General features: G+C 37.8%; 8 protein-coding genes across 14 annotated transcripts in view; 2 read left to right on the forward strand and 6 right to left on the reverse strand.

Moving 5' to 3' along the window:
• The first annotated feature begins 14,616 nt into the window (after positions 1-14,616).
• Positions 14,617-17,286, forward strand: LOC114293241 (costars family protein). Of its 3 annotated transcripts, none has more exons than XM_028237280.2 (3): positions 14,617-14,810; positions 15,687-15,753; positions 16,720-17,286. In XM_028237280.2, exons 1-3 carry the CDS (start codon positions 14,797-14,799, stop codon positions 16,915-16,917), a joined length of 279 nt encoding a protein of 92 aa, XP_028093081.2. In that variant the 5' UTR covers positions 14,617-14,796; the 3' UTR covers positions 16,918-17,286. The 3 variants fall into 3 exon arrangements, with proteins under 3 accessions (XP_028093081.2, XP_028093080.2, XP_028093079.2); XM_028237278.2 differs by having other exon boundaries at positions 14,624-14,810; positions 15,682-15,753; XM_028237279.2 differs by lacking the exon at positions 15,687-15,753 and having other exon boundaries at positions 14,620-14,810.
• A 711-nt stretch (positions 17,287-17,997) lies between these two features.
• Positions 17,998-30,412, reverse strand: HEN4 (RNA-binding KH domain-containing protein). 2 transcript variants are annotated; one of them, XM_028237277.2, is made up of 7 exons: positions 28,509-30,412; positions 23,890-24,333; positions 23,514-23,786; positions 20,313-20,603; positions 20,147-20,226; positions 18,987-19,098; positions 17,998-18,316 (listed from the first exon to the last, which is right to left on the reverse strand). In XM_028237277.2, the coding sequence occupies exons 1-7, from the start codon at positions 29,139-29,141 to the stop codon at positions 18,179-18,181; spliced, it is 1,971 nt and encodes a 656-aa protein (XP_028093078.2). In that variant the 5' UTR covers positions 29,142-30,412; the 3' UTR covers positions 17,998-18,178. The 2 variants fall into 2 exon arrangements, with proteins under 2 accessions (XP_028093078.2, XP_028093077.2); XM_028237276.2 differs by having other exon boundaries at positions 20,147-20,229; positions 28,509-29,548.
• Positions 30,413-53,329: 22,917 nt separating this feature from the next.
• EX1 (UvrB/UvrC domain protein (DUF3506)) lies at positions 53,330-66,612 on the reverse strand. 2 transcript variants are annotated; one of them, XM_082900042.1, is made up of 12 exons: positions 66,035-66,612; positions 63,503-63,619; positions 63,339-63,404; positions 62,714-62,820; positions 60,131-60,212; positions 57,509-58,231; positions 57,265-57,388; positions 56,909-57,078; positions 54,943-55,017; positions 54,680-54,772; positions 54,389-54,538; positions 53,330-53,672 (listed from the first exon to the last, which is right to left on the reverse strand). In XM_082900042.1, exons 1-11 carry the CDS (start codon positions 66,500-66,502, stop codon positions 54,446-54,448), a joined length of 2,118 nt encoding a protein of 705 aa, XP_082756168.1. In that variant the 5' UTR covers positions 66,503-66,612; the 3' UTR covers positions 53,330-53,672; positions 54,389-54,445. The 2 variants fall into 2 exon arrangements, with proteins under 2 accessions (XP_082756168.1, XP_082756169.1); XM_082900043.1 differs by lacking the exons at positions 54,389-54,538; positions 54,680-54,772; positions 54,943-55,017.
• Positions 66,613-70,135: 3,523 nt separating this feature from the next.
• LOC145804841 (L10-interacting MYB domain-containing protein-like) lies at positions 70,136-75,466 on the reverse strand. The gene is made up of 3 exons (XM_082900044.1): positions 75,076-75,466; positions 71,100-71,512; positions 70,136-70,967 (listed from the first exon to the last, which is right to left on the reverse strand). Exons 2-3 carry the CDS (start codon positions 71,508-71,510, stop codon positions 70,338-70,340), a joined length of 1,041 nt encoding a protein of 346 aa, XP_082756170.1. The 5' UTR covers positions 71,511-71,512; positions 75,076-75,466; the 3' UTR covers positions 70,136-70,337.
• A 7,005-nt stretch (positions 75,467-82,471) lies between these two features.
• LOC145803949 (protein FAR1-RELATED SEQUENCE 5-like) lies at positions 82,472-83,455 on the reverse strand. The gene is made up of 2 exons (XM_082897336.1): positions 83,383-83,455; positions 82,472-83,169 (listed from the first exon to the last, which is right to left on the reverse strand). Exons 1-2 carry the CDS (start codon positions 83,453-83,455, stop codon positions 82,472-82,474), a joined length of 771 nt encoding a protein of 256 aa, XP_082753462.1.
• Positions 83,456-124,835: 41,380 nt separating this feature from the next.
• Positions 124,836-128,744, forward strand: LOC114293246 (vacuole protein). Of its 3 annotated transcripts, none has more exons than XR_014347392.1 (7): positions 124,836-125,379; positions 125,477-125,572; positions 125,967-126,007; positions 126,563-126,680; positions 127,069-127,149; positions 127,991-128,114; positions 128,489-128,744. XR_014347392.1 is itself a non-coding variant. In XM_028237290.2 (6 exons), the coding sequence occupies exons 1-6, from the start codon at positions 125,131-125,133 to the stop codon at positions 128,045-128,047; spliced, it is 642 nt and encodes a 213-aa protein (XP_028093091.2). In that variant the 5' UTR covers positions 124,836-125,130; the 3' UTR covers positions 128,048-128,329. The 3 variants fall into 3 exon arrangements, 1 of the variants encoding a protein (XP_028093091.2); XR_014347393.1 differs by having other exon boundaries at positions 128,475-128,690; XM_028237290.2 differs by lacking the exon at positions 128,489-128,744 and having other exon boundaries at positions 127,991-128,329.
• A 1,277-nt stretch (positions 128,745-130,021) lies between these two features.
• LOC114293248 (uncharacterized) lies at positions 130,022-133,339 on the reverse strand. The gene is made up of 4 exons (XM_028237291.2): positions 132,821-133,339; positions 130,770-130,941; positions 130,540-130,656; positions 130,022-130,463 (listed from the first exon to the last, which is right to left on the reverse strand). The coding sequence occupies exons 1-4, from the start codon at positions 132,928-132,930 to the stop codon at positions 130,350-130,352; spliced, it is 513 nt and encodes a 170-aa protein (XP_028093092.1). The 5' UTR covers positions 132,931-133,339; the 3' UTR covers positions 130,022-130,349.
• Positions 133,340-139,000: 5,661 nt separating this feature from the next.
• The window catches only part of LOC114293245 (MADS-box protein SVP), a 17,584-nt gene continuing 12,405 nt past the window's right edge, over positions 139,001-144,179 (reverse strand). Inside the window, exons 4-10 of the mRNA XM_082900045.1 lie at positions 143,188-143,266; positions 141,256-141,317; positions 141,053-141,152; positions 140,910-140,951; positions 140,183-140,230; positions 139,931-140,061; positions 139,001-139,249 (exon numbers count right to left, since the gene is read on the reverse strand). Coding sequence (XP_082756171.1) covers positions 139,201-139,249; positions 139,931-140,061; positions 140,183-140,230; positions 140,910-140,951; positions 141,053-141,152; positions 141,256-141,317; positions 143,188-143,266 — 511 coding nt within the window. The 3' untranslated portion in view covers positions 139,001-139,200. The remainder of the gene's footprint in view (positions 139,250-139,930; positions 140,062-140,182; positions 140,231-140,909; positions 140,952-141,052; positions 141,153-141,255; positions 141,318-143,187; positions 143,267-144,179) is intronic.

Consider the following 144,179-nt stretch of genomic DNA (forward strand, 5'->3'; position numbering starts at 1 on the left):
CCCACTCCAATGTAGTGGTTAGGTAGAATTCTTATAGTACCCCCTAATGGTTGCCACAAGGTGATATTAAGTGATAGAGAGCCTGGTGGGGTTGACAGTATGAGGTTTGCAAATTGTTAAATTTATTCAAAATGGGACAGTAGGAGCCCCTTGAAAGCATGATTATGTTTGAACACTCATATCATGTCTTCATGCACTTGATATGTCTATATCTATTTAACAATTATATGACAGTGTTAATATACTTTTCTTAGGTAATGATAGATGTCAGAGTTTGAATTTAATATGTAGAAAATTTAAGAACAATATGGAATTTCAAACAAAGAAACTACAATTATAGTTATTATACTTTCTTATATCTCTTTTTTCCTCTTCTTCTCACCTCTTCATCATTCTCATTTTCCGAACAAAATTGAACTCACTCTGAAAGTCTGATCTAAAAAAGAAATTAGATATGTAGAGCCCTTATTTCAAAACAAATGGATTGTTGTTAAACCCTGAAATTAATAAATAAATGAAATATTTGAGATAGGGAAATAGATTATAATTGAATCTACAATTTCCTATTGTGATTTGTAATTCCCAAAATCAATAAATCCAATCAAAAAAGTGTTACCAAGCCTAAGGTTCAAACCACACGAGCTCTCAAGATATATATATATATATATATATATATATATCCACACTTGTTCAATTTTACAAAATGCCCTTATCCACGCTTGGTCATTACATTATAATATTAGGGTTTTGTGTGGTTGTGGTTTTGGTTGGTAAATGGTTTTTTTGTTTGTGTGGTGATGATTAATTGAAGAGAAAAGATATATAAATTATACCTTTGATGGTAGATGAAAAATTTTATAGCAGTAAATCTTACGTTTGATGGTAGATGGAAAATTTTACAGCAGTAAAGTGTTGAATTTCCGAAATGGGGAGTCCAAAGCACACTTTCAAAATGGAATCAAATAGCACTTTCGAATGTCCCAAGCACTTTCGGAATGGAATCAAACAGCACAATGGATTCAATCTGTGTGCATTTGATTAGGTCGGTGTGCATTTCGAATGTCCCAAGCACTTTCGAAGATGAACACACGGGTAGACCAATAGTTAGGAAGGAAAGGTATGAAAATTAGGTGGGTGTGCATTTGATTGTAAAAATATTAGGAATAGGGGTAGATTTGATAATAAGTGGGGTGTCCAAAAAAATATTATTAAAATTTAGGGTTTAAGGTTGGGGCCCAAAGAAATGGGGGGTCCAAAGAATTTTGATAGGTGCTAATAACAGCACTCGTGCAAATAGAAGCTCTCTTGAGAAATGAGAGAAAGATGTGTGTGGAAATGGACACAGAAGAATGGTGAAATTACGGGATGATGCCGCTGGGGGGTTTTGAGAACGCCCTGTGTGGAAGACGACAAAACAAAAAATGAAATAAAAATTTCTTATTTTTTATAATTATTTTTTTATTTTAACTCTTAAATTTATCTTTCAAAATCTTTGATGTCTCGAATTGAGGTGTCTCGAATGATACGAATTTGTATTTACCGGACGATCATCCGAACGATTGGGTGAAACACTTGTCTATCACGGTTATCACCTTGTCAATCGTGATTGTCAGCCTTTTTGCTGGACGATCGGTCAAATGACCGACGAAACGACCCGTAAAATAAAATTTGAACCATTCGAGACATGATTAAATTCGAGTTACGCATTATTCTTTATCTTAGCGTTTGCGTTTTTTTTTTATTATTTAAAATCTATTCTCAAAATAAACTTCTATATAATATATATGAATTTTCATAATTTTAACATAATTATATTGAGTCTTCTTTAAATTTTAATTTACGTAACATTTAACATTTATTTTATTAATTATATGAATGAAAAAATAATCTTATTATCTCTTTTATACTAAAATATATGCTTCATATTATTTATTTTTAGATTAATTTTAATTTATTTAATCTTATTAAAAAAATTAATATAATTATATTAAAATTATAGAAGTTTTGTATTTCTAACAAATCTCAAAAAACATCAATTTATTTTACTTTTTTTTAATTCTTAGATTTTTTAAATGTATGTAAATTAAGTAAATTTTAAAAAAATTAATTAAAATTTGTAAAAATATTTTTGAAAACTCCAAAAACCAAACAACAAACTAGTAAGGGTTGGTTTGGGAAGTGGGTTGGCTTTTTGACTTTTTTGACTATTTTAGCCTGGGCTAAAAAGTTTGGTTTGAGAAGAGCTTTTTGACTTTTCTAACTTTTTTTGTGAGAGAATAGTGTAATGATTATGAGTTAGATGTGATGTTTTGTTTATTGTGGCTAAAATAGCCTATTTTGTCTTTTATGGGTTGACGTGGTTAGGCCCATAAAGGCCATAGCCCACTACGAACAATCCAAGCCCATCACTTAGAGCCCAATACACAACCCAATTGATGAGGTCCAGAACAGCTAGAAACCAACATGACACGAAGGACCAATAATACCCAGGCACGTGGCAGGCAAAGGGCAAGCCACATCAGCAAACAAAGATTTGCAAAGTTATTGCACTGCACATCGCCATTAATGCAGCCCCTCACAGCATTTATTACGACAATATCTCTCCGTCGAAACAGCACGCCCTCACCGTAAACAAGGTAAGCTACAGCATAGACTTTTGGCTGAGGTGACAGGTCGGAAGGGACAACGAAATGATGACCAAAGGATATAAGCAGACGTTGAAGACAAGAAGAAGGTTAAGCTTTCTATCTCTAATTCATATCTTTACATTCCACTTCTCCCTCTCTCTAACTTGCTCGTCGGAGGGTTCGCTGGGGGACACCCCGTTCCCCGTTGAACTCTTGTGCAGGTTCTCAGGTGGGCTTGACCACTCGGATATTGGCTCGAGAAGTGTGAATCAGTCCGACCCGTTCTACCAGGAACCCGTTGTATCATAACTGTAACATCAGTTGGCGCCGTCTGTGGGAAATCGCTTTGCTCCGGGCGCCAGTTGTGCTCATTGTCACCGGGGACCCTGTTCCAATAACCTTTTCCTGCTACCCATCAACGTGTATGGTCACGACTAGATCCATGGCTTCTCATCAAAATGCCGCCGACCATCAAGTCGACCCCCCCAATCCAAACAACCCACCACAGTATTTCATCGAGCTTACCAACAGCATCAACCACATGGCTGAGCAAAACCAAGCCCTAATAAATGCTCTACTCCAAAGGGACATTCTCATGCCTTCTCCACCACCTCCAGATATTCCTCCCAACCAAGAATGAACTCCGAGCCATACTATCCCGCAGCCCTATCCACCCAACTTGGAAGGCCTACAACCTCCTCCTCCACATATAAATCCACCACCTCGACCCCTGCATCCATCGGTCTTGGCACCAACCCCTGAGAGGGAAGCCAGTAGCGTCCAACCCCTGCTCCCTTCCGGTGGTGATAACATCCCTCTCTGGGATGCAGAACTCCAAGCCATGAAGCTCCAACTCCAAGGGGTCATGCAGAACATCCAGCATAAACCCTCTACCACAGCAAACTCACCATTTGTTACCTCTATCCGAGATAAACCTCTACCCCCCAAGTTCAAAATGCCCACCATCGACTCTTTTGACGGCACGACGGACCCAATCGACCATCTGGAGACCTACAGAACCCTCATGATCCTCCATGCATTCCCTGACGAGATCACGTGTCGAGCTTTCCCCGTGACATTGAAGGGGCCAACTCGACTGTGGTTTAGCCAGTTACCAGCAGACTCCGTCTCCACTTTTCAGCACCTCAGTGACTCCTTCCTCAGCCATTTTATTGGAACCCAGCGCCAGCGACGCCCGATAACCCAACTTCTCAGCATTCGACAGACCGAGGGGGAGTCGTTATGCAGTTTCGTTACCTGCTTCAACACCGAAGCCCTGCAAGTAGCAAAAAATGATGACAAGGTAATCCTCACTACTTTCATGGCCGGTCTGCAATCGTCCGACTTCCTGTTCTCTTTCTCTAAAAACCCCCCGACCTCCATGGCAGCCCTACTCTCCAAAGCCCAAAAATACATGAATGCTGAGGATTCCCTAGCCGCCCGGCAAGATCCAATAACCAAAAACCCGACCCCCAGAGAAAAGAGAAAAGACTCAGAACCCAGAAAAACTCAGTATAATAGCCAAACACCGCACTATATCGACCGACCCCCCCCCCGAACTGACCGGTAGGCACCAGCCCGACCGCCCGGTCGGTTCGAGCGATACACACCTCTTAATTCCCCCATGGAACAAGTCCTCAATTAGATCCAGCAGGACTAACCCCCCTCAAATGGCCCCAACCTTCACGAACCTCTTCCAATCGGAAAGATCAATCCAAATATTGTCATTTTCACCAGGACCATGGCCATAACACCGATGAGTGCGTTAACCTCAAAGATCAGGTCGAGACCCTAATACGTCAGGGACGTCTTAGCCGGTTCACGAACACCCGCCCTCGACAGAGGCAAAGAACTGAGCCCCCCAGAGACAACTGCCGGCGCAGCCCCCCCGGCAGCCAACCCAACCTAACCAAGGCCATGATCACCCTCCACAGCAACCTCGGCCACCAGGCAATCCCCCTCCACCTGTTGGAGAAATTAGAGTCATTTTAGGCGGCCTTACTTGTGGCGGACCATCCCGCTCGGCTCAGAGGGAAGAACTCAGAAAGATAAGGCAGGGCTCAGACAAAGCAGTTATCACGGTCGACCGACCCTCCAAACAGCCCAAGCAGTGGACCGAGCCTATCACCTTCACGGACGCCGACTGTACAAGCATCCGTTATCCTCATGATGACCCTCTCGTCATTTCTGCCCTCCTCTCCAATTACAAGGTCAGACGAGTTCTCATCGACAACGGCAGTTCTTCAGACATCATATTTCTCAACTGCTTTCGCCAGCTCAAAATTTGGGAGGAAAGTCTGTCTCCTCTCCAAACCCCTTTGGTCGGTTTCACTGGCGACCAGCTGACCTCCATTGGCTCTATTGATCTCCCCATCACAATCGGCGAGTACCCACGGCAGACTGCAAAGTTGCTCACCTTCCTTGTTGTCGACTGCACATCCGCCTACAACATAATCCTTGGCCGCACTGCCCTAAATGCCTTTCAAGCTATCACATTAACTTATCACCTTGCCATTAAGTTTCCCACCGATCTGGGGGTCGGGACTGTAAGGGGAGAGCAGACCGTAGCCAGGGAATGCTATGTCGCCTCACTCAAAGAAGTCAAGCTGAAGGAAGCCATGATCATTGAAGGACTGGACGCCCGGGATGAGGACCAGCTGGTCAGAGGGGAACATGTAGAGGAGCTCATTGAGGTTCCCATCCATCCCACCAACCAGACGAAAACCGCCAAAATCGGCAACCAACTGTCCCCCCGACCAAAGGTCGACCTTATTGCCCTCCTGATTAAGCACAACGACGTATTCGCCTGGACCCACTCAGACATGCCAGGTATTGACCCCTCATTCATAACCCACCGCCTCAACATCGAACCCTATTTCCGACCTTACCGCCAGAAGCAGCGCATTTTCCACCCGGAGCGCAATACTCTCATCGCCGCAGAGGTCGACAAACTCCTTGAGGCACAATTCATCAAGAACGTGGACTACCCTAGATGGTTGTCAAACGTGGTCCTGGTCCACAAGAACAATGGTAAATGGAAACTCTGTGTCAACTACTCAGACCTTAGCCGAGCTTGCCCCAAAGACAGTTATCCTCTTCCCCACATAGATCTGCTGGTCGACGCCACGGCCGGTCACCAAATGCTTAGCTTTATGGATGCCTTCTCTAGGTACAACCAAATTCTAATGCACCCATCTGATCGGGAACACACCTCCTTCATTATCGACCTAGGCACCTATCATTACCGTATGATGCCATTTGGGCTGAAGAATGCTGGGGCCACCTACTAACGATTAGTCAACACCGTTTTCCATCATCAGATCGGTCGAAATATGGAAGTATATGTCGACGACATGCTAGTCAAGAGCAAACTCTCCGTTGATCATCTGGCCGACCTGCGAGAGACCTTCGCCACGCTACGAAAGTACCAAATGAAGCTCAACCCGGAGAAGTACGCCTTCGGCGTAGGATCTGGGAAGTTTTTGGGTTTCATGGTCAGTCGGCGGGGCATTGAAGCTAACCCTGAAAAGATCAAGGTCTTAATTGAAATGCAGTCACCCAGAACGGTTAAGGAAGTTCAGAGACTCACTGCCCGAGTTGCCGCCCTCAACAACTTCATTTCCCATGCAACGGATAAGTGCCTCCCCTTCTTCAAAGTTCTTCGACAAACTTTTGAATGGACGACCGAGTCCGAAGAGGCTTTTCAGCAGTTGAAGCAGTGCATGGCCAACCCCCTCTCCTTTCTCAGGCAATCACTGGCGAACCCCTCTTCCTCTACTTAGCCGTTTCAAGCATCGCAGTCCGTGCAGCTCTTATCAGAGAAAACGACTCTGTTCAACGGCCGATCTACTACATCAGTCGGGCCCTCAGGGGCACCGAGCAAAATTACCCACTGTTAGAAAAATTGTCCCTAGCCTTGGTCATTGCTTCCAAACGACTCTGTCCTTACTTCCAAGCCCATTCCATAGTGGTCCTCACCGACCAACCTTTGAAGAAGGTAATGCCGCAACCAGAGCTCTCTGGCAGACTCATGCAATGGTCAGTGGAACTCAGCCAGTTTGACATCTTCTACCGACCTCGAACAACAATTAAGGGGCAGACTGTCACCGATTTCATCCTGGAGTTCACTAATCCTACCCTTACCACGGCCACTTCACCCCCACCAACCCCTACCGAGCCAAAGGACCCTCATTCTTGTACTCTCAACGTCGATGGATCATCCCGCAAAGAAGGCAGCAGGGCTGGCCTCATCCTCACTGCCCCTGAGGGTGGTTATTTCAAACGTGCTCTCCGTTTCTTGTTCGATGCCAGTAACAATGAGGCCGGGTGTTCAGTGACTCCGCCTAGCAGGGCTCCGCCTAGCCAGAGACATTGGTGTCGGCCACATCCGGGTGTTCAGTGACTCCCAGCTCGTTGTCGGACAAATTACGGGGGAATTCGATGCAAAGGAAGACACAATGCGGGCTTACAGGTATATTGCCCTTCCTCTTGTTCGCTTCTTCAATACTTTCCACATCCAACATATTCCTCGGGCGGAAAACTCAAAGGCAGACGAGATGGCTCAATTATCTTCTACAGGCCAGTCCGACCTCAGTCATGGTGTCCGTCTCAAGTACCTAGCCCACCCTGCCATTTCTCCCGATCAGCAAGAAGTACAGTTCCTTCAAAATGAGCCCATCCCTTGGGCGTCGGACATCTTTTTATTTTTGACAACGAGGGAACTTCCATATGACCAACAGCAAGCCGCCAAAGTTAAGGCCCGGTCGTCCAATTACATCATCGTCAGTAGTGTCTTGTACAAATGTGGTTTTTCATGCCCGTATCTGCGATGCCTCAGTCCAGCTTAAGCAACCTATGTGATGCGAGAAATCCATAAGGGTATCTGCAGTAATCATTCAGGCGGCCAGTCCCTAGCCCACAAAATACTTCGCATTGGTTATTTTTGGCCTACCCTCAACCAAGATGCGACCGACTTCGTACTCAAATGTGATAAATGTCAACGCTTCGCCAACATCTCCCATGCTCCTCCTACAGAGTTGATCACACTTTGCAGTCCTTATCCGTTCGCTAAATAGGAGATCGACTTAGTTGGTCCACTTCCCACCGGCTGAGGCCAAACCAAGTTCGCGATTGTCGCCATTGATTACTTCACCAAGTGGATAGAGGCAGAACCCCTTGCCACCATTACCCAACAGAACACAACCAAATTCATTTGACAGTCGATCGTATGCAGGTTTGGCATCCCTCAAGCCATCGTCTTCGACAACAACAAACAATTCGACAACGCTAAGTACAGGAAGTTCTGTGTAGACCTCCAGATCCAACCATGTTTCTCCTCCCCAGGTCATCCCCAAGCCAATGGCCAAGTCGAGGTCACCAACCGTTCTCTTCTGAAGATCATCAAAACTAAGCTAGAAGCTGTTAAAGGACTTTGGGCTGAGGAATTACCGAATGTACTCTGGGCTTACCGTACTACCGCTCGGACTCCCACTGGGGAGACCCCCTTTCGCTTAACATACGGCGCTGAGGCGGTCATCTCAGTGGAAGTCGGTCTGCCTACCCCAAAGGTTTTACACCCGAACCCAAAACTGGCCGAAGAGCTCCGTCGGGCTGACCTTGACCTAATCGAAAAGCTCAGAGAAACCACTGCTGTTAGACTGGCCTCTTACCAACAGAAAATGAGAACACACTACAACCGCAAAATCTGACCAAGGGAGTTCACCGTTGGGGACCTTGTCTTACGTGAAGCAACCCTCGTCACCAAGAATCCGATTGAGGGCAAGCTAGCAGCCAAGTGGGAAGGACCTTACGTTGTTAAAGCCAAACCTCGCCCAGGCATTTACCGACTTCAGGACATGGAAGGTCGAGACCTCCCCCATCCTTGGAATGCTGAGCATTTGAAGCGCTATTTTCAATAAAACTTGTATTTTGTATTGTCCAATTGATGTATGTTCTTTCTGACAATCTGCACACCTGAATGTTCTCATTTTCTCCGCATATGGTGTAAATTTATGATCCAATAGGCTACACTTTAATGACAACAAGCTTATATCTCAAATATCTGCATGATCTTTCAAATAACACTTTGATTGCAGCCTCAGCCAGACTGAGCATCAAAGCCTTGGCCAGATCGAGCATGTAAAGCCTCAGCCAAACTGAGCATAAAAGCCTCTGCCAGACCGAGCATGCAAAGCCTCAGCCAGACTGAGCATGACGAGCCTCGGCCAGACCGAGTGTGCAAAGCCTCAGCCAGACTGAGCATAAAAGCTTCGGCCAGACTGAGCATGCAAAGGCTCAGCAAGGCTGAGCATGACGAGCCTCGGCCAGACCGAGCGTGCAAAGCCTCAGCCAGACTGAGTATAAAAGCCTTGGCCAAACCGAGCATGCAAAGCCTCAGCAAGACTGAGCATAACGAGCCTCGGCCAGACCGAGCATGCAACGCCTCAGCTAGACCGAGCATGCAAAGCCTCAGCCGGACTACGCGCGACAAACCTTCACCAGACCGAGCATGACAAGCCCAGCCAGCTTGAGTTACTTCAGGTCTCAGCCAAACTGAGCATGAAAAGCTCAACCAAACTAGACTACTCAAAGCTCCTGAATTACTTGAAGAATCAATTAACCGAAACCGCGCGCGCGCTCGGTCAAGGTCATTCACGCAAACGTCACGCTTGTGGCATTGGTAGCCACACTTGGTCAAAATCCCAGGTCCATGTTGTTACAACACTCTTTACTTAGTCAAATTCCTTAGTCAAATTCCAAACTACCTTTTTATTTACCAACACTCTTACAACATGATTTACAACTCCATTTTGTGGGTAATTTGACACTTTACATCTTTGACGCTTTTACAAGTCTCCTTTACAAGTCAGATTGTTTTCTCACTCATCAACTTTTGCAAGTCACCCTCATCCACTTCAGACTCACCAAAATAAAGACAACAGTGTGGCAAACACAAATTTATAATTTTATTACATTTTCAACCTCACTCTGCGTGGAGTTTTCATTACAATTTCAACTTCACTTTGCATTGAGTTTTTCTTAACTTTACTCTGCATTCAGTTCTTCTTACATTTCAACCTTGGCTTTGCGTTGAGTTTCCCTTACATAAGCCTTTTACAAGTCGTCATTCTCATTCATTTCAGATGCACAAGCAAAAATAATGGACTGAAAACACAACTCAAATTTGATTTATTCACAAAATGTGTACATACGTTCTTTACAGCAATCCACTCTTCCTCACTTGAAACGAGGTCTTCTTCTTCAACGCCCTCATCCAAGGAGGTCTGGGCCACATCATCTTCATCAATCCGTACACCACTCAGGTCCAAGTATGGGAATAGTTCTTCTGCCTTCCGCTTGAACATCTTCCAGCCACTGTCCCAGAACTCAGCCATTTCATGTTTGTAGAAGTCCAACCGCTGGAAGCTCTCAATAACTTCTGCTTCAGTCCTGCCCCCAGCGGTCATTCTTGACGGGCCCGCCCCCCCAGACACCTCCCTTGCCAAGTTGCTGGCGACCGCGGCATCGACCGCCATCTGAAATTCAGCAGACCCCTTGAATTGCTCCACTGTTGCGATATATAGATCGGGGTATGCTGCTATTTCAGAGGCGGCCTTGGTTTTTTTCATCCTCTAGCTCTTTCTACAACCTTGCCTTCTCCTTCACTGCCCTCGCACGCTCGTCCTCCAGCTCCTTCTGCAGCCTAGCAATCTTCACGTCTGCTTCATCCTTCTCTTTGATCTGCTAGGTGCGTAGTTCTTCATTGTTGATCATCGTCTCTTCAAACCGCTCAGTGGCTACCGTGCAGGCATTTTGGGCATTCCCCAGCTTTTTCTGCTCGCCAGCCAGCTGGAACTCAAGCGGCACTACCTTACAGCGTTCGTCCTCTAGCTCCAACCTGACCGCCAGCAACTCAACATAGGCACGGTTGGCAACATTGCCCTGTACGATCGCCAATACTTCCATCTTTTTTGCCTTCTCAGCCTCCTGCTAACCCCTGGCACATGCGCTTCGCGCAGCCTTCTTCCAGCTTGCACTCTCCTTCTTGAAACTTGCAAGCTAGGCCTTAGCCTCCTTCGATTTGACCTTCGCAGCCGCTGCCTTTCTCAGCAGAGCCCCTGCTAGGGTGGTTGCCTCCATTTGAGCAGAGCACAACCCCCTTAGCAACTCAACCTCATTAAACCTGGCTGCAGAGCGCACGGCTCCTTCGTCCACCACCCCCAAAAGAAGATCTACAGCCATCCTGGCTGGGCTTCCTTCTCCCTTCAATTGCCCAGAAACTGCTGGAGCAAGGTAGATGGCATACTTTGGCCTCACCCCCCTCCTTGGGGCGTAGGACCCCCCTGGGGTTGTTCCCCCCCCCTTGTCTCAGTGCCAGTTTCCCCACCTTCTACTTGAATTTCGGGGGCGACCTCTGCGACCTTCGAGGCGATCCCCACTACTAATAGAACGACCGCCATGACCTCTAAGGCGACCTCCACTATTTCTGGGGCAATCACCTTTCCTGGGGTCTGCCCCAACCCCTCCTCCTCTACCTCCTTGGCCATGGGGGTCTCCTTTGCCGTCACCTCCCTCATCTTCTTCAAGGCAGGTTCCTCCTCACCTTTCTTTTCTTCTTCCCCACACCCTCCATCTCCTTGTTGGCCCTCTGCTTCAAAGGATCAATTGGGGGCGGTCGTGGCTCAGATTCACCCAAGTCTTTTTCCCCCAGCGATTTGGGATGCGGTTGGATCCTCTCCTTCGCGATCGGCTTCGGCGGCCGGTCTGCCTACGACTCATTGAATTTGCTGGCCTTGGCGAGAATGGACCTATCCTCTACCTCCTGCGCCTTTCTTTTCGCCTCTAATTCCGCCGGTTCCAAGTCCCTACCGGTCGACTGAGGGCCCAACCCCGCAGCAAACAAGGCCGAAGGTTGAATGAGTTCGTCCCACCTGACTCCCTCCTTCTCCCTCCATGCCTTTACCTTCCTTGCTCTCTCCTCTGCTACTGCCCCCAGTTTTGGCTCCACAGATTTGGTGGGCACTCTCCACACCGTACGCACCCCAACAGCTCCATTCGCGGAAACGTAGAACCACTGCGGCCTCCATCCCTTAATTGATGACGGCAGGCCCGTCATCAGACCCCTCCCTGCCGCCACCTACAACGTCACCCAGGTCTCTTGCTGTCCTGAGGCCTTATAACATGTGAAAAATTCGTCCACCGTCATAGTCGCCCCTTCGTTCGCCTTCGGCCATGCAATCGCATAGGCCAATACAATCTTCCACGCGATGGGCATAAGTTGACCCGGCGCTACCTCCAACCGGTTTAGGACATCTACCACCATTTGCGGGAGTGGCAGCCTCAGTCCTCCCTTCAATGCCTCCTCGTAAAGGGTAAACTCCCCCGGCCGGGCGTCGGACGGCCTCTCCGTTGACGTCGGCAACAGTAGCTCTATTTCGGTAGGAATCTGGTATTTTTCGCACCTACCCTCCAATTATGCCGCAGTCACTGTTGATTTGTCAGCCTTCATATGCCAGTGATCTAGTTCTGCCTGGCTGATTGGCTTCGGAACCACTATCATGGTGGAAGAATGAGATTGTACCGCCGGCTCCCCCACCCTCCCCACTTGCCTCTCCGCCCTGTATTGCTTCGCCAACTCCACCGCGTCGTCATCCCCAAGTGGATCAACCCTAGCAGTTCTAGTTTCTTCTTAGGCCATTTCTGTGGTGTGTCTACGAATAGCTTCGGATGCAGGCGCAAGAAAGTTCAGAAAGTGCTGCAGAGGTGTATCGTTGGCAAGGAAAGAGTTTACACTTGGAATGTTTTGGCTTTTTGCAAAAAGGTAGGTAAAACGAATAACACCAAAGGCCCAAGGCTTGCCCGTATTCCAAGGATCACAATTAATTTTCGCCAGTTTGAAACTTTTCAAATGTCCACCCAAACTGTCTTTTCAACACCCATTATGACATATCGTTTCATTTCTAGCCCAATGCCTAACCTCCCCCACCGCGAGATGCTACCACGTGTTCGACCATGATTCACTGCCCCCTCCCCTTACCCTGTCTTTTCCACTTCGAGTCACCATGTGACACGCCGCCTCTTGAGCCCCGCCCCCTCCACGGTCGGCCATTCTTTATGGTCGGTCATCCTTTACGGTCGGCCCTCCTCATGGTCGGCCCCTCCACTCGGCCACCCTTCACAGTCGGCCCTTCTCATGGTTGGCCCCTCCACTCGGCCACCCTTCACGATCGGCCCTCCTCATGATCGGCCCCTCCACTCGGCTACCTTACACGGTCGCCCCTCCTCACGGTCGATTCATTCCCTTGGTCATCCCTATCAGTCGGCCTCCATCCTGCCGATCTCCAACAACCCACATCTTCTTCATTAGTATTCCCTTCATTGGACGAAAGCTGCACTCGGGAATAGGGGACTACTGACGTGGTTAGGCCCATAAAGACCATAGCCCACTACGAACAACCCAAGCCCATCACTTAGAGCCCAATACACAACCCAATTGATGAGATCTAGAACAGCTGGAAACCAACATGACACGAAGGACCAATAATACCCAGGCACGCGGCAGGCAAAGGGCAAGCCATATCAGCAGACAAAGATCTGCAAAGTTATTGCCACTGCACATCGCCATTAATACAGTCCCTCACAGCATTTATTACGACAATACCTCTCTGTCGAAATAGCACGCCCTCACCCCGAACAAGGTAAGCTACAGCATAGACTTTTGGCCAAGGTGACAGGTCGGAAGGGACAACGAAATGATGACCAAAGGATATAAGCAGACGTTGAAGACAAAAAGAAGGTTAAGCTTTCTATCTCTAATTCATATCTCTACATTCCACTTCTCCCTCTCTCTAACTTGCTCGTCGGAGGGTTCGCTGAGGGACACCCCGTTCCCCGTTGAACTCTTGTGCAGGTTCTCAAGTGGGTTTGACCACTCAGATATTGGCTCGAGAAGCGTGGATCAATCCGACCCGTTCTACCAGGAACCCGTTGTATCCTACTGTAACATCATGGCTAAAATAGCAAAAAAAGCCCACAACCTATCTTCCCAAACGGAGCCTTAAGTGTGTTTGGTCTTAATTTTTTCAAAATTAATTTTTTATTTTTTATTTTTTTTTTCTAGTGAATATTTTAAAAAATTTCAATAATTCTTTTACTTTATTAGATGCATCTTACTTAGATGTATTTAGAAAGTAAAAATATTTTTAAAAAATTAATAAATATACAAAAATGTACTAAATTTTTGTATTTTTGTTACTTAGTAAATTTTTTTCACAAATATTATAATTTTTATGGGCAAATTACAAACACTCCCTCGAGGTTTGGTAAAAATACAGATTCTTCCCTGAGGTTTGAGAAATTACAAATTGCCCCATGAGGGTCAAATTTTCATAACAAATTAGAAAAAATTAAGAGGGAATCTGTATGAAAATAAAAATTTCAGGGGGCAATTTGTTATGAAAATATAAACCTCAGGGGGCGGGATGTAATTTCTCAAACCTCAGGGGATAATCTGTATTTTCACCAAATCTCAAGGGAGTGCTTGTAATTTGTCCTAATTTTTAAGTATATTTATGTTAAATATATCTAAAAATAAAAAAAATAAAAAAAATCTGAAAAATAAAAAAAATTAATTTTTTAGAAAGTGAACCCTAAACAAACAAGTTAACAGTAATTTTCAAAATTTGTTATTGTTATTATTTTTTTATACTTAAAACAAGAATTAGGCCAAGTTTGGGAAGACTAAATAAGTGCACTTTTTGTCTTTTTAGACTAAAAAATTGAGATTGAAAATATGGATGTTTGGGTTAACTTTTTGACTTTTTATGGAAAAATGTGTAACAAAAAATTGTAAAAATTGGTTTGTAGAGGAAAATTTGAATTGGGAGTTGTGCAGCCGTAATTGTTGACTTTTGGTGAATAGTGTTAACTTTTTAACTTTTTGAGTAACTTTTTGACTTTTTGGCTTATTTGGGACTTCCCAAACTTAGCCTTAATTCCCTCCTCACTCCGTTTTTCCGGGAAAATCTGCCAAAAACCGAAGAAACAAAGAAATATCCCGAGTGAGAGAGGGAGGGAGAGAGAGAGAGAGAGAGAGCAGAGACCATGAACGTAGAAGAAGAAGTTGAGCGACTCAAAGAAGAAATCAAACGACTTGGCAAGGCCCAAGACGATGGCTCTTACAAGGTACCTCCTACATTTACCCCATCCCATTTTTTTTTTTTTTATATATAATCAAAATCAATCTATATCTATGTATATACCAATATACGTGATTCGCTTTCTTTCGATCCAATAATTTGTGCGCTTGATTTTCCTTGTTAATTGCTCACAAATCGATTAGATTCCGACTCTAAGAATTAATGTATATGGGCTCCACAATATATATATATATATATATATATAGATAGAGATAATAGATCTAGTTTGTTTAGGGGATTTCAATGGCGGATCTATGATAATTATGTGATTTCATGTGCTATAATTAACTGGGTTCTGTTGATTTATGCATTTCCGGTTATTTCATCTACACACAAAAAGATTTTTTTTATTATTATTTTATATTTTATATGTTGGTTAACTCTGTTATAGATGTGTTTTTGACTCGATTCACATTACAAAATGCTTAATTGACAATATTTTGAAAATGAGAAATTCATTTTATGTTCTTAGATCTAGTGGGTTTTAGGTTCATTGATCATATTATCCATCTTTTTTTAAAAAAATAAAAAAGACTACAAGGTTTACTCTGTTATAATTGTGTTTTCGACTCGATTCACAATACTAAATGCTTAATTGACAATATTTTGAAAATGAGAAATTCATCTTAGGTTCTTAGATCTAGTGGGTATTAGGTTCATTTGATCTTATTATCCATCTTTTTTTTTAAAAAAAAAGACTACAATTTTAGCACTTCATTTGACATGATGATACAATTAATTAAGGATAGCTGAGAAAAGGTAAGATTTTTATTAACATTGATTTGCTAACAATGGCAGTAATTGATATGGACATTGTTAAAACTATTTTATTTTTTTTTTTAATTTGTTGTTCTTAGTACAGGGTACATGTGGTTGGAAGCTGTTCTTTCATCAGTAAGGGTGAAGAGTTCGATCTTTATCTGATCCAAGTATTTTGACCATGCTTTCCATTACTAATATGCCCTCTTTAAGTTTCGGCGATTCAACAAATTGTGTTCTTACATTGATCTCTCTCGTCTTTGTGATTGCTTTGTTTGATTCATTAGATTAAGGAATTTTGCGGACATTCTGGCAACATTATCATCTTTTATATTAGTCAAGACTTCACAGTCTTTTTGGTGGCAAAATCTTCCCAGGAGACCACCCTGGGTATTTGAAATGAAGAGTATACATAATACATGTATAATGTTGCTTGCTACAGTGTAAATAAGTATTTTTTTTTTTGGGAAGCTTCTACTTACACTCATGAGGTAAAATAACTTAAATTAGTTGAAAAAACTAGGTATGGTGAAGTTGTAGGATGGGTGGTCTTAAATTAAATTCTGTTTATAGATTATAAGCTTTCAACTTAGAATAAATTGCAATAAACAGATCCATACAGTGCAGCTGGTTAAAGTGGCCAGGTGGATGGATGATCTAAACGTGGTGCTGCTTTGTTGACAAAGGGTTGAAGAAACTCAATACATGTTACTTAATTGTTCACGATGTAGATTCCTGAATTGAGTGCATTTTGGAGATGCTGTTACTTCTAATTAAGTCTTTCTGGGTAAGGCATAAGCATATGAAAAATCACCAAGAATGTCGGGAAAAAATGTCTATTGTTGTTTGGAGTCTCTGTTGGAATGAAGAAGAAGAGATCCAGCTAAGGGTAGACAAAAAATTCAGATGAACTCCATCTATTGTAACCTTTTGTTCTAGAATTTTCCATTTCTGTGAACTGTGAAGCCATTTTTGTCTGGCTTCTAGGTTTTCATAGTCTGTTTTACTCCCAGAAATGTGTATTTTTCTAGTTTTTGCTATAGAAATTTGTAATTTTCTGCTTTCAACATTAAGACTCGAATATCAAACTCACTCAAATTTTCTGTTAAATGAAAGTTTTGTTTAATACCCTGCAGGTCACATTTGGCGTGCTATTTAATGATGACAGGTGTGCCAACATATTTGAAGCATTAGTGGGGACACTGAGGGCTGCAAAGAAACGGAAAATCGTGGCATATGAGGGTGAGCTACTGCTACAAGGAGTCCATGACAATGTAGAAATTATCCTCAAACCTGTGCCACCACAAGCATCTGATGCTATCGGAAAGACTTAAGGGATTGTGCAATTGCTTTCATCGAATGTTGTTCTAAGATAAATCACATAGGGTTTCATGCATAATTATGTGATTTGAATGACTATATAATCTACATTTCAGTTCAGTCACGGGCGTTTGGCCTCGCTTTAAGCCATAGAGTCCGAGACATGGTGAAGTGAGATGGGAGTCAAAAAAGCACCTGGTTGTCAGGCATGTTGTCAGGCCTATTATGGTTTTACTTTCAATAATTTTCACTGTGGAATTTGGTCAAGTTAAAATGTCTTTTGTAACATATTTTAGGTTGTTTGATTTCAGAAACATTTGAATCCTTTTAAGTTTTCCTTTGTGCAAGGGACTCCTATATTGGTTGATTTGGTTTTTGATAAATTTATTTTGTGTTTGGATTTTGGAATTGTAGAGTAAAAAGAAGAATGGGAAGAGATAATAGAGTGAAAGTGATTTTATCTACAAAATAAACGGTTTAAATCACCAAAATAGATTTCGTAATGAATCCACCAAGCCCAACAACACTCCCCAGGAGTAGGATGTTGATGTCTATCTGAAGAGAATCCATTTCCTTGGGTACTATTTAGTCCTGCAAAGAAGTGTAAATCTGGTCCGAAACATCAATCTAGGGCTCCGTTTGTTTTCAGAGATAAAATGGAGAGGATTCATAATGAGAGAATTGCTAGTGAGGAGATTGATAGTGAGGGGATTAATAATGAAGAAATGTTAAATTATTTTATATAAAATAATAAAACAAATAAAAAAATATAAAAAATTAAACATTATATTTAAAAAAAAATTTGATATATAAAAAATAAAAAAATTTCTAATCTCTTCACTATTTTTCTAATACCATCTCTATCTCTTCCTTACCAATCTCCTTTCCTCCTCCTTACTAATACTAAGGGATTACTAATCCTCTCTCTATCTCACAAAACAAACATCACATTATCAATCCCCTTCTCACTACCAAACCCAATTCCCTCCCTATAATCCCAAACAAACGGGCCCAGGAGTGTTCTGGTGGGATTACTGTTTTCTTTTGATGCATGAAACTTTCCACTAAGCTCTAAATTAAAAACACCGCTAAGATGTATAAAGAAAACATTTGGTCATTGATCAGACTGGTATAAAACACCCAATTTTAGTGTACAGAGTTGAGATTTCCAGAAAAAAAAAAAAAAAAAAAACCTATTAGGAAGGGTAATTATTCTAGCAGTTTTGTTCACATTACAGATGGGATGGGGGGGGGGGGGGGGGGGGGGGGATCTAGTCATGATGCTCCGGAAAGAATGAATGCTTGGAGGAGGCTCTGAGCTGCCTGGGTTTCATCAGGGGTCCCAGATATAACGACTTTCCTGTCAGTGGCTCCAGGATGAGGTTCATGCACTATGACCTTTGCCCCCGATATCTGAATCATACAATCCATAGGATAAAATTTAAGGTGAATTTATGATCAGATAAATTACAAAGTAACTAGAAATCAACATCACCAATAGATTTTTTACATGGGAAAAAGAAGAGCTTGGCAAAATATACACATCAAAAAGGGGGGAAAGCAGTAAATAAAAGAAGAAAACAATGGTCTAGAATGCTTCAGAAAATGGCTGAAAAGCAGCCCATAGACAATTTTCCTAGTTTGTGAGCCTGTATTATAAGCACTTTCGGCATTCCCCTTGAACTTGAAGCTCTTTTTACTTTGGTTCTCAAGTGGTATGCTTTACAATTTGGCTTCTTACTACAATTTGGGTATTTTTATTTTATTTTCCAAACTAAGTGAAAACATAAATAGTAAACATGTTTTCTTGAAAGCATGTTTTGTAACCACGCTTTCTATTTTCTTATTTTATTCAAACTTTGACAAAAACGTAATTGCTAATAACATTTTAAGCAATCACCGCTTGTTCTACACTTCGATTTTTAACAGCCTTCTACTCTAAATCTAACTTCAAAACAAGTTTAGTAAGTAAGCTTTTACGTAATTCGGGAAATAAGTAGAACAGTTACAGCATTTTCAATTGGTTTACATGTAGAATTAATCTTGGTCATTGTAGCCTTACATGAAAAGATGCGGGCAATACCTGTCTAAGACGAGCCAGATTACTACCATTCTCCCCATAAATGGAGCCAATAACATTTTCAGGAACTACAATTTCCACCGTTGTGTTTGTCACCATAACAGATCTTCTTCCACTGCAAAAACCAGGGGGGGAAAAAAAGGGAACAAAAAAGAATGACTAGCTGAGAAATTCAAGTAAGCAGTTGTTTTCAATTCTAAAAATCTTTTTGTCCTTTTTCCAAAACCACTACACAATTGCCATGTAGATAGGCATGGGATTAAGCGGATGATGGGCAATGAGAGCAACAACTTGGGTACTCGATGATTTGCATATAAGGCTACAACAAGATTTATGAATCACTTAAACAAATGTGTGAAATTTTGGGTCCAACTTGTGCAATACTACATAGCTTAAGAAAGTAAGTTCTATTTAAAAACCAACTCAGAAACTCAAAAATAATTCAACTATCAAGCCTATAGCAAACTCGGGGTTGAAACCTATAGCAAATTCATTAGGAGTTTGCTAGTAAAAGGACAAAACCACAATTCTGCCTACTGATTCTCATTACTCACTGTTAATTACATTGAGGTCATGACCATTAATGGGAAAGATACCAGGATTTAAAACCATGATCACAGTTTCTTTGTAATCCCACTAGTATACAATATAATCTCCACCAACGTAAAAAACTAAATCTAAATAGCACTCCATAATAGCAAAAATAAATGCCGAGGAGTTTCCAAATGAAACAGACATGACATGAATGCAAACCAACATGACACGTTACCCTTCGTAGAAGTATCCATGCTTCTTAGCTTGTGAGACATGGCAGATTCCCAGCGGTAAATGATTTGCCACAAGGGATAATGCATACCACATGGAACTCCTTTTCATTTTATTTATTTAATTTTTTTGCAAGTAAAGATCACATGCCAAAAGGGGGCATACATGGTACACTGCTAGTGCCATATAGTCATCTTGGCATATGAAAGCTTACTCAATATTGTCTCCTATCTTTTTACCCGTCGTTTAAAACAAAATGGCTGAGAATTCATCATCCTCATCTTTGTAGAAGACATAAATCATCCTTGGAACATAATTATAGCGAGGTCCCATCCCATTCTCATTGGTCATGCCATGTGTTATCATAGGGTATTTAGAGAGCTGTGTGCACTACAAACCTGCCAAATTCTACGCCACCTTGAACAGAAGTCAGTCCTCTACCAACGTCCATGCTCCTCGGGTTCACCCCACCTACAGCCTGCTATTAATCCAACCATAGTAAATTAGGTAGAGCTTGAGAACCCGACAAGTGAAGATGGAAAAACAAAAGATGAAATTTTTAACCTGTGATGCCCATAAATTTGGTGATGGGGGATGATCATAATTATGGGAAAGTCCAAGATGATCCATACTCTGTGTTAAAGTAGTATGCCTATGAGAAACACCTACAGATGTATGCAAACCAAAAGAGGAAGGATCTCCTGCTCTTTCATAGGGATTCATCTCAGTTATTACAGAAGAACTGCTCCTAGTTCCAGCTCCATTTGATATTCTACCGGTAAAGAGGTTATTATCTCGCAATCTACCAGTCACATTATATAAAGCATCTTGTACACTACCCAACTCGCCAGTAATCTGTTAACCACAAAAGCCATTTCTCTTTAGAAAGAAAATAATCTCACTAAAGTCTATGATATCTACATTCTATAATGCATAAAAATTCTCAAAAGCATTTAATGAAAAATATGTAAGATACATGTCAGACAACTGCCAAATGGCTCAATATTGGCAAAAACCCTATGGAATCTGGATTTGCCAAGCTTGAATGATTTTATCAGAAAATAATGGAAACTCTACATGATGGAAACAATATGATAGAGGAAGTAGATAACGAGAACCTATAAAGCACGGATACTTCAAAAAGGGAGACAAATCTGTATTGGATACTTATCGGATACTGATACTTTTTGAATACTCGCGAATACGTATCGGATACTTCTTAATTAATTTTTATTAATTTTGGAGTATCGGATACTTAATTTTGAAGTATCGGATACTCAATGTCACATATTACTTCTAATTCTTTGTTTAATTCTTTGATAAGAGGAATATAGTTAGAGTTAAAGTAATAGAATTTATCAATTTGATGTATCCTTATTATCTCTCTCACTTCTCTCTCGCTCTCTCACATTTCTTCTCTCTGCTCTCGTTCTTTTTTTGGTATTGGCATGTAAGGATGATGTTTAATTTGCATTTGCATTTGCATTTGTATTTGCTTTTGCTTTTGCTTTTGCTTTTAGTTTTGAATGTTTTATAAATGTTTGAGCACTCTTAACTTAATAGGAATCCCTCTCTTTATTTATTAATTTGCATTAGGTTTTATTTTCATGCATGTTACATTATTAAAATTAAAAATAAAAAAAAAAAATTAACAAATGTATCCTTGCTGTATCCGTATCTTACTTTTTCAGATTTTGGCGTATCATCGTATCCCGTATTCGTGCTTCCTAGATGAGAACCAAGGGGGTTAATTTCAAGGATACACTGCTTCTTTACTTCTTCAAGCACATTTAACATCTCCACAACCCATATTCCTTTCACTACAACCACATTCCCCCTTACAGCTATTAAAGTTCCTTGCTAGAGAGTTTCTCTACCTAATGGATTTTTTTATCTATCCATCCATAACTTCCGAAATTGGTCTAACGTGATCATTCTATACAGGTGGGATGTGCATAATCACTAATTTTGTTACATGGGGCATCTTCTAAGCACCATTTATTACCAACAAATTATATTTCTTAACAAATCTATAACTTCTTCCCAATATATTTATTTAATGATCTCCCTCATGTTATCTGTAATTATCTTCTTGTCATCTAAATCAATTGCAATCTTCAAATGGGTTAAGCTTGAGCTGGTCCTGAGCATCTCCAGTGGTCATCACCAAAATGGCAATGCCAAAGCTATACTTTGGCATCCTACAGTGTCAGATTCCAATTTTAGCAATGTTGCTCCATTGATACTAATGCCATTTTGGCACAATCATTGATCTCAAATAAGAGCCATTGATCCCTTTGGTCTTAAAACTAGCCATTGATCTAACGAATTCTCTAGAAGCTTCACACAAAATATATCCAAAAAGAACATCTGATATTGTATTCCATTTATTTGTTTCTATCTCACTGAAGTCCTTCCCCTCTCTCTATCCCCTTTCTCTTATTCTCTCACTACGATCAATATCCATCTCCCTCACAATCGATGTCCATCTCTTTCTCACAACGATGATTGATTGTGAACACGACAATCAGCGATCTAGATCCCTAAATCCCCAAATCTATAATGTCCATAATCCCTAAATCCCCAATCTCGATCAATATGAAAACAGCAATCAGTGATCTAGGAAATCTGTCGCTCTCGGCGTACCTCGATGTTTCCTTCTCAATGACGATGAGCAACAACCGTCTTTCAAGTTGATTGACGTTGTCGACATGTTCTACAGAGATGCATGGCAGATATGTTTCTCTGATTTTCAATTGTTTTTTGTTTATGTTTATGTTTTATGGTTATTTGTTTATGTAGAGTTGTTTTGTGTGGTGCTAATAATTCATGAATATTGATTTTCCTTCTCTCTTTTTTTCCCCGTAGTTTTAGGTTTATGATTATGTTTTGCAGTTTGTTATTTTTGTGTGGTGCCTTGTTTTATGAAGTTGTTGTAGCCTTCGTTAAGACTCCGTTGATTTCTAGTTCACATATTTGTGATTTTCAATTGTCTTTTGTTTATGTTTATGTTTATGGTTTATGGGTAGCTGTTTATGTACTGTTGTTTTGTGCGGTGCTAATACTTCATGAATGTTGATTTTCCTCTTTTTTTTCAGTAGTTTTTGGTTTATGATGATGTTTTGCAGTTTGTTATTTTTGTGTGGTGTCTTGTTTTTATGAAGTTGCTTGTAGCCTTCTTTAAGACTGTTGACTTCCTGTTCACATATTTGTGTGGTGTCTTGAATTAGTTGCAGAGAGGGAATACAGTAATTTTTTTTACCAGGAAAGCTGAGGTGGCAGATTATAGCATTGCCAAAACTTGGCAGCCTACGCCACTGGAGAGCTAATTTTTGCTCAACTTAGCAGCTGCATTAGCTGACCATTGGAGTTGCTCATGCTCAGCTGTTTTAGATATGTGACTATAGATCAAAAGAAGGGTTAGCCTGCTAGACAATGAGGCCCTACTGCGATTGTGACAAAGGAAGTATTGTGAGCCTACATAAAATCTCACAATTGACAGAAGATTTGACCTTACACAGGTTAGATGAATCAAAGAAGACAATGGTAAGATAACCTCAACGACAATAGCAGTGCTGGTAAAACAGGAAATCCTTTTTCTGATAGATTAGAATATCTTTTTGCAAAACAGATAAGATTCTAGAAAATGTTACCCGTTTTGCATGATTATTTCCAAAAACATACAAAATTTAAGCCAAATGATGAAAAAAATCAATTATTTATATGTCATACAGATTATGCTAGATACGGGCCAAGACAACACACCTGTACCACTTCATCATTTTCTGAAGCACATTTTGGGACTTGGTCGCATCCAATAATCCATATGCCAGCACTAGTTGCCTTCCTCATCTCTGAAATAATTGCGCCTCCTTTTCCCAACAAACAACCAACTTCATTTGACGGAACTACCAGCCGTGCAGAAACAGGTTCCTTACTTGAGCCTGAATCTAGTCCCTTTTCAATGCCAGCCTCTATAGACCTATTGAAAACAAGAAGTACTGCATTTTGTGCTGGGGAGTATCGTGATTCTGGGATCTACAAAAGAACAAGCCAAAGAAAAACAAATTATTAACTCATAAGCTACACACACACACACACAAATTTACGAGAGATGAAAATTAACAGTAGCACAGCAAACCTCCATTGCAGAAATAGTAATTAATCGTTCATCACACTCAGCCACGGAAGCTCCAACATTTATAGAAGCACCTGATTCATTCTGAAGAGCCTTGACGATTGTTCCTCCCTTGCCAATTACGCCACCTACCCTATCATTGGAGCAGAGAAGCCTAAATACCACTTCATGCTGTTGCATCCTTGAGTCTAGGGTGGGAACCCTCTCATGATCTATTGACAAAGAGCGACCTCCTGACGGAAAAGGAACAGAGCTGCCTGACATAGACGGTAGCATTGAACTTCGCATAGGAGGAAGATCCATACGCAGGTCTGGTAAGGTCTCCAGGGGCATTGCCTCAAAAGATTGGCTCCCACTCATTTTTGCTCTGTCAACAGGTGGGCAATCTTGAAGGCGACGGGAGACACCAACAAGAGCTCTCTTAACAGCAAAAATATTGCCCTCAATCTGCAACAACTTTGACCAATTCTTGAGAACAAGGCTTGAAATTCATCTAAAACACAGACGGACATAAAATATTCAACAGACTTCCAAGACACAGCATGAACAATCCCTTTCTTTATTTTCCCTCTCCACAATGGTTACCAAATTGGGCCAATTTAGCAAAAAAAATTAATTAATATTTTAATCAATCTGCAAGCTTAGTAGCACAGATTGCTAATCATCCGGAATAAAACAAAAAATTTCTGCATCATTCTAGAGTAAAGCATCTGATGTCCACATTGAGAAACTGGCTAATGTATATAACATGAAGCAACAGATATGCAAAGCTTTTATGTGCAGGCATCAACTCTCCACAAATGTTCCAAAAACTAGAGTTTCATTTACTGAAGGTATTGATGCACTACTCTTTACTAACGTGTTAGTGAGTAGCATCTTCCAGCTATCTACAGTTACGTGTATCCCACCGTCAATAAAGAAATTTTGGCTCTTGTGAAAGGCCCTATAGATGTAGAGGCACTATATGGGGCTTCATCATCCATTGATACAAGGCAACACTTTATGTATGGAAATGGAGAAATGACTGGTAAAGAGGTCACCAAGTCCCTGACAGTATTGCTAGGTTTATTTTCCTGTGTAACATTCAGATTGCTTGGATCATAAGTTCGTCAACGAGGCAAATAGTTTGGCCAAAAGGGGAGTGATGCAAGGTGGCTATCAACAATTCAATCCTATTTTTTAATTGATTCAGAACCAAAAAATATGGAGAATGGTTCCAAAAGAAAAGAACTAAGATTAAAGAAGAAAAGAATTTTTAATAGAAGAACACGGGCCACAACCCTACACACAAAGCCACATTTTTTCTCAACTCAAATTCATTATTCAACTCTGACCGATTACAATGTCAAAGACTTTATTTATAGGCTAAAAGAAACCCTAATAAAAATAAGAAAACTAAAATTCTTGATGGCTAAGAACCATACTAAAAGGAAACAAATCCTACCAATTCTAATTAAAAATTATCGATCACTAAGAAATGTGCTAAAAGGGAACAAATCTTGACACTCATAAATTTTGAAAATCCTAATTAAAATATAAATTAGAATAAATAAATAAAATATTAAAGACATCAATACAATTATAATGTTTCCATGAATATCCATGAACATTCTGCATCAAGGAGTCATCCTAAAGGTTTTAAAAATGGGCCGCAACCGTTATGTAACATTGTTACATAACTGTTTCAATGGTTACCGCCACCCATTACAGCTGCTATACGATGACTGAAATTCACAGTTGTAACAGCCGCTGCCATTACGTAAAGGCCGTAACGGCCATTATAGCGCTATTACAATACCATGTTTGCCTTTACGACCGATACACTCTTGTTTTTAACAGATTTCGTATATATGCCCACTTTTTCTCATTTTACTTTTTTCAAGCTATTAAATCACAAAATAGACACATAGAACTTATGCGCAAATCTTAGATTTAACATAGTGTCCAATCTTCAAGTTCTAACATAGTGTCCAATCTTTTTTTATCATTCATTATTCTTGTTCTTCGATCAACAAACTTTCATTACTTTTTAACTTGACTCCTTGATTATTAACTTACATCTATTTGGATTTAGATTCAATTTTTTAAATAAAACTTGGATGCCATAATATGTAATTTATTGAGTTACATTAATATGTTGCTATTTTGTATTGTGAACTTGTGTTTATGAGACTATCATTTTTAACAAGGGGGAAGTAATCTATAAGTATAATTAGAAAAATAAAGAAATTAAATACACCCAAATAAAGAAAAATCTCCATACCAACTTAAGACTAGTGTTAAAATTAATACATACTAGAAGCTGTGGTGCATGCAATGCGTGCACATATCATTTTGCTTTAGAAAATAAGATTGTAAACTGTCTGATTGAATTCAATATCTAAAAATTGAAATGAATTTGGAAAAATCAAAAGCCGAGAGATTTGAAAAAAAAAAGAAAAGAATTTAAACTGCCCATGTAATTGATATAGGGGTATTTTGGGAAAACTCAATATGAGACATAAACACCATGAGAAGGCTTCACTTTATCATAGTATAGATAGATAGATATAGAAGATAGATATTGGGTCATGTTTAAAAACTAAACAAAATCCACAAAAACTATTTTGATGCCCACTAAATGTGATACTAAAATAAAAACACATGTATTGATAAGTTTTCCTGAATTTGTGCAAAGAATTAAAATATTCATAGCATCGGTTGTTGCCACCTACGATATGACCATTACACCATGCAACCTAGAGGTGGGCCAATGCCCACCGAACAACCCACCCAACCCAAACCTACTTTTTTAGGGTTTGGGATGAATATTTTAGCCCACAGGGTTGAGTGGGTTAACATTTATAGGCCCTTACATCAAACGGTTTAGTGTATAAACCGTTTGTGATTTGTGAGTTCCCACTGACTACCTTGCAACTTGCAAAATGCCCAATTGCCCATTGCCTTGTTGAAAAAATTAATATGGCCAATTGCCCACTGATTACTAAAGAAATTTTAGAACGTACTATCATGGATGATGTAGTTTTATTTTGTTTGATTTGAAATATTTTGAGCTTACAGGAGCATTGTTATATTTTAATTACTAAAGTATTGTAATATGTCTATGGATGGTTTTTCAAAGGTAACAACTCACATGCTAAACCAAATACGGTACAAAAATGTGGCCATTATAGCATTATTGGCAATCAATATTCTTAGGGTCTATAAAATTTCACAAATGGTCTAATTAAAAAACTATAAAAACCAAAACAAGAAACCAGTCTTTTTCCTTTAACACAATTTAATTGATTTTAGTAATATTTTTTTAAAATATTGTTTAATACTAATCAAGTAGATTATATTCATTGTTTGTTACCAGGTTTTTCTAACATGTGGTTATCAATGACTTTATAACAGGAGGCTGAATTAATTTTTTTGAGGACCATTACATAATTCATTAAATTTTGAAAGACCACTCTAACATAGGGTGGCCTTCTCAAAAATTTTGGAGATGCCAAATTGAGTTTGAGGAGCCCATTACATGGGGCACACAAAATTTTGAAGAATAGCACGCGTAAAAAAGTGAATTTCCTCCAATTTTGGAGGGGCCAGGGCCCCATTGGCTTTTCTTGAGCTCTAACCACTGTCTTTCTCCCACACTCCAGGATTGCAAAGTCAAGGGGAAAAAACTGCAGGCTCGGTTTCTTTTTGCTTGTGTGAGTGTGCTTTCCTTTTCTTCCTAAACGCTAGAAGAGCCATGTCATCCTTCTGACCATTTTATCTTCTACTACAATGTCCAAATAAAACTATGGTCTCTTATTATGAAAATATAAATAAATTAAATGCAATGGGTTCTCAGATTCACCACACGATTGTCTGAAAATCTTCTGAAAATAGAGAAAAACGTAGGTGCTCATATTAAGTATAACTACTAAGCTGGTTTGGATTGAGCGATTTGATGAGAAATAGAACTCTTTCATTATATGCCAACTTTATTTCTCACCAAAAAATGATGAAATTTGGTGAGATACCAAACTGATTGGAGATGTATTTTACATAAAATCAAGATTACGCATTAAAATACTAAGGCAAAAAATATTTAACACATATCCCATTTCACACACTGTTCTCTTACTCGTCTAAACATGATCGATGATAATAAGAAAACAAAATCATTTATTTTCTTTTCTCCCGCAATCATTTCTTTCTTTTCTCATTTTAAGGTCTTAAGAAGCAAAAAGATATCTTCTATAACAAATTAGCCGTCCATATAGAGTAAAGATCAGTTACATAGAATATACAGATAGATTCCAACAAACTCCGCATTTGCATACTTTACAGGGTACTAAGAGTTACTTCATTTGGGTACAAATGCAGAACAGGTTGAAGCTATTAACTGAAGCCATAACACCTTGTTATGTAGAATGAAGGTACCTTTCAAGGCAAAAAAACAATAAGAATTCGAAATACTTATTAAACAATCATTGTAATTCAAACTCAATAGTATCAAAAACAATAAGAATTCAAAATACTTATTAAACAATCATTGTAATTCAAAAACAATAAGAATTCGAAATAGTTATCAAACAATCATTGTAATTCAAACTCAATAATGTCAACAAAAAAAAAACAACCATTATTACCTCTACAATTTCGTCCTTGGGAAACGCGAACGGTGCTAACTTTTCTGAGTTCAAAACCCTAATTTTACAACCAGTGTCCTTCCTAATCTTCTCAATCACCTTCCCTCCTTTTCCAATCACTGACCCAACCTGACTACCCTCCACCACCAATCTACACGACACCACACCACCACCAGCAGGCGCCACCGAAACGCCGCCAGTCTCCGCCGCAACATCCAAAATCCTCTCAAAAACCCTAACCACCGCTTCCTGCGCCGCCGACACCTCACACACCTCATCCTCGACTCCTCCACTCTCTGCCTTCAATGAGATTTTCTTGGTAACAGAGATGGGAGCAACGACGACGATGACTCGCTCGTCGGCACCAGGAGGCGACTCCTCGACTCGAATCTTGGCACCGGTGTCGACCTGGAGTTGCTTGATGATTGAGCCGGACTTGCCGATTACGCCGCCGATTCGGGAGGAGTGGCAGAGGAGGCGGAAGAGGAAGTGGCCGGAGGGAACGGTGAGGGGAGGGAGAGACTTGGAGCGCTTGAAAGACGCGCCGCCGTTGAAGGAAGAGTTTGGGTCGAGCATTTCGGTGAGTCGATGGATTGAACGCTTTGCTGGTGGAGACAGAAACGAACCGTCCATAACCCAAATGTGATTCTCCTCTTCTCTCTCTCTCTATATAAATATATATATTCTAGAGAGAGAGAGAGAGCGTGTTTGTTTGTCTGAATAATGGAGTTACAGGTGTAGGAGAGAGATAGAGAGAGAGAGGGGTTTTGGTGGTAAAATGCACCGAGTGAAGGGGTGGGGGTTTTGTAACGCGCGTCGGAACAGTGGGGTACCAGTGTGACCGGTGGCACTGTGGCAGTGGAAATTTTTCTAAAATTTCGAGGCCGGTTTGTTACTGTAGGGTCCACTTCAGGTTCTTTTGGTCCAATCTTCTTCGAATCTCCTTCCACTCTCCTTCAAATCACCTTCCTTTCTTTTGTAATAGCATCTTTAATGCATCCTCTATATTTATTGCTCTAACTTATTTTCTAAATTCATTTCTGTTTAGAATGACTATGAGTTGATTTTTCAAATATAAAGGAAGGATGAAAAATAAAGAATACTCTCTAAAATATTATTTATTTTATATATTTTTTTATATTATAAATAATTTTTAATATATAAATTTAATTTTTATAAAATTGATATCACTAAAAAATGTGAGATCATACATTTAAAATGAGTATAATATTAAATATATTTTACAAAAAATTTAAAATTAAATATCTATTAATGAATAAAAATTACTTTTTGATGAAGAGAGGATGAAGGGTTTTGAAGATTTATGATTGAAGTTTAAATGAATAGTAACATACTCTATATTTACTTTTTGAATAAAAAAAATTATTTTCATCCTCTTGATGAGAGGATTAGGTTGGAAATGCTCTAACGCTCCTAAATTATTCATGTAATTGGTCAAAAATTAATTTATTCTCACGATGGATCTAGGATTGTTTTACAATTTTATTTATTTTTTTATATAAAATGACGCACAAAAAATAAAAGAAATAATTTTTTTTATAGTAATTTTTTGGTTAAAAAATTAATTTCTCACAATAGACCTTAGTTAAAGATAAGTATTTTTAATTCACTAAATTCTTTTTTCGTTTATTTTTAAAAATTCGCAATTTTGTTTTTTATTTCAAATTTAAAATTAAAAATAATAATAATTTTATATATTTAATTTTAATATACAAAATTTATATGTTTGAAAATTGCTTGTCAAGAGTGGGCTTGTTTGGTTTGATTTTGGGAGATGAGTTTGGGAGATAAAAAGTACCAAAAGTTGTTTGGTTTGGTTTTTTTGGAAAGATGTTTTGAAAAATTATTTTGAGAGAAAGTTTTAGAAAAAGTGATTGATTTGATGTGTATGAGAGAGAGATTTGTTTGGAAAACTTGTTTGATTTACAAGTTTTGGGAAATTTTTTTGGAAAAATTTGTTTGGTTTGAATTTTTCTGAAAACTCATTTGTAGAGAAATTTTTCCAAAAATTTTTGAGAAATTCAAACCAAACGAATCAATTTCAAATTGGAATCGTGAATAATTAACCAAGTCCTTAACGTTTTGGTTACCCCATTGATGACGTACAAAACAACAAACATATCAACATATTTGTATTATTTCTATGTACAAATAAATAAATAAAAAATCAACGTGTTTGTATTAATTGTGAGGAATGATTGGCGCTCTAACTGTGAATAAGGAATCTAAATCTTTAACGAATGAGAGAGATGATCGGTGCTCAATGAGATCTCCGGCAACTAGAGGGATGATTGATGCCCATCCAAATCTCCGACAATGGATAAGTAATTCATATTTCCGAAAAAATTATTGTGCAAGGACGATACCACCTTATATAATGTTAGGATAATGATTTGTTCCCCGAAATTCTTTCCTCCGAATCCCTTTAATGGCTAAAACAACGTCGTTTTGGTCATTTTTTTTATTTTTTTTCTTCTTCTTCTTCCATTTCGACTCTGAAACGCAAGAGGGAGAGAGAGAAAGAGAGAAGAAGAGGGGAAGAGAGAGAGAGAGAAAGAGAGAGAAGAGAGCCCAGCCCGTCGCCGTCGTCGCCCAGCCTGTCGTCGCCATCGGTCGTCTGCCCAACCCCGGTCGTCTATCCAGCCGCCCCGCCGTCGCAGCCTCTGCCCAGCCCCGCCTCCGCCTCCTTCCATTTTGATGGCCCCCTCCAGTTCCACCTCCTCCTCCTCCTCCTTCCCCTGCTTCTGAAAAAAAAAAAATCGGGGGATTAGGGGTCGCTCGATTTCGAGCGACGTAGCATGACCCATAATGTTATTGGTCAATAAAAATTACAAATGAAATTAGGTGAAAAATAACGTCTCCCATTAGTCTAACAATATTGTAATTTTTACCGCAAATTATAATTGTTCATTGAATGTGATACATTCACATGATATCAACGTCTCATTCAGTAGTTAAGATTTCAATTAAATTCACCAAAACTTTTCACTCATTTAATCCGAAAGAGAAGTGATAGCCTCTATCTTGAGGATAGAAAAGTAATGTGGGACCGATGAGGTTAAAAAAATGCTTGAAGGACTTGAGCTTAAATCAGTCCATAGAATAGAATTTGTCATAAAATCCCCCATTTAGTTTCTTAAGTAATTATTATTATTATTATTTTTTTTTTTTTGCTTTTCTTATTAGGAACTGTGTTGATAATAAAGCCAAGTCAGAAGACTTAAAATATGTAAACATAAATAATTTTACAATTCCGTTACGTAGCTCGAATGTGTGAGAGATCAATTCTTCCAAAATTTCAAAACGATGTTGTTTTGAAATTTTTTTTTTTTTTCTTATTTCCTTCTCGTTTGTCTGAAGAAGAAGAAGAGTATAAAGAAGACGAAGAGTAGAGGAGTGAGGAAGAAGAATATCTGAAATCGAACCCACTTTACTTCAACCACAAAATTGAACACAAAATTGATTCAACCACAAAATTGAAACCCATCACAAAACTAAATCAAAATCAAAATCAAAATCAAACCCACCCACCCAAAAATCAAACCCAATCAAACACAAAAATCAAACCCATCCACAAATCTGGATCTACTAGAAAAAAAAAAAAAAAAATTCAACAACAAAATCTTCATCAACACATCATCATCAACAACAACAACATCTTCATCAACATCATAATCATCAACACATCATCTCCATCTTCAGAGTCAGGTAAAAAAAAAAAAAAAAGAGAGAGAGAGAGAGAGAGAGAAAACAGAGCCTGAAATCGAAATCGCACCCTCCATCTGTTGGAACAATCTTCTGTGTAAATAAAATAGCAAGAAATAAAATCAAACAACATAAATAAATAACATACCGAATTTATTTTGTCGAACCAAATAAAAATTACAAGACCAAGTTGAGTGTGTGACACTCTGTCCTTAAGATAGATTCGCCCCGCTATGGTACTTACGATTGAGTGGCGTCTATCTCTCAGGATACAATGATCTTCACAAATTGTAGTAGTACTCCAAACAACTTGTTCGGCGAACCAAACCTGTGTTCTAACTCTCTGAATATTTTTTTCCCTAAAATTATATATGAAGAATATATGTACTTAGAGCAAAGAGGACAGCAATATCAAAACAAAATACAGACTGAATTTTACTGGTCCCTCAACTGCTGGAAATGTATCTATATATATAGGCAACAAATTAGACCCGAAAAGGTGCTTCAAAAAAGTGAAAATGTGCAAAACAATTGTCTGACTAACGGCACAAGGAAAACCAATGTTCAAACAACTTTAAAAAGTTTGACCGTTAGTCAACAATTATAACATGTAGAACTTTATTAATTATTCAAACTATTTCAAATATATATATATATATATATATATTAAACTAATGCAATAGTTAAATAAATAAATAAATGATGAGGTACAAACTTTAGGAAACTTTTCAGGAACCTAAAATTTGAATTTAGAATTAAATTAAATTCTCACAATTACAAATTTTAAGAAACCACTTAGGAACTCATAATTTGAATTTAGAATTAAATTGAATTCCCACCATAATTTTTTATTGAAAAAATTCAAATGAATTTAATCTAAAAAATTAAAGTTAAATCCGAAAACGACGTCAACTTCCCATTCACTCATAAATGGTTTTGACGTTCCGTCTTCACTGTGTGACTTGCCACGTGGCAAGGAACACATCACCTCTTCGGACCCACCCCAAAAGACGTTTGGGGCCCACTCAAAAATGACGTTCCGTCTTCACTATGTGACTTGCCACGCGGCAAGGAACACATCACCTCTTTGGACCCACCCCAAAAGACGTTTGGGGCCCACTCAAAAATTGAGCTAATAAATATGCCTATATAAAACCATTTTCCAACAATCCCCCATATGAATGGAATTTGACGGAGAGAAAATGCAACAACATGACCTAATTATAGAGAGTACAGAAATTGAAAATATTCTGCAAAGGATAGGTAGCTTTTGGCTTTGAACCTTCCCTTGTGAGATACTATCGGATTTACTAACTAACCAGTAAACATGATATCTTGAACTGTTCAGCCGTTTGTGTAAACCAAGACAATAGAACTCACACAGTATATTCCCAGGCACAGTTTAGTTCTCACTATTGTGAACAACCTGGTCTGTCATGAGTGCTCTAAAGACTTGTAGCCCTTCACAAATCTTATAGAACCGGCCCAGTTCACACTCACATAAGTGATTCTTATGAAAAGTATCCTGCCATACTCCACTAGGTTTACCTAGATATAAGAATCATTAAAAGTATTACTTAACCTAAATCGCTGCAGACATCACTTATTTCATCATAGAAATGGGTAGAAGTTGGACTCCACAGTGATCCTTCTGAGTCAATCACAACTCGGTTGTCCCTTTGAACCTAGATCTTGGGATCTCCAGTCAACTAGGTTGGGTTGCCGTTGTGGTAACTCTTATTTAATAGGCTTAAGTCCCATTCCCCTCGATGAATTTTCAACTAACTCTCTTGCTAACCCTTTGGTTAGTGGATCCGCTATGTTGTCTTTAGACTTAACATATTCTATGGAAATAATTCCATTAGAGAGTAGTTGTCTTACGGTATTATGTCGACGACGAATGTGTCGAGACTTATCGTTATACATATGACTTTGTGCTCTACCTATTTATAACAACCCTCATACTGTTTACTGATTAATGACCGAATGATTACCGTTAATCATTGATTACTGCGAAATGGAACTGATAATGACTGATAATTGAACTGACTAAAGTACTGAACTGACTGACTGAAACTGGAAACCGAATTGATTGAGTATATGTTAGTTAAATTGCATTCTATCTGTTTGATTGTATGATTATCTGTTCATACTTATATGTTTAAACTGCTAATTGAAGGCCTTATCGGCGGCCGAATTAGAAACTGATTGATGTTTAATGATCATCATAATTTATGTGATTTTGTGGTGTATTTACCTGAAAACTGATTAGGTATGATTAAATTAGATTAAAATATGCTAATTAAAGAGTTGGACTTAATTACCGTTTTGCCCTTGAGTGGGCCACTACCTCTACACCTTGAGCTCATTATACTTGAGCCAAACACATTTGCTCAGCCATTTCTTCTTGTTCTAGCCGAATTTAGAGAGAGAGGAAGTGAGAGTCTTGAGTTCATTTCAATATTGCTTAGAATTTGAAGAGAATTGAAGGTTGATTGTTGCTTTGTGGTCCTACACTTGGAATTGAGGCTCTAGGTAAGGGAACTCAACCTTTATTGATGTGTTTGAGCTAGTTCTTGCATGAGTCATGCTTCATTGTAGAACTAAGTCATACTTTGGTTCATTGTTGTTGATTTGAAGCTCATTTCACGCATGCATGTTTGTATTGTAGATGTTTGAGTTGTTTTCATGGCAAAGGGTTACATACATGTTCATAATCATGTTTAAGTCCATGATTTCACCATGTTTTGAAAAGAATTGGCTCCTGAGAGCATCAAATTGAAGCTTCAAAATGGTTTGAATTCATGCATGTTTGCATGTTCATCTTGTGCTTGAAAAATGGTTTAAATTGGGTTTGAATTAAACACCCTTGGGCTTTGATTTCTTAAAATTGAGCTTTGAAACATGATATCCTATGTGTTTATAAATGTTTTCCAGAAAATGGGCCCAAGAGGATTGGTTTTGATGCTTTTGAGCTTGGTTTTGGACCTGGAGCTCGAATCTGGGATTCCCAGATTTCCGTCGTCCGCTCGAGCGGGGGAAGTGCCGTTCGAGCGGGAAAATCGAGCTTCCAGCATCTTGCACTGTTTTACAGTCCGCTCGAGCGGAGGATTGGGCGCTCAAGCGGAGTCATGTCTCAAGCTCGAGCGGGCGTCGAGCGGGGATTTCACCCATCCAGTACCTTTACAGTACGCTCGAGCGGGAAAGTTTGCGCTCGAGCGAGTACCTTTGTTTGCCTGTACGCTCGAGCGGGGAAACCTGAGCTCGAGCGGGACTCTGTTTTTCTGAAAATCCTGAAAATGCTTTTAAATGTGCATTTTTGCATCCTCATCCCATCCTAGGTATTCTTAGGCCTAGTTTAAGGCATTTAGATGAGGATATCGTTGTAGAACACACCAAGGCAAATTAGGGATTAAGTTATGATATTTCCCAACTGTGTAGCTTAGTGTGTGTTCAACCTGTGAACTGTGTAGGGTTGGCAACTGGGGAGACACGCTCTAGCATACTGTAGCCCAGAACTCTGTGAGTAACAATTGTGTAAAGATATGTTCAACTGATATCTTTTGAATACTGAACTGAACTGTTTACTGAACTGGTATTATTTACTGAATGAATGTATGTCCTTTATTTCTGAACTGTACTGTGGCATCCTTAGTATCTACGGTTTACTGTTACTGTTACTGCGACAGAATTCTCTGTCGGTTCCCTCGTGGAACCACTACTGTTTACTGACTGATGGCCATCATTACTGTTCGGTCTTTTAAGACCTACTGTTACTGTTATGCTAATGGATGTACCACATATGACTGTTTACTGTACTGAACAACTGAATGACTGATTGAAATGAACTGTTTTCATACTGTAAGGACATTCATTCTAAACCTCTTTACGCTTTATGTTATTCACTGGGCTTTAGCTCACTGCTCATATATATATGTAGGTGTACAGGCACCAGACCGCAGCTAGAGGCGTCAGGGTTACTCCAGTTTTGTCAAGCCAGCCTTTGTGCCTCACTGAGAGGTTCCGAGTTGCCATGCTATGGCTTGGGGGTGTTTTGTCTGCTTTTCCCCCTTCTGTACTGTTTTACTGTTTTGTATAAACCGTACTGTTTTGTACAGACGGAATGTTTTCTGTACTGTTCTGTAGGGTTGAGTCCCTAGTTGAATGGATGTGAATATTGTACATACTGTTCTGTACTGTTTATGTGTGAATGTATGAAAAGCCTTTTTGCATACAGACTGTCACAGCTCAATGGACACTATTTATTTACTGTATTGGCTTCCGCCAGGCCCTGTACTCTGTTTTACTGTATTACCGTTCTGCAGGCCTTCGGTAATCTCGGATTACTGGCCGGTTACGGTGCTAAACCCATAGGGCCGGGTTTGGGTCGTGACACTATTGCTGATTGACTATCACAATGCATGCATATAGCAGGCACCGATTTTGGCCAAATTGGAATATCTTCAAGGAAGTGGCGAAGCCATTCTGCCTCTTCCCCAGCTTTGTCTAAAGCTATGAATTCAGATTCCATAGTAGACCTAGCAATACAAGTCTGTTTGGAAGATTTCCAAGATATAGCCGCTCCACCAAGAGTAAAGACATACCCACTGGTGGACTTCGAGTCTCTTGTATCCGATATCCAATTTGCATCACAATATCCTTCAAGTACTGCTGGATATCTAGTATAATTCAACCCAATGTTACGAGTAAATCGGAGATATCTTAGAACCCTTATAATTGCTTTCCAGTGTTCTACTCCCGGATTACTCGTATATCTACTTAATTTACTTACTGCATAAGCTATATCTGGGCGAGTGCAGTTCATCAAGTACATTAAGCTTCCGATAATTTGGGCATACTCTAATTGAGAAATACTTTCCTGTACATTCTTAGAAAGATACAAATTAACATCTACAGGAGTTCTAGCAAGATGATCATCATCTTTGCTGAATTTGTCAAGTATTTTCTCAATGTAATGAGATTGTGACAAAGCATATCCTTCTGATGTTTTGGTAATTTTTATACCAAGTATTATATCAGCAATGCCCATGTCCTTCATGTCAAAATGTTTATTCAACATTTTCTTGGTAGTTTTAATCATGTCATTATTACTACCAATGATGAGCATATCATCTACATATAGACATACAATGACATAACCTTTATCTGTGTTTTTAATGTAAACACATTTGTCACACTCATTAATTTTAAATCCATTTGACATCATTGCCTTGTCAAATTTCTCATGCCATTGCTTTGGCGCTTGTTTTAAACCATATAATGATGTAACCAATTTACACACTTTCTTTTCTTTCCTTGGAACAGAAAACCCTTCTGGTTGTTCCATGTAAATTTCTTCATTTAACTCACCATTTAAGAAAGCGGTTTTAACATCCATTTGATGAATTTCTAGATTGTATAGAATGGCAATTAGCATTCTAATAGATGTTATTCTAGTAACCGGTGAGTACGTGTCAAAGTAATCAAGACCTTCTTTTGTCTAAATCCTTTGACTACAAGTCTTGCCTTGTATTTGTCAATTGATCCATCTGCTTTCATTTTCCTTTTGAAAATCCACTTATATCCAAGAGGTTTACAACCTGGTGGTAAGTCCACTAATTCCCAAGTGTGATTTTGCAAGATGGATTCAACTTCACTGTTGACAGCTTCTTTCCATAAAGGAGCTTCAGGACTGGACATAGCCTCTTTAAAAGTTAAAGGCTCATTTTCTACCATATATGTTAGAAAATCTGAACCAAAAGATTTTGAGGTTCTAGCACGTTTACTACGCCTATGTTCCTCTTCTTTATTTTGATCTAACTCTTGTTCTTGATCATGTTCTTGATCATTACTAGTAATAGCATCAAAAGATCTTTTCTTATTACTAGTCTCTTGTCCATTCTTATTCGGAAATACATGTTCAAAGAAAGATGCATTCCGAGATTCAATAATAGTATTTACATGCATTTCGAAATGTTCTGATTTATAAATCAAAAACCGATATGCACTACTATTCTTGGCATAACCAATGAAAATGCAATCAATGGTCTTAGGACCTATCTTAGTCTTTTTAGGACTAGGAATAGCCACTTTAGCCAAACACCCCCACACTTTTAAGTATTTGTAGGATGGTACTCTTTCATGCCACAATTCGTAAGGTGTTTGATTCACTTTCTTTCGGGGTACTTTATTAAGTATATAATTAGCAGAAAGTATTGCTTCCCCCCATAAGTTCTGAGGTAATCCAGAACTTATTAACATGACATTCATCATTTCTTTTAAAGTCCTATTTTTCCTTTCAGCAATTCCATTTTGCTGAGGTGAGTAAGGAGCGGTGGTTTGATGAATTATTCCATGTTCTTTACAAAATTCACCAAAAGGTGATTCATATTCACTACCTCTATCACTTCTAAGTTTCTTGATTTTCTTATCAAGTTGATTTTCAACTTCATTCTTATATTGAATGAAAGTTTCCAAAGCTTCATCTTTGGTTCGAATTAAATAAACATAACTATATCTAGTATAGTCATCTATAAAAGTGATAAAATACTTTTTCCCACCTCTAGTTTGAAATGATTTAAAATCACAAATGTCACTATGAATTAATTCAAGTGGTTTCGTACTTCTTTCAATTGAATGAAAAGGAGTTTTAGATAATTTTGCCTCAACGCAAATTTCATATTTATGTTTGAATCAATGTTAAATTTAAGTAAACATTCCATATTAATTAATCTACGCAAAAATCCATAATTAACATGTCCTAGTCTACCATGCCATAAATTTGAAGACTCAAGCAAGTAAGAAGAAGATGTAGTATTATTAATAACTGAGGGTACAACGGTCATTACATTTAACTTAAAAAGGCCATCAGACATGTAACATTTTTCTACATACATCCCGTTTTTGGTAAGTACAAACTTGTCACTCTCAAATACTAGCCTAAACCCATTCTTACTCAACAAAGATCCGGAAACAAGATTCTTGCGAATGTCCGGTACATGCGACACATTGTTGAGAGTGAGTTACTTTCCAGATGTCATCTTGAGTATAATCTTTCATTGTCCTTCAACTTTGGAAGTTGAGGAGTTGCCCATTTAATATATATATATATATATTAAACTATTGAAATAGTTAAATAAATAAATAAATGATGAGGTACAAACTTTAGGAAACTTTTCAGGAACCTAAAATTTGAATTTACAATTAAATTAAATTCTCACAATTACAAATTTTAAGAAACCACTTAGGAATTCAAAATTTGAATTTAGAATTAAATTGAATTCCCACCATAATTTTTTATTGAAAAAATTCAAATGAATTTAATCTAAAAAATTAAAGTTAAAATCTGAAAACGACGTCAACTTCCCATTCACTCATAAATGGTTTTGACGTTCCGTCTTCACTGTGTGACTTGCCACGCGGCAAGGAACACATCACCTCTTCGGACCCACCCCAAAAGACGTTTGGGGCCCACTCAAAATTGAGCTAAAAAATATGCCTATATAAACTTTTATTTCCAATTAATTTGAAAATAAAATAAAATTTTATTTAAACAAATTAAACCAAAACTACAGATATAAAATCTGTTAAAATAAAAGAAACAAAACAAAATGTAACTTTTATTTTCAATTAATTTGAAATAAAATAAAATAAAATTTTATTTAACCAAATTAATCCCACACAGAAAACTAATCCAAAATCACAGAATTAAATTTTGTAAAAATAAAAGAAACAAGAATGTGACTTTTATTTCCAATTAATTTGAAAATAAAATAAAATTTTATTTAAACAAATTAATTCCACACAGGAAAATAAATTTTGTAAAATAAAAGAAATAAAAATATAACTTTTATTTTTCCAATTAATTTGGAAATAAAATAAAACTTAATTTAACCAAATTAATTTCACACAGAAATTTAAATCTCTTGTAACATTCCAATAATTAAAATACTGAAAAGAATTTTAATTAATGAAAACACAAAAAAATAAGTGAAAAGGTGCAAAACAATTGTTTGACCAACGGCACAAGGAAAACCAATGTTCAAACAACTTTGAAAAGTTTGACCGTTAGTCAACAATTATAACCTGTAGAACTTTATTAATTTATTCAAACTATTTCAAATATATATATATATATATATATATATTAAACTAATTAAATATATATATATATATATTAAACTATTGAAATAGTTAAATAAATAAATAAATGATGAGGTATAAACTTTAGGAAACTTTTCTGGAACCTAAAATTTGAATTTAGAATTAAATTAAATTCTCACAATTACAAATTTTAAGAAACCACTTAGGAACTCAAAATTTGAATTTAGAATTAAATTGAAATATTGTCCACTTCAGTCATGTGGGCTTGAGCAGGCTTCTTGCTTGTTCTTCTTTTGCTTTTGCCTTTGCTACGGCAATCTTTGGCCCGATGTCCCTCTTTGTCACAAATGTAACTGAATCTCTGACCTGACAAAGTCTATCAGCACAAGTTCGATGAACCTCGGGGGATATCGGAGCTTTCTGAAGCTATGGTTCCAGGACTATCCTAGCAAAAGAGAAAACAAAACAGCACCTCAGCTCAACTTCACCAAAACAGATACGAGTGTAGCAGGATGACTGTGCCTTCTACTGAATTCTGCCCCCCAAAATTCAGCCTCAAATCTGATACCCTTAGGTAAACTGAATCCCAAAATACTGAACTGGTACCCGCAGGCCTGATGCCCAAACTTGCAAACTGATACATGCATTCCTGTAGAGACACACTCTAAAAGCACATAACAGATAATTGAGAGCCAAAACACCCCTATGAAGGGGTAGGGTTTCCCTGTCCTATTTTGTCAGGAGCTAGGGCTTCACTACGCATGCAGCGGTTTCAAACAACCTAAATCGGGTAAGCAACCTGTCCTAGTTTGGAATGATCATTATGGATCCGAATATGCACTAGGTCGAATGGTCGAAAAAGGTGCCCCGGTAAAACCGGGGTTTGTGTTCCCATACTGGCAGAGCCCACAACCGGTCAGCCTTATGGTCATGCCTTGACAAGACAAGCCTCCGGCAAACCGTTCAGGAATAGCAGATGGCAAACACGGTGTCCTAGGCGCACCAATGCACATGCAATGCAAAGAAATACATAAGTGTAGTCAAAAGCAGATATCATGAGTTCGAGTCAAGTTCTCTAAATCCCCAGCAGAGTCGCCAGAAACTGTAGACGTCCCCGAACGCCCCGGGAGGAACGAGCTCCCGTTCCGTTCATTTGGGGTCACTACAGCTCAGGACTCTCAAATTGTCACGGTTCTCAATCTGAACCAAAGAGTCCAAATCCGGCAAATCGTTTTGAGAAAACAGATTTTTGAAAGAAGTGCCAAACATGGACTGCTTTGCCAGATACAGAGTCGCCACCTAAATATTTTATTTTGAGAAATTTAGGAAACCCTGACTCGTTTGCCTAAGGCCACGTGTCCGTCATCACCAAAGTTGCCTCGGCTCGGGAACTTGGGTACGATTGGGGAAGGTCACTTCGTGAGCACCCCCGCTCGCCCGATCAAAGATCGGCCTCTACTAACCATGATATCTATTTTTGAAAACTTTATGTGTTCTTATTCTGGTTATTAGCCTAGATTACTATGTGATGCGCACAGCATACAAGTATAGACTGGATCGCCTGAATTGGGACAAAACATTTCCTGTTTGTTTTTTGAAGGATGGTTTGCTACTCGCAAGTATGCTTAAAATGCAGATTTTGCCACCCTCAGGTGTGCTTAAGAAAAAAATAGTTTTGCCACTATCTAGTGGGCTTAAAACTCACAGTTGATGATTTGTTCCAATCCAAATAACCCAACCTTCACCCACAGGCATTCAGGCAGTTATATCACATAAGCACATAGCCTCATGGTAAGCATGCTATTCATGGCAGTCACTCACACGCATGCAAGGATGCTAAAGCATAAAACTTACCGAGTACTCCAAGCCAAAAAAGAAGCTAATTAGAAATCCATGCATGATCCTAATTATACAGAAATGCCTAATGCAACACATGCAAAAATGCAACTATAGCAGGCTCGGCTATTCTAAACATGGCATATGAAATGCTGCAACTAGCATGTATTCAACTTGGAAATGAAAATACAATGCAGTTAGTATGATGCGCCGAGCCCGGTGCATGCAAAACAGATGAATGAATGCAAACATGCTATCATACTGTATGCTAATTGAAATATGCCCTAATCTAACCATCATAAGCGGATAAATAAAAAGGAGAAAGACGTGGGGTTGGAAGACATACAACACACACACGCACACTTATTACAGTTGTGCCCTCGCGCAGAGGGTTCGAATAAATAGTACAGTCCAAATAATATAGTCCGAATATAAACAAATCCCTAATTAATTTACAAATTAACTAAGAAAGCTATAAACTGGCATGCAAGCCAGGGACTGCCTTGACTCTGATGAATGATGCATGTTTGGGCTGCCTTGCGCGGAAATCCACTAGGATGCCCCGATTAGCCTCTGTTTTACAATTATTCTGGGAAAGCGAGCCAAGCTCCGGAAGGTTGCTAATTCTTGATTTGCTGTAACAGAGAGCAGGAAAGGGGCATAGCAATGTATTTTCACAAATGTATGCATGCCTCGATCCTCGTGCCACCAATCACGCATCTCGATGCATGATGGCCGATGAGTCGAATTGTGCAACTCAATATAGAATGAATGCACATGAAAACTCAACTAAAACCTAACTCCATCATGGATAATCCGGAGTGTCGGTGACTGGGGAATTGAGACACGTTCCGTCACTCGGAGTACGAAACGTACCTCGTTTCCCGTGCTCGGGCTAACTCCTATCCGAAGCACAATGCAATATGCATGACATGCATGAAATGCAACTACTATACAACCTAGCATACACAATGCTATGAAATGGCATACACGATGCACGAGGTAACATGGCATACACGATGCACGAGGTAACATGGCATACACAATGCGCTAACATACGGCCTAGCATACACAATGCTATGAAATGAGATGGCATACACAATGCAATATGGGCTTACACCAACATGAGTGGACCTCAGCCACACTCACATAGGAGGCCATAAGATAAAAAATTAGACACTCGAAATGCGTGCACACATGCACACAAACCGAGGACCGACCCAAAGGCACAAAATGCCACTCTAACAAGACATGGCAAGGCATGGGATATGGCATACAGGCATGCAAGTTTCAGTGCTAAAATATGCCCCAAAACAGTCCCGAATCATAAAAGCATGGCTCCCGATGCATGAAATGAAACCGAAATGCTAAACTAGGCCTATGCATTGGCCTATAGCTATACAAAACATGCATTATTTGAACATGGAATGTAAAAGGCAGATTCAAGGAAGTCCCAAAATAAGCATGTTTACAGTTTTAAGCAAGGCCAAACAGTAAATACAAATAGGGCAAAACTAGCATGCAAAAATGGCCCTAAATGTGAGATAAAGAAGCAACTCACAGCTGCTGACCCCAAACAGATTAAGGCCCTTCAACAATGTTGAAGAGGGGCCCAAAATATGACCTTTTACAGTTTATGGCAGACCACAAAAACCAACACAGGTATGGCTAAGCGCTCATGCAAGAAATGGGCCAAAAGATGGACAAAGAAGCAAGTAGTGGTTGCTGGCCTTAAACACAAAGGGGCCCTTCAACAATGTTGAAGATGGGCCAAAAATAATGCATTTTACAGTTGATGACTGGACCCAAAACAGTATGCATGCAAGCCTAAAATACTACACAAAATAAGGCCAAAAAGAGAGATATAGCACAAAGTGTATAAATGGTGCCTCAAACCATGAAAGACCCTTAATGAAACAGGAATATGGGGTCAAAATAAGGCCATTTGTAGTTCGGAACAGAGCCCAAAAACAGAAGCAAAGGAGGCTAACAAATCAAGCAAAAATGGAGCCAAAATAGAGATATAAAGGCAAGTGGAAGATAGAAGCCTCAAACAGCAATGAGCCCTTCAACAATGTTGAAGAAGGGCTCAAAATAAGCCACTTTTCAGTTCATGACAGAGCTCAAAACAGTTTATACATAGGCCAAAAATACTACGCAAGACAATGGCATACAAGAGGGATAATGAAATAAGTGTACCAAGGAGGCCTCAAACAGTGAGAGACCCTTAATGAAACATGAAAAATGGCTCAAAATAAACTTAACTTCAGTTAGGGTCGGAGCCCAAAACAGTAAGCAAGAATGGCTTAGAAAGGATGCAAGATATGGACCAAAAAGAGGGAAATAGAGCTTACCCTTGTAGACTAAACTTTGGCACCCTTTTGGCTTGAGTTGCAGCACTCTTAGGCTCTGAAGAATCACCTCCAGCTGCTGGAATGAAGGATGGAAGGGTGGTGCTATGGGTTGGTGAAGAAAATGGTGTAGGACTTGAGAGGTTGGAGGGTTAAAGTGTATAGAGGGAGAGAGATACAACAAGAGGCTTAGGGGGAAAATTTTGTAACCCTGAACCAGCAGCTGGAGCTGCTGATATATAGGCCAAAGAGGGGGAAAAAGGGGGGGGAAATGGAGGGAAAATGAATCAAGTTTCCCTCCAAAAGTGCCAAACCCTCGGACATGGGTGAAGTGTAAAAAAAAATACATAGCTGGAATGCACTCACAGGGGCAAAAATGGCCGGCCAGTTTAAAAGGGGAAAAAAAGTCATCCACCAGGTAAGTGGCCGGCCGGCCAGAAAAAGGTGGCCGGCCGGCCAGGTCAAAGGGGAAAAGTGGCCGGTCACCCCCTAGGATGAAGCCCCAGAAGTTAGCTTTCCAATGGCGCAAACCTTGCATTAAAATTCCTCCTGTAGAAAAAGTTATGCCCTTTTCCGTGAAGCCGTGCAGATTCGGTCCAACTGGACTTCAACCAACCACATCTCCCCCCCCCGAACTTGGACTTAGGAGATTCTTGAGTGAAAATGAAGCCCCGGAAGTAAGATTTCCAATGGTGGTGGCCTCATATCTTAATTCCTCTTGTGCAAAGAGTTACGCCCGTTTCGGTGAAGCCGCGCAGATTTTTCTACTTCCCAGATTCATGCTGAACCACTTTTGACCAAAAAGAAGTTGGCTTTTCAGCAAAATTGTTGGCCTCCCACCCTCCTACAAGCTTTCTAACAGTGAAAATAAGGTCTCCACCAAAAATGAGCCCAAACCGATGCAAAATGAAGGTTCGGGGGCCGAAACGCGCAGCCCGAGGCCCCGAAAACTGACTGTTAGGCACCGGAAGTGGTGTTCGACCACGAAGTCGGTCTCTTGGACCACAGTGTCCCTCAAAAGGGATCAAATAAGAAGTATTCCAAAAACCGGAGCAAACGGAGATGGTTAAGCGGTCCCGAACCGAGGCACACGACCAACGGCTCCGAAAAACCAAAAACCGGACTCCAAACGGGCAAAATGGCCTACGACCACAAAACGTAGCCTACGGCCACTGAGAGATGATCTACGAGACCTCTCCCTCCCTTCGCGAAGAGAAAACAGAGAAAACGGAGCCTGGTTCGCAAACCGAGGCAAAGCACAAAAGAGTCCGGAAGTTCGGAGGCAAGGCTCGCAGCCAAGACTCTAAAACTTCTGAATGAGCACAATATGCAATATCACCGAGCGCTCAACTGGTGACGTCTGAGTCTTAAGGTCGGTCAAAAATGGGGTGTCTACAGGTTGTCCTCCTCAATCCTCAAACGCAAAATTAACTCGTCCATAAAAATTTCTTTGCGCTTGTGTTTGAGGTAGTTCTTGAATTCCTTCCAGCGTTTTGGTAATTTTTCAATTAAGGCTGCAACTTGAAAGGATTCACTGAGAGACGTACCTTCTGCGTGAATGTCATGCAGAATGAGTTGGAAATCTTGAGCTTGGCTGATCACAGTTTTTTAATCAACCATTACAAAATCCAAGAATCTGCCAACCACAAATTTCTTTGAGCCGGCATGTTCTGTTTTGTACTTTTTCTCCAACGATTCCCAAAGTTCCTTTGCTGTCTTGATTGGACTGTAGACGTTGTATAATGTGTTGTCAAGTCCGTTCAAGACATAATTCCGGCAAAGGAAATCGGCATGTTTCCAAGCATCAACCGCAACAACCACTTGTTGGTCGGTTTCATCATCTTTCAGGGTAGGAGCATCTTCACGGAGAAAACGAGTCAGGTTCAGAGTTGTAAGATAAAACAACATTTTCTGTTGCCATCTTTTAAAGTCAGTTCCTAAGAACTTCTCTGGCTTTTCACCACGATTTACCGGTACTGTTACAACAAGAGAGGGGGTTGGCGTCATTGCAGCCACCACAGTAGTACTTGTTTGGGCATTTATTTCAATAGCCATCAATTCTAATATATAAAACAAAATTATAATTAGAATTTACACTACACAGAAAATTAAACCAAATTCACAGAATTAAATTCTGTAAAAATAAAAGAAACAAGAATGTAACTTTTATTTTCCAATTAATTTGAAAATAAAATAAAATTTTATTTAAACAAATTAATTCCACACAGAAAATTAAATTCTGTAAAATAAAAGAAATAAAAACTATAACTTTTATTTTTCAATTAATTTGGAAATAAACTAAAATTTTATTTAACCAAAATAATTCTACACAAGAAATTAAATTCTGTAAAAATAAAAGAAATAACAACTATAACTTTTATTTTTCAATTAATTTGGAAAAAAAATAAAATTTTATTTAACCAAATTAATTCCACACAAGAAATTAAATTCTGCAAAAATAAAAGAAATAACAACTATAACTTTTATTTTTCAATTAATTTGGAAATAAAATAAAATTTTATTTAACCAATTTAATTTCACACAGAAAATTAAATTTCTGTAACACTTCAATAATTAAAATACTGAAACAAAATTTTAATTAAAGAAAACTCAGAAAATAATTTCTAAAAACCAAAATTAGTTTTCTGACAAAATTCCACAAAAATATATTCTGAATTGTTAATGACACCAGTATCGTACTACTAGTTGTTGTCAAAGAAAAGAGACAATATATTACTACTATCTGTCAAATAACATATAATCACTATTTATTTTTCCAACCAGAATATTATTTTGTAAATCCACAGAAAATAATTTTCTTCCGAAATTATTTACGAAGAATAAAAAAGGGAAACAAACAAAAAATTTTGTAAACAGAATAATTCGATTCTGTCTTAAGATTGTTTTTTACCCGAACCAATGGACTGCTGAAAAACAAATAGTATTTATAGGCAAACCAAAGGACCCGAACAGGTACAACCCTTTTGAATCAACAAATGCACTAGTTGTATTCAAATAAATCGGACGGTTGTACCAAAATTCAAACAATCCAAAAGTGTCCGTTAGACCAAGTCAAAGAATTGTAGGTAATTTATTGTTTTTAAACTATTTTAAATATATATATATATATAATTAATTGAATATATATATATATATATTAAACTATAGAAATAGTTTAAATAAATAAATGAAGAGGTATAAATTTTAGGAAACTTCTTAGGAATCTAAAATTTGAATTTAGAATTAAATTAAATTCTCACAATTACAAATTTTAGGAAACCACTTAGGAACCCAAAATTTGAATTTAGAATTAAATTAAATTCCCACAATAATTTTTTATTGAAAAAATTCAAATGAATTTTGTCTAAAAAATTAATGCTAAACCTTAAAACGACGTCAACTTCTCATTCACTCATAAATGGTTTTGACGTTCCGTCTTCACTGTGTGACTTGCCACGCGGCAAGGAACACATCACCTCTTCGGACCCACCCCAAAAGACGTTTGGGGCCCACTCAAAATTGACGTTCCGTCTTCACTGTGTGACTTGCCACGCGGCAAGGAACATATCACCTCTTCGGACACACCCCAAAAGACGTTTGGGGCCCACTCAAAATTGAGCTAATAAATATGCCTATATAAAACCATTTTCCAACACCATTTTCCAACTCTCACGCATTTTCCATAATTTTAATATATTGTCATCATCATTAGTATAAATTTGATTAGTAGTAATAAATAATTTAGAGATGAGTTAGTCCCATTACAAGCAATAATTATTTCCATTTATTACTAAAATTAATAGTGCATTGTTTGATAACCCAGTTATTAATAAGGTTTTTATTGTAGTCTTTCTCATCCTTAGGAATGGCAACGGGCTAGGGCAACGACAGGGATTACACTCCCCGTCTTCGATCCTTGAAGCTAAAAAAATTCCAATCCCCAATCCCGAAAAATTCCCGACCCTTTCATAGATTGATCAGAATTAACACGGTCATCAGACTTACAAACATCACAGGGAACATAAAAAAGATCAAAATCACAAAATTTATAGTAATAAACTAAAAATCAAAAATAAAATAAAATAATAAGAAGAAAAAAAAAGGTATGAAGCTTAGATAGATGTTAGATAGAGCTGGGATTAACATTTATCATCATCGCACCACCACACTTTCTAGATCTCGAAGATTCTTTGGCCCCTCATCTCAATTTTCCAATATGAGAAGGAGCTACGATCCAGATGAAACGGAGCACATGTTCAAGCACTGAAATACATTTCTACGAAGACAAACATTCAAATATTGCTAACCTCTAATTCAATGCTCTTTTCTTTTCAACCCAAATAGAATCCAATATTGCAAAACTAAAAACAGAAACAAAAACCAAAATCAAAATCAAAACCCAAACTTAGCAACAAAATAAAGCTATATTACTTGAGATAAAAAATAAAATAAAAAATACATAAGATTGATCGAGTGAGGAAGAAGAAATAACATTTACAATCGCTTTGGTTGCAACAGACAGTCTAACTACCAAATCTATAGAGAGTCCTTCCTTGCCTCTTGAGAGCATAGACTACCACATAAGATTGATCGAGAGGTGAGACCAGAGAGAGAGAGAGAGAGAGAGAGAAGCACGTTGATGGAGACACTTTGTTCATTAGCGGAGACGCCTTGTTCTGGTCTCGATCATTGCAGATCTAAGTTCATTTTCGCCGAAATTGGAAACCCTAACCATAGCTCTCTCTTTCGCCGAAGATAGTGGAAAATAAGGGAGATCGGCGGTGATAGAAGAAAGGAGAGGAGCAGTGTCGCGACCCGCTGCTCGTACCTAAGGGTTAAGTATTGTGATAGCCAATAACTGAAGTTACCTCCGACCAATTCTTAAGCAAATCACTAAACACAAGTGGAAAAAAAATATTTAAGTGAGGGTACCAAAATAGTCATTGGAGCTTCTATTTTATTAAATTGTCAGAGCTGAATTATGTCTACAAGGTACTTTGTGCTTACCCCACGCGCTGGCCCTGACATGTCACCTAAAAGTGATAAACAGCCATAGGCACATGGCAGAGTGAGAAATATTATACTAATAGCATAAGGGTATAAAAATCACCATAAATAATTATTGGCTAAATAAGGTTTGATATTAAAATATAGAGTATATAATACAAAAATCATTTGACATATAATACAAAATAATCATAACCACAGTACAAAATAGAACATAATACAGGTTATTGGAGTGACAATCAGAACAGGGGTCAATAGATCTATAACAAACAGAGGACCACAAAGTGGCCAAACAGGGACCAATAGTTATTAGTTATTTAAGTCCCCAAAGGCACAGGACTCCCATGGTGGTACTTACAGAAAATAATTATTTATAAAATCATTATCAAATAATTATTAAAAATTAAACAAACATATCCATAGATTTCAATTTAAACAAAAAAAAATTCAAAAAATAATTAATATAATTAAAATATTAATATAATTTATAAAACACAGATTACATAAACTAAACTATGATAACTCAACGTATAATCACTATAAATTGGACCTATTGGCCTCTTAATCATTCCCCCAGACCTTCACTCGACCATCCACTCAACCCTGGCTCTCCAACTCACTCGCTCTCTCTTTCTTCTCTTTTCCACTCGTTCTCTGTTTCATTCCTTTCCTTATTTTTGTTTATTCTTTATGAAACAACACCACACCTATATATATAGGTGGGTGACTAACGCATGGGAGACATCTAGCTTGCCAGATGTCTTCTCTAAATTAGAGGTGGCAAATTCACTTCCCATAATTACACTTTGACCCCTAAATTTCTTGATAATTATATTACTTTACACAATGATAATTATATTACTTTACACAATTACACATAATAATATAAAATAAATCGTATATTTTATCAACTGTGATTAAATAATATTAGTATACATTTTAAAGAATAATTAAAAAGCTAGATTGTTACAAGCGAAGCCAAAGAAGGCTCAGGAGGTCACGTACCCTCCTCAATTTTGAACTTTTTTTTGTTTTTGTTTTGTAGTCATATACAAAATGTATTCTCTCTTTTTTTTTCTTTTTTTTTTTTTCTTTTCTTAACATGTTCTTTGGCTAAGGATTTATTGTATTGTTCACAATTAGTAGTTATTTGATATTTTGAGAGTACTATGTGGTATTGTTTACATGGTAGTCTAAACCAATAGTGTAGTGTGAAATCTTATGAATTTGTGATTATTTTTAGGTAGTTGACAAACTAATTAGCATGATTTGTGATTTCTCATATCTTGAGCATCACATAGGTAACACCATATGGTACTCTAAGACTATTTTATAATTTCTATTAAAAACGTATCATTTATAAACAATATCATTTCTTTAATATTTTCTATTAAATAAAAATTAAATAGATTTTATAATAATTTGTGTGTGTTTTTATAGGAATTTTGATCCACAATTTTTTGTGCTAAAATTACAAGCTTACATCACCATCCCGCACCGAGCTATTACATACTATTATAGAATTTTGATTTGTTCCTATTAGTAATGATTTTTAATTTCTTATACTTAAATTTAACTCATAAAATTATTATTATCTTAATGTTGATCATGAGAAATTTTTGTATGCCAATAGGATACCACGTGGCACTACTTTCTACTAATCACAAATGTATGTGCCTACTTTTATTCCCCAAACACTCAACATAAATGTAGTGGACCCTACTGTCAAAGTTAATCACAATAGTAGTAGATACCACATGGCATGTATTATATCCACATAGAAAAATCTCTCATTGATCATGATCTTTTTTTAAATAAAAAATTGTAATTAATTAGTATCCCCTTTTACTTAATTTCCTGACTCTGCCACTGGAGAGGAGGACAACAGAGGAAGAGGGATAAGAGGACAGCGAAGGAAATGAGGGAGATCGACGGTGATGGAAGGGTTTTAGAGTGAGAGAGAGAGAGAGAAACCGAGAGAGATGAGAGGCAGTCTGCTTGTATATAAGTGTGAGGTTGTATAAGTGTAGTTGGGTTTTAGGGTTTGGTTTATATATATATAGAGAGAGATATAATAGTAATTTCATATCGGGGAGATAGAGACAGGGACGGAGCTAGGAAACATATCACCGTTCCTGGCCTGAAATTTATCGAGGATTTATTTTCGTATACAATCCCTGACTTGTCGAGGGTATTTTTTAGAAGAAAAAAAATCATTCTAATCAGGGTTAGGGAGCTGAGTCCCTGTCGGGTCAGGTTCAAATTGCCAACCCTACTTATCCTATATATATCTCAACTCAAATAAAGAGATTTCTACTTCTATATTACTGTAAAAAAAACAAGCGGAATTGTGAATAAATTAACTTTTATAGTAAAAAAGTCCAATACCACCACCATCAATAGACATTAGTTTCAATGTTATAACTAAACATTAAAAAATTTATGAAGTGTTTTGAAAAGATTATTAAAAATTAATTTTTTAACATTTTAAAAAATGTGTAAAAAATATGAAAAATGGCGAGACTAAGGCTAAATTTGGCATGTCTTGAAAAAGATAAAAAGTTACTCTAAAAGTTAAAAGTTATTACTATTCATAAAAAATGGTCGGCCTATTTGGGTCCCGTTTTAATAATTTGAACTGTTTAATGTGTAAAACTCGTCGAGTATTATATGCCTGTAATAAATCACGTTGAATGGATATCGGTAAATATATGATCAAATCAGTTAAAATTTATAAAATAGATGGTGTTATAGTTAACGATTGAAAAAAAACTAATTCGATCAGATAGCTATCAATATCCGATCAACGTAATTTTTTACAAGTATATTGTACTCAACAAGTTCTATATATTAAACGGTTTTAATTAGCAAAACAGGACCCGTGGTGAACCCCAATAAGCCGAACAGAACCTCCAATTCAAGCCGGAAATCATATCCCAAGTACACTTTGCACACACAGTCCTCTATTATCTCACCGTACCACCTATTTGCTCACAACCTTCTCCTATACACTAATTTATATAATTTTTTAATACACATTTTTTTATAAAAATGTTAAAAAAATTATCCCAAACAACTCTATTTTTTTCCTCAATTTTTTAGTCTAAAAAGTCAAAAAATACACTTATTTAAGACACTCCAAACAATCTCTAAAAATAAGTTAAAAGTTAAGAAGTGACTTTTAATCCACTTTTCAAAAGAGGCCATTATGTTTGGTTACAATTCATGTGTGTGTGTGTGTTACATATATGTAATAACAAAATGGCATTAACAGAGACAACATCAAAGAGAGAAATCAAAAACAGAGAAGAAAAAATAAAAATGGCATTAAGAAGTATATATGAAAAAAAACTACAAAAAGCGACAAGACAGACTGTAATTTCTTTAACGCTGTGTTTGGTAGGAGGATTTGAAGAGGGATTTGGAAAAGGAAAGGAAAAAGTTAGGTGAAATGGGAATAAAATATGCCTACATTTCACCTAGTTTCACACACCTTTTCTCTTTCCTTTTCCAAATCCCTCTCCAAATCCCCCAACCAAACACAGCATAAAGGAAAAAGTTGGCTGTAATTTATCCCCCCAAAAAAACAACATCAGCCACAAGAATCCTGTGTACATTCCTGAGTTCATCATACTTTTATGTGCACATAACAAAACACTTACTACATCACATTCGATTTAAACTAAGCTCTTAAATGACCAATGTGTTCTCAAAATCCTAGGTTTCAGTATCTTAACAGTCTGCAGCACAATCAAGAATTTCAAAATTCAAACAAAGCTAGCGAAGAGATGTGAAAAATAAAATAAAATGATGAAAACTTAATTGTCAAATATAATTTAGCCAAGCATTTATTCGTTAGCATCAAATTTATGTACACATACTGATGGAAGACTACCCCAAGAAAAATGGAGCAAAGAGAAAGGCCAAAGCTTAAGCTTCGGTGGCTACCAGAAAGAAAAAAATTACAACTCTAAACTTTAGTAGTTTCACTATGACTTAAAAAACTTTGATGATGATGATATGCTTAGTTGCTTACAAGTACGCGGTTGGTTGCACGGGAATTCTACACATGGTTCAAAAGCTCCAGCTCTCTCCACTGGTTCTACTTTACGGACTTATTCAGCAACAAATATCATCTAACCTGTAAACAAACAGCAGCGAAAGGAAGATTAAATATTCATTAGAGTAGACTGCAAAACAGGAAGATTAAATATTCATGTATGATGACACAAACTAGATGCGCCTGAATTTTATTGGGAGCTTCCTTCTATTTCCACACCCCAAAAACACTAAGTCAACACACTTGCTGCATTTTATTTTGTTTTTTTAATCATGATTTTATCCCTCAAGCAAATTACCTTTTCAGAAAAAACTCTAAAATAAAATTTCTCAGAACATACCCTTCACACACCAAAAATACTAAGTCGACACACACTCATGATTTTATCCCTCAATCATATTACCTTTTCAGACAAAACTCTAAAATAAAATTTCTCATATTGCACTAACTTTACACACTACGAATGTTACTGAAAACAGATTAAGCAGTGCTTAACCTGACATTTAGCCCCATTGACCTGTGTGTGTGTGGCACACTTAACGTGTCGGAATTTAAGTATATTAACCCAAAGCTACATACCACAAATGAGAGATTTAATTTCTCCTCTCCACAGTTTTCTTATTTTAAATTACGCATTCATATGAAGATAATGCAATTGGGATCAAGAATTCACCAAAATCTGAGCACGTGCACATATTCAATACCAAATTGTTTAAACATAAAACACCTTTTCTGTCAGGAGATCCAATTGTAAAATTTTAATGTTTCTTAAGCTCACTATATGGATGGGAATTTACCTACAAAATCTGAACGAAAGAATATATGAGCTCAGACTTTATGTACAAAAGGAGAATCTACTCTTGCAGCCTCAGCCGATTGAAGAACACCAAGAAATGATATTCGGGAGCCCAATACACAAACCCAACAACAGGCCCCCCTTTAATATACTGCACAAATACAATAAACGTATGTATTGAACAATCAGTATCTATTTGTGGAAAAGAAAAAAAAACCACACGAAAACAAAAACCCAAAAGATAAAGAAATGAAAAAAAGACTAGACAAGACAATTAATAGAACTGGAAAACCTTTCCATCTAGAATAACAAGCTCGCCATCTACCCATCGAGGGTTCCGAAAACCTGGCTCAGCAAGCCTGCCTTGTCCTTTATATCGAGCAATCTGAATTAAAATAAGATCAGAATAAGAGCCTCAGCTAAAGAAAAGGGGAATGTGATGCAGCCAAAGGTCCAGTTTCTAAAAGGTTCTAATCTACATAATAAGGAGTGGGAAAGAAACAGGAAAAATTAGAACAAGAGAGAGAATTTAATTTTCACAAGAAAGTGATATACCACTCCAAATTCTTCTGGAATGATCCCTTTATGAGGAAGCTGATATTTTTTCCCAACCTTCGCGCGGAATGCTACCTGTAGAAACAGCTAACAACATCATATCATGAAGGTCTAAAAAACAGATTAGATAAAAATATAATTTGTTCTGGAGGATTGTGACAATGGTCCACAACAACCATGATGATTTATAACCTTCCTACTATTTTTGGTCTGAGCAAGTAGTTTAGTGCTTCCCATTATAAAATTCAGATTTTAGTTGCACGAAGCAGGAGCAGGAGCGGGAAATCGTAATTATTCCAATTGTTGGTAGGGAGCGTTTGTATATATATTAACTAATATAATATATATATATAAATATTGTAAGATTATATATTTTTTTTCTCTAATAATAATGAAAATATATGTTATAAATTTAAATATATATATATATACATATGAAAAATCATATGCCAAAATATTATAATTATATACTTTTATTAGATTTTTTTCATTTATTATAAAATATTTATATTATTTTTTTATTTTATATAATATCTAATTAATTAAACACAACATAAAAAATTTAAAAATAAATAACAAATAAACATTATTTTAAACATAAATAAATATTCATTTTAAACATTCATTTTTTGAGCTAGCCAACACAAGATAATAAATTAGTTAGGTGGAATTTATATATATTTGTGCAATCACAACCAGCAAGGCAGATTTCATTAATTGTAAAAAGAGAAGGGTTAAATCAAAAGTCATTTTGCATAAATATGGCATTAAGACACAACTAGAATTAATGAAAAAGATGTTAATTTATAATATAAAATCTATACTTACATAAATGAAAAATAAGAAATTTAAGTATTAAAAGACTTTTCAGTCTCGAACGGAGAGAGAGAGAGAGAGAGAGAGAGAGAGAGAGAGAGACGAAGAAGAAGAAGACGCCTAATGAGAAGAAGAAGAAGACGCCTGCGAAGCACAAAGCTTGAGAGATGAAGAATAAGAAGATGAAGACCAAAGCTTGAGAGGCAAATATGTGGAAGAAGACAACGCAATCTCCGCTTTCATAGCCCTAATCGCAAGTCCATATCAGGTTTTTCTTTTCCTTGTGATTCTCTCTCTCTCTCTCTCTCTCTCTCTTTGTTGTTGCCGTGAAATAAAAATCCTTAGCTTGAGCGTTCCCATCCAGTTAGATCCACGATTCTTGCTACGAATCGTTGAATCGCGATTCTAGACGAGAATCGTCTCCCCTTCCCACGATTCCTGCTACTAAGATTCAGATTGTGAAATCAAAACTCAAACTCCAAATTCCATATTCAATATATCCATACATTATCGGGCTCCTACTTCAATTATTTAGGGTCTGTTTGGTAGAGTTTTTGAAATTTAATTCTACCCATTAGTGTGAGTGTGTTGTTTGGTTATACCTTTAGAAAATTAATTCTACACCTACTTTTCAAAATACTTTTTAAAACACACACTTTTCAATATTATATGTCACATCACTCAATTTAAACTCTTTTTAAAACTCATAACCAAACAAATTTTTCACACTCAAATCATAATTCCAAAACTCGCATACTCAAAATACAACTCTATTCTCAAATCATAATTCTAAAGCTCTACTAAACGCAACCTTACTTTCTTTTTATGTGTCGAACAAACTATTATAGAATATTTGTCAATTTCATTGAGGAAAGTAACTAGTAGAAAATTAATAGAATGATTGGATAAGAACCAAGGTCATCTCAAAGTTTCTCAGTTTCTTGTGACATTAGATCAAACTGATATAAGGGTCCACGTATATCACAATTCTCATTTTCTTGATATTCTTTTTGCAATTCATAATTAAATTAATTGGTTGAACAAATGCAGAGTCATAATTTAGAAAGAATATAAGCAAATAAACAGCAGGAGATTCATACACATAGTTAGCACACCCACATTACATACTAAAATGAAAATTTTAAATTACCTGACCAGCTGGCACATAAGGATCCCCAGTTAATTTTATAGCTTCTACATACTCATAAAATTCAAGATTTGGAGGCTCCTTAGCGCCACCATCCTCTTGCCATTGACCAAATTTGCGTTTCACATGAATGACTTCTGAAGTATAAAGCCCATGTGCGCCAATGTACAGTCCTGATAAAATAAAATAAAAACAGAACATTCTCAATATGTTGAAAGTAAGATTGGTGAAAGCACCTAAGATAACAACAAAGGCAATAAAGTGGAGGACCAGAAAAGTAAAGAGCTACCATCACTATAAACAGCAACAAAATAGCATCAAACAGTAAAATAAGCGAAACAATTTTCAAATTAAATCACCATTTAAAGGATCAGGAGATGATGGAATCTCAATGCGATTAAATGTTGTTGATCCAGAGAGTAACTGACGATTTTGAGCCTGACTGAGAGTGAAATTTATCAATTCACCAATATCTTTAAGCACCTGCATAAGAAGCATAAATTAACCAAGTGAGCTGTTGGGCAAATTGTAAGTTTAGCAAGTGTGAACTCATTCTGCAAAATAAACATAAGAAGATGTGCCATATAAACATTAGAAACTAACCTTCATAGGTATCTTCCCTCTGCCAATAAACTTTGCCAGGTCAAACATAACATGGTCAATGCTATGTTTAGCTCGAAGCTTAGCTTTTTTGTTCTGTGGAGTTTGACCCTTGCCTTTAGAAACCAGTTGATTGTCATCTTTCTCTATAGAAAAAGAAAACGACAAGCGACCCCTTTTCTCTAGCCTGGCTGGTACTCGAATTAAATTTTTATTTGGTGCAATATTGGAAATTTTCTGCACAAGACCACCAACAACGACCTTAACTGCAATTTCACTTCGCTCTTCCCCATCAAGGATTCCACCACCAGCATCCATTTCAATCTCATTCTGCTCTAGATCACTTTCACCTTTATCTTCATCTTCTGTGTCTACACTTTCTACATCAGTATCCTTCTCTTCATCCTCATCTTCATCCTCCATCATTTGTTCAATCACCTTAGATATGAGATCCCGGTCTACCTTCCCAGGAGCTGTCACTTTCAAAACCTTGACCTTCACACCAGGTATCATATCACGTAAAACATTATCAAAACCAGAGAATCCCTCAGCTATATCAGAATCATCGTCCCTATCTTCACCATCTCCTGTGTCTTCTGTACTCTCAAACAAATCAGTTTTGTCTTCAGTTGAGTCTAAGGGGCTCAAGCTCCCGGTAAGACCCAATGAATTGGGTGCAACAACTGGAAAATCTCGAGGACCTCCCATCCGCCTCAAGTACACTGCCTAAAAGTCATGAATTCCGTAAGATAGCTTATATAGACAAAAGAAACACTAATACAAAGTAATCATGAAAGTACAGACACAATGTGCCAAGGGTACATCCATTGAAAAATATATGCGTATATATAAATATCGGCATGCACGCGCGCCCCCACACACACCCTTATATATATATATATATATATGAATGTGCATATTTGTACAGAGTCAAAAAGAAAACATATAGATAAAAGTATGTATATATGAACATGCTCATGTGCTAATGTTCATGTGATACAGGACAGCAGCATGTTAAAATTTGATAAGAATCAAGGTAAAAGCATCAGACACAAGCAGATATAACTACCCTCACTACCAAAATAAAAAGACAACCTAAAACAAAAAGGATGAATAAAGCTGAACATGAGGAGAAAATTTTACTACAGATGTGATGAAGTCAAAAGTCACCCTCTCTTACCCTTGCGGCCTGGCCTAATCCTGTACAGCCAGCAAAAAATTCTTTACTACGTATTTTTCCAGCAATAGACAGTGTTAAACTTTCTTTAGATGCAAAGGACCAGTACATCAACACTAACTTTCTTACAATAAAATCACAAAATGACAATGCATTTTAATTTTTCCATAGCACGTCTCCAACATCTTATCTTTGACAATCTTAGGAGGAGAAGAGAGATACAAGTGTGTACGTGTAAAAAGGATGAGAGAGTTAGTGAGTGATCTACTCATTTCATTATGCGGCGGCTAGAGAGTTGTGGTCCATGTTCTTGGCATTTTTGGAGTTGTATGAGTATTCCCAAAGGTGTGGCAGATCTCTTTCAGTCATGGATAGCAGCTAGGGGTAGGGAAATGGAGGAAAGCATCGAGTTTGGTGTTGGGATCTCTATTGTGGCTTATTCAGCAAGAGCAAAATAAAAGAACTTTTGAAGGGGTTGAAGAGTAGCTTTTCAAGCAAGTTTTTGTCTATTTTGTATAGTTGGAAAGCATTTGTACACAAATGGCATCCCATTTGTGCCTTTTTGGTTATTGATATGCATATCAAATATATATTATCCTTTAATATGTTTTTATATTCTCATGTTCTCAATTCAGCTGATATATGAAATTATCTTATTATTAAATTTTTCAAACTTCCAAAATTAAATTATTGGTGTATCCAATACAACTTTTTGGAAATGAAATGGATGTACACATCTAATGATATATTTTGCTGTGCAACAATCAGTTTGCTGCTAGATTGGAGAATCAGAGTTCGGATGAACAAGAAGTGAAAATGTTGGAAAGAAACTACGAAGAAATCCTCTTTTGTAATAATGGACTTATCATAGATACAAATGCACCCTTATGCTTGTTCTGCAGGATAGCACACCAACCTACAATCATTACTGCCGCAAAAGAGTGATGCAAATAAGCAATAAACTTCTCAAGATTATATATACTTCACATTCAATGATACTGACTGTGAAATTCCTATTCAACAAGGAGATGCAAAGACCCTTTTATAATTAATCATTGAATTGCTCATTCCTACATTGCAACTGAATATTGATTTTGCATGCGATTAACTATTTTAGGTTTTTTTGTGCTTTATTTTTCCAGATGTACTCGTATCATATATACACCCCTCATACATTGTTTTTGCTGCTCTGAATAAAAAATCTTTTATTTTATTATATATTTTCCATTATATTGCATCTCCGCCAAGAATAAAAGATATCACCAAAATAATTGCCACATGCACATAGTTTCTAGAATAGTAATGATGCAACAATTCACAAGAATATAATATGTAAGCAAGCATATGAAAAAATTTCTATAAGATACTCCCCATTCACCACATACCAAAAGCCATGCGCATATTTAGAAGTTTGGCAGTTACAACTGTAGGTGGGTAAAGAGAGGTACCTGCTGTTTGTATTCACCCATCTTATTAACTGTTAGAAAGATTTCAAACAGGGGAATACCAGCTGTAGCTGTTGCAAGCTGCCTGAAAAAGAAAGGTCATCAGCCAAGATAGGACCTTCAAGAGCATGCAATGTATCTGGATCACTAAACACAAAGAACATATGAACTGGTAAGACCTAATTGCCCAAAGTACAGAGCAGGAACTTGGGAAGGACGGCATTCAAAACGGAAGTACCTAGTGTCCAAAACCACAAGACTATACGCATAAAAATAGATACTGGCATTGAACATGCATATAATAATATTTGCAATTTATAATGTTTGAAAATATCTTAATATAAATGTAATAATGCATTAATGGGTGCATGTACACACTAATGGGTTGTTTGGGATATCCTAAATAAGTGCACCTTTTGCCTTTTTGGACTAAAAAGTTTAGGAAAAAAAAATGGTTGTTTGAGTTAATTTTTTAACTTTTTAAGAAAAAATGTATTAAAAAATTATATAAATTAGTGTGTAGGAGAAGATAAGGATTGTGGGTTGTACAGCCGTACCATCTACGCAGGCTGAATTGATGCTAAGAAATGCTTGCCTACTTTTTGGGCATTGCATTGGACCACTGTTCAGCCCGTAGGGACCATCACGGGTCCCGTTTTGATAATCTGAACCGTTCAATGTGTAGAAGTCGTCGAGTACTATACGTCTATTAAAAATCACATTGATCGGATATCGATAGTTATCTGATCAGATTAGTTTTTTTTCCAACCGTTAACTATAACACCATCCATTTTTTTATACAAAACTGATTTGATCATATAGTTAGCGATATCCGATCAACATAATTTTTTACTGACATATAGTACTCGACGAGTTCTACACATTAAACGGTTCACATTATCAAAATGAGACCCGTTATAGGCCCCCACGAACCGAACAACACTGTTCTGTGTAAATTTGTTGTGCACCCGTGTGTAATTTATACCGGGACAGACCCATCACTGTGTCATACCTTATGACTTGTACTTTACATCAATAAATTTATTTATTTTTATATTTTTAATTTGTGAATAGTGATAACTTTTTAACTTTTTTAATAATTTTTTGGCTTTTTAGCTTTTTTAAGACATGCCAAACCAGCCCTTATTTTTATTTTTATTTTTGGTCTGGAAATACGTAATATGTGACATTTAACCAAGTGAAATTAACTGGAGAAAGAGATAATAGGTAAACAACAATAGTGATGTGGCTTATGGTCATTAGGAATGGCAACGGGGCGGGGCGGGGCGGGGCGGGGCGGGGCCGGGGATCACCCTCCCCGTCCCCTATCCGGATGGTGAAAATTGCCCCATCCCAGGCCCCGATCCCCGATGGGGAACCTATTGCTGCCCCGGCCCCTGTCCCCTAACGGGGATCGGGTTTCCTCGACCCCGAAAATTCCCCGGTAGAAAAAAAAAATCAGCAACAGATCTGCTGTTTAACAACACCACCAATAGATTCAATAACAAAAAAAAAAAAAAATAGAACAGATCAGACAGATTCAATAACAACCACACCAACAAATTCAATAACAACAACAACCCAACAAATTAAAAAAATAAAGAGAGAGTAGAATAGAAATGGCGACAAAGAGGAGGGAAGAGGAGCTTCGATGGTGGAATAGCAGAGGCAGTGTTGTCTTTGCGATCGTCTCTGCGTCGATGATCGGGATAATCCCCCTCTCACCGACTCTCCGCGTCGATGATCGCAATGATCGGGATGATCGACTCTCTGGCAGATCGTCTCTGCGATCGTCTCTCGTCTGCGTTCGACTCTCATCGACAATTGGGTTTGAGAGGTTAGGGTTTTGAATGTGAAAGAGAGGGAGAGAGTAACTTAGGTCAGAGACTCAGAGAGAGAGAGAGAGTGCAGTCTACACTCTACAATGTGACCATCTTAAACATATATATATATATATATAATATATAATATTTAAAGAGAGACCAAACCAAACTAAACATATATATATATAATATAAGTTGGGGCTAACCGGGGCCAGGGCCGGGGCCGGGGATGAAATATGTATCATCGTCCCCGGCCTGAATGTCACCGGAGATTTAATTTTGAATACCATCCCTGTCCCCACGGGGGTATTTTTCGGAGAAAAACCATTCTTATCGGGGACGGAGGGTCGGGTCCCCGTCAGGCCGGGTTCAAATTGCCATCCCTAATGGTCATTACCACACTTGGCAATGAAATTGCTCAAGGAGTTCTGTCACTTACAAACCAAACCAAACAAAGCCAAGCCTTGTGTCCCAATCAAGTGGGGTCAGCAACATGAATCCTTTTTCACCATTCAACTCTAGCAAAGGCTATATGTTTAGTTAAATTAAAATATATTCATGTCTTTTTTTCACTAATGCATCCCATGTCAGCTTAGGTTAGAAAATCTCACTTGAATCCATTGTCAAACTATATATTACCAACTCTCCAGCGCTAAACAAGTAGTCCCCTTCTTTCTAGGAGCTTGTTTTGTAATGAGATTTGTTCCCTAATAAGACACAAAATCAAGATAAAATTCTACATCAAGAAAATGAATGAACTTACCGGGGACTATAACTTCTGGCCACGTATCTCCCATGCTCTGCACTTATACGAATAATACGACCATATGGATCATTAGTATCTTCTGAAATTCCAGCCCACCAACCCACCTGACATGCCAAGTAAAGCAAAATGACATCAAACCAAATAAACATGTACTATGCAGTTGCATTAGCATAGAAAAATTATTGACGCTTGTAACTAAATTCAAAGAGGCAACATGGAAATTGGAGCTTGGAACACTTTTTAGGTGTCAAATACCCAGATATGTTCCCAGAACATAATTGACCACACGAAAAAGCCTGGATTACCAACAATAACAATTGGGGAAAAAAAGGGCATTAAAAAGCCCAAATTATGTTAATGGAAATCATTTTCTACGAACAAACATGATCCACTGCATGCAGCCTATAATATTTGTTTATTTAAGCCTTAATAATACCCAAAAAATTTAAGAATAAGAAACAACTCAAAAAAGGGGAAAAATCAAAAATGTTTTGGAACAAAGAACTACCCAGAAAAATTGGCAAAGCATCCAATCTAGCACCGACAGTCACCCACCAGCATAGACAAGTGAAATAATACAAACAGTGATATGCATATTATTCTCCAGAAATATTAAACCCACCAATCCGGCCCCGGCATAATCCCGTATAAAAGCTGCATCTCGGTATCGCTCTTCCTGTATGGCTCTCTGTAATTGATAACCAAAATATGTAAGAAGAGGACCAAAGATTAGCTAACCAATGATGTTTGTTGCTGGGAACAAAAGTGTTAAAACAATTTTCCTACATTCAGATGAGACATCACTCTGCCAACAGTGTCATTTGTGGCTGCAGCTGCAATCGCCACCTTAAGCCTAGAAGCATCTTCATAATCCTCTCTATTGACAGCATGAGCTAACTGCGGCTGTTGAGATAAATAGTGTCAACATACAAGTAGTGCTGTAACGATTAAAAAAATAATATAGCCAATGGAATTGATGACACCAAAATAGCCTTTAGGAAGCATGAATGAAAAATCGAAAAACAATTAAAGAAAGCCTTAGCTTCCTCACAAAAATAAATGCAAGCATAGACATTTCCTTCAAGTTAATTTGGTAGTCATACCATTACACCCGAACTGAAAGTTAACCCAGTCAGAGGAGGAGCATGGAGATTAACTGAAGGCCCGACCAGCTCAAATGACAAAAACAATAACAGTATAAACATGTTCTTTAAGCATAAATACAACATGAAGAACACACTTAACAAGTCTTTGTCCCAATTACTTGGGGTCGACTACGTGAATCCATTTTCTCCAATTGATTCTACTAAGTCCATGTCCTCAATTAAGTTTAAGGTATGCATGTTCATTCTCATTGCCTCAACTTAAATTCTACTTGACCTGCCTCTATTGCTTTTACCACCTTCTAAATGCATCAAATTACACCGCCTTGACTTGCACATTAATTAGTCTAAGATCTAAGAGGTGCTGTGAAAAGCTCATAATGTCTCCATCACTTCAATTGCTTTGTCTCATTTGGCTTTGATTTCATGGAACACTAACTTCTTCTTTTTTTTAAATCTTAATGACAATGAAGCGCTAGTTTCTTTGTTGACCATTCTTGACAAACTTTCCCTGAGACTAATTATTACTGATAAGAGAATGCAGTCACTTCATTCCTTAGGGTTCTTCTCATGCAAGTATTTCTTTGATAAGATAATTGATATTCCAAGTAGTCCCCATATCATTTTCAAAAAGATCTGGAAAATGATTGTGCCTCTTAAAGTTTAAGATTTTTATCTAGATATTGGCTCATAATAGTCTCATGACTAATTACATTTTAAAAAAAATGAGAATTAATAGCAATCTTCATCCTCAATGATGCATGGTATGTAGGGGGAACAGGGGAACGAAAAATCTGTAGATCATTTATTTTTGCATTGCTCATTGGCTTCATCTTTATGGCATCCACTTTTCAATTGATGAAGATTTGTTGGGAAACTCCGGCTTCTTGTTCCCACAGCTTCTGATCAAATTCTAGGATTATACGTGTAATGATAAAGCAAGGTTCTTGTGAGATTGTGGTTTTTATGCAATTCTTTGGGTTATTTGGTTGAAGCTTAATTAGGATCTTTGAGGATAAGCTATAAGAGGTTCGCTCTTTATGGGATAATGTTTGTTTCTTGTCATTTTTTGGGCTCAATTTCCTCTCCTTTTAGATAAGATTCCATTTTTTCTTGAGAGGACAATATACAGTATGTAGTGTGAGACTTTGGTTGTTTTTGTTTTTATTTTTCTTTTGGCGGACTCCTCCTTCCCCTTTTCTCGTGTACTTTTCTTCTTTTCTAATAATATCTCTTTGGTTGCCGACAAAGAAGAAACGTTTGATAATTTAATCAAAAAAAAGAAAAAGAAAAAACGTTAGATAATTCATCCTAGCTAATTGGGTTGGCTACGTGTATTATCACTCTTTTTCTGCCATTCAACTTTATCTGGTATATTTTTCCATTAAACACTTGGCAGTAATGTCTTTCCTTAACCTCAATCCATGTTATTCCATGCATTCCTCATTTTGACCTTTGGATCCTTTCAACTAAACCCAATGTCCACTGCTTCACATTCATGCATTAAAAGAAGCATGAACAGCTTCTCTCGGTTTGAAATGCACATCCCAATTTTGTAATTTTGTGGGACGGAAGTCCTACATAAACTGACATGGATGCGGTAGTGTATATATATATGAATTTATTTAATTTAATTGAACATATATCATGAACAGAGTAACATAGCAACAAAATGAGCAGAATGATGACGACAACAACAACAAAAAAACGAGTGCAAGCTCTCTAAGGTCTAAAGCCCTGTTCGTTTATCAGACCGGGTTCGATGGGAATATTAGTACGGTAGGATTGAGTGAGGGGATTACTAGAGCAGTGGTATTAGGCTAAAGATACAACATAAATTGTGGGTGCTTGTTTATGCACTAGTGTAGTGATATTAGTTGGTTGGGATTAAATTTATGAAACTATGTAAAAACCCATTTTATACAAGGTGAATTCAATCCCATCGGATTAGATTTCACTACCACCTACCACCTCCCCTCCCATGGGATTGATAGTCCCCTCCTTGGACAGGTTTTATAATCCCGTGATGATTATCCAAAACAAACACCTCACTACTCATCCAATCCCGTCCTTCATGTCCGAAATAAACAAGATGCATAGTAATTCAGTACATTTCGCGAATTTAATTATCTTAGTTTGTAACAACCATGGTGCATATTGGTTTAACATTTCCACACAATGAAACAAGTGCAACACAGTGAACGCGATAAAGTACCTTCAAAATCGATACAATACGCTCTTGTTCATCGACCTCGCTGAAATGCTTCCGCCACCGGTCCCAATCCCAGTCTTCATCATCAACAACTTCACTTCCTTTCTCGAAAACATCAACACTCTTCACAACACCTTTCGACCGGTTACGGTACGAGTTCATATAATCATCGAACTTCTTAATCGCGTTCCTCAACACCTCCTGAATCACCGAGTCCCACCGACGGTTAACGGAGGATGAGTTATCCGACGGAGAAGCTGAGGCCGAGTCATCGTTGTTGCTGTGGCACCGACAGAATGCAGAATCGGAAACCCTAGAGAGAGAGTGAGGGCTTGATGAGAGAGAGTAGGAGTGCAAAGATGATCGTCTCAATCGGGAGGAGATTTTAGGGTTTTGGAAGGCGAATTTGTGGGGGTTTGGATCGGAGCGAGGGGATGGAGAAGGGAATGTTGGCGGAGAGATCGACGCCATGAGAGAGAGATTAGAGAGAGAAAACGGTGAAGGACTGTTATGAATGTAGGGATAAGGATGATTTTCAGAGAGAGGCCAAGCTCAGCAGTGAGTCCCAGCCGAGTACTTATTCGGTGTTGTTGAAGCAATACTCCACACCATTCAATACATTACGCCTCCGTTTGAGAGGGGTTGGCTTTTTGGCTTTTTAATTTTTTTGGCTATTTTAGTCTGGGGCTAAAAAGCCTGGTTTGGGAAGGACTTTTTGACTTTTTGGGCATGTTTGATTGGGTGGATTAGAGCATGGGATTAGGATTATTAATCCGTGGGCCCAATTATCTCATGTTTGTTTTAACATTTTGGTTTAGGATTATTAATCCAATGGATAATTAATCCAACAAATTTATAGGATTATTAGTAATGGGGTAGGGGTGGGATTATTAATCCAATGGATATTAATCCAATTGGATAGTGAATCCTACACTAATTTAATAGGATTATTAATACTTCACTATTAGTCTTTTGAATCAAACATGACCTTTGAGTTTTTTAGCTTTTTGGTGAGGTGTCATATTGTTAAATGACGAAATTGCCCTTTTCCATTTTTTTGATTTTTTTATTTGGGTTTGGATTTAGCATATTTTCGGTTTTTTTTTTTTTGGTTTTTTTTTTTTTTTTTATACAAATTTGGCTTTTTGTTGGGAAAAAAAATTTGGTTTTTTTGTTTTGGTATTTTTTTTTCCAATTTTTGATTTTTGTTTAAATTTATTTATTTATTTATTTTTGGATTTGGCATTTTTTTGTTATATTTTTTTATGTTATCTTTCGATTTCACGTATTTTGCTATTTTTTTTTTTTAGGGTTTGGATTTGGCTTTTTTTTTTGTGTTTATTTTCTTTTTCTTTTTTTTCATTTTGGGTGTCGATCGGCCGACTTTTGATTAATTTGTTTTTTTTTTTTTTTTTGAATTGAATTTGCCATATTTTGGTTCTTCTTTTTTATTTTAATTTTGTTATGTTGAGGTTTCGATTTTGCCTTTTTTGTTGTTTTGTTTTTTTAGAGGGGGTTTTGCTTTGGCATTTTTTGCTTTACGTTTTTTTTTTGACAATTTTTGTATGTTGTGTTTCGATCTCCCGAATTTTGCAACTCCAAATTTTGTCTTTTTTATTTTATGTTTTTTTTGTTGTAGTTTGGCGGATTTTGCGTTAACCTTTTTTTTTGTTTGAAATTTTTTTATTTTGCGCTTGGATTTTTCATATTATGCTTAATTTTTTTTTCCTGTTACTTTTTTTCATTTTCGGTTTGGATTTGGGGTATTGTGCTTAAATTTTTCGATTTTTATTTGGGAATTTATGTTTTTGTCTTTTTAAATTTTTTTTTTTTTACTATAACTATGTTTTTTTTTTTAACTATGTTTTTTTTTTGTCTTCGATTTTTATTTTTAACTAAGTCTTGTTTTTTTTAATTGGTATACAATAACTTTTTTTAATATATTTATGTGTTTCATTTATTTGTAATTCACGTCGCACATTACAATTTGTGTATTAGTTTTCTTTTTAATTTGTTTTTATTTGTTTCACCTTCTTTTTATTTTTCCAAAAGCAAAATTCGTATGGATTGTTGTTTTTTTAAGTTAGGCACGTCAGCAACTGGAAGGGGTTACATTCCCCTGGCAACTCATACATATTATATATAATAATATATTTGAATACAGTCTGTTCCACGTGTGTCATTACGTGACGACCATACGAACATTATTTCGAGTACTATATATTTCCTAACATTCCGTTATTACGCATGTAACATAATTTGTCACGTATGTGAAGGCGGACCAATGCCATATGGGGGTCCTCATCTCCAACCATTAAACCATCCTCGTCATGTTCAACTTCTGGTATGGCATTTACTATTGTCATAGCCTCTTCCTCGTCACAGATTGGCTGAACAGTTGTCGGGTTACCTGTGTTTCGCCGTATATAATTATGTAATGCCATTGACGCACCTACTAACTGAACTTGCACATTTGCAAAGTCATACCGAGGCATGTCTCGAATAAACCCCCATCGATTTTTCCAGGTACCGAAAGTGCGTTCCACGACACTGCGTAAGGACGAGTGGACTTTGTTAAATAATTCCCTTGGCGTGTTTGCCATCGCGTTTCTTGCAATACGCCGGAATTCTTGTTGGTGGTAACGGTGGCCTTTGAATGGTGCTAAGTAACCAATCCGGTTTGCATAGCCAGAATCGACAAGATAATATTTGCCTGCAGACATGACGACAATGTATGACACCAAAACCAACATTCTGCGTCATTTTCATATAACGCTTTGTCAGCAAATAAGTATTTGTTAACAAATCTAATAACATGGCCATGTGTTACCTTCGTCAGGATGTGGGAAGGGGACGTTGTCATTTGTTAGTATCTCGTTGAATATGCGACTATCATGCATACTTCCTTCCCATCCGCAAGAAATGAATATGAAACACATGTCAAAATCGACAGCGGCCATTATATTTTGTGTGTGACAGTATTTCCTACCGAAATATGTTGCCGCATCTGGCCCCGTAACCCATGCACTGACATGTGTTCCGTCTATTGCGCCAATGCAGTCCTGTCAACATGGATCATATGTTTTGTTTCGTAACTTTGCAACGAGTGTTTCACATTTGTCACGTGCAGTTAATAACAAAAAACATATATATTTTCTTCATTTATATGTCAATCATGTTTTGCTGAAGTACCTTGAACGGTAGGTATTTCCGTCTAGACCTCACGTATGGATGTATACGATGCTGACTGTATGTGGGCCGGCAATGGACAACAGTGAACTCTTTCATGGAATTTAATACGTTATGCACGTGCCTCGACACAGTCTCCCCAGAATGTTGGAACCGTTCCTGGATTTCCCGATTTTGCTTTCCCTTTCAAGACATGGATAAACATCGCAACGCTTTCTTCAACAGCTAAGCCATGTGGACGTTGCGGGACTTGTAACCCAAAATCATTTACTAATGTCTCACACAATGCGGCAAAAACTTCCTTCGGCATGCAAACATTTTCCTCAAAGCGACCCATATGCCCCGCATATAGTTCGCATATCCATGTATTCCCAGTTAGTATAGAAGTGCGACATGGCGTTTTATGCATGTGTTTTTGGTACCATTCTGTCGCCAAGTGGCATGCTTGTAGAAATGTGCAGTTCTGTTCTTGTTGCAGCTGGACCGCCATTTGATTCAGCATTTCCATTATTTCATCATGGTTGCTTCCATCCCAGAGATTCATCGCGTTTTCGTTGATGCAAAACCTACAAAAGTGGCAGGCTTTCAATTAGTTTGCACGTGATTCATTGAGTTAAATTATATTGAATTTTGCAATTATACAATGTCGACATTGTTTGTAATGAACGCAATGCTGTCACCAATGTCCTTTGGAACGCATGATCATATGAATTGCAAAAAAAAAAAGAAGCTGTTCAACGTATGCTTTACAGGGGGGCCATGGTTGTAACAACCACAAAACTAACAAAAGAACTTGCGACATATAGGCATTCAGAAGCGTGCATCGAAAACGTAATTCCCTGTCTTAAACGTAGCGCCACAAAATATTAAACCGTAAACATCCCATTCATTTCCCAAAAATGAAGCACAACCATGCTTCCGGTCCGTCAACCCATGTACTTACCTAAAACTTGTCACTGCCCATAGCTAGCAAGAAGAAAAAAAAAAGAAAAAAGACATAATGCAAAACATGCACACACCACCATCCTGTTTTAGTACATGACAAACAGTACCATAAGTCTAAGTTTTAAAAAGGAAGAAAAAGACATGCATCTTCAACACTCGTAAGACCGTAGCATCACATCCGCCTACCCCCAAACAGGTTTGCAAATGGCCCCGACGCAGTACACTGGAGCTGCTTCTGTGTAAGCCAGCCAATGATGTGGTCGTCATCAGGCTGGCACATCATGACCTCCCGGTAATCAGCGTTATCCATAAGTGTGGAGGCGAAGTGGAATAACGGTGTACCAATCAGGGACGGAATACTGCTCAGTTTATGCATGCACTCGGAAATAGTGTACAGTGCTTCGTTGCCTGTCAGGTGCCTGACCGTGACCTGCTGATTCTTCGAACGGACCACATCTGTCATTCTGTTCATGCTCTCCGCAATAACAGACGCACCACTTGTTGCCTTCTTCGACTTTGAAACACTTGTTGATGGCGTCTTTCTCCGTTTTGCCTTTTCAATCGACACATGCTCCAGTGAAGAATCAGAATCCACGTCCTGTACTCCTGTGGGTATCGGATCAGCGAATGGCTGGGCTCCCAAACTACGCACTGAATCAGATGAGTCCGTAGCAGCTTCAGGAATGTTCTCTCCCGGGGTCCAATGGTGCTTCCCAGTAGCTGCTGCCCCCATGAAAACCGTCTCCAGCAAGTCACGGTGTTCCAACGTTTTCTTCCTGAACTTCGCACACACCTTGTTGATCTGCAGACATGTACATGTGTAAAAGAGGTTGACGTTATATTTCATATTCATAAATTTTATTGAAGTTGAATTAAGAAGTAAAAAATGTACTGGTAAATGAGAAATATAAAACTTGTTTCTACATGTACTTACTGATTCCATCTTGTCCCACCACTCGTCAGGTGCCTGAAACAAACCGGTGTCATAGTCAAAGCCTATCCCGGACACTCCCTTGCTTGAATCCATCAACTTCGTCCACGCTTGCCACTCTTTCTTCAAGCTCATGTACTTATTCTTCAACTGTTTAAGTCCATGTTTTTTTCCTGTTTTTCTCTGAAATTTCCTTGACAACGACTTGTACCCTGCCTGGCTGAGGACTAAGAATGGCCGATTTCCTTTACTAATCTCATTTGCAATCAACTGGAGGAAAACTCGGACTGACTTACTGTCCCATGAGGCCTTGTGGCTTAGCTGAGTTTGTGTCTCTTCAAGACTGGTTGACTTGTCACTGACAACGCCTTTGCTTTTCGAGTGGTTACGAGGCGAAGTACGTGTGGAAGCCATTACTAATGTACGGTTACAAAAGATATAAATCACAAATTTGGTTGTTATATACACACGCACAACAGATGACACATTAAAAACAACAAACGCAGATATATGATGCTGAAGATGAAATTTGCATATACCCATTGAAAACATTTTTTACATACGTACACAGGTTCCATGGGAGTTAGTAGTGGACAAAAACATGATAGTTAGTATTACGGCTCCCATATGCGACAACATAATACCATCGTACTACAAACATACTAACTACATACTAACAACATATTGAAGACATACTAATGTCTTTGTACATACTAAGAACATGGTAACGGTGCTTACATACGGCACAACAAAATAACAACGACAATGCAGAGCACATACACAATGGTCTTAAGCACACGCAAGGATTGTTGAATGTCTATGACATCAGCCCGCAATTGCATGGCAATTTCATCTCCGGCTGACGCATAGCCTTGGTTCTCATGGCTTCGTTCTTCACACCAACCAATCCAACTGACACAAGGCTGATGAGTGAAAAGTATGCAACTATTAGTTTCATGGGTTGTTAATGTTCATTAAGTTATGACCAGTAAAGATTGGGTCACTCACCACAGGGCGGGGACATACAAAGTAGGAACGCCCTGGATTCTTGGTGGACCTGGAAATCCTAACAATACACGGGCCATATCCACAGGCACACATTCGTCCTAGCCATGTACTGGAAGTTGCAGTAGAGGTGAACGACGCCATGCTACGATTTAATATAAAGTAAATTGACATGAATGAACATGAACACGATTGCGTACTCAAATTAATAAATCTATATTGTAATATATTTTGATAATGTTTTTTATGATAGGCAGCAAAATGGATTGGTGAGAATATATTTGTACAACATTTGTTATGATAGGCAGCAAAATGGATTGGTGAGAATATATTTGTACTATATTTACGTTTGTGAATGTATTTATGATAAGATTTTTCATACTTACATGTAGTCATATCTGTTTATTAAAACTTGTACACTCTTTATTGTTTACCTCTAAATTTGTAATATATAATATTAATACATTAGTACTATCTTTCTAACATTTGTTTAAGATATATTGGAAATAAACTATTTAGTTAATATATTTGTAATATATATTTGATATATTTTGTAATTTGTTGGTAATATGTGTACATAATATATGTGGCTTCCTTCCCAAATGTAGTTCGAAAATAGTTATGGTGGTAATTACTTTATTTTTAGGAAATGAGAATTGACCCTTTCGTGTTGAGTTAAAAATAAACGCAAATTAATACATCTAATCTGTAATATATTTTCAATATATATATTTTTTTATTTAACAACATTTTGGAATATATGTACGATATAGTTTTCCATAATTAAATGTAGTCAAATCTGTTTAATAAAACTTTTACACTCTTTATTGTTTACCTCTAAATTTGTAATATATAATATTAATACATTATTAATATCTGTCAAACATTTTTGTAATATATTTTTAGTCAACTGTTATTTTTCTATATTTCTAACATAAATTTCATAAATTTTGGAATTTGTTGTTAATATATGTACATATATCTACCTTCCTTCCCAAATGTAGTTCAAAAAATATTTACGGTGCTAATTAATTTATTTTTTAGAAATGAGAAATGAGCAGTTCGTTTTGAGCAAAACATATATGCAAATTAAGACATCTAATTCGTAATATATTTTCAATAAATTTTTTTTTCTTCATATTTTGAAAATATTTGTTGAATATATTTATGATATAGTTTTTCATAAGTAAATTTTGTCATATCTGTGTAATGAAAGTTTTACACGCATACATTTTTAACTCTAATGTATTTTTAATAAACTGTTTGTTTAATATATTTCTAATATAAATATAATATATTTTGTAATTTGGTGTTAATATCTGTAGATAATATATGAACCTTCCTTTTTATATAATTTAGTTGGAAAATATTTTTTATGTAATTAATTTCATTTCTTGAATTGAGAATTGACCATTTCGTCTTCAGAAAAAAATATACGCAAATTAATACATCTAATTTGTAATATATTTTCCATATATTTTTTGGCTCTTTTGAAAACATTTATTCATATATTGATGATAATGTTTTTCATAATTAAATTTTTACATATACGTGTAATAAAATGTTTACAGTGTTTACCTTGTAAATCAAAATTTCTAATAAACATTTCACATATATTTTTTTAATATCTTCGTAATATATTTTTAATATATTGCTTAATTGATTACAATTTTTAATTTTTTTCTTTTTGGACCACAAGTTATATATATTTTGACAATTTGTTGTTAATATCTGTAACTTGTAACCCAGAGTTGGAATAAATTTTTTTTATGTAATTCAAAAAAAATTCACAAATGGGAATTGAACATTTCTATTACGCAACAATCAGGGGAATTGAGCATTTCACAAATGGGAATTGTTAATTTCTGTTAAGCACAAATGGGAATTGAGCAACTCAGAAATGGGAACAGCATTTCTTATTTATATATAAAAAAATAAAAATAAAAAAATGAAAGATCTGCATTTGAAACTATAACCGAACAGATATTCCAATTCTACATCAGATTTGCATTTCCGAACTTGTTTAAACAACGGTGCCTTCATACATATGGCCCAAATTTGTGATTCTGAAGCTCTATAAATCAGACCAACTATTTGAATCAGATCAGATATTATATACATACATGAATTCGAATGTGTGATCTGAAATTTTAGATGTTTGATGATAATTATAAGCAAAAAATCAGAAAGACGAAAGAGTGTTTTTCGGATCTGAACACAGCTTTACCAGAATCTGATATTCATTCCCAATAACGTAAGTGCATTCACAGATTTGATTCAGAATTTATTTGAAAAATGGGTAGAGAGTAACAGTGGCACAATGTGTACATCAATTTCATAAATCAGATTTCATTCAGCTAATGAATACATCAATTCAAACTTGTGATCTGAAATTTGTAATTTTTATAATTATAAGAACAAAATGTGTGAACCCAAGCAGAAAATCAACAAATCTGAAAAAACATCAGATTTGACTATGAACCCAAATCAGATTATGATCTGAACAAAATGTGTGAACCCAAGCACACAATTTTTCATTTCTAATTGTGATCTGAGAAAAGGCAAATTTTTAATGATAATTATAAGAACAAAATCAAAAGAAGAAGAGAGTGTTTTACGAATCTCAACCTAGTCCGGCCCTAATTACGCACAGAGTTGCAGATTTGTATTTAAGAACAGATATATGTATATATATATATATATATCTGTCTCCAAAATGTGTGAACCCAAGCAAGACGAATCACTTCAACAGGTCAGTAATGAACCGGATTTGTAATGAACCCAAAATGGAAAAAAAAAAAAAAAACTTTGGAAAAACAAAATATGGCAAAATTTAAAGATACAGATTCCACACTTCCACAAATTTGCGAAAAATCCCAACGTTGTATAAACAGAAAGGGGCTCCAGACATGAATCGTAAGCAGAGGCCCCACACACACAGATCTACGAAATCAGAAGGATTTGAAAGAGTTACCTGAAGATCGGTGGTGTTTGAGAGGGTTCCGTCTATTGTTCGCCGCCGCCAACGTTAGGGCCCAACCGTCCGATTTGCCGACCTGTTCGGGAGTCGTCTTCGCCGCCGCAGATGCCTACTCCGGCCCGATCTCCTCCAAAAAGCTTGGCTCAGATGTCGTCGCCGCTGGTAGCCACTAATCGCCTCATTCGCTTCGTCTGTTAGGTTTTTGGTTGTGTTGTGCCTTTGGATTCATTCATCAGTTGGGCGAAATGATGATCTGATTTGTTTGAGGGTGTTTTCGTAATTTTACCCGAACAACGTTTCCTCTCCCACCCGTTGGAGAGCCTTTGTCGTGTAGTGGCTATTTCAGCCTAGTTTGTCGTCATCTGGCTAATTTAGCCTCAACCACGCTTCCCAAACACAAGCTACATTATCTCTTTTGAACTTAACATTACATTTGTATTTTTAAACAGAAATGCTTCCAATCACTAAAAGTTCACCATTAAATCGGCACTGATGACGTGGCTGCCAACGTGGTAATGTGATGCAAACTCACCTGTTTCTCTCTCTTCTCATTCATTTTAAATTTCAAATTCATTTTGACACTCTCTATATCCTTATTCTGAACTTCTCTTCTCTAAACTTCTCCTATGTTGTTCCTCTCTCTTGACAATCGCATCTCTCCAATACCGGCAACCCCGACAAGCTCTCCAAACCGGCAACGATCGAGGTTAAATGTAGCTTTTACAACCCCGACGACCCGACGAGCACAGCTTCTCTCCGTCATCATCTTTCACTCACGACGAGTGCAGCTTCTCTCCGTCTTCTCAACAGATCTGTCTGCACATGTCAGTTCTCTCTCTCCCTATCTCTCTCTCTATATATATATATCTATATATATGCCCTAATTTGTTGAGATTTTTGTGCCTTTGACTTTGATTTCATCTGTTTATGAGGATTTGGATTTGGATTTGGATTTGGATTTTGATTTTGATTTGATTTGCCCTAATTTTACATACATTGGATTTCCCTAAAAAATCTATATATATATATGGTGGAGAATATATAAAAATGTTGAATCAAGCGCTTGATTTAGTTAGCAATTCTCTTTTGGGAAAATGGAAATATTTTTAATATTGCCCCAGAAATGTGTTTAGTTAGGAATTTTAAATTTTAAATATTGATTTAGTGGTTATTTGGGGTGTCCTAAATAAGTGCACTTTTTGTCTTTTTGGACTAAAAAGTTGCGAGAAAAAATATGGATGTTTGGGTTAACTTTTTGACTTTTCATGAAAAAATGTGTAATAAAAAATTGTAAAAATTGGTTTGTAGAGGAAAATTAGGATTGGGAGTTGTGCAGCCGTAATTGTTGACTTTTGGTGAATAGTGTTAACTTTTTAACTTTTTGAGTAACTTTTTGACTTTTTGACTTTTTGACTTTTTTTTACATACCCCAAACTTGGCCTTAGTTAGGAATTTTTCACTCTTAAATGGTTTTATATTCCTCCAGAAATGTGAGATTACCATAGAAGTATGGGGATCAGATTTTTGATTAGTTGGGAAAGTGATTTCAGCTTGAGTAGGTAATCAGAAATTGTCTTCCCATTCCAATCCATTCCAATCCATTCCAAAAAGTGGAAATTCCACTTTTTGGCTTAAGACTAGTACATAATTTGTGAATCAAAGAGAAGACACAAACCCACCAGAAGAAGTTCAGAGAAGAGAAATTATAAGTTATGCACTTATTTTGGTTATGCACTGAGTTAGTTCGTGAATTCACTGAGTTCACTTATTTTGGTTTGTTAGTTAGTTCCTGAATTCACTAAGTTCACTTATTCACGGAGTTCACAAAATTTCTAGACTTAATTTTGTGAAGTTATTAATTTTGCTAGTTCAGAGAAGAGAAGAGAAATTATATTATACATTAAGACAATGAGAACCATTTTTTCTTCATGAATTTCCACAGGAACTATTATAGTGCTTGCATTGAAGAATGGAAGTTATATTATCATTTATTTATTTTTTGTCTCTCTCTCTCTCTTCTTTTTTTCTTTTTTTTTGTTTTTGTATCCATTGAATAGGTTTCTTACTTTGTTCAAAATAAAAAAAAAAAACTGGCTTATTGCAAAATGTATAAACATTGCAACATTTATTGGGATTACTAAGATTTAATATACTTTTAAGGAGTTAACAGCTGGGTTGCTATTGAATTTAGTCTGGTAATCTAAGAATGGTTGTGTGGCTTAGGTTCATCCTAAATTTGTCACAATAAGAACTTGTCGAGACAGTAATTATGATGGCAAGGGTTGTCTAAAAGTGTTGGCTACTTATCTGAATTAATTATGAAAATCCACAAAGTATAGGTGCTCAGGATGTGTCAGATATATATAGGATTATCAAAGAGGTTTATGTGTTATTTGGGCTAGAAAGTAACAAAAAATGCTTCAATTGTGGTTCAATGCACCATAAAAGTGAAGAAATGTTGAAAAAATAAATTTTTGGATCCTGCCATTTTTTTGAGAGCTTACAATTTAGTTGTTATGATGGCTTAGTTATGACATTGAAAGACTTAAACATATTATATACATATATATATATGAGGAATGAGGAAAGATCTGAGAATACCCTATACTTGTGGAAAGAAAATATTTAAAACTGTACTTTATGATTTGCACGTTTCTATCCTCGCTTTCATTTTTCTTCAAGGTTCAAACAAGTTACATTAAAAAATATTTTGATTCCTCTACTTGTTACTTGACTCAGACTTGCAACAGTCAATTATTAGACATTTTTGTTTCCTCATGAAATCATGTTTCTATAATGCGGGTGAGTTTAAATCCAACTTTGTGAGGATGGTAGCTCCGTGGAAGGAAGATTTCATTTCAAGAGTATTGTTGATTCTTTGGCCTGTTTTGCATTGTTGTAGGTATGGAGGATGTGAGAAATAGCTGTAGAATTCTAAATTGTCTATTTACATAAACTTATACAATGTTGGTGGCAAAATTTTTTGATCTTGATTTGTTTCACATCATATCTTCTTCCAGTTATCAAAGCCTTGTTTACTTTTTTTTTTTAATTTTTTTATGTGCCTTAAATAATTTAGCCTAGAAATCTAATCTAAGATTCAAGAACAGTGTAAATGTTTATGTGATGATGATGTTCAACTGAAAAAATAAGTAGTTGAACTAAAAAAACAGTGTAAATGTTTATGTGATGATGATGTTCAACTGTAAATGTTTATGTAAATATTTATGTGCTTTTTTTCAATTTTCTTAATGAGTAGTTTCTCAAAAAAAGAAATCAATATATTTGAAAGATCAATTTCGCAGGATGGACTTAGGCTCCACCTGGATAGATATGCATTTGAAATCAATAGATTTGTGGTTGGATTTTATGAAAATATTAGAGTTTGTTATTCTAGTAGCATCTTTGTTGGTAAAAGAAGATTTGTTTGCATGATTTCAGTTTTATATCTTATTCTAGTAGACATCATACTGATTTCAGCCTTCCCAGCAGACATCATACACATGATTCCAACACGTAGTCCCCAACTGAAAGTTGAATTGTCTATAAGGAATAATATGAATTAGATATGTACAAGTAGAATTCAAAGCTGTCAAAACTGTTGTACTCTTTTGTGGCAGAAACTACCAGAGAAAGACCAATTTATCACAAACTAACAAACCAAAATAGGTGCAAATATACAGAAATTATAAGTTATTCGTTGTGAGAATGTAAACCATCTGATGACACATTTTTGTATCAATAACTTCACAAAACATTTAACCTAGTGATTTCAACAAACATGAATGGTGTTGCCACCCTATTCACTCACTAGATTCTTTCGCTTCATATTTTTGCAGATGTCAACTTCAAGTGTTAACGGCAGTACCTCAGATTAATTGACGTATTGCAACAGAAATTGTCCTCAATGTCGGAAAAAAGCAATCATTCTAATTTCGGAGACAAAACGAAACAAGAATAAGCTATTTTATTGTTGTCCTGATTGCAGTGGGTTTATTGCATAGTGCTTGCCTGCAAGTTCACAACGTAGGGAGGAAGGACAAGTGCGAATGGACAACACACCAACTGTCACCAAACAACTTCAAAGTATGGGTGAATATCTTCGATTTCAAAGTGAACAACATCAGTTTCAGAACGCGCAGATGCAAAAATTGCAAAGAGACATAAATAGAAATTCGTGTTGTATTAATGGGATCTTCATCTTGCTTGTAATTGGTGTTATATTAATTATGAAGATTTAATAATTTTTATACAAGTTAGAACATGTAATTGGTGTTGTATTAATTATGAAGATGATATGTATGAAAATTTATGATAAATTACAATTATGGATTGAGAAGTATGAATATGTAATCATGTGGATTGTTTGTTATTTATGATATGGGTTGATTTTGGACACATTTTGGGTTGATTTTGGACAAATTTGGGACACATTTTGTGCTGATTTTGGACTGATTTTGGACACATTTTGTGCTGATTTTGGACTGATTTTGGGTTGGTTTTGGACTGATTTTGGACACATTTTGTGTTGATTTTGGACAAATTTTGGTTTGATTTTGGACTGATTTTGGACACATTTTGTGCTGATTTTGGACAGATTTTGGTTTGATTTTGGACACATTTTGTGCTGATTTGGACACATTTTGGGTTGATTTTTGATTGATTTTGGACACATTTTGTGTTAATTTTGAACAGAATGTGGACTGTTTGTCGGTGTGTTTGTGTGTTTGAACACATATTGTGGACAGATTTTGGACTGTTTGTCTGTTTTTGAACACATATTATGTATGAAGATTTATTTGTCTATTTGAACACAGGTGCTTCACAGATTTGGACACCGGTTTTTGACACAGTTTGAACACTGGTTTTCAACACATATTTGAACACTAGTTTGAACACTGGACAGATTTTGGACTGATTTTGGACTGTTTGTTTGTTTTTGAACACTTTTTATGTATGAAGATTTATGTTTCTATTTGAACACAGGTGCTTCACAGATTTGGACACTGGTTTGAACACTGGTTTTTGACACAGTTTGACCACTAGTTTTCAACACAAATTTGAACACTGGTTTGAACCACAAATTTGAACACTGGTTTTTGACACAATTTTAAAGACATATTTTTTCACACAGGTTTTTCAAGACAGATTCAAGGACAGGCATTTTCACACAGTTTTGAAGACAGATTTTTCCGCACAGGTTTTTGAAGATAGCTTTTTTTCACACTGGTTTTTCACACAGTTTTGAAGACATATTTTTTTTACACTGGTTTTTCAAGATAGATTTGACGACAGGTTTTTTCTACACAGTTTTGAAGACAAATTTTACCATACAGGTTTTTGAAGACAGATTTGCAGACATAATTTTAAAATAGATTTGTAATAGATTTTTCATACAGATTTGGAACACATTTTTGACACAGATTTTTTCGAACACAGATTTTGGAACACATTAAATCTGTAACAGACAGAGCACAGATATAACATCAATTGGGAACATTAACTATAACAACAAAGTAGGGAACAACATTAATTTGTTCTTAACCAAAAGCACATTAAATAAATTATTCAAAACAAAATAAACTCCAAGTTTAGTTACATAAAAGGCATTACGATTACAAGATTCCAACTAACGAAAACTACCATCATGGCCATTGCGGTCTATTTGTACATTCAAGTCAACAAATGAAGATGGTACGGCTCCATAAATTTGATGCGTAGCAATCATGGATTGTTGAGTTGTCATAAATCCCGGTGTGCCTCCAATACAGTCTGATGGGGTCAAAGATGTATCGACTCCATAAATTTGAGTTGGGGCATTCATGAAACTTTGTTTTCTCATAATGTCCACACTTGCCGGGGTGAGAGATGTGCCTCCAATAGCATTGACCATGAGTCCCAATTCAATTAAAATGAAATGTTAAAACTAATTTGCTAAACATTATTGAAAAACAGTTTGCTCGATGTACACGTACCGGCACACACATACTATTTTCCATGCCAACCATATAAGGATAAAGCTCTCTACGTATACTACGTTCAGGTTGAGATTGACATTGACCTTCACCTTCACCTCCAATCACCTTAGTACCATATATTGACAAAGGTTAATGAATGGCTCAAATGTATGACATGATTACAATAAAATATGAGTTGAATAGAGAGTAATGATACAAAACAGATAGATATGTATGAAAACCAATCAATTTACCTTTGATTTGTTATGTTTTCTTTTGCTTGCCTTCAACCGATTGACTATTTGATCTACTTTGGCGACCTTTCTTTTAGTAACTGGACAACCTTTTCGGCGAGCAACCAAAGGACTAAGCAACTTGGTATGACTGATTGCCTTTCTATTAATGCTGCCAATCGAGAAAGATGGGACATTACTAATAATAGGTGGTACATTACTAGTCGAAGGTGCTACATTACTCCCACTACCTTCATCATCTTTCATCACTTTCGCCTTGATTTCATCCAACCCACAGTCAATGAGTTTTATTTTCCCTTCAAAGTTTTCAGCAAATTGTACAATGCCAATCAATTTTCTATTCATCTTATCATACACCTTTGCATTGAAATCATCCCCAAAGCCAGTGTATGTGGTTTTTATGCATGTGTACCCTCTATCCAAATTTTTTCTCTATCGTGGTAGAATGTATTTATTTGGAACCTCATTTATGCATCTTGCAATGAGCACAACGAGTGAGTGAGCACACATGATGCCCCTAAATTCAAACAACCGGCACATACATTACACATCAAATTCAGTCGAATTATAATAGACAACGAAGTCCACATGTTTCATCTTCCTAAAAACTACCACGGCTTCCTTCACAAAATATGTACAAATTGAACCCTCTTCTTTGACAAGAAACGGTTGACAATAAACTAGCCTCTTCATCTCAGCTTGAACTTCTTTGAATTTTGCATTGGTGTACGCATCCTGAAATTGTTTCTCAAAACCATACACAGTTAGGCAATCAAAGACTTTGTGCCGAGACTTAAAGTCAGCTTTCTTCTCTTTCTCTACCTTACTTCTCTAGGCATTGTCATATTGTTCAACAAATTGTTTTAGTGTAGTCTTTGGGTTGACATATCCATCAAAAAAAGCATTCATGTTCTCACTTCGTTGTGTCGTTGACATGCCAGCCCAAAAAATATCTTTGACATAGACAGGAACCCATCGATGTCGCTCATCATATAACACCCCCATCCACTGATTCTCATAAAGATTGAATTTTGCAATCATCTCTTTCTATTTCATCTCAAATTCATCTTTTGTGAAAGTGCCATAGACTGCATTTTGCAAATCCATCTTCATGGATTCATATTGGGAATACCCTTTCAACTTCTCCGGAATCTTCTTCATGATATGCCATAAACACCATCAATGTCGAGCATTGGGGAAGACTATTTCTATAGCCTTTTGCATAGCTTTGCACTGATAAGTTATTATAGCTTTTGGAGGATGATCCGACATGCAATTTAACCATGATTTGAATAGCCAAACAAATGTATCAGTGTCTTCACTAGATAATAGGCCACAACCAAGAAAAATTGACTTTCCATGGTGGTTAACTCCTACAAACGGAGCAAATGGCATATCATATTTATTAGTGAGGTAAGTTGTGTCAAATGAAACAACATCTCCAAATTCTTCATAAGCTGCTCGACTCATTGCATTCGCCCAAAACAAGTTTCTTATGCGAAAGTCAGTATCAACATTAATCATATAATAGAAACTCGAATTTTGTGCGTGCATTCTCAAAAAATACTTTTGAAGTGCATCGGAATCTCCTTCTCCAAGCCTTAATTTTCTAGCTCTCTCAATGTAATTCCTTGCATCTCGTTCATCAAATGTTAAAGACTCATAACCCCTAGCTTCAACAACCATTGAGTTATAATTCCTAGACACCCCAATCCCTGCTTGATCATTAATTTCTAATCTTCTCTTCACAGGACTAAGGATTTTCTTATTCATTGCAAAATGGCATGAGTCGGTGGGGATCAAGTCATGATTATGCTCAAGGTTAATTGTGGTTAACATAAATCTCCCATCCTTTTGTAGGCTTGCTCGTACCCTTGCTTTGCAATCAATTTTTGTGGACAGAGATGGCTTTAAAGAGTTTACTTTTGATTTTTTAATTCTCTTCCCCGATCAAGAACATTCAATTCCAAAGTATCTTAATTCCCCATCATCGCCAATGACTTGTGTTTTACAAGTTATAGAAAACCCAACATGTTTAGCATATTTGGCATAAAATGTGTACGCTTCTTGCTTTGAGGTAAAACACATACCCCTCTTAGGTTCCTCAACTTCTTCACTCTCATTTAATAAAGGATTCTCAACACTATTTGAATCAATCTCCATTTCTACTCATTCAAAAATTAAAATGAAATCAAATGATTTAATAACAGATTATTATAATAATAGATTATTCAAGAATTAATAACAGATTAAACCAAAACTAAATTGTTGTGTTGTGTTGTTGTTTTTTTTTTCATATCTATCTGACCAAATGGAAATGCCATGTAGGTTCAGTAGTGTGAATGGTACCTAATAGTTAATCTGAATTGGTCCAAACAGAATTGTTTTTTTTTTTCATATCTATCTGAATTGTTGTGTTGTGTATGTATTCAGCGGTGTGAATGGTACCTAATAGTTAATCAAGTGGTGGGTCTAATAGTTAATCAAGCAAATCAATGTCAAATGGAAGCAAACAGGATTGAAATCAATCCCATGGTTGTCTTCAAGGAACAACCATTGGTTTCATTAACTCAAATGTTTCATAAACTTATAAATCTTCAACTGTTTTTTGAATTGTTATAAACATCTGAGTTCAAACCTATTTTTTAAACATGGTTATAAACATCTATCTTGAACTGTTTTTTAAACATCTTTCTTGAACTTATAAACATCTAACTTATAAACAGGGGATTTCTGAACTATTTTTTTTTTTTTTTTCCATATCTATCTTGCTATGTCCAGCTTTGTTTGGACCAAACCTATCTTGCTATGTTTGGACCAAACCTAGATGTCTGAACTTATAAACATCTATTTTGCTATGTTTAGACCAAACCTGTTTTTTTTTTTTCCATATTTATAAACAGGAGATAGAAACTGACCAGATGGAAGTCCAACTCCGACGAAGACACCGGACAGTGGAGGAGGGAGAAGACATCGGACGGTGGAGGAGACGAACGGCGGAGGACAAATTTACAAACGCCGAACGAGACAGCAAATGCCAAATGGTGGAGGAGAGGGACGACGGAGGAGAGGGCTGACGCCGGACGGTGGAGGAGAGGGCAAACGCCGGACGGAGGAGGTGACGGAACGGTGGAAGAGAAGCTCAGATCAACTGTGCTGGAATTTTTTTTTTTTTCTATATACATGAGCTCGATGGATCAACATTTGCGCGGGATTTAATTTTTTTTTTTTACAGTGCGTGAAACACACGCACTTAATATGCAAATGGCCTTCAGTTTCACGCCTCACATGCCATCTGTTTAGAGCTCGGTTTAGAGTTCCTCTTCTAGTGGTCTGTAGCGAAACTGATTTTAAAATCTCTTACGAACTTAAAAAAGGTATTCAATACATTACATTTGTCATATTATCTCTTATGAAAAGGTATTATAAGTTGGAGCACAATATGGACTTGTTCCAATAACACCAAATAATTTTCCCTTCAAACCGCCGCTGACATGTATTAAAATCTTATTTGGGGACTAGCCGATTTAGCTAAAAAGTCAAAAAGTTATTAAAAAAATCAAAAAGTCAACAATCCATACCAAAAAGTCAAAGATTCTCTTTTCTCTCTACTTTTTACACATCTTTTCGTAAAAAGTCAAAAAGTCATCCAAAACATACTAATTTTTTTTAGCTCATATTTTAACCAAATAGTCAAAAAATTACTAAATTAACCTGTTCCCAAACGAGGCATAAGAGGTCTTAATTTTTTTTCTCATTTTGCTTCTTTTTTTTATTCTCCTCTTTTTTTTTTCTTTTTTCTTTTTTCTTTTTTTCTTTTTGGTTTTTTCGTGGCTAGTGTTTTTGGATTTTTTTAGTTTATTTTATTTTTTTCCTTTATTTTGAAGCAAAGAGAGGGAATATCCTTTCTGGTTGTTTACTATTTTCCAAACTTTCAATTTAAAAAAAAAATGATATTTAAATATATTTAATGAGAATAAATTATCTCGTAAAACTGTGAGTTTATGGACAGCCAATCATGAGATGCCATGTATGCTTCACAAGAAATTTATTCAGTATGTTTGGTTTTAATTTTCTGAATTTAATTTTTTTTAAAAATTGAGTTTTTTATTTTTCATATTTCTTTTAGTGAATATTTTTAAAAAAAAATTACTTTTTTAAATGCAACTTATTTAGATGTATCTAAAAAGTAAAATATTTATGAAAAATATTTTTAAAAAATTAATAAATACAAAAAATATAAAAAAAAATATACTGCATTTTCAATTTTTTATATTTAGTGAATTTTTTAAAGATTTTTTCACAAAAATTATACTTTTAAAGTGTATTTATATTAGATATATCTAAAAATTAAAAAAATTACTTAAAATATTTTTAAAATTCAGTAAAAATAAAAAAATACGAAAAATAATATTTTTTTTTTTTAAAAGCTAAATTCTAAAAACCAAAACCAAAACCAAATTTCTCTGATCATTCTCATACCCTCCAAATGCTTCACAAGAAATTTATTATTTCTCACTTCATTCTCATACCCTCCAAACTTCAATTATCTTTACTCTTTCTATGCATAAATATTTCAACTCACAATTCAATACTCATAAAATTTCACATTTGCTCGGTCTCTCTTTGTGTATACATGGACATAAACACATGTAAATAATTTTAGTTTTGTAGGGCTATGATGTGAAGACAGGAATACACGAAGTGAGATGGAGGGAAGTTGGGTGGTGAGCGAATGTCAGGTAAAAAATGGAGGTGATCAATGGTGGGTGTAGTGCAAATGGGTGAGTAAGCGAGTTGCAGCGGTGATGAGTGATGAATATAGTCTTTGCTCTTGTTTCTATAACCGGAGAGGGTGAAGGAAAAAGATAGGTAATGAAAAGAGTTGTAGTTACAGGAAGTAAAAGAGTCTTTGTTTCCGTTTCTGTATGAGTACAAAATAATCTTCTCGTATAATCATGTTGATCAAGTTTGCACTCCTCCAAACGTCGTCGCTTTGTCACTTGAAAACACAAACGTGAGCTAACCGGCAGGTGTGTGTCAGAAACCTCTTCGATGCCTAAGTCAACAAATAGACAATAGAAACAAAAACTTTGTGTATTCTAGGGTGAGAATTGTGATACCTGAACATAGGTCCTGCCATGAGCTTTTATAGATTTCAACTTGCACCATCCTATAGGACTCCAACTCTCCCTATAAGAGTTCTCCTAGGAATCACACTTCCGGTGAAAAATGTCTATCCTGATAACACTTCACTCACAGCCAAATAAAGTAAGATGGCCACACCCTTCGTTCAGCTGCTGACCCCAAATCGAGATTCCCTACCCCGAACCAGGCCAACACACATCGTGTTGTACCGAGGTGTGCATAGCTTGGCCTGCTACAAATAAAACACCACGATTCTGCTGTGGACCCACCAGGTAACGTAGTTCAAGGTCCAGCAATCACCTCCAACTGGTCTGTAATAGGCTCAACGCACAGTGGGCCACTTACTGAGGTTACCACGACCCAATAAATAGCCCAACGTGCACAATCCATCTCATCTAGCTTTGCCCAATTGTGGTTTACACAAATTACCCTCTCAATTGACCCTTAATTCCATCTACGAAGTATGATTGAGATTACTTACCTTCAAACGAGCTAAGAAATGCCCAATCTGCTCGAGCTAAGATATGAGCTCGGTCCTCCATATTGCACGATTTTCAGTAGTCTCATCAACTGTACAACATGTCTAATGCTGCCTATGCCTGAGACACGTGGCACACCCCTGTAGGCTCTGTATCTCTGTCATAGTTTATGTCTTATGTCTAGTGAAGAGTCTTCTTTACTGCTCGTCTTATTCGCTGCGGAATCTCACAACCAGAGCTTGAAGCCTCAACTTTTTACGCCCAGGCCTTGGTCTACACATCACCAGTTCTTATTCTTCCTTGCTACTGTTGCCCGTTCTTCAGATTAGATTCGGATTCTACACCCAAAATCGTAAATTTCTCGTGCCCTTGGTATTGTGGTACTAACATATTCTCGATCATGTCTGTAATAACATTTCAACACTTAAAATGTATGCTATACATATTTAAAGTTGAACTTAGTAACCTACTTTCTTCAAAACTTTCATGCTCACACTTGGAAACACATTGACTGGACTTTAAACCAGCCAAGAATAGTGTTTTCGATCAAAAATCGTAATACGGCCAAACTAAGAACCTGTTTGCGACCTTTAGGCTTGAACCTGACCGAACTAAAAATGCCTTGACCAACAACCGAGATATAATCCTTGAGCCGGTCCTCTTCTTGGGCCGGACTAGGAATAGCTTGTGACCCACTTGTAGCCGAGCTAGGCTTATTTTGCGTTGACTATTTACTTAGCCCGGTCCATTAGCTGGGCATAACACTCTTTATTTCCACTTTGCAAACTTTGACTAGGTTGGCCAGGCACACCCTTGCACTTCGCCCCCGGGTGGTTTTTGCTCAACCGAGCCAACCAAGATCACATCAGTGCCAAGCTAGGTCGCTGTGTATAATTTTAACTTAGCAATTTTTTAAGTTTTAATGGGTACATACCGATTTCTGGTGGACTCCCCTAGAGTTATGGCTGAATTTCGAAGAGACTACCATATTCTAGACAACATCTACCTTTCCTTACCCAAGCTGGACACCACACCATGGGGCAAATAGGCTTTGTTCCTTTCACTGTGGTGTCCATTGTATAGGGGGACTTCGGTTTCCCGTCCAACCCTTAACCTGTGAATTCCTTAGGTAGACTAGGCTATGTTGCACTCAATTATCAACCAACACCTATAGGATTATCAACGGGATTGCCGAGCTAAATCACCGCCTAGGTCTCAACCTCGATTTGGCCAAGTTATTCCATCAATACTCACTCGACCAGAATGACGACGGCTGGGTTTATTACCTTAGAGTCAGGAGAGGTTGAGAGAAAATTGTCAAGAAAACACCGAACAAAGACTTGAACGACGACGACTTTCTCTAGGTGTCACTCAAGGTCTCAACCGAGATCCTAATTTGTTGCACACGGAAGGAAAAGAGAGGTGTATACACCAGGGCGCACCCGAATGCTTTTAACCGAAGAAGGGTATAAACATCAGGACGCGCACAAATGTTTTTAACTGAAGAGCGGTAACCGAAGGAGGGTATAAACACCAAGACAGACATAAATGTTTTTAACCGAAGGACGGTGACCGAAAAGGGGGGTATAAACATCAGGATACACACAAATATTTTTAACCGAAGGACGGTGACCAAAAAGGGGGGTATAAACATCAGGATACACACAAATGTTTTTAACCGAAAAACGGTGACCAAAAAAAGGGTATAAACATCAAGACACATACAAGTGTTTTTAATCGAAGGACAGTAATTGAAGGAGGGTATAAACATCAGGACACACACAAATGTTTTTAACCGAAGGACTGTGACCGAAGGGGGGTATAAACATCAAGACACACACAAATGTTTTTAACCGAATGATGATAACTGAAGGAGGGTATAAACATTAGGACACACACAAATGTTTTTAACCGAAGGATGGTGACCGAAGGGGGATATAAACATCAGGACACACACAAATGTTTTTAACCGAAGAACGGTGACCGAGGGGTACAAGTGACTCTACCTGGAACTCCTCTAAATGAACCGTACATACAATATCGTGCCTGCATAAGAAAGAAACTTTAACAGGTGCAATACAGTAAGAAGGCATGTTCTACGCAAGACAAATAATCAAAGATACAATGTTAATGGCATGTGTTATGCAAAACATGCAAGAAATAAAACAGAAGCATATTCTGTGTGATGACAGTCAGAGCATGTTCTATGCCACATTGAAATGCATGTTCTATGCAACAGTACAAAATGCATGTTCTATGCAACAGTACAAAATGCATGTTCTATGCAACGATTAATAGTACAAAACGCATGTTCTATGCAAGATCAATTGGAAGCATGTTCTATGTAACATATGCATATTCTATGCAACAGTATATGTGAAATGCACGTTCTATACAATGACAAAGAGATGCACGTTCGATGTACTGACAAAAGTGTATTTGATGAAACCAACTTAGTCGCAACTTCCGATTTACCTCTCGGAAGAGTTGCAATATATTTTAAAAGGATACACCTCGTTCGTGTTGACTAGCACTGAACATCATGTACTGAAGACACGATTTGGAGCTTCCACAGAGGCAATTAGAACTTAAAAGTGAACTTTCCTTGCACTTCTTGAGAAATGAAGACACAAAACAGCATCAAAACTCAAAGGAGGAGCACTGGGCACTGGCGGCCACCAAGGAAGGGCATCGGTCACCTGTTGGCCACCCCTATGCACTGTCGGCCACCGATGGCAGTTCGGGCCCATTTTAGTCATTTCATCGTGGGTCTTTAAATAAACACACCCAAACTTCATTTCCATACTTCTCCATAGCCGAAAATCATTTTTCTTTTTATCTAGACACTTTCCCTCTCTAGATCTGAGCTTTATATGCATTTTCCAACGCCCCACGCACGTTTGATTCACTAAATCCTCTTCGTATACTCTGTTTTGAACTGATTGAAATTCGATTCCGGTGTTTTTTCTTGGAGTTCCACCATTTGAGGCTTGTTTCCCTTGAGTTCTTCTTGGGTTCTGTGCCTTTTTCTGGGCTTTGACTTTTTCTTTCATTTTCTCTCTCCTAGGGTTGACTTTTGTTGACTTTTGGCATTTTCCACCTATTTTCCACTTTTCTCATCTCCTTTCCAGATGACGGACAACGTACCCCATGACGGAGCTTCCCCACAGATTCCACCCCAGTTTTTCCTAAAGATGGAGACAAAGCCCGAGCCTGCGCTATTACCACCCAGGGTTCGACTCTTCGACCTGACGATATATGATCCTCCGGCGTATGTGCTACCACCTGAGAGTGTTCGGCATTTTAGGAGGGTTGAGCGAGGTGTACCAGATGATCTCTTGCTACGAGAGTCGGCCTCTCATTTATCCTACAGCGCCACTGAGGTATACACTTGTAGACACCCCATTTTTGACTGACCTTAAGACTCAGACGTCATCGATTGAGCACTCGGTGATCGCGCATGTTGTGCTCGTTCTGAGGTCACGAAGTCTCGGCTGAGAGCCTTGCCTCCGGACTTCGGGACTTATTGTGCTTCGCCTCGGTTTGCGAACCAGGTCTTGTTTTCTCTATTTTCTCTTTCCGAAGAGAGGGAGAGGTCTCGTAGACCATCTCTCAGAGGCCATAGGCTACGTTTCGTGGTCGTAGACCACTTTTCCTATTTGGAGACCAGTTTTCAGTTTTCGGAGCCGTCGGTCGTGCGCCTCAGTTCGGGACCGCTTAACTACCTCCGTTTGCTCCAGTTTTTGGCACACACCTTGTTTCCTCTCTTTAGAGGGACACTGTGGCCTGGGAGACCACCTTTGTGGTCATACGCCACTTCTAGTGCTTAACAGTTAGTTTTCGGGGCCCCCGTCCGCGCGTTTTCGCCCCCGAACCTTCGTTTTGCATCGGTGTGGGTTCATTTTTGGCATGGACCCTAGTTTCATTATTTGGAAGGTGATACAAGCGTGGGAGACCATATTTTCTCCTTGGAGACCACTTTTCTCCCGTCGGCCGGTTTTCTCGTCAGGTAGTTGGTCTCCCTCACTTCTGGGCCACAATTTCTGGTCTCCCATACCACCACTGAGTTGCATTTACCTAGGAGACCAATATGGGCTGGCCGACCACCTTTCAAGCTTGACCCTTTTGAACCTGGTCGGTCGACCAGGGCAAGGGGTCGGCCGACCACCTGAACTGGTCGGCCAGCTATATGCAGCTTTGTTGCACTGAGTGTGTTCCAGCTGTGCCAGCTGGGAGGCATTTGCTGCATCCTCTATACACGTGTATGAAGGATGTTTAATCTTGGTTTTAAGCTTCCAAGAGAAGCTTTGGACCCCTGGCTCTATAAAGGAAGGCCTCTCCTTCCTTGGCAAGGGTTTAGAACTTGGTGAGAGCATACACCATATATCTCTCTCTGTCTCTCCCTTTAAGCTTCAAAGAGTGAAGTTCTTGCCCTCCTTTGCACACCACCTCACAACCTAACCTCTCCATTATCCATCTAAGCACATTGGAGCTTATTTTCAGAGGCTAAGGAGTTGCTGTTTTGGTCCAGAAGTTGTTGGAGTTATTGGCTACAGGGGTAACACTCTTATTCCCTTTTTGGTCCTTATTTTGCTTCATATCTTAGCTATATTTGCAAGCATATTTGGGCTTTGTCATAAACTGAAAAAAGTCTTATTTTGAGCTCCTCTTGAAGTTTGTTTAAGGTCATTTTTCTGTTGGGGGTCATCTACCCCCTTGCATGCTTGTTTTCATCTTGTTTTGAGCCATGCATTAAGGCCTTTGTATTGTGGTTTGTTTGGCCGTTTAGCCACTGAAATCCAGTGGATTTTTAGTGGCTAGAATGCTGTTTTGAGCCCCAAAATCATAGAGGGGTGACCCTCTCATCCCTTGTCTTGTTTACTAGCATTGTTGGCTTAACAAAGGGGCCTATATTTACACGCTTCTTGAGCATGTTTCAGTCAATTTTTGATGAGTTTTAGGACCTGCATGAACTCTGTCCAGAGTTTTTTTTGCCATATTAGGTGTCCCTCTTGCACGTGTAGAGTAACCCTCTTCATAGCCTTTCAAATGAGCCTTTACTTGCATGCTTCCTAACCTCATTTTAGGCCATTTTCAATGAGTTTTAGGGCCTTCATAACCTCTGTCTAGAGGTGGTTTTGCCATTTTTGGTGTCTATCTTGCATGTGTAGAGTAACTCCTTGCATAGCCTTTTAAAGGAGCACATCATTCTAGCATGTATTGACTGAGTTCCAGTGGGTTTTAGGTCATATTTTGGCATGCTTTGTTCCTGTTTTTGGTTGGTTTGGTAGTCTTTCACATGCTTTATATAGTTGTAGTGCAAGTCATGGTTACTAGCTTGTTTTGCATGATGTTTTGGCCACCTTTCCTAGCATATTTTGGCCTTGCCTTAAACTGATTTTGTGCATGTTTTGGACTGTCTTAGCTCTGTTTTTGGGTCTCATGGTCGAATAATGCTTGTTTTGCATGCCTGTAGTTCAATAGCCATGCTTAACTTTGAGTTTTGAGGTCCATCGCATGCATATACTGAGGTGTTTTCATGTTTTGGGGCCATTGCACGTCATATTTTGGAGCCTATATGCATGCCATATTCCCATGATTTTCACTCTTTAAGTGCATCAGAGAGTCGGGCTTGTATGCCTCATTTACCGACCATTGCATGGGCTTCATTTGAATGCATTCCAAGCCATCATTTTAGACCAATTTCCCACTATCTTGGACCTGTCTAGGGTCTGTTTGGGGTTGGTTTTGCCATTTATGCATTGCTTTGTGTACCTCTAGTGTAACACACTTCACTATGTAGACACCCCATTTTTGACCGCCTTTAAGACTTGGGCGTTACTGATGGTTTACTTGGTGGTAAAAGGTATGCAAGGCAAAGGTTCAGTTTCTTCGGCGAAGAGAGAGACAAATCTCAACTTCACACCCCATTTTGGGCCAAAGTTATTTTGGATAGTTTTTAGACCTTAAAACCCTCTCTTTCAAAACATTTTTGAAATAAAGTTTCTACAATGTTTCGAGGCTCACATTCTGTCAAATGATGTGCTTTTCGATAAACCGAGCAAGGACAAAGTGGAAATGAATGAAAGAGAGATAAAATCTTTGAAAAATCTTTCAAAACACTTTGTTTAAGGGTTTGGAGTTGAAGAAAAGAGGAAAGGAGAGAAGAAAACTAGTTCGGGAGAAGTTCGGCATGAATCCGGGTAGAAGAGGGTCGAGCAGCCCTCGCTGAATCGGGCCTATTCATCTACATACTTGGATTTTAGCTATGAGGCCACCACCGTTGGAAACTTTACTTCTGGGGCTTCATTTTGCACTAAAGAATCTCCTAGAGCCAAGTCCAGGTGGGGGAGATATGATTGGTTGAAGTTGGGTATCATCCCGGTTGGATCGAATCTGCGCGGCTTCACCAAAATGGGCATAACTTTTTCTACAGGAGGAATTTAAATGCAAGGTTTGCGCCATTGGAAAGCTAACTTCCGGGGCTTCAATCTGGACATCCACCGGCCACTTTTTGACCTTGGCAACCACCTATCGGCCATCCATTTAGCCGACCGGCCAGAACAAATAACAGGCCGGCCATTTTTTGTACCGACCAGCCATTTATTTGGCCGATGACCTCCTTTCATGGCCGATATGACCCTTTTGCATCCCTCAAGCATGGTGCATGCTAGCTGTGCCAGCTGGAGTGCACAGACCCGTCCCCCCATACACGAGTGTGGCTATTTTGCACCTTTGACCACCTTTGACCCCTCTTTTTGCACCCTTTGCTCAAGGCTTCTTGCGGAAGCTTTGACCCCTTGTCTTGGCTTCCTCAAGAAGCTTGCACCCTTGCTTTAGCTTCCTTGATAAGCCTTGACCCCCCTTGCCCTCCTTTGACCCTTTCTCTTAAGTTTGTCTTATAAGCTTCAAGCCACTTGGCTTGTCTATATAAGAACCTTTCATCCTCCATTGTCAAGGGTTGAACAAAAAACCAGAGATATACATATATATCTGATAGATACACCCTTCTTCCTCCATAGCTCTCTTCTCCAAAGCTCAAAAGTCCATTACTCTTGGCCCTTTACATACCATCTCACAACCACACACTTCCACCATTGCTTGGAGGTTCTTGGAGATCATTTTCAGAGGCTAAGGGACTGATTTTTGGGACCAAAAGCTCCTGCATTGCTATGCTACAAGGGTAAGTCCTCTTCTCCCTCTTTGAAGCTCTATCTTGCATGATATCTTAGTCTTACTTGCAAGTATTTCTGGGCTCCGACCCAAACTGTAAAGTGCTATGTTTTGAGCCCCTCTTCAACTTTGTTGAAGGGCTCTTTTCTGTTTGAGGCCATCTACTACCTCTTGTCTTCTATTTCTCTTTTTAGGGCCATTTTTGCATGCTATTTTAGCCCTACTTGTGAATATTTTTGAGGTTTTCTATAAACTGGAAAAAGTTTTGTTTTGAAGCCCTCTTGATGTTTGATTAAGGTCACTTTCTTGTTTGAGGTCATATGCTTCCTTGTATGCTTGATTGCCTCTTATTTTGAGCCTTACACCTAAGCTCTTGTTGCATGCTTTGTTTGGCCTTCTAGCCACTGAAATCCAGTGGATTTTCAGTGGCTAGCACACTATTTTGAGCCTCAAAATTAGAGGGGGGTGACCCCCTCTCTCCTTGCCTTATTTGATGGTCTTATTGGCCTTCCAAAGAGACCCTATCTTGCATGATTTGAAGTCCCTTTTCAGGGATAATTTGGTGAGTTTTGGGACCATCATATTTGTTTTTCAAAGTTAATTTGGCTATACTAAGTGTCCATCTTGTATGTGCTTAAGAATCCCTTGCATGGCCCTCTAAAGTAACTCATCATTTTTGCATGCCATGGTTGCATATCAGTGGTTATTTGGGCCTATTTTCACATGTTTTATTCACTGATTTTTACTGGTTTGGTGAGATTCCATGTGCATCCTATACTTGCCATGTAAACCATGTTTGCTAGTCAAAATTGCATGCTATTTTAGTCCATCTTGCTAGCATCTTTTGGCCATGTTTTGAACTGAAAATGTCCATGTTTTGGGACTGCCTTGGCTCTGTCTTCATGCTTCATGATCAAATAATGCATGCTTTATATAGCTATAAGTCATTCTGTGTGCCTAGTTTCGAGTTTCGGGGTTCATCTCATGCATCGGGTACCATTTTTCCATGTTTCGGAGCTGTTTAGCATCATACTTCAGTGCTGAAACATATGCTGTTGTATGCCATAATTCATCCTTTCAATGCCTTTGTGGAGTTGTGTTTTGTGCCTTAGACTCGGGGCCATTGCATTGTGCACGTTTGCATGCATCTTGGTTGCCTCATTTTCATCACATGGCCACTGATTTTGGCATGCTTGCGAGCTATCCATATTAGTTTAAGTCCATCATCGCATGTTGTTGCATGCCATGTTTGCTTACATGTTTAGGTTGCGTGCCTAGTATACATTGCTCATTTGTATGTTCATGTTGCATACTTAGCCTCCATGCCTAGGTTGCATTTCATTGAGCATGCATCCCTTGCCTCTTGATCAACCATGATAGAGGTTGGGGGCCTTTTGATGTGTTTTGTGCTTGCATTTCATTTGATATCGAAGTTGCACACTTGGCTTTTGGGCCATCATGCATTGAAATACGTGATTGATGGCCCGAAGGTCGAAAGCCATGCTCCCTTGAGTCCACTGCATGATATGGAGTGTATCCATGCTCACATTTGTTTGAAAATTCCATGCCATACACTGCTTGCCCTCTGCTGCTGCCAGCTGTAGGTTTCAGTGGGAAGAATTGGCCGGCCGACAGAGTTGGGTGCCGACCGGCAAAACATGTTTGGCCGATAGCTTATTCAGTGGCTGGTGACCATCCCCTCCGGCTGGTGGCGTTTCTACTTGGTCGGTGATACCCCCCCAGCATCCAAAGAGCATATCCCTGGACTTTGGCAGTCCTCGAAGGAGCAAGGCAGTGTAAACAGAGGCAACAGTGGCATGGTACAGATTTTTGGACAAGACGAGTCAAGCATGCATCATCCACGCATTTCGAGGCAGGGGCTGTGGCCACTTTAATTCTTTGTTTAATTTGTTAATTAATTGGAAATTCTGTAATAATTAATTTAGCATTATTCATTCGGACTGCAATATTTATTCGGACCCTCCGAGTAAGGGCAATTGTGTAATAAGTGTGCGTGAGTGTGTGTATGTCTTCCAACCCCACGTCTTTCTTCCCTTTTATTTACCCGCTTATGATGGTAGACTAGGGCATATTTAAATTAGCATACCTTATGCTATGCATGCGTGTATTCATATATTTGTCTTGCATACATCAGGCTCGGCACATCATGCGAACTGCATTGTGTTTCAATTCCAAATTGAATACGTGTTAGTTGTAACATTTCACATGCCATGTTTAGAATAGCCGAGCCCATTTCTAGTTGCATTTTGCATGTGTTGCATTAGCCATCTTAACATGAACTAGGATCATGCACATGATTACTAACTGGTTTCTGTTTTGGCTTGGAGTACTCGGTAAGCATTTATGCTTTAGCATACCGCATGTGTGTGAGTGTTGCCATAACAGCATGATTACCATGAGGTTAGCTGCTTATGTGATATAACTGTTTGAATGCCTGTGGATGGAGGTTGAATTACCTAAATTGGGATAATGCATTAAAACTGTGAGTTTTAAGCCCACTAGATAGTGGCAAAACCATCTTTTCTAAAGCCCACTTGAGGGTGGCAAAACCTGCATTTCAGCCTACTTGCGAGTAGCAAACCGTTTTCAAAACAAGCATGAAATGTTTTGTTCCAATTTAGGTGATTTGGTCTATACTTGTTTACTGTGCGCATAACATAGTAATTCTAGGCTAATAACCGGAATAAAAACACATAACGTTTTAAAAAACGGATATCATGGTTAGTAGAGGCCGATCTTCGGATCGGGCGAGAGGGGGTGCTCATAGCTGACCTTCCCCAATCGTACCCAAGCTCCCGAGCCGAGGCAACTTTGGTGATGACAGACACGTAGCCTTTGGCACCGAGTCAGGGTTTCCTAAATTTCCCAAAATAAAAATATTTAGGTGGCGACTCTGTATCTGGCAAAGCGGTCTATGTTTGGCACTTCTTTCTAAAAATATGTTTTTCTCAAAATGATTTGCCGGATTTGGACTTTTTGGTTCAGATTTAGAACCGTGACAATTTGAGAGTCCGAACTATAGTAGACCCGCAAAACGAACAAAATGGGGGGACTCATCCTCCCGGGGCGTTCTGGGACGTCTACACACTAGTTTCGGTATTCGGGCCATCTAGCATGCTTCGGGTGAAGTGTTTGCATGATTCGGGACCATTGTGCATCATATTTTAGAGCTGGATCATGTGCCATTCTATGCCATATTTCATCCTTTGCCATGCTTTATTAGAGTTGCATGTTGTGCCTTAGGATCGGTTCTTTGCATTCATGCATGTTTGCATGTATTTCGGTTGTCTCATTTTCATCATATGGCCACTGATTTGAGTGTGACTGAGGTCCACTCATATTGGTTTAAGTCCATCTTACATTGTGTATGCCATTTGGTTCATGTTGTTGCATGTTTGACCATCGCATTGTGTATGTTTTGATTATGCCTTTGTGTATGTCCATCTTCGTATGTGTGCATTGTGTATGCCATTTTAGTCCATAGCATTGCGTATGCTGGGTTGCATGTGTGCATATCATCCCTCGCATGCTAGCATGATTAGGTTGCATTGCATTTAGGGTTGCATGTTAGTCGCATTGTGTATGCCATCTCATTGCATTGTGTTTGGAGTAGGGTTAGTCCAAACGCGGGAAACGAGGGGCGTTTCGTACTCCAAGTGACGAAACGTGTCTCAATTTTCAGTCACCGACACTTTTGACTATCCATGATAGAGTTGTCGGCTTTAGATGCTTATTTGTGCATTCATGTCACATCAAGTCGTGCAATCCGACTCCTCGGCCATTATGTATCGGGATGCGTGATTGGTGGTCCGAGGATCGAGGGTTACACTCCCTAGAGCCTATGTTATGACGGGGAGAGTGGTCGAGCACACATTTGTTGAAAATACCTTGCCATGCTTCCCTATTGCTTTGTATTGCAGAAAACTAGAATCCAGGGGCAGAATGTGGTCGGCCGACCAGGTTTTCTGGCAGACCGATCACTTTTTTTGGTCTCCACCACAAAGGGGTGGTCGGCAGTGGTCTCCCATGTCATTGGCTGGTCAGCAGTCCTCCTACAACTTCCCAGAGTGGAGTTTCAGCCTCTTGGAGCTTTGCGCAAGTTTCTGAAATAAATTGCACACAAAGGCGAGATGAAGCATCGTGATGGATTTCCTGACGAGGCGACTCGAGCATGCACGCATCCATTGTCATCCAAAACAGAACCGAGGCAGTCACATTCATTTAGTTTACATGCTTATTTAACTAGTTTGTTAATTAGTTAATGTCGTGTAATAATTAGCTGTAGTTCATTATTTATTTGGTCTGTATTATTTATTCGGACCCTCCGAGAGAGGGCAATGTTGTAAATAAGTGTGCGTTTGTGTGATGTATGTCTTCCAACCCCACGTCTTTCTCTCTTTTATTTACTAGCTTATGATGGTTAGTTTAGGGCACGTTTAAATTAGCATCCTTATGCTCGTATGTTTGCATCCATTTATCTGTTTTGCATGCACCAGGCTAGGCGCATCATACTAACTGCATTGTATTTCAATTCCAAGTTGAATACATGTCGTCCGTTGCATTTCATATACCATGCTTAGAATAGCCGAGTCTATCTTAGTTGCATTCTTGCATGTGTTGCATTAGGCATTTCAGCATACTTTGGATTCATGCATGTTTTCTAATTAGCTTCTTTCTTTGGCTAGGAGTACTCGGTAAATGTTTATGCTTTAGCATCCTTGCATGCGTGTGAGTGATTACCATGATAGCATGCTTACCATGAGGCTATGTGTTTATGTGATATAACTGCCTGAATGCCTGTGGGTGAAAGTTGGATTATCTGAATCGGAATAATGCATTGACGGTGAGTTTTAAGCCCACTTGAGAGTGGCAAATCATCTTGTTTTCTAAGCCCACCTGAGGGTGGCAAATTCGCATTTTAGCCTACTTGTGAGTAGCAAACATGAGGCGTTTTGTTCCAATTCAGGCGATCCAATCTATACTTGTATGTTGTGTGCATCATGTAGTAAATCTAGGCTAATAACCGGAATAAGAGCACATAATGTTTTCAAAACTCGATATCATGATTAGTAGAGGCCGATCTTTGATCGGGCGAGCGGGGGTGCTCACGAAGTGACCTTCCCCAATCGTACCCAACTTCCCGAGCCGAGGCAACTTTAGTGATGATGGACACGTAGCCTTAGGCAAACGAGTCAGGGTTTCCTAAATTCCCCAAAATAAAATATTTAGGTGGCGACTCTGTATCTGGCAAAGCAGTCCATGTTTGACACTTCTTTCAAAAAAATCTGTTTTCAAAAACGATTTACTGGATTTGGACTCTTTGATGATTCATCGGTGTTGCATTGCACTCTGCGAGATTAGATACAGGACCGTAACATTTGAGTCCTGAACTGTAGTGAGCCGATATGAACAAAACGGGATTTCCCTCCCGGGGTGTTCGGGGACGTCTACAACACTGCATTCTTAAGTTTTCTTCATTATACCTTGCATTTCTTGCTTAAACCACACTCTTGCACTATATTTCTTACACTACATTTCACCTGCTCATTTCAAACATATTCTTGCACTATATTTCTTACATTGCTTTTTCTGATCACAGGAGGATTCCCACTCTATCAGAGGCTATGAAGCCACATCCGCGAGGGAGTGGTATATGAAGCTCCCCAACGGTGTCCGCCATATTATTGATGAGGCCGACTTCGGCTTGTTCTGCATAGGGCTACCACGCCTCAAAGCGAGTCGACCTCTATTTGGAGCATTAGTAGAGAAGTGGTGGGATACCACCAACTCTTTCCACTTCTCTACCACAAGAGAGATGACGATGGCTCCATATGATTTCTCTATGGTCACTAGCATAGAGGTAGAGGGTCGTCCGATCCCTTATGATACTGACATAGGTGAGTGGGAGGCTGAATGGATTTACCTACTAGGAGCACACCTACCTCTCTTCCGATCGGGGATGGTTTGGTACAACTGGTTTATAGAGCAGTTTTGAGAGAGAGAGCTAGTGACCCCGGAAGAGACCGAACATTACGCTTATGGCTTCTTAATGTTCCTTTTTGGCACTACTTTGTTCGCAGACAGAGCGAGCACTATTGGGTTATATCTCCTGAGTGCACTGGTGGACTTATCTCAGGTCCGTGTTTATGATTAGGGCGGTGCTGGCCTTGCCACATTATATGGATACATGAGCTTGACATCCCGCAGGAACGGGAACAGGGTCGGCGGCTACTGGAGAGCCTGGGAGGTATGCTTTACCTTTTTTCTTTGCATTTCCTACTGTGCTTTCTACTTTGCACTTGTATTTTCTGTATACTGCACATTCTACTTTTTGCACTCACACTTGTACTTTTTGTACACTGCACACACATTCTGCTTTCTGCATTATGCATTCTCTGGACATTGTAAACACATTCTGCTTTCTATATTTCCTGTGTTTTGCATTCTCTAGACATTGTACACAAATTTTGCTTTATGCATCCCTGTGTTTTGTTGTATACTTAATATGGCTCTTGTCTTTTTGCAGCTTTGGGTATATGCCTACTTTCTGGCCCTTGCCCCAGAGCCAGAGGTAGAGATGCCTCTTATCGTGCCGTACTCTCATCGATATGAGGGGAGATGCCTGTGGAGGACGATGCCTATGGAGGATGCGAGAGACTTTTTCATTCTTTCACCGGTACTTCGACACTGTGGCTGTAGTAGAGGTGACTTAGAATTCACTGTTATTTTCATTCTACTTCAGCTCTGATTCATATTATAATATTCCAATGGCAACTAACAAGTTATGTATTCTCTGGTTACAGATCACATAACAGCCTTGGGCGATGATGCCTGAGGGAGTCGGGGACCAGTTTGCTGGAGCTTGGGGGGTCACCCGTTTCCAGCTTCTATTCGAGGGTCTGGTTTGCCGGGCCTGGTTTCTAGGCGAGCACTTCGTACGCCAGACCTTGGGCTTGCCGCAGCCGATAGTTCCCATGGCGACTCCGCCATCCATGAGAGCTACAAAGGAGCTCACCTCTTAGGAGATGATCCAGTTTACCAGAGGCTTGGACGTCGATTACTTCTTGGGAGAGGGTGACTACGCAACATTCAGTGAGACACACCTTATGCCTCATTTGACCGGTGTTCATGGACGTGAGGGAATGAGAGCTCCAACTGTGAGAGAGAGAACCAGAGTACCAAGGGCGACCGGGGCACGTGGTAGAGGGACCGCCCAGACGAGGCAAAGGACCGGCTAGCCAGAGCTGCCCACTGCACTCATATGTTGGCGGTATACGGATGAGGCATATCAGATCTTGATTGAGCCTGCCGTAACAGGACACAGATACATTAGAGCTCCTAATGCACCACCGGTAGATACCCCATTCTTTAGTTTTCTCATTCCTTTCTGATATCTGTTTCTTCTGGACATTGATAATTTCCAATACATTTGTAGGCACCTCCTGGATATACTAAGGATCTACTAGAGCTGATAGCCTCATTCGAGGGCATGATATTGAGGAAGGAGGTACAGTCATCCAATTTCCACTGACACACTGAAATTGACATTTCAACTGAAAATTTCCCCACGCTACACTGATACACTGCATCTGAATTCATACACTGTACCTGACTTCTACATATACTCATTTTGCACACCATACTTGCATCTGATATACACACTATGGCTGACATATGACAACTGTCTTTTCTGTCTTTTCAGGTCCCACCTATACCGACAACACCAGCGGTAGCAGCACCAGGACCATCAGTACCCCTTTCAGCAGCAAGGAGAGAGAGATAGGCTCTAGCGTGCAGCCAAGGCCGAGCTATGAGCACCCAAGCTAAGAGTGGCCCTTCCGAGCCTATTCTGAGCGAGGATGATACTGAGACCAGCGAGGCCGAGAAGGCAGTGAGTCAGCATGTTGAGTCATCTGAGAGTGGAGACGATGACGCTGGCTCGGGCTCTGCTAGTGGCAATGCTACTGAGCCAGGTTTTGAGGCAGAGAGCAATGATGACTCGGGTTCCGGTTCGACATCTGGTTCAAATAGTGGTGCAGATAGAGACAGTGCTGGAGAGTCCACTCCGCTGTGGAAGAGGACGAAGAGGGCCTCACGAGCTTGAGAGAGCTGGTGCTAATCTATGTGTATTTTTGTTTAGTTTCTTTTATCAGTAATGTTAGCACTTTGTACAGCTTCAGACGAGTTTTATTTTTTTAAAAAAAAAAACTTGTACTGCACTTTTTTTAAAAACAACCATGATCGGAATGAAAACCAAGCTTTTTGAAAAAGTGTTGTATTTTGCATCATGAGCACTGCATCGCATGAAAATAAGATTCAATTTGACATTGAAAATCGAATACTTGTATTGTCATAACAGTCTGAATCAGGTAACGAACCGACCAACAACTGAAGTAATCAAAGTAATACAAGTCGATAATCAAAATAACAATTACTCGATAAACAACAAAACAATTCGATATACAACAAGACGACTTGATAAACAACTCGATAAACAACCTAAATACAACATAGCAAACTTGCTAAAACTAAAAGGACTCAAAACAGGACCTTAACATATACGAAGAGCAAAACAAGACAAAGGTTCTCAACACTCTCAACACAAAGGTGGATAGCAGGTCTGCAAAAAGGGCTGTCGGCCATGAATAACTTCTGTCGGCCAGCAGTGGTGGCCAGTCGGCTACCAAGGTGGTCTGTTGGCCATCACCAGTGGTCGGTCGGCCACAAATGTCAGGAACTTCCAGAATGTTAACACATGGCTTCCACTCACTGCCTTATCTTCTACAAAAGGTTCAGACTTCGTGTTTTATTCATTTCAGCTGCAAACTCTTCATAAATGGAGCCATTCTTCACCGAAAAACTCTCGAATTGGATTGCAACTTTAGATGGCTCGAAAAAGCTAATTTTTTGGGATTTCGGCATAAATGCACTATTCTTGCTGAGTCGTTCTCTGCTTTGTTTTCCGTTCCTACATGCCGCAGCTAGATGTTAGAATCCGATTACACATGTTTTTAGCTTCAGGGGACAAGAGCTATGCCCGATAATCAAAGAATTTCAAGTGCTAATAGAGTCCCGACACGATGAGAAAATCTTACATCAGCCCCGTTTTTGTCACGACCCGAACCCGCCCCCGTGGGTTAAGGACGTAACCGGCCAGTAATCATGAGATTACCTACGGCCTCAAACTGTTCTAAACGTATTTTAACAGAGTTAATGGGGGCCAAACGGAAGCAAAATTAAAAACTTTGTCCATAGAGCCGTGCTTATATGCACATCAAACAAACCATACTCAGATACGTTAATAACTCACATCAAAAGTACAGCTTCACAAAATTCAATACAGACAGGATCGTCCAAAACGAGTCAACCTATAACAGACTATGTACAGACATGCACTGGGTCCTTGCCAACAAGACAAAACATAGGTACATAGTAAAAGGGCAAGGATGGTCTCATGCGCGAGGCACAAGGCTGACTCTCCCAAAACTCCTGTTGTTCCTAGCAGACTTCACTGGGGCTGGGTTTGGACTTCCCTTGGCTCACCTACAAATACATGAATGAGCGTGAGCGATAGCCCAGTGAATAATATCAAATATAACAGTTACATAACAATATGTAGATCAACACGCTCCAAACGGCCTTGGGCCCAATTCTTACTTCTGTTTAACAGCAAAATATATATAACTATACGAAATGCAAGTCAAGTAACTGTAGTTCCAAACATTCTGGCCTTTGGCCCATCCGGGTTTCCATTCATGGCAAAACGGCCTTCGGCCCATTCATTCATGTCAAACGGCCTTTGGCCCATTCATTCATGTCAAACGGCCTTTGGCCCATTCATTCATGTCAAACGGCCTTTGGCCCATTCATTCATGTCAAACGGCCTTTGGCCCATTCGTTCATGTCAAACGGCCTTTGGCCCATTCATTCATGTCAAACGGCCTTTGGCCCATTCGTTCATGTCAAACGGCCTTTGGCCCATTCATTCATGTCAAACGGCCTTTGGCCCATTCGTTCATGTCAAACGGCCTTTGGCCCATTCATTCATGTCAAACGGCCTTTGGCCCATTCGTTCATGTCAAACGGCCTTTGGCCCATTCATTCATTTATTCTTGTCAGACTTTTGTCCACAATCCCAATTAACAACTCATAATATTTATAGGGGAATAGCAATTGGACATTGACAAGTTTTCAAATATTGATATTACTCACTGTGATCGGCTTGTGGATGCGCCCTGGAGCTTGACCCTACACATTTCATGAATACAAAAGGGTCACTAACAGTTCAATCCGTTCTTTAATTCACATATTCCTCTTTAGGCTTTGTTCTTATCTCATTAACTCATTTACAATGCTTAACACATGCCTAAGAGTGCTTACAAGTGAAGGAGAACGGAAAACGAATCACAGAATGCATGAACAAAATTCCAGGAAACAGGGTCCCCGCTCGAGCGTAAGATTCTCCGCTCGAGCGGACCCTTAAGGCCTGCAAGGTACTGGTTGCACAAAAGATGCGCTCGAGCTGAAGGTCCGTCTACAAAAATCCACGCTCGAGCGTGAAATGTCCCGCTCGAGCGGGCATCCAACTCTGCAAAAATGCTGGGAGCACGATTTTCCCGCTCGAGCGGCCATTACCCCGCTCGAGCGGACCTCAAAAATCTGGGTTTCCCAGATCGTGTTCTTGAGCTCCAAATCAGTTTTCCATCTACATTTCTTGCATGCAATGGTTCAAATTACGCATTTACACATGCTAACATGCTACTAATGCAGATTACAACATTAGGAAGCTCAATTACATGAATTATCTACATGCATGTCCCAAATTGTCTCAAACCCATCATCAACATGCTCAAATTCAACATTCAAGACTTATACTCCCATGATTTGTACATGCATGTGGGAGATGCTCATCATTCTCAACTTAGATGGTACAAATGGTGACTACAATATGAGCTTTACCCAAAACTCCACATGAATCATGTGTTTCAAGCTCAAACATGCAAATTCAAAGTAATTTCTTACATGCATGAGTTCTAAGACTTCAATCTCAACAAAAATCAACTCATTACATGTTCTTGATCACAAACAACCCTTGAACTTACAAATTACAAGTAAGAGTTCATGAAATCACTTACCTAAGAGCTTCAACACTCAAGCTCTAGCCAAATCTTGAGCTAGATCTTCAAATTCCCAAGTCTTGAGCCCAAATTACACAAATCTCTCCCTTTTTCTCTCCATGGCCGGCCTCTCTCTCACTCTCAATTGTCTAACTCAGATTTTGAGTTTTTAAGAGAGCTAAAGGAGAGTGCAATACAAATATACAACAAGCCCCACTAACAAATATTTTAATATAAAATAATGGGGTACTTAATTTCTCAATTTAATCAGTTTAAATTGACCAGAATCAAATTTCAATTAAATTTCACCGTAGGCCCTAAAAATTATGCCAACCACAATGGCGTAATCAATTTCGGGTTCCGTGGCCGATAAGGCCCTCAATTAAATTTCCAAAACAGACTACTCAAACAGATATTCCTACGATGAACAGATAAAATTTCAAACCACATATTTTCACATAGTGGAACACAAAATCATATCAAAATACATAATCACATCATGTTAAGGACCAATTAACATACTACGGAACAGGGGTGTCACAGTTTTGGTCACATCTAAGCTTTGAGAAGGATGTGTGGGCTTACTTTACACGATGTCCGATCCTTAGTTCACAACGGAGAGCTGGATATCCGCAGTTTGATTCATCGATTTTCTGACGTCGGTGATCGAGGCAATCTTTTTTGGCAGGATTTTTGGCAACACGGCTTTGTTTGTACATGCTAGCACATTTCCTTCTTGCCCCTAGTTTTGGCGGGTCTAGCATTCAGCTAGTTGAAGTGGCACAAAGCTTGAAAGAAGGCAAGAGTTGCATCGGCTTGGTACTGGCCGAGACTTTGATGGGCTTAGACGTCTTTTATTGGCAAGAGGCAAACAAATTTATAGGAAGTCCACTACTTCTTCAAGTAATGTTTCCCATCCTTTCTCATATGTGTTTCTCACATCACTCGGCATTCATACTCTGTTTTTCTCTCAAAACCCTTTTCTCACTTTTCCTCTCAACACACACCTCTCTATTCTTTAATCTCTCTTTACTTTCATCCCTCCTCAGATATGGCTCATGGACAGGTTGAAGGTAGTGGACTCTTACCCTGTATAGTCAGCACGAGGCTATTTCTTTCGCCAACGGCTAGTTGATTTCCCGAACGAAGGATGGTGGTGCCATTGAATGTGTAACAGGTCTGCTGTTGATATTGCTTGGCGTTGTCCCTAGTTTGATCTGTCCGAGATGAGCTACAGCATGGCTCGGCAACTCGGTATTCAACTGATTGGCTTGATACACTGCGTATTCTACTTCCCGTTCCGGTTCAAACGCCAGTTTGGACATGACCAGACTTGCCCAGAAGAGGGAATAGAGTACCCGACTTCGTTTCCAATCCGAGGTTCACAATTGGCTCGATATCCCAATACGTGGAGGACAAGGGAACTTTTGGCTCCTGTTCCTAGTTTCAACTATGCACTTCTTGGCGAGTGCCTGGCTTGGCTTAAAGAAGAAGCACAGACCAGGCCTACTTTAGCATCGGAAGCTTCCATAAGCGCATGAAGGGGACGCAGGAACACCTGACTCATTTATGCCCCGAGTTTATTATTTTGATCTAACTTTTCAAGTTTTCCTTTTGAATATAATAAAAGCAACTTTGATTTGTATCGAGCTTTGGAGAACTTTGTATTGAAATCAATGAAATTGAAGTTGTGGGCACTGAAATTTTTCCTTTTGGTCAAAAAATGGTCTAAATTGTAAAAAGATTAATTTGAACAAAATCAACCTTTATCAAAACTTTTCAAAACCATTTTCGATAAGGATCAAAACTTGACACACATGGAATCTGTCCTTAAGATGTACAAACCCGAATCCAGAAATGAAAAATTGCTCCTAGACTGATAGCACTACTCAGCATTGTAATTAACTCTTCTCTCAGGGTAAGGATCACAACCGATCTTTCAAATAACGAATAGACAAGGATGCCTTGATCAAACATATGAACACAGTTAATTTGGAGGTGTTTACGGCCGGACTTCAGAATGAAGTTGTCTACGTATCCCGAAGATGGGAATCAGGCCTTACGTAGTTCGATTTGGGTTCACTCGGGTATTAATGCTCTCCTTTTACGCTCTAACTTTTTCCAAGGCCGCCATTTTTGGGTTTTCAACCTTGCGAGCTCAATTTTTTTAAATTTTTTTTTCTAATTTTTTGTACTCTAACTTTTGCCTAGGTCACCCTTCCGGTTTTTCGACCTAGCAAGCCTCTTAAGGATAATATTTTTTCAACTTGTCCATATTGATCAGTTGGGAAAATTCTAGGCCGTCCAGGCCCATAAAAATAACAGCGCCACCAGACCAAATAGTTTTGATAATGTAAAGACCAGCCTAATTAGGTCTAAACTTGCCCCTAGGGTCATAGATGGAAGCTCAGTTGTCTTTCAGCACCAAATTCCCTTTCTTAAGATTCTAAGACTTAACTTTCTTGTTAAAAGCCCTAGCAATCCTGCATTGATAGCCTTGAACATGGTACAATGCTTTCAGCCTCCTTTCATCAAACAACATCAGTTCTTCGAACCTGCTCTGCTGCCAGTCCGTTTCTGCTATCTGGCACTCAGCCATAACCCGCAACGACGGAACCTCTATTTCAATCGGTAGAACAGCTTTAATCCCATAAACAAGAGAGTACGAAGTTGCCACAATAGATGTCCGAATCGAAGTTCTGTAGCCCCAGAGAGCAAATGATAATTTGTCTGGCCAGTCCCTGTAAGTCTCAACCATTTTTTGCAAAATGTGCTGGATGTTCTTGTTGGCGGCCTCAATAGCTCCGTTGGTTTGTGGCCGATATGTAGATGACTTATGAAAGGCCACGTTATATTTCTCCAACAAGTCAATCACTTCTCTTTTGAAATAGGAGCCATTGTCTGAGGCAAATGATGTTGTGACGGATGAACTTAGCCACATGCGATGCTTTCAACATTGTATAAGACTGAGCTTCCACCCACTTCGTGAAATAATCAGTTGCCATCAAAATGTACTCATGTCCATTTGACTCTTTCAGTGTAACTGCCCTAATGACGTCAATTCCCCAGACTGAGAAATGCCATGGTGAAGTCATGTTGTACAGCTTCGACGGTGGGATATTCATGCGATTGGCATGGATTTGGTATTTATGGCATTGCCGAACAAAACCAATACAATCCTCTTCCATGGTAGACTAGTAGTAACCTTGCTTGAGAATCTTCCGGGCTAGCATTACTCTACTCATGTACGCTCTACACTCTCTTCCATGGATAGCTTCCATTAGGTGCTTTGACTCTTCTGCATCAACACACAGCTTGTGCATTCCTAGATGACCCCTCTTATACAACTTACCTCCATAGATGATAAATTAAACGGTCATCCGCCGTATTGCCTTCTTATCTTTGGCATTTGCCCCTAGTGAATAAACCTCATTTTCAAAGAAGTTTCAGATATTATAATACCAGGGGTTTTGATCTTGCACTTTATCTATTGCAGCGATCAACTTATAGGCCGGTGTATATCTTTGTTCAATGATGATCGGATGCATCCGGACTCCAAATGGATGTCTATCATGGAAGATAGAGTTGATAAAGCATCAGCGAACCTATTGTTCTCTCTTAGTAGATGAGTGAAGGTTAGCTTCTCAAACCTAGGAATCAGAATGTCCAAGGTTTGGTGATAGATCTTCATCTTTTCTTCTTTGACCTTCCAGTCTCCTTTTGCTTGAACCAGTGATACACGCCTCGTATTCTGCTTCATTGTTAGATACTTTGAACCGGAGTTTGAAAGCTAAAGGTATGTGAAAATTTTCGGGTGCTATCAGTAACACCCCTATCCTATAATCGTACTGGTTAGACGCTCCGTCAAAGTACATTGTCCAAATCTCTTCCTCGACTTGCAGAATAGCTTCATCTGGGAACAGGTATTCTACCGCTTCATCCCCTTCCACTGGGTGATCTGTCAGGATCTCAGCTACCGCTCTCCCCTTGACAGACTTGTGAGCGACATATTTCAGATCAAATTCGGAGAGAAGAAGCAACCAATGGGCTAGCCTACCCGTAAGCGCTGGTTTTTCGAAGAGATATTTGATAGGATCTAATCTCGAAACTAGAATTACAGAGTGAGCTAACAGGTAGTGCCTCAATTTCCTGGTAGCCTATACCAAGGCTAAGCAAGCCTTCTCCAGCGGAGTGTAACGGGTCTCATAATCCAGCATCTTCTTACTTAGGTAATAGATAGCTTTCTCCACTCTATCCTCAGATTCCTAAGCAAGCATGCATCCCATCGTTGTGTCCGTTACTGACAGATATAGAATCAACGACTTCCCCGACTCTGGCGGCGCCAACACGGGTGGGTTCTGAAGGTACTGCTTGATCTGCTCAAAAGCAAACTGACATTGGTCATCCCATTAGAGTTTCTTTCCTTTCTTCAGGAGATCAAATAGTGGTTCACAAGTCAAGGTTAATTTTGAAATAAACCGTCTTATGAATTGCACTTTACCCAGAAAGCCTCGCACATCTTTTTCAGTTTTTGGTGGTGGCATTTCTAGGTTGACTATGATTTTGGAAGGATCTACCTCGATGCCCTTCTGTGTGATCAAGAAACCCAGCATTTTCCCTACTGTTATGCCAAAAGTGCACTTTTGTGGATTCAGCCTCAATCGATATTCTCTAATCCGTTGAAAGAATTTCTTCAAGGCGATGTAGTGGCCCTCTCTTTCCTTGGATTTGACAATCATGTCGTCCACATACACCTCGACCTCTTTGTGGATCATATCATGTAGAATTGTGGTTACAGCCCGTTAATAGGCAGCCTCAGCATTCTTCAACCCAAACGGCATCACCCTGTAGTAGTAGATTTCCCACGGCGTGGTGAAAGCGATTTTCTCTCTGTCTTCGAGTGCCATCAGAATCTGGTTATACTCGGAAAACCCATCGATGAAGGAGGGCAATGCATGGCTTGCAGTGAAATCCACCAATTCATTGATGTGGGGTAAAGGAAAGTCGTCCTTCGAACTAGCTTTGTACAGATCTCTGAAATCCACACACACCCGAATTTTGCCATCTTTCTTTAGCACCAGAACAATGTTGGCCAACCAAATCGGATACTCAAATACTAGCAAAAAACCTACGTCTGTCTACTTGGTGACCCCTTCCTTAATCTTTAAAGCCCAGTCTGGGCGTATTCTCCGCAGCTTCTACTTGATAGGTTGGGCCTCGGGGTCAAGAGGGATCCGATGCTGTACAATCTCATGATTGATTCCAAGCATATCTTCGTAGGACCACGCTAAAACATCTTTGAAATCTTTTAATAAAGCGACTAAACGTTCGTGTTCCTCCGAAGACAACGTGGACCTAATCTGGACCAGACGCGGATCCTTCTCAGTACCCACATTAATTAGAATGATTTCATCAACAAGGGGTTTTACAAACCTCTCCTCCTCTCGATCAATCAAATGTTTCAAAACCAGAGGAATTCCTTCCTCGTTGTTTTTATCAAAATTTTGAAAGTCATGATCAATGCAATATACAAGTAGCACGGAGAAGTACTCAAGACTTGCAGTGGCATTCTCATTCAAAAGATCCAGCTCATCCAATTCCTTGGTTAGAACTGACTCAAAAGAAAAGGAAAAAGACGACCTGGACAAAACCTCGGCATCCAGGTTATCAACCCTAGGAATACTGGACCTAGACTCAGAAGAATCAGAATTTGATTCCGACTCCACAAACTCTGTGGAATCATATTCTGGTTCACTACTTGACTCAGAGCCACTGGACAGAAAGCCCTCCTCCAGCTGCCAAGTGAGGGACGGTGCGTTAGATGCATCCAAGATACCACTAGAAGGGTCCGCACTTGATTGGTCTCTGATCATGGAAACGGTTAGGTCATCCCTCAAGCTCTCCGAGTTGATCTGAGGATCCGAAAGGAGACATGCCAGTGCTGCTCCTACCTCAAGTTCACTGCCGTTGGACTCACTTTCTGTGCTTTTCACAGCTTCAACCGTGGATTCAGTCTGTTCCTCTGTATCACTCTCTTGCAGTTGCAAGTCGAAGAAAATCTCAAAACCAGGAACTTGCTGCTTCTCAGAGTTCAACCATGGCTCAGGAAAGCCACAAAATGGGAGATCTTCCCCCTCCTGGACAAAGTGGCCGTTCAAAGTTCCCTAAATGGGCCTATGCACAAGCTCATAGTGCTTCCTACTTTGCTTTGCTCCGGCTCTTTCGGTCATTTCTTTTCCTTTCCTCACCCAGTCCTCTTTGGTGGGCATATAGCCCAAGCCAAATGCATGAGGGTTATGTGGTATGTTGGCCTATACAGCAACGCCTTTCTAGCCACTTCTGCCTAATCCCATTCCGGGCATGTGCTGTAGTTTGTTCATGAGGTATATAGATTGGGCACTAACATATAGGCTCTTATCAACAGCCAAGATATTTTGTACCATCCGGGCCTCAGCCAAGGTAAACCCTGAAATGAAAACATCCTCTTCACCATGCACAATTTCCAATACAGGTTTAGTAACCTCCGGCGGAGGATGTATAGATGAATTCCTGAAGACTATTGTCACTCCTTTTCCATGGGGGTACTTCAGTATTTAGTGGAGAGTGGAAGAGACAACTTTTACTTGATGCAACTAGGGTCACCCAAGTAGTAGGTTGAAAGTGGTTGGAACGTCCAGGACATGAAATTCAATAACCTGTTGCGTAGGTCCAACCTACACTCTGATCTGTACCATTCTTATCACCTCTCTGCTTGTATTGTCATACGCCCGGATCACCTGGGCTGTAGACACAAAATCGGCTGGTTTCAGGCCAATAGCATAAGTCGTACGGCATGGACAAACATTGATTGTTGACCCGGTGTCGGCTAGTACGACTGGCACCCATTTTTCCTGGCACTCTACGGATATGTATAGAGGCTTGTTATGTGTAAAGCCTTCTGGCAGTAACTCCTTGTCAGAAAAGGTCAAAGTTGATGCAGCGCCTCCTAGGAAGACTAATCCCATTAGTTATTCCGGAGTAGTGTCGATGGACAACTTTGCTTTATCTATCGTCGACAGTACAGCTTGCCTGTGCATGCGTGATGCCATAAGCAACCCCCAGATAGAAATGTCAGCTTGAATCTTCTTCAATTGTTTCAGCACAGCTTCCTCTTCTAACTATTTTTCCCTCTATTTCTCTACCTCTTTGTCCTTCCCGAATGCCTCGAGTTGGTCCAGATGCGGGGGTTTGAAATATTGGCCACTTCTTGTCATGTGGTCGACTTCCTCCATATACCAGGTATCGTCAGGAAGGCTTTCACCCTAATCTTCATCAGTGTGGGCAAGATGCGAATCATCATCTTCCCACCACATTTCTTTGGTAACCGACAAACAATTGTCCGATTCCAGTCTAAGCGTTCCCTAAGCAAAAACATTCCCCACGGGGAGTTGAACTATTCCAGTTTTCTGATCACTTTCACTCATTTCCTGCCCAAAACCGCTCCATCGCGGCTTCTTGTTATGTAGGTACAGTGCTAACAAGGCCCAGTTCCTGAGTCAGTTGTTCTTTACCAGTGCTTTCCGGCAGTTTCCTTTTCCTATTGGCCGTTCTGGTCATTGCAGCGGTTCCCGCTTTTTGTTCCTCCATCTTTGATTTAGTTCTCTCCTCTATATCGGGTTCATTACTTCACCATCCAGAATTCTCTGTTGACCCGTTCAGATTAAACCAATTAATGTGCACGTTTCCTTGATCTTGCTCATCAAAGAATTTTGAATTATCCATATCCTCTTCCAGGTTGGCCAGATCATCTAATCTCTGACTAGGTCCATCTTCTTGGACTACACTGACCTCCGTTCTAGTCGGCAGCACCACTTCCGGCTTAGCTTGATTGATTGGCACAGCATAGCAACTCGGGTCGTATGTCCCTCCAGATAAATCCTCAAAGCCCTCGGACAACAGACTGACATTCTCTACTAGGGCTAACCTCCTTTCATCTTCCACTGTCACCACCACCGGTTCATGTTGGAGTAAGGATGCGTTCATCATGCACAAGTCTATGCTCTCAGGGATGAACAATGCCGGCTTAGGTAAATAGGAGAGGGTGATATATATACTGGGGTCGTAAGGGACGACCAGTGTATGGATGAGGTTTATTTGTTGGGGTGGAGGGGCTTGGTTATGTGGTGGGAGAGGATTTGTAGTGACGTTGGGTTTTTTAGGAGGTGCTATCACCTTATTGTCAATGAGATCTTAAATCTCATGATGCAATCTGAAGCACTGATCAGTATCATGACCATGTTATTGGTGGAAAGCACAGTATTTGGCCGAGTTGTGTTTTAGAGGGAAAGGATTAGGCAGTGGGCGTTGTTCTAACGACTTAAGATGTCCCTTTTTTATCAGGACCCCTAGGGCTGTGGATAAAGACATGTAAAGCAGTGTGAAGACTGTTTGGCCTCGGGCCTGATGACTTAAGGTTTGCAAAGTTGTGTTGGATGTACCGGCAAAGGGGTTGGCAGTCTTGGGTGTGGTGGTGACCATGCTCACATCTGAAGGCCATGTAGAGGTGCCACCAGTCGTGGCTACATTGGAGCTATGTGTAAAAAGCCTTTCGGGCTGTTCCTTCTAATGGTCTATCAACCCTTGCTTCATTGTATCCTCAATTTGGACCCCTATTTCGTGGAGCTCAGCAAAAGTAGACAAATTCAAGACTATCATCTTCTGTAATAATCTTCCTTGCAAGTTACGGACCACCATTCTGATCTGGTCCTTTTCAAACGGCCGGATAGTAATCATAGAAGGCTTGGCCCTCCACCGGGTCACAAAATCTGAGAAACCCTCCTTTGGCTCCTAGCGAGTTGCTTCGAGATCACGAGTAGTGACTTCGATCTGAGTATTGTAAGAGTACTGCGCTATGAAGGCCTCAGCCATTTCCTTCCAATTTTTCTTCATAGAGTCTTCAAGCTTAGCATACTAGATGGCCGCTATACCTGACAGGGTCTGGCCAGAGAGCGACAACTTCTGTAGTCTGGTAAGACCCATTAGTCGTAAGATGTCAAAAAATAACCGTAGATGGACCAGAGGATCCCTGAAATCGTCAAACCGGCCTATATGCGATATCTTGAATCTATCTGGCAAAGTCACTGCCGAATCAGTGTATCCATCCTCAATATCAGGGATTGAATTCATGCACTGAGCCCGTTTGAAGAGCTTTTCTAGCTTGCTGACCTTTAATGCGGTAGGGTCAACCTCGAATTCAAACAACACTTCTGTCGAGTAAACTGGTGCCTTGGAGGTCTGAGGTGAGATCAAATCTGCCTGAATGCCCGCATTTTTTTGGACATTAATTGTGACCCTGGGTGCCAAAATTCCCGCTAAAGGTGGATGAGATGCTGAGGCTACTGCCGATTGTGGCTGTTGTTGTTGAAGCCTTTCTCTTACCTCTGCTTGGCGGGCTACAACCTTGACTTGGCGGGCTGTGGTCTCAGCTTGGCGGGCAGTGTCTAGCTGCATAGTCTTAATGGTCTGCTAGAGTTGACGAAGTATATCTTCCATGCTGACTGTAGAATGCTGAGCTATCAGAACTGGTGTATACGCTATTTCCAGAGTAGAAGCAGATGACTGGGCCTGGCTGCGCACATGCGAAGTAAGTGGTGACTGCTGAACCGGTGAGTTATGCATGATTCTCCTCTGTCTAGTAACCGGGCGGAGTGAAGCAAACACTAGCTGTCCTCTTACAAGATCCCCGAATCGGTAAAGTCGCCTTACTCGGGTCCAAAGTGCTTGGGGGGTAACAGAATCGTCTGGAGCAATAGGAAAGACTACCTTGTAAAAAGAAAATAAAACAAAAAGAAACAAAATTAGAAACCGCACAGCACCTCAGCTCAGACACAAACAACACGCAGTTGCGAACATAAGCTACCTAATATACCTCTCACACCTAACACCAAGAAGTGAAAGGAGGATTAAACGGTATAGTGGTAGTTCAGATCCAAGGGTTATGTTCTCATCGTGGTAGAGCCCACAACCGGTCAGCCTTTTGGCAAGCTTTTCCAAGCAAGCCTCCTGCAAACCGCTCAGGAATAGCAAATGGTAAACATTGTGACTTAGGCGCACCAATGCAAATGTAAATGCAAAGAAACACATAAGTGTAGATAAAATAACCTGTCACGAGTTCGAGTCAAGTTCTTTAAGTCCCCAACAGAGTTGTCAGAAAACTGTGGACTCACATTTTTTCCGTGCCCCGCCTTTTGGGAAGGTTTGAAAAGAAGGCCTCAACCTCAAGCTTAAACAACCCTAAGGTTGAAACAACCCTCAAAACAAATGAAAAAGTGAAAAAATGAGGGAGGTTGCAGAGATTGTATGTGCTGAAAATGAGTGATAAAAGTACTAAAAATATGCAACTAACTCATACCAATGATGGTTAAAGTCTTAAAACACTAAACTAGTGAAGGAATTAACACTATAACTATGCAAAACAAGACTCAAACAAGCTAACCAGCCCAAAAAAGAGCTAAAACAGGTTATTTCAGAAGCAAAAACATGTTGGAATTAAGCTAAGTTAAGCTAGAAAAACATGCTAACATGTGAAGCTAACTAGGCATGCAAACAAGACATGAGGAGGGGAGGCTAACCTCTCCAATTTTGAACTTCAAAACAAGTTTTTGGCCACTGAAAAAAGCTTTGAAATTAGTGGTTAAAAGGCCCAAAAAAGTTAGTTTGAAAGTGATGAATGGAGAGCACAAAAGCTATACAAGCAAAGAAGCAAGAAGGGTGAACCACCCCTAACTAAAAAAAAAAGGCTCAAACCACCACTTGTAAGTCACAAAAATAGAGCTTATTATAGTTCAAAACTAGTCTCAAATCAGCTTAAAAAATAAGAAAAAAAGTATACTAAACAAGTGAACAAAGCAAGTAAACTACCTCTTGAAGCAAAGAGTAACCCTAGGTACAAATCCAAGCTAAAACCACTTTCTAGAGCTCAAAACAAGTCTCAAGGAACTTCAGCTCAAAAAGAAGGAGATTTGGTTTAAGAGGTATAGGCTAAAGTGTAGAGAAACCAAGCATACACACATAAATTTGCAAGAGAGAGAGAGAGAAATCTAGAGAGAGAGAGGGAGAATTTTGCTCCAAAATTGCTAACCTCTCAAAATGGGGGAGGAACCACCATATATTATAGAAAAACACCCTCTAAGCTTGGAAACATCCCACCATACACGTGTAAGGAGATGCAGCTTATTGTGCTAACAGCTGGCACAGTTGTCAACAAATATCTGGAAAAAGGCATTCGTGGCAGTCGACCACCACTGGTAGCCGACCAGCCACACCTCTGGCCGACAACCATCATCCACGGCCGACAGCCCATGGTGGTGGCCGACAAGTCACCAAACGATTCCAGACTAAAAAATAACAAGGATTAGTCCAAAATAAAGCACAAAACATAAAAGGTTTCAAGGTTAAAAGGCAGGGCACTCCGCCGAGAATTTTAAGCACTCAAAACTAACACATGCAATCATAATCATCGAGTGCACAAGCGATGACGTCTGAGTCTTGAGGACGATCAAAAATGGGGTGTCTACACTCATTGCTTTCTGGCTCTTCTACCATTTGTACAAACCCTTTTGCAGCTCGGCTGCTGTTTACTTTAATGAAGCACTGTTTGGACATGATTTGGTCTCCTAAGACTTCTTCAATCATTCTGGTTTCTTTGGGGAACCATAACAACTGATGGTAGGTCGATGTCGCCACTCGTATGGCGTGCAACTATGCTCTTCCCAAGATTATGTTGTAAGTGGAAGGGACTTTCAATACCAAAAATTCTACTTGTTTTGTCATCGTTCCTGCCTTGACTGACAGAATTATCTTGTCAACTGGCCATTCTGGCATTGAGTTGAAGCCGACTAGGGGAGATATTGAGGGTGCCAAGTCTTTGTCCTTTAATTTTGGTTGTTTGAAGGTCTCGTAGTATATTATCTCGCATGAGCTCCCTTGGTCAATTAGGATCCGCTTGATGTTGAAGTTCTTGACGCGCAAAGTAACCACCAGTGCGTCATTGTGAGGGCTTTGTAACCTTGTTAAGTCTTTGTCAGAAAAGGTGATGACGTTCGTTACTTCCGTTTTTTCCTTTTTCACGATAGGTTGTGCACTCAGTATCTCTCTCATATGCTCAACATTTTTTATCATTTTTCTGAGTTCACATACTCGTTCAGGTTCGATGATCCCATGTATTACATTGATTATGCCTTGGGGCGGACTGTCGACCGACATCCCATCCGGCCTGTTATAGTTCTAGGGGGATGACTGTGTTCCCCTCTCAATATATTGGTCCAGGTGGCTTGCAGCCACTAACTTCTCCAGATGTTGCCTTAATGGCGTATAGTTTTCAGTTTGGTGCCCCTTTTCATCATGGAAGATGTAACGGTACCTATCATCATAGCCCCTCTGCGTTTCTCCCAACTTGGTTGGTTGCCGAACGAAGGGTTCATTGCGTATCTCTCTAAGAATCTGGTAGATGGGTTTATTGAATACCGTGGTGATGGCAGTGAAGACTCTCAACTTCTTTGCTTGGGGGTCCTCTCTGTTGGCTCGCCTATCTCGTCCATTTTTGCTCAGTTGTTCTTCCCGCCCGATCGTGTTAACTTTTGCCGTAGGTTTTTTGTCTGATATCACTGTTATGCCAGCTTTTGCTTTGGTGCACGCAACATCTTTTTCTACCTGAATGTGCTGATGCACTCTTTCCATTAGGGCCTCCATTGTGAGGGGTGGTGTCATTGTCGTTGAATCTCTCAATTTATTGCTGGTCGGCAAACTTCGTTTGTACTGTGCGATAGCTAGGTTTGTGGGACAATCTCCAATCTGATTGAAAGCCTCCCAATACCAATTATTGTAAGACCTCAATGTTTCCTTCTTGCTCATGTCTATAGAGAGAAGCTGGTCAATCTCCGCTGGTGTCTTGGTGTTCGTCCTAAATCTGGTCACAAATGCCTCCGCTAGTTGCGCCTATGAACCTATACTACCTTATGGCAACCTCTTAAACCATGTAAACCCAGGTCGCCAAGGGCTGGAAGGAAACAGGATACGCATTAGAGCCTCGTTTCGCCGATACACGGCCATAACCTGGCGGAAGTGGCTCAAGTGCATGTAGGGGTCTGAGTTCTCCTCATAAGTAGTGAATTTAGGCTGGTGGAAGCCTGAGGGTAATGGTGCATTCTCTATCGCCAGAATGAATGACGAGCTCTGCAAACTCGCTAACGCTTTGCCTGTTAGTTCGTAGGCAAGGCGTGGTTCTGGCATCCCAACTTCAACATTTCCATGTGTTCTAGGAGCCAACCATTGCAGCGTTGAGACGCTATGGAGGTCGCGAGCCCGAGTGTCTTTTCTCCTTCGAGCCATTTCCTGTAGCACTGTATGTAAGTCTGTCGACCTAGACAACTTTATGTGCCTAGATGTTGTTTAGTGTAAATGCGATGGATGATAGCTGTTTCCCTCTGTATAAGAACTTTCAGTCCTCGTCCTCTCAGACCTGGAGTAACGAGTCCTAGAGGTCCTTGACTGTGTGTCACCTGCCCTGAGGTTTCTAGTTTTAGCTTGTAACGGTGTGACTTGCTTGTCACGTTCTTATGAGTGGCAAGAGTGCGCGTTGCCTTTGCGCCCTTCTTTTGTTGCCACCCCTTTACCTTTTATCTGACGCTTCATCGACTCTATGTCTGCCTCCATTCTCTGTATTAATTCATCTTGCTCTCTTACGCGATTCTCCAGAACTTGAGGATCTATCCTCCGCCTCTACCTGTCAGGGCTCTGAGAGCGACGAGGGCTTGAGCCCCGTCTCTCTCGTGTGTCTCTCTATGGGTTCCGCCGCTAGGGATCTAATTCTACCATAAGTGGGATAAAAAGTAAACCTTCGCGCCTCTTACCTCCCTCCGGGGTCTATCCATCAATAGCAGAATGTGGTAAGTTTTCATTGTGCACCATAGATTTCAACTAAAGAGGAAACTCAATCAAAAGGTCTGTTCTTTTTGTGACTTCCCACAGACGGTGCCAATTGTACGAGCACGAAATAATCTTCTCGTATAATCCTATTGATCAATTTCACACTCCTCTAAACATCGTCGCTTTGTCACCTGAAAACACAAACGTGAGCTAGTCGGCGGGTGCGTATCGGAAACCTCTCCGATGTCTAAGTCAGTGAATAGAGAATAAACACAAAAGCTCTGTATATTCTAGGGTAAGAATTATGATACCTGTACATAGGTCCTGCTATGAGCTTTTATAGATTTCACTTGGCACCATTCTAGTAGGACTCTAACTCTCCCTATAAGAGTCCTCCTAGGAATCACACTCCCAGTGAAGAGTGTCTATCCTGATAACACTTCATTCACAGCCGAACAGAGTGAGATGGCTACACCCTTCGTTCGGTTGCTGACGCCAAACCGAGATACCCTACCCTGAACCACCCCAACACACACTGTGTTGTATTGAGGTACGCATAGCTTGGCCTGCTAGAAATAAAACACCACGGTTTTGCTGTGGACTCGTCAGGTAACGTAGTTTAAGGTCCAACAATCACCTCCGACTGGTCTGCAATAGGCTCAACGCATACTGGGCCACTTACTGAGGTTACCACAGCCTAATGAACAGCCTAACGTGTGCAATCCATTTCATCTAGCTCGGTTCAATTGTGGTTCACACAAATTACCCTCTTAGTTTCCATCATCAGACAGAAGGGGAAGGGGAAGGGGAAGGGGGGAAGTGAGGGAATCGCTATTGTCTCCGTTGGGTAGGAATGAGTCGTCGAACTAAGGAAAATAAATTGAGTGACAGGAAAAGTTTGGCCCACAAATTTATTCTTGTGGCAGACTCTCATTGATTGCTTGTAAACTCATATATTACGTGGCACACTCTCATATTGTATTTTTCACGTTTCTTTTGTTTCCATCTTAATTTTATCTCTCACAAATAAAGTATGAAAATTTATTTTTAAAAAGTACAAATATTATATACCTTTTTAAAAAATATTATACAATTTAATAAATTTTACATAATCGTTTATAGCAAAGACGTGACATATTGATAAAATTGTAGAATTTTAGAATCTAACTCATTAATGACACAACAATAATAACTTCTATAAATAAAAAAACAATAAAATTATATAAACGGCAATATTTGGTGCGCGCTCTCTCTCTCTCTTTCTTGTTTTTTAATTGAAAATCTATGTTAAAAGAAAAATGTTTGGGAGCTTTAAATTGGAAGTACTAAAGGAGCTCTAGAGAGTGGGTCTCACTGACTGATGTGATGTTTTGGCCTTAAGTTTTTTTTTTCTCTTTTTTTTTTTGAATTTCCACCTCATTAGTGATCCATTAGTGCTCCCAAATTAGTGGGATGTATCATTGTTGATGTTAAAATGTCTGATTTCAAGCTTATCAAGTACAAATAGTTAAAATGGTTAAAAAATAATAGTATCAAAAAGTAAGGGGAGAATTTCATATATATATATATATATATATATATTATTATTATTATTATTATTATCAACTTTTATTTTGTTAGAAGTTACACCAATATTACTCTTATTTAATTTAAAAAATTTACATTAATTAATAATTTTTAAATTTATCACAAACTCACACCCACGTAAAATCTAATTTTCTTATTCAATAATACTTGGTAGCCCGAAACTAACTGGCTCAAATTGGCTCAAAACCTGTCGTTTTGGATTTTTTTTTTTCTTCTCCTTTTTCTTGCTTTTGAATGCAGAGGGAAGAGAAGAGGCGAGAGAGAGAGAGAGAGAGAGAAAGAGAGAGAGAGAAGAGAGAAAAAAAGAGAAGAGGAAGAGAGAAGAAGGGGAAAAGATGGAGACGGTGATGGCGGTGATCGCCAGTAGGTATCGCCGATCACCACTCTACTTTTTTTTTTTTTTTTTTTTAATTTTTTCCCTAGTGGAATCGGATCTGAAAATGAAGGGAAAAAAAATAATAAATTTGTTGACTGATGAAGATGTTGTTGATTTTTATTTTTTTATTATTTTTTTTTTCTAGTGGATCTAGATCTGAAAATGAGGGAAGAAAAAAAAAATTTGTTGGCTGTTGATAATGATGATGTTAATGAAGATGTTGTTGATGATGATGGTGTGTTCAGCTACAGTTGCTTCCTCTCCTCTTTTCTTCTTCTTCTTCTTCATCTTCAAAATAGTGAGAAAGAAAGAAGAAGAAAAAAAAAAAAATTCCAAAACGACGTCGTTTTGAATTCGGGACAAATTTGAGCTTAGACATTTCGAACTACGTATCAGAACTGTTTCTTATTATATCATTGTAAGTAAATGGCAGGACTTACATTATGAACCTCTAATATTTCTCTTAAATTTTATTAGCTAATACGATTTAAAACATTTATTAATATGACCATAAAAATTATTAAGGCCACCCTTCAGTAAATAGGTTAAGATGTGATCCATCACTGGAAAAAAAATCACTGTGTTTTGTTTTAATTTTTTGAAAATTAATTTTTTAATTTTTTATTTTTAGTAAATATTTTTAAAAATTTAAGTATTTTAATTTTTTTTAAATGCATCTTATTTATATGTATCTAAAAACTAAAATATTTGTAAAAAAATATTTTTTAAAATTAATAAATATACAAGAATACTAAAAATATATTGAATTATAATTTTTTTTGTAATTTTGGTATTTAGTGATTTTTTTTTTAAAAATTCATAAATATTATATTTTTAAAGTATATTTATGTTAAGTGTATATAATTTTTTTTAAATTATTTAAAATATTAAAAAAATTCAACGAAAACAAAAAAATATATAAAAACCTAAAAATTTTAATTTTTTAATCAATGAATTTAAAAAATTCAAACTAAACAAGCTGAACAGTTTTCATTGATTCCACACCCTTATTTTTTTATTTTTTCCAAGTTGATTTGACAATCACATAATATAATTAAAAAATTATTTAAAAAATATCAATTATTCTATTTATTGTTCTGTACATCTTTTAATAATAATAATAAGAAAAAGGGTTTTTTTTTAAGGTCCCTAGTATTATGATTTTATAGCATAAAGGACACCAAATATTTTCATAATGTCTAAGGTCCCTCAACAATATTTTCATAATGTCTAAGGTCCCTCAACCTTGATCTAGAGAAATTTCAGTCCAGAGAAATTTCAGTACAAAGAAAATTGGTTAGAGAAATTCTGGCCTAGAGAAATTTCTCTGGACCAAATTTCTCTGGATGAGTTTCTCTACTTTTCTTCTCATTCACATCCAAATCATTGTGATTCATTAGGTAAGCAACATTGTTCAATTGAATTCAACTGGAAAAATTTCACATTGTAATATGTAAGCAACATTAGAATGGGATAACAATGGCAACTTACCAAAACCAAAGAAATTTTGGAAAAATCTGAGTATTTCTCTGGTTTGTTATTGAAATATCAATTGAGAATTTCTTTGGTTTATTAAAAATAACAATTGAGAATTTCTCTGGTTTGTAATATCAGAAAAAATTTCTGCAACTTACCCAAATCTGTTCTTCGCTTTTTTCCAGTTGAATTTTTCAATCGAAAGTGTTTCTTTGTTGAACAATGTTCAACTGAATTCAACTGGAAAAATTCCACATTGTAATATGTAAGCAACATTAGAAGGGATAACAATGACAACTTACCAGAACCAGAGAAATTCTGGAAAAATTTGAAAATTTCTCTGGTTTATTATTGAAATATCAATTGAGAATTTCTTTGGTTTATTAAAAATAACAATTGAGAATTTCTCTGATTTATTAAAAATAACAATTGAGAATTTCTCTGGTTTGTAATATCTGGAAAAATTTCTGCAACTTACCCAAATCCATTCTTCGCTTTTTTCCAGTTGAATTTTTCAATCGAAGGTGTTTCTCTGTTGAACAATGTTCAACTGAATTCAACTGGAAAAATTCCACAATGTAATATGTAAGCAACATTAGAAGGGATAACAATGGCAACTTACCAGAACCAGAGAAATTCTCAGACATTCTGGAAAAATTTGAGAATTTCTCTGGTTTGTTATTGAAATATCAATTGAGAATTTATCTGGTTTATTAAAAATAACAATTGAGAATTTCTCTGGTTTGAGAATTCACCAGGTTGGTTCCTTTCATTTACAAAAACATTCTGTAAAGACCAATCAAACATTAGCCAAAAAACATTAGCCAAAAAATTCTATTTTCTGTCACCATTCGAATCCGACCACTTAGCTTACTTGATCTTCTCAAGCTGAACATGAGTATCATTGGACAGCTGCATTCTCTCAACCTTCAAATGTCAACCACGACAGCTTCATTTTTTGAGCTTCACACCGTACACATACAGCTTCAACCCATGCACATACATAACCCATGCACACAGTCACACACATACATGGCACGCACACACACCACAACACACAGATAACTAGCTATATCAACATTACCTCTCCAGAGAAATTTTGAAACTTCTCTGGATCAATCCAGAGAAATTTTAGCGGTTTGGTTCTTCTCTAATCTGTCACTTATATACTCTATTACCTCTAGCTACTGATCCATCCAAACAACATTCTAGGTGAATCTAATTTTGGATCTTTCAATTCTCATGAATCTGATTTTGCTTTGGAATTAGGTTTTGTTGGGAAAGATTTCAACAGGAGCTCAAAACGACTTGGAGAAGGTGACCAAGATGACCTATGCTCAAGTGGCGATCTATGGTTTCAGCGATAAAGTAGGTCTTCTCTCATTTCTTCAAAGAGAGGACACATTTGAGATGACGAAGTCGTACAGTAGCAAGATCGCTACAATCATCGACAACGAAGTAAGAGAATGGGTGGCAAAGGCATACGATCGCACGTTACAGTTGATAGAGCAGCACAAAGAACACGTAGCTCAAATCGCAGAGTCGATCGATGTGTCCCTGGCGGAGGAGCTGAGTGTAGAAAGGAGAGCAACTGGTCAAGGGTTGGGGATTTAGAGCTAGCGGTGATCAAGCTCAGGACAATGTGGATGGAGAGGGGATGGGGTGAGGGACCTTAGACTACAAAAGAATATATTGTGGACCTAATCCATTACTAAAAATTAGATAGGGACTTTAGATCGATTTTCTCAAAAAAAAAACAAGTTCTCAAAACAACATTCTTATAAAATTTACATAAAGTCTTATGAACAAGTAGGGAGAGAATTAATTCATACGTGAATAGGATTTCTTAATGAAAATTTTATCAATAAAGTAGGATTTTTGGAAATTTTCAAAAAAAAAAAAAAAAAAAAAGCGCATATAGAATGTCTTTCTACATTAACTTATCAAACTAAACTTAAAAAAAAGTTGATATAAAAAAGCATTGAAAAATGCTTGGGAGCACTAATTAGTGCTCCCACTAATTAGGTGGCAGTGGCTCTCGTCATGAATGATGTGATGTTTTGGTCTTGGAGTTGTAATTTTTTTTTATTTTTTTTATTTTTTTAATACATTAGTGCTCTCACTAATTAGGTGACAGTGAGTCCCGTCATGAATGATGTGATGTTTTGATCTTGGAGTTGTAATTTTTTTTTATTTTTTTTATTTTTTTAATACATTAGTACTATTATTAGTGATATTTTTAGTGGGATGAATCATTGTTGAAAAGCATTTCCCTAACAGCATATCTAATAATGTAATGATTCTTGCCCAAACCAAACTACACAATAAATTCCTCCCCTTCATTATAAGTCAACAAACCGACAGATTTCTTGACCAGCAGGTGAAGAATTAAACAAGCCAAGCCTAAAAATTAAAAGCTCAGTCTCTCAAGAACAACGTTCGCAGATCAGAGAACAGAGAGACAGACGCAGAGAATTCAAGCTTAGGGCTTCTCTTACCGTGTGTGTTTGGGAGAGCCACACAGAAATTTTCTCGGGGCCGAGAAAGTCCCAGAAAATGGCGAGAAACAACGCACAGGGAGAGAACTTGCAGAGAGGTAACTCCGGCGCTTCAACCGCCTCCGCCTCCACCTCCACCTCCGCCTCCGCCTCCGCCTCCGCCGCCGCCGCCATCAGAGTTAGATCCAGACCCGATCCTTTCTTGGTCGTTTGCCGATGCTTCAGCATCGTAACCTCTGCGGCTGCGATTCTCTGCATCTCTGTCAACATTCTCTCTGCCATTCGTTCCTTCAAAGATGGATCTGATGTATGTAATCCCCCTCTCTCTCTCTCTCTCTCTCTCTATATATATATATATGCCTCTGGATTTGTATGTAAATTTATTGTTTTGTGGATAATTGTAGATATTTGATGGCATATTTCGGTGCTATGCGGTTGTGATTGCAATGTTCGTGGTCGTTGCCGAGACAGAATGGGGATTCGTCATCAAGTTCTGGAAGGTTTACTTTCCAATTTTGGATTTTAATTTGTTCTACGAAAGTTGAATGTCCATATGATACAAAATGTTAGAGATTCGAGTGTTGAAGCATTTATGTATCTGGATTCTGGATCAATTTCAGATTTCACTTTCTTCATACTATCCTTCACAAGGTGATCTTGGTTGGTTACATGAGATTATAGTGGAAATTTTACAAATTTCATAAAACCTATGCATTTGTTATCTATGTTGACTCATATAATTGATAATTTTACATGAAACATATCGTCATAGCTTCGCTGTAGTTATTGGCTTTACATGCCAAATTTTGGGTAAAACCTAACTTAGTTTGGAAACCCTTTCGTTTATCACAAAGCTCACATTATCTTGTATTGATTTCAATCAATTACTTGCAGGTGTTGGAGTATTGGGCTGCTAGGGGTATGCTGCAGATCTTGTATGTTTCAATTTTCGCTAAAGACTTAGCCTGCTTTTCCTATTACCTCCTTGCTTTAATCATGCAATACGAGTTGAATCGTGATACATGCAAAATCATATGATATGAAAATGCATCTCACAATTTAGGTCCCCGACAATTATGGATACGTATCTTTTTTCATACAATACGATACGTATCATACGATTCTGACAACACTTGGTTTAGTTGGATTCTTGGCATGATCAAATCCAAATCCAACATGGTCTTATTTTATATAGATACAAGTTTTCAGAATATATTAAATATTTTAGTTTTCAATAAGGTAGGTAATGTGAAGTGGGTAGTGGTTGACCTGTTTACCAAAAAATAGATACTTGGTTGCTTAGTTTTGACTGCTCTTTACTGTGTAAGAAGCTAAATGTGAGCTGAATTATCACTACCAAGAAAAGAAAAAAGAACTAAATTATCACAAAACTATTTAATCATTGATGGAAACTTTCAATGAAACAATCCCACATTTTAGTGAAATTTTAGTTCTGTTTGTGAATCATAGGTCACTATTGTTACTTTCAGTGTTGCGGTGATGACAAGAGCTTACCCTGAGGACTCTGGGGAACGGAAGGAGCTCATTCTTTTCCAAAACATAGCAAGCTACATGCTTCTTGCTTGTGGTGCTGTTTATCTTATCTCGGTGGGTCAATTATTTCAATATGAATCTATGATATAGAAACTTGCCCTGCCATGGTTCAGTTGTCACTCATTTGCTGAACTGAAGTTGGCTTTTTCATGGAATAAAATAGAGTTTAAATAAAGTGTTGGTTTGAAAAATTGAATAATAACTTTGTTATTCTTTCAGAAGTCATATTCCAACACTGTACTTAAGAAAAAAAGTTCCCAACATTTTTCCTGTTCACTCAATTCTTGTGATCTTTGTGATTTCCTGTTTTGCTCATATCATGAATGATATTGAAGAACTGATGAAGAATTTGTCCTCTGTGTTGGCTAAGCACACTATCTTTTGTATCCCTGTAGAGTTAATCATTGATTATGTCTAATATGTATTTCAATATCAAATTCAGGGAATTTTATGCATTGGCCTTATCAAACGTCAGCGCCAGAAGAAAGAAGTTTCAAGAGATCAAGCTGTTAAGGATCTGCAGGTAAGCTAGCATATATCCACAGACCATGCCCAAGCTTCTTGTTATTTCCGTTCCTCTATTCCAGAGTATGCTGTATCTTCAGTTGTGACATCTGCTTAATGAGATTCTTTGCTTTCCCCACTCTTCTTCTTCTTAAGTAAGACAATCAGATTGTCATTTTTTTTTGTTTTATTATTTTTGTTTATATTTGATGCCCTGGAGGCCCTCTCCAAATTTAAATGCTCTATAATCATCTAAGCATGGTGATATTTTGTGCATGTGATTTCTTGGTCAAGACAGTAAGCAGTCATGTGTACTATTGTGGTGAGCAAGTGGTCGTGATTGATGTTTGAAGCTGAAAAATAAGCTTTACTCGAGACTTAGTTCTGCAACATTCAATTCAGTACCTATACTATATGTCTCTTAACATCTTGGTGTAGTGTAGGAATGAACTATTACATGGCTGGAGCTTCATTGTAAACATTGAACTTTTTTTTTTTGTTGATAAGTCATTGCAAACATTGAACTTGAGTTGCTTGGATTGTACATAATGCATAACAAAATGTTCATGTTACATATTCCTATGGCTAGCTCATATTCTCTTTTGGATTCCTTATGATTGGTGAATCACAGTGAAACATACTGTGTAACCAACAAAATGTTCGTGTTACTCTTCTGGTGGCTAGTTCATATTCTCTTTTGGATTCCTTATAATTAGTGAGAAATATGGGGCATTAGTTTTTCTGTTTTTTAGATATCCGGTAATGCTGTTGTTTTGATTTGTTACTAGTTTCAGTTTAGTAGTACACACGTCGATTTTCTTATGAATCACATCATAACTTTCTTGTGTTATCAATTGCAGGAATTGGAGCAGCGTAGAGAGGAACTTGAAGCATTGTTGATTGAAGAAAGGGGTTAAGAATTGGGACTAGGATCCAACACCATCCCAGTGTTCAAGCTTGAACTAGAAGATGGAAGCTAGAAAAGTGAGTTTTTCATCTTGATCATGAATTTCATGTTTGTATACTTGTTCTAATAGTGTGTTGTTTTCATCAGATAGAAACCTTACTAGGGTCAATTCTTTGTAAGAATTATGTAGATTTGTGAAAAAAACTAGCACTCATTTGATTCTTTTTCCTTGTACACACATTTACAAAGAGCAATACATGTTCAAAGACAAGCATCACATGCTCCTCACAAATTTTGTTAAAATGGTGAATTGGTGTCCATTGTTAACTGAACTGTAGTTGCTCCACAATTCATGATTATAGTTTGCAGCAAATGCTGTTTGGTATGGAATTTTGGTGAACTGTGACGTTCTTATAGATGTTTAAATGAGGCAAAAGGTTTGGTATTGCAGGGTGTTTTCATTAGTTCAACAACTGTTTTGTCTGTTTCGGATGTGTGGGAGAGAAACCAGTAAAGCAAAGGTTTTGGGGAGATGTTGCTTATTGCTGCAGCTTAAATGGGATGCTTGTGTTTTTTTTGAGGATTTTGTATTAGACCATGCGATGTAGTTTCTGTTTACAACTTATGCAGTAAAATAGCTAAAATAAGAAAAACTGATTATCAGGAATTTAAATTCTGGTTATAGATGATCAACTTTTAGTATAGAATAAGCTGCGACAAAGTAGGAATGTTCAAGATCAGTCGGAATGAAAGAGTGAACAATTTAAATGTCTTGAAGAAGCTCGCAAGAGGCTTCAAGATCAGTTCCAACTACGTAAGGTCGCATACAAGAGGGAGAAATCAGAACTGCTTGAAGGGATATATATGTTCATTGCAATCAAACTTGGATTCTCTTTACCCCAAAAACAAAAAGGAAAAAAAAAATTGGATTCTCAGACTAGATTTTTGGAAATCCTTCATAGTGAGTTAAAAATGTTCCATCAGACCCCATCTCACGAGAAGATTCTGGAAGCAGAGGTGTTTTTGAACCAAGAATGACATTTGAGAATGTAATTTTGGAGCTTCAAGAACCAAATTAAAAGATTGAAAACTCGACCCTTCCAAGGGATGAAGATACTGCAGAGCTAAGAAAAAGCATTGGGAACAAAAGCGACCCTCTCCACACAGAATTGCCCACATTGAGCAGGAGAATCAGGAAGAGGAGAGATATCTCACCAAAAAAAAAAGAGAGAAAAAAGCGAAAAAGATGCAAAACAAACTTCAAGGTTTGGAGTAATGTTATATAGCCAGTGTTCTATGAATCTCAAAGAAAAAGAACCTGAATGGAATTCTTGGTTGGAAAAAGTGAACAGACAAAGAAATACAGGAACTGTAGATGGGAGTTAGAAGGTTGCTGCAGTTTACTCAAAGCCGTTTATTGAAAAAGCAGAAATGCAACTACGCAACTACCATAGATAGGGTACATAAAATTTCGTTCTAAGAGAGCAGTTGGACACACAAAAACATTGCTCTATTGAGCAGGAGTAAGAGGAAGGAGGATTTGCAACTAATGAAGAGGGTCGAGTCTTGGGATTGTAAGTTTAATGGAGGAGGAGTTCGAGATGTGTAAATGGGTGCTATACATACTCAAAAAATGTTCCACAATCTATATTAAGAATGAGTGTATGCATATAAATATACTCTCTTTTTTGGATGCGCAACTTACTAGTTGCTTTCATATAACATGAGTTGGGGTCGAGTCATTTTCCTTGTCATTTTTTTTTTTTTTTGCATTTTCTTGGGTTACATGCTGCAAGCAACCCTATTATCCTTTGATTTTGCTATGAAAAAACTGCCTCATTTGCGGTGAAGATTGCAATCTCTTATAAGATTCCTGTAATTGCAAATTTGGAAGTCTCTCTGTGATGAGATTGTGATGGAACGTGTGAAATTTCTCTCTATAGAGTTAGTGACCAGCCCCACAGCTCAGGAGATAAAAGAGTAATTTTTCTCGGCAAATCTTTGAAATTTCATAATTTTCATACTACCAACAAAATAATTCCTTGGCAACAATCTGAATAAATATGACAATAGAAACTAATCAATACCTAGGTATTCATATGACAATGTGTGATTAAACAATTCAATGTGCATTGGCAAAAGTATCCCTGCCAACACAGAACAATTTCAATGGCTCAAATTGTAGTGCAAATAAACAAAAAAAAAACTACTTCTTTTTGTTTACTCTATTGACGAACCACCTTCTTTTAAATTTGTTTTTGATAGGCAAAGTAAGGGTACTCGAACTTGAGACTCTTTAGGGAATGTGTCTGCTAGGAGGCATTTGATGAACCTGGAATTTGAGAAAATTTCATGAGCCCTTCCCTCAAAGCCTCAAGATTTACCCCGTCTTCAACTAAGATGCTGGTCACTCCCATTTTCGAAACCTGCACAACACCCCGATAAAATATCAGGTTTGATATGACAAAGTTTTTAAAAATCAACAGTGTGGGCAGTTTTTACTGCTTCTATGTTGCGATCCTCGTCGTCAAAAAAGAGCATTGAATTATAAGGCACCCCGGTCCTCCTATTAATTCTTTGGAAGTGCTCTGTTTTGTGTGTCCAACTCGAAAAGATCTCCTGAAAAACAGTTTCAGGCATTTTTATGTAAGTTAAAAAAAAATTTAAAAAAAAATTGAAGTATTAAAAAGCTGAATTGAACAACAAAATTGAAAGCATTCCGAATAGCTCACCTGGGCTACAAGCATTGATCTGACATCCAATTTCTCAAGAAATGTCATTGCTATATCTGCAGTTGGCGATCTAGATGCAATGGCGACATCGATTCCCTTGTCCTTAAGTGCATATAGGATGCCTTGTGCATGGGGGAACAATGATGGCATTTCATGCTTGGATCGAGATTCACTGACGAATGAGCAGACACTTGCATTAACATTAGATAATATTCTAGACATTGGTTGGAGAAACATAATAAGCAGATCAAAGTGGAAAATGAAATGTGGAAGCATAAGTAACAAAATAAAACATCATAAATTCGGAAATTCAAACTAAATTAATTAGTTATTCCTTATTATCCTTAACAAAGCCATGGTGGTAGAGAGACAAACATATCAGGTGAAGATCAAAGGATCCACATGATAAGGAGACTCATGTAGTAAATTTGTTACTAATTCCATAGAACTGCCTTCAATCATGTTTCCGTCCAATATCTCTATCAATATCATTAGTTGCGACAAAGCAACGATGACTACTTATTTTGTATAAAGTTTGCCCACTTTAAGATCAAGCTTTTGAGTACATAAAGGTGAGCAATTCTGTTAAATAAAATCGCCCAACGAATAAAAAGAACAATTTTCTAGGTTTTTTTTTTTTTTTTTGGTACACAAATAAACTTCTGCATATATGGCACAATGTAATATACTATCAGAACAAAAATGCTTTGGAAAACTCCATTCCTTTATCATAGTGAAAAGATAAACAAATAGTAAATCCAATTATTTTTCAGGTATTCACAAGATCAGAACATGTTATATCATGTTAATACTAAGAATGTAAAAAGTTGGAGCAGTGGTGGAGATAAAGCATGTATTTATTTGCTTAGCTGCTCAGTCTCAATTTGAAAAACGTCAATATGTATTCCCATCTGAAAGAAGAAAGGTATCAACTTTTAATGTTCAAGAAATGTATCTCAGTTTTGCTCTTTTCAAATGAGAGTCACTTAATCTTGTTGTTTAGGTTGCAATTTGCATCCCAAAGAGGCAGAGAGCAATACATTTTTAAAGTAATTCCATGACACAAGTTGTTTTTGAGGATATTTACCAAAGCCATGTCATTTGTCGAATTCATGTGTTTAAACACAATTTCAAAACTTTAAAGGTGTATTATTAAAACACGACAATAATGAAGTCATAAAACACACAACTTCATATAGCCTATTGTAAAACCATTTTAAGTTTTTTTTTTTTTCCATAAAACAACTCCATCCTTGGTCATATTTTGAAAACATGACTGTCTTCACAAACATAAATTTAAGAAATAATATTTAAAATTGCATGGCTTTAGTAAGAAAACTCGTAAGTTCTTCCTAGACCTCGAGATTATCTTTTAAATTAGATTTTCATACCTAATTCTTTTTAACAAATATAGAAGAAGTTATTAGTTGGTCCAGGACACTGTCACCAGGCGCTTTATATACATCGTGATTGGTGGAGGAAGTGTTGGGTGATTAGGAGTTTGTGATGGTTTTAGAGTATGGCTAGGTAGTGTCACAGGACCACCCAATAATTTTTCAATATAGAAGATCTGTCGACTGACTAATGCTAGGAGCACAAAAAATGAATCATAGAATGGTCCAAAAAAATGCAATGGATGGCTGGGATTAAATCCAGTTATAGTAAGGTTGACATTCAAAATAAATCTCAGCTTGTGATACAAATACACGTTTTGTGATCCATTCTTTTTAATCCCAACCATCCATTGCAATTTCTGTAGATCATTCTGTGATCTGTTGCTTCTATTGACCACTACTCTTTAACAAATCAATATTTTCAATCGCTTGTGATCCTTTGCTTAAATTCCTTAACCATATATATATATATATATATGTTCACGTATATTCATTTAAATATTTACTAATTAACTGCAAAGAAAACAACATTCAACAGAAAACTCGAACAATCAGAAAACAAAATGTAGCAAAAACTGAAATCAAAGAACTCGAAAACTTGAAAGTGTGAGATTGAAACGAAGATATATAGTCAAGAATCAATAATGAAAAGTTTACCAGTAGAAAGGCCAGAGAGTGTAGTCGAGATCGAAGACGACCAAACGAGGCAGCTCTTGAAAAATTCCCATTATCTCCATCGCCTCCTTCTTCACCTTCTCGTCCTCCATCTCTCTCTCTCTCTCTAGAAATTTCTTACTTTCTCTCTCTACAATAGGGGCCGCACCTATTTTCTTCTCTTCGTCAAAAAACACGAAATTGCTTCGAACCAGCCAGAGGCCTCTTCTACTACTCTGATTGGTATGGTAGACTTAAAGCGCGCTAAAATTGATTAGATTCGGTGACAGGTCACCATCCTCTACATCCATTCAGCGAACAACAAGGATCCTTTTTTCTAAAATTTTTTAAAGTGGTGTATTGTGTGGTTGAGATTTAATGTTAAAAAATTGATGTGACTTGTCATTAAATCTCAACCACACAATGCACCACTCTAGGAAACTTTAAGAAAAAAAACTCTAGAGAATCCTTGCTTTTCAGCGAATGCCACATAGGTTGACACATTAGACTGTGGATAGACAACTGAAAAATACTATAACAATGCTAGGTGACTCAAATTTTCTTGGTTAAAATTACCCGAAACATTAAAAATGACGTTGTTTTGAGTGTAAAATAACGTCGTTTTAACATATTCAAATCATTTGAGCCACACAAATTCGAGCCACCAAACATTTTTCATAATATTATATATCTATATCAATTGATATGACATAATTTTAAATTTTATATTATAACATAATACATTAATTAGTACATATAATACCACCGTATACAACTGAGCGTGGTTATGGCTCAATTAGCCCGGCCCATCCCCCCAATCCAGCTCAATAGTTTTAGGATTTAAAAAAATATTCATTTAATTTTCAGACTGAGTTTGTGATAAATAGTTTTAGTTTTAGCTAATCAAATCCGAATGCTTCATTTATAAAATATTATTTAAAAAAATATGCAATTAATATTTGGACTGAGTGAGATAAAGAACTTTAGTTAGTCAAACCCGGTCTGTTTATTTATAAAATATTTATTTTATATTTTATATTATTTAATTATAAAATAATTTCAAAAAATAATAAAAGATAAAGAAAAGTGAAAGTCATCCGACCAAAACAAATGCAAAATAAGAAAAAATCTGTATGTTCTCGTTAAGGGTGCAATTTGGACAGGTTTAATCTGAGCAACTCGAGCCCAGTCTAAATTTTTTTAGGACTTAGACAAAATATTTTTAAATTCGGTACGGACTTGGGCAAAAATTCAAAAACCCGAATCAAATTTGGGTGGGCTTAGGCAAAGACGTCAAACAACCCGAAATCCGAATAATATATATATATAGATATATAAAAATATTAAATATACATATAAATTATTAGCCATTACATGATATTAAAGTAATTTATATTATTAAATCATATTGAATATATATTATAGATACAATTAACATAAAATCTTACTCTTTTTTTTTTTTTTTTCCACTCATAAATTGTAAGGACTACTATAGTAACATCTCTCTTACATTATATGAATTATTTATTTTGATGGTATTAATGATTTTCTATAAATAAAAAAAATTATAAATAGAGTCAAATTTTAATAATTTAATAATGTAACTGCAAAAAAAAAAAAAATCATTTACAACTCGGGCAATTCGGGTTTAACTTGGGTCGGGCTTGGGCAGACAACTTCGGGTTACAATTCGGGCTTGGACTGGGCTTGAATAACCTCTCAACCCAACCGAACCCGTCCGAGTTGCACCCCCAATTCTCGTATTCTAATTTTGTCCCTCTCAACAAACACGTGTAAGAGTATCTATCTATCTATATATATATATATTGTTAAATTTAAATTTTTTTTACATACTAATAATTTTTGACATTTGTAAAAATATGTGAGTAATGTTAGAAATTTTAAGCCTGCGTTTGGTTGTGTTTTGTAATTATGATTTGAGAGTATGAATTGTATTTTGAGTTTGTGAAATTTGAAATTATGATTTGAGGATAGAAAATTTGTTTGGTAAAGAGTTTTGATTTGAGCGGGGAATTGTTGATGTGACATTTGATATTTGATACAAAAATTTACAATTCATAACTAAACATACAACTCAAAATTATTTTAAAGCACATAAATTTTTTTAAAAATTTCAGAAAATATTTTTTTCGATTATATAAATCAATTGAAAAAAAAAAATCACTATTCCGGACGGCCAGACGTCCCGTTAGGCAAAAATTTGAAAAAAAAAAATCTGAAAAGCGCGGCTGGTGCAGGTTCTGCAGAGTTTTGGAAACGTGTTTTAAAAATACGTTCCAAACACCATACTGAAATCATTATGTAGAATCATATTTTGAAAATACAAACAAATAGAGCCTAAAAATTTTATTAAAATTTCTATCAAAGATCTCACATGAATGTGGGGATGTAGATCCCATGTAAGTTCCACACCATATAAGATATTTGATAAAAAATTTAATGAAACCTTTAAAATCTTTAATATTTTTAAAAATATATATTTATAAAATTTATTATTTTCTACGACATTAGATCTTTTTTCCTTCCCTTTTAGTTTGAACTTATCCACTCCCCCTCAATTAAAATATTCCTGAATTTCGAGCACCTACAGTAGAGTCCATGGTGACTCCGTGGTGCTGGGAGGGAATAGCTGCTTCTTTCTTATTTGGAGGCCTTTCGAAATAATAAGTATATTTTTTATTTTTTATAAAAAAATAAAAAGATGAATCTAAAAAAGATATAATAAAATATTAAAAATAAAAAATATTCATCCTCATCATTTTTCTTTTTAACCTAAAATAATAAAAAATGCCAAATAATGCCTTGATAGGAGTTTTCATTCAGCAACGCGGACTAAAGTTGCTCTCTGAACGGTGCTGGATAGTCACCTTGACATGACAAAATAATAGAGGGATGGTTCTTTTATTGATTAAGTGATTGTTTGGAAGTAACGTCATATCCTATTAAAAGTGGTGTTCTAAAATATCACTAATGAGTTGACATTTATTAAAAAAAAAAAACAACAATGTTATAGGGTCACAATTTTTGTGGCCACAATGGCTCAAAACTGACAAAACGATGTCATTTTGGGTGCAAAACATGTCAAAACGACGTCGCTTTGACAGTTTTGAGCCATTACGACTACAAAAATTGTGGTCCTCAAACATTTTCTTACAAAAGCAAGGCACAAAAACTAATGAGTTGACATTTATTAAAAAAAAAAAAAAAGCAAGGCACAAAAACACTGTGACAATGGGTGAGACTCATTGCCACATTATTAGTAGTAGCACTAATTAGTGTTTCCACTCATTTTTCTTGTTTGGAATAGTGTATAAAAGATAAAAAGTTAATAAAAAAAAGTAAAAAAGTCATTATTATTTACTAAAAAAAGTATAAAAAAAAAAAAGTACAAGCCAAAATTGTTCCCTCTGGTACAAGCTCATGTGTGGGCCCAAGCTCATGTGTGGGTTCGTGAGATACTTTCCATATATCTTATGAAAAAATTAGATATAATTGAATTGGAAGGTACTGTTGGGCCTGTGGGAGCTGATTATGGGCTCCGTTTCGATAATCCGAACCGTTCAATGTGTAAAACTCGTCGAGTACTATATACCTATACAAAATCACATTGATCGTACATTGATAACTATGTGATCAAATTAGATTTTTGTCAATCATTTATTTTTCACCGTTGATTTTTTTTCATACAAAATTTATTTGAAAAAGATTAAAAAAATCAAAAAGTTGTGATTTTTTTACTGTCCATTTAATGTGATTTTTTTTCCATACAAAATCACTTTAATTTTAACTAGAAAAAGATCTCTTACTATTTCTTAATATGAGTCAATGAAAGACTGATGATCAAAAAGTTGTTTGAAGAAGATAGTTAAAAGTTAGTTTTTTGATTTTTTTTTTTTTGGAAAACAATGTGTAAAAAATATGTAAATTAATAAAATTCAAAATGCATAAACTAATTCACTTGCAATAGAATCAAGCATATCTTTTGGAAGTATCTGCCACATTTCTTTTCCACGAAGTTAGGTAAGCTTTGACAAATATTTTATAAAAAATTGTTTTATACTTGTGAGTAAAATAAGCAGTTGTGGCCTTAGATTCACACAAATGAGAAACTTTGGAAAATGGACGGGTAAGAAGCAACTTTATTTCGTAGCTCAAATTTTTCATGGTTCGAGTGGTTCGAAATCTCAAAACGACGTCGTTTTAGGATGTTTTTTGATTCTCTTACTGGTAAGATAATATTTTCCGTACCATTCGGGCCATTCGAGCCTCACTTTCTCGAGCTACGGAGCATTTTTGGGTAAGAAGTTCATTTTTGGAAGTGAAAATGTGTTGTAGCTTGAAATAGTTAAGGCTCAAATGGCCCGACTTCCTCTTCTTTCTTTTTTTTCTCTCTCTCTCTTCTCTATCTCTCTCCTTCATCTCCAGAAGGAAGAAGAAGAAGACCAAGAAGAAAAAGGCCTCTATCTCTCTCCTCCATCTTCAGAAGGAAGAAGAAGAAGACCAAGACAAAGGACGATCTATTTCGATTCTGAGGTTTCGATTTTTATTTTGATTTTGACTTTAATTTTAATTCTGATTTTTGGTTTGGTTTTGGATTTGATTTGATTTTACATTCTATTTGGTAAACAGAAATTGATTTTGATTTTGAAAAGGAAGAAGAGAAAGAAAGAACAATGGAAGAACAGAGGGGGAAGGAAAAAGGAAAAAAAAATTGAGAGAGTAATTCTTTTCCCTCTGTTTGATTCGTTCAAATCAAGCTTTCTCCCTTTGAATTAATCAAATCCAACAACTCTGCCTCACATCTTCTTCTCTTCTCCTTCCCTTTTGTTTTTTTTCTTCTCGCTTTCTCCCTCTTCTCTCTTTCTCTCGCCTTTATTACTAGTTTCATAGACAAGTTAGCGGGAAGGAAAGGAAAAAATAAAAAAAAAATTGTAGAGTTGAGATTATTCCTGGGTTACAAAGATTGGCCAAGAAAGATGATGGTGAAGAACAAGTGAAACATGAGAGGTTTAGGAAAGAGAGAGGAGAGAGAATCTATTGGCGACTGGTTTTATGAAACCAATAGAGAGACAGAGAGAGAGAGAGACAGAGTAGAGAGAAGAAGAGATGGGAAGGAAGGAGAAAAAAAAAGGGGCCAAAACGACGCATGAGAGGTTTGGAAAAGAGAGAGGAAAGAGAATCCATTGACGGCTGGTTTTATGAGACCAGCAAAGAGACGAAGAGATAGAGAAAGAGAGAGAGAGAGAGAGAGAGAGAGAGAGTAAAGAGAATAAGAGATGGAAAGGAAAAAGGAAAAAAAAAAAAAGAGGTGCCAAAACGACACCTCGAGCGACTCGAGCCTTGACTATTTCGAGTTACCTAACGGGATTGTTTTTGGAAGTATTTTCAACAAAAAAAAAAAGAGAAAAAGTTAAAAAAGAGGAAACTCCTGTGTAGGGTTAATTTTAGGTTGCTTGAGAAATTGTGTCTTTAACACCATGACTCATTCAAAATCATGTGTTTTTTTGCCCTCAAAATTGCAATAATATTTTTTACCATCACAATTCAACAGATATAAACTTGACAAACTAAAATTTTGTGTTTTGTCTTTTGGTTGGATTCTCACCAACTTAGCATGGTGCTAGCAAATGATTGGATAAGCAATTTGATGCCTACATAGTTGGGATAATTTTGCTCACTGTGATACTCTTTGCACTGTCCCTTTTTTTTTTGATGTGATTGTATTTGTACATTGGTCTTTGCTTCATTCATCAATAAAATCTCTTTTGCTAATCATATATATATATATATATATATAACTTAACAACCAACTCAACAGAGAAAAGCCTATCAATCAACTTAAGAAAGAGTTCATAGAAAGTAATAAACAAAGAAAAATTGAATAAGTCTCGTTAATAGGATAGGACCAGCCCATAAATGCCGTAAGTATTTGGATTATAGATTTGTAAAAATTTGAAAAGAAGAATAATTTCACATTTTACCCATATTTTCACTTTTTCTTTTCAGATAACTACTCAAATCTATAGAAGATCAAAAAAACCTTGAATACTACCAATCTAGGGCAACATTAACAGGTGCTGCAGATGTTGCTTGGCACCTCCATTTATCATATGTGCTTGAATGCTCATTAACTTGCTGTAAATCTCTATTTAGCTCATCTCAGATTCTCAATGCTTTTACTTTATTTACATACAAAAGCCAACCATCCAAAACTTAAATTCTCAAATATACAGATTGTGAAATTTTACTTGTTGAATGCTAGAGAAATTGGATCTGAATTCAAAACATACACTGATACACATCATATATATATTGAAAACAATGATTCAGACTCTATACTATCTTATTACTTACCAAAGTTATCATGCATTGATCATCCTAGCCCTCAAATTCAATTCTGGAAAAGGTAGTCTGCAAAAAAGTGGGAATATTTTATTTTTATTTTTTGAATGAGCAAACAGTTAAGTTGGTAGATTTCAAGCAAAGAATGCCAGTTTAAGGATTTAGATTACAAACTGAGATATCACAAGTTCACAATCATTCAACAATATGTTTGACATACATAACTTCTTTTTTTAATTTATAAATATGTTAGACATACATAACTTCAACAATATGTTTGGATCTTGAAGTTATTAAAGGAGGCATGTTTGGTTGTGTTCTTATTTTTCCAAAAACATTGTCTGGCAAAACTGTTTATTCTTTTAGGAGCTAAACATAAGAGCCTTAAACCACTGGACTATTTTAATGGCTCAAAAAAAAAAAAAAAAGAAAAAGAAAAAAACGTTTCTGAAAACCCAAAAATGAAAAATGCAAACAAAGAAAAAGAAAACACAATCAAACAGGAGCAAACTTTCACTTCATTTTCTTCTAGTTTTTCCCTTTTATTTTATTTTTTCTCCACAAATCCCTTTATAATCCAAACATAACCCAAGGGGTAAAAATGGACAAATCTTAGGATAATGTTAGTATAGATCCATTTGTCAAGTGCACTTATTGATTAAATGAAATGTGCAATTAATTAGATCTGATAGATATAATTTATGTTTGAATGCATGCATACATATGCAAATGTAGATATAGCAAATTTACCCTAACTTGAGGGAAGTGTCAGAGCTGCCATTGTCTTGAGGAGGAGCTGCTGAGCTGCCATTGTTGGTGATAAATTCTGCAGACTGGCCCTGTTGATCATCATGTGTTTGTCCTATCTTCACTATCTCCATCTGAAAATTTTAATTTTAATAACCTTCCTGTTTAGGGCAACCTAAAAGTTTTTTTTTTTTAAATAAAAAAAAAAAAAAGAAGCAAAAAACAGAAGATTGAAAAGTAGATTCAAATTCTCACTGGCACTTTCTGTTTCAACCACACATTCTCTTCCACCAATCTGGCTTCCTGCATGTTGCATGTTAACCATTCATGAAAAACACATAAATCAAATTAAGTATGATTGAGTTTTGAAGTTCTTGATACATTTCATTAAGGCTGTATTTGGATCTAAAATTTGTGAAGGCAAAGGAAAAGGGAAGGGAAGGAAAAAATTATTTCGCATGAATATAAAAAAAATGGATGTTTTTAAACTTTTCATTGCTTTAGTTTCCGAAACATGAAAAACAAAAAACAAAAACAACGAAAATGAAAACACAACCAAATAAGCCATAAACTTCTCAACATGATCACATATTTCCTTATCATTCCCCAATTATTATGAAGTTAATATAATATTGCTGGTTTTCCACTTTTTTGATTTTACCAAACTCCTTAAATATTCATGATTCTGGCCAAATGATAATTCTCCAATGCCAATCTTGTAGCCATAATTCACAGGTTTATACTAATTGATTGCATTAGAAATTAGAATTATCATTATTACAACAATTATTTTGTTTCTTAAGCAAATGTATTACTTTGATACTGTATCTTTGTGCAATACTATGTGTCTCTTGCACTTTAATAAAATCCTGCTTTTGCTGATCTCAAAAAAAGAAAAAGAAAAAAGAAGATGAAATCCATCCTCATCATTTTCTCTTTGACAACTATATGAATTGCGTTACAACAATTAGAAGTTTCTGACCTTTCTCTCACGGGCAGTGATTTCTTTCTCCATTATCTCACCCTGAAATTAGTACAAAGTACCTTCTATTAGCACTAAAACTACAAAATAGAAGAAAAAAAAAATGAAAACACCGGAAAGGAAGACAACAAAATGACACAAACCTTCGTCTTTAATACACGGCTTAATCCTCCTTCAAGTGATTTCTCTAGATTCTTTAACTCTTCCGCATCAAGTCCTTGGAGCTCTTCTCCCCTCAGTTGTCTATCATAAATGGATAATTTTTTTTAATTTTTTATTTTAAAAAAAATAACATTGTTATAAATGCTTGTATAGGAGTAGAGTTTTAAGTGGAACGCAATTATACCTCAATTCATGAATCTTCTTGTTAACTTCCTTGCTCAAAATGGTACACCCACTATTCTCGAGCTAAACAAGAACACCGAGATTTTGTTCATAAAATTTAGTTAATATATAAGCTGTAACTGCAGTAACAAAATTACCTTCCTTCCATTTTTCTCATAGCAAATCACAGCAAATAGATGCAATCAAATAATTAATTCTTTGCAAACAAACATCAAAAAAATATAAATTCTAATTAAAGTTAAGGATGCTTGAAATGGTTCTATAATTATTTTTTTATCTACTAAAATGAACTAAAATTAGGAATTTCGGTTCAGTTATCAGTACTTATATATCCTCTGTAAAAAAATCTAAGAAACCCTTGTCATGTTATTTTTTCCATTCAAAAAGTAATACGAGTCACAAGTAGGAACATTAATCAACTCAATAATTATGTATTTATATTTTATTTGAATATAATTCTCGTAAATTGGATGGAGCAATCACTCTACATTGACTTAGATAAGTAAAATTGTTCATAGAAGACACCCACATCACACAAATAAGTTAAAGTAGAAAAAATCAAAGATACAAAACACAAGAATAACTTGGTAGCAATTGCTTACATCAACGAGAAGAGAAGGGTTTCACAAGAAACTCCTGACCTTTCTACAAAACCTCATACATAAGATTTCTACATTACAACCCACATCTCTGTCCATATTAAAAAAATAAGAAATGACTAAAATAATTTAAAGTGGGTTTTAGAATCGAGTCAATCAAATACAAAACAATTCACAACAATCTCCAACTTAGCTTGTGTGTTATTTGCATAAAGATTGGATGTTAGGAGGTCATATACTATCAATTTGCATGTTAGGAAGTTGAGAGAGAGAGAGATTAAATGCTGTGAATTGTAAAATGTTACTTCTTATATGCTTTGAAGATCTAAATTGTTTAGGAACTTAGTTAAACCTTATTAGCCAATTAGTGCATAATAAAGGCTCTTCTATACAAAAGCTTCTTAAAGTTCCAATTTTTATATTCTAGTATCAAACAAGTCTATACATAGCAAAATAATAATAAAAATAAGCGATACAACAAATTGGGACTAGCCTAATTTGGCAGAAATCTTGCACCTAATTAGGAGGTCAAGGGTACAAATCTTGCCACATGCAAGACTCTCCAAAGCCCCTAGGTTATTGTTAATCTGAAATGAGATTTTGCATTTTTGTAAAGAAATATCTCCAGCTTCTCACACAAATGACATATATAAATTCCATAATTTCCTTGAATTTTATTTAATTTAAAGTACATTTCTAAATAATTTATGACATCTTCTCCATTATACTTGTGCATGATATACGAGTGTTTGAGACGTGTCTCCACACCCATATGGAAGCATATGCCAATATCCTAAAATTTAGGTTTAAGAAGATTTGACGCAAGGTTTAAGAAGATTTGAATACACACTTGCACCTGCAAGGTTTAAGAAGATTTGACGTTTGGACACACACTAGCACCTACAACCGTACACGACAGTCATACCTGAGTCCACGTAACATAGTTTATCCGTGAAGCTAAGTTTCACAACCAGTCTACTTCATAAAAAGGGTCTCCCATGATTAAGAAAAAGAAGAAAGAAAGATAAGAAAATCACTGTATTGAGTTTTCTTGACGCAAATCACTCAATATTTTACACATTTGTTATTGTCATTGTTGTTTCTTTTTCTACTTCTCATCATTTGATCAGCTCTACCCGACACCAATTGGAACCTTAATATATGTAAAACAAAAATGCTAAAGATCCCAAAAGTTTTACCAAAATTTCTACCAAATGTCTCACATAGGTGTGGGACCCACATGTCCCACACCCATGTAAGACATTTGGTAGAATTTTTTAGGTCTCTAGCATTACTCTACGTAAAATAGTGTGAAAATTACAATAACATCTTACCTGCTGCTCCAGAGATGGTTGGTTTAGATTCACCAAATTGCCTGATTCCAAATTATGCCTTTCAATTACCTGCCTCATACTTAGGAAGACAAAATATGTAGAGTCAGTTACCAATCTAATTAATTTAAACAAACCAAATAAAAGTGATCTTTCAATCCCATTGAGCATCAAGAGAAAATCTTTTCTAATAGGTCCCCTGTGATTTCCCTATATTATTTCAGATGCAATTAATTGTTTTTCTCCTCAACATACAAATAAAAAGTGGCCATGAAGTTCTTTCCAAATTTTTTTTACTAAATCAAATTATTAATCATATTGACAAGTTGTCTTTATGCAGAATGTATTGTGAAATTTCTTTCAAATGAATCAGTGGTAGCAGATCCATGAAAAGAGTAATGCCGTAAACATAAAAATCATACATGATTTTGTACAATTGTGTAGTTGAATTGGTTTCAATTTATATAAAATAAAAATAATAATAAAACCCATCAAGGTGGCTTTTTTTTTTTTTTTTTGAACAGCAAAGAAAAGGATTTTATTGATGAAACCGAAAAAACAACAATTACATCAAAAAAGGCTAGGAGGAGGAGTGCTAAGAGCATCATAGCGAACCCTATCAATCCCAACTAGGTTGGCACCGACAGGGCCGCACAATCATATGCTAGCACCACCACAAGAGTTGGTGAGGAATCAACCACAAACAACAAAGACTACCTCACCCAAAAAAGCATTGGCCACACCTAGAACAAACTTGGTCCATCAAGGTGGCTTTTAATTACAAAAGCATTGTTGTCACATGATTATGGTAGGATTTCTCAGTAATTTTTTTGTAAGATTAATCTTAAACGGTATAATTGCTCCATTGCAACCGAGCATTATGGGTTCAACCCACCAAAAAAAAAAAATATCTTTGTATGAGGGGGTAAGTGTGCATATATCTAAGCCTCTTAGATCTCGTAGTGACGGGAGTCATGCGCCCTAAGATTGTCCTT

Source organism: Camellia sinensis, chromosome 12, assembly GCF_055761805.1.
Source record: "Camellia sinensis isolate YWXY chromosome 12, ASM5576180v1, whole genome shotgun sequence".
Taxonomy (NCBI): domain Eukaryota; kingdom Viridiplantae; phylum Streptophyta; class Magnoliopsida; order Ericales; family Theaceae; genus Camellia; species Camellia sinensis.

What these genes read in the sequence shown, in the direction of transcription:
- LOC114293241 (XM_028237278.2), top strand. Translation starts at nt 14,730, where the DNA reads ATGAACGTAGAAGAAGAAGTTGAGCGACTCAAAGAAGAAATCAAACGA. An exon ending in AAGACGATGGCTCTTACAAG is followed by an intron (nt 14,811 to 15,681) that starts GTACCTCCTACA and finishes TGTTGTTCTTAG; the next exon opens with TACAGGGTACATGTGGTTGG. An exon ending in TCGATCTTTATCTGATCCAA is followed by an intron (nt 15,754 to 16,719) that starts GTATTTTGACCA and finishes AATACCCTGCAG; the next exon opens with GTCACATTTGGCGTGCTATT.
- HEN4 (XM_028237276.2), bottom strand. Translation starts at nt 29,141, where the DNA reads ATGGACGGTTCGTTTCTGTCTCCACCAGCAAAGCGTTCAATCCATCGA. An exon ending in TTACTATTTCTGCAATGGAG is followed by an intron (nt 23,787 to 23,889) that starts GTTTGCTGTGCT and finishes GTTCTTTTGTAG; the next exon opens with ATCCCAGAATCACGATACTC. An exon ending in GGTGGCGTAGAATTTGGCAG is followed by an intron (nt 19,099 to 20,146) that starts GTTTGTAGTGCA and finishes TGGTTTTTGCAG; the next exon opens with TGGAAGAAGATCTGTTATGG.
- EX1 (XM_082900042.1), bottom strand. Translation starts at nt 66,502, where the DNA reads ATGGCGTCGATCTCTCCGCCAACATTCCCTTCTCCATCCCCTCGCTCC. An exon ending in CTTATGTGCCAGCTGGTCAG is followed by an intron (nt 55,018 to 56,908) that starts GTAATTTAAAAT and finishes CTGTTTCTACAG; the next exon opens with GTAGCATTCCGCGCGAAGGT. An exon ending in TTCCAGAAGAATTTGGAGTG is followed by an intron (nt 54,773 to 54,942) that starts GTATATCACTTT and finishes ATTTTAATTCAG; the next exon opens with ATTGCTCGATATAAAGGACA.
- LOC145804841 (XM_082900044.1), bottom strand. Translation starts at nt 71,510, where the DNA reads ATGGCTTCCACACGTACTTCGCCTCGTAACCACTCGAAAAGCAAAGGC. An exon ending in GGTGGGACAAGATGGAATCA is followed by an intron (nt 70,968 to 71,099) that starts GTAAGTACATGT and finishes ACATGTCTGCAG; the next exon opens with ATCAACAAGGTGTGTGCGAA.
- LOC145803949 (XM_082897336.1), bottom strand. Translation starts at nt 83,455, where the DNA reads ATGGAGATTGATTCAAATAGTGTTGAGAATCCTTTATTAAATGAGAGT. An exon ending in AGTTGAGGAACCTAAGAGGG is followed by an intron (nt 83,170 to 83,382) that starts GTATGTGTTTTA and finishes TTGATTGCAAAG; the next exon opens with CAAGGGTACGAGCAAGCCTA.
- LOC114293246 (XM_028237290.2), top strand. Translation starts at nt 125,131, where the DNA reads ATGGCGAGAAACAACGCACAGGGAGAGAACTTGCAGAGAGGTAACTCC. An exon ending in TCGTCATCAAGTTCTGGAAG is followed by an intron (nt 125,573 to 125,966) that starts GTTTACTTTCCA and finishes AATTACTTGCAG; the next exon opens with GTGTTGGAGTATTGGGCTGC. An exon ending in AGGGGTATGCTGCAGATCTT is followed by an intron (nt 126,008 to 126,562) that starts GTATGTTTCAAT and finishes TGTTACTTTCAG; the next exon opens with TGTTGCGGTGATGACAAGAG.
- LOC114293248 (XM_028237291.2), bottom strand. Translation starts at nt 132,930, where the DNA reads ATGGAGGACGAGAAGGTGAAGAAGGAGGCGATGGAGATAATGGGAATT. An exon ending in ACTCTCTGGCCTTTCTACTG is followed by an intron (nt 130,942 to 132,820) that starts GTAAACTTTTCA and finishes CTCATTCGTCAG; the next exon opens with TGAATCTCGATCCAAGCATG. An exon ending in AGGATCGCAACATAGAAGCA is followed by an intron (nt 130,464 to 130,539) that starts GTAAAAACTGCC and finishes GGTGTTGTGCAG; the next exon opens with GTTTCGAAAATGGGAGTGAC.